The sequence below is a fragment of the Neoarius graeffei genome, chromosome 20, assembly GCF_027579695.1.
Source record: "Neoarius graeffei isolate fNeoGra1 chromosome 20, fNeoGra1.pri, whole genome shotgun sequence".
Classification (NCBI taxonomy): Eukaryota; Metazoa; Chordata; class Actinopteri; order Siluriformes; family Ariidae; genus Neoarius; species Neoarius graeffei.
The window spans coordinates 34,223,818-34,367,996 of NC_083588.1; the positions used below are offsets into that span (position 1 = coordinate 34,223,818).

General features: G+C 41.9%; 1 protein-coding gene across 4 annotated transcripts; it reads right to left on the reverse strand.

Moving 5' to 3' along the window:
• Positions 1-5,236: 5,236 nt before the first annotated feature.
• LOC132868573 (choline transporter-like protein 2) lies at positions 5,237-117,452 on the reverse strand. 4 transcript variants are annotated; one of them, XM_060901556.1, is made up of 23 exons: positions 117,310-117,452; positions 116,613-116,777; positions 46,017-46,065; positions 44,494-44,567; positions 42,177-42,261; positions 41,917-42,001; positions 32,051-32,161; positions 31,874-31,934; positions 31,555-31,678; positions 28,394-28,477; positions 28,077-28,189; positions 21,515-21,646; positions 21,154-21,253; positions 14,227-14,319; positions 13,437-13,521; positions 12,652-12,914; positions 11,238-11,332; positions 10,914-11,017; positions 9,743-9,816; positions 9,552-9,622; positions 9,308-9,393; positions 8,390-8,474; positions 5,237-5,836 (listed from the first exon to the last, which is right to left on the reverse strand). In XM_060901556.1, the coding sequence occupies exons 1-23, from the start codon at positions 117,338-117,340 to the stop codon at positions 5,736-5,738; spliced, it is 2,271 nt and encodes a 756-aa protein (XP_060757539.1). In that variant the 5' UTR covers positions 117,341-117,452; the 3' UTR covers positions 5,237-5,735. The 4 variants fall into 4 exon arrangements, with proteins under 4 accessions (XP_060757539.1, XP_060757542.1, XP_060757541.1 ...); XM_060901560.1 differs by lacking the exon at positions 5,237-5,836 and adding an exon at positions 6,061-7,812; XM_060901559.1 differs by lacking the exon at positions 116,613-116,777.
• Between the last annotated feature and the right edge of the window lie 26,727 nt (positions 117,453-144,179).

Sequence of the window (144,179 nt, forward strand, 5' to 3'; positions counted from 1 at the left end):
CTCGATCCTGAAGCCACCCTTTTCTAGTCCAGTCTCTAGTGGGGAAGAAAAGAAGCTAGAAAGATGCTTTTGTTTTATTACAGAGCAAGAGGAAATAACCCTCCTTGTAAAAGATGCATAAACTGAATGGTTAGGAAGAGTTCAACCCACTATGGTCAACTTTGTGCTCTTATACATGAAAATGAAGGGGTGCTAATAATTTTAAAACCACAATTTTGCAGAAAACAAAAGTAGATTGTTCTTTGGAGAAAGGTGCTGAAGGAGATGATTTTTTATTTAAAAATGTTTTAAAATAAAACTCCACTTCATTATGCACACCTGTTTAAGCTCATGATTCACTGAATGTATCTCAAACTGAAACAAACAAATTACCACTGCAAACAAGTGAAGTGTCTAAACTATTCAATTCAGGTACTTTCTCTGGAAGCCAGTTGATTATCAGATCAATAATAAGCTGACTGGTTACAACACATTTGCTTTAAACGAGAGGATAAACATTGTTAATTCCATGACGGTGAGTGTTATTTCTTTTATAATCTTTTTTTTTTTAAAGATTAGATTAGATAAAACTTTATTGATCCCTTTGGGAGGGTTCCTTCAGGGAAATTAAGATTCCAGCAGCATCATTATAGATAAACAGAGAAAAGAAATAGAGAAAACTTCTAGATAAATTTAAGTATTTACATATACAAATATATAAAAAGAATAAGATACGGGGAAGAGAGGAAGGGGGAGGGGGGGAAAGGTGGGGAGAAGGGGGGGGGGCGGTAGGAGAGATATTGCACATTGTCCGGTATTGCTTATTGTTAGGCTAGGCTACTGCTCCTTCCCATCCTGTCACCCCTCCCTCCCCCCCAAAGAGGAGTTGTACAGTCTGATGGCGTGAGGGACAAAGGAGTTTTTGAGTCTGTTCGTCCTGCACTTGGGAAGGAGCATTCTGTCACTGAACAGGCTCCTCTGGTTGCTGATGACAGTGTGCAGAGGGTGACTGGCATCATCCATGACGTTCAATAGTTCGTCCATAGACCTCTTCTCTGCCACCATCACCAGAGAGTCCAGCTTCGTGCTGACCACAGAGCCGGACTGCCTGATCAGTTTGTCCAGCCTGGATGTGTCCTTCTTGGATGTGCTGCCCCCCCAGCACACCACGGTGTAAAACAGGACACTGCCAACCACAGACTGATAGAACATCCACAGGAGTTTCCTGCAGATGTTAAGGGACTGCAGCCTCCTAAGGAAGTATAACCTGCTCTGTCCCTTCCTGTATAAGTGTTTGGTGTTGCAAGTCCAGTCCAGCTTGCTGTCCAGCCACAGCCCGAGGTACTTGTAGGAATCCACAGCCTCCACCTTGACTCCCTCGATCAGAACTGGTCGTGACCTTGACTTTGGGAGGTCCAGACCAATGACCAGCTCCTTGGTCTTCGAGGTATTGAGCTGCAGATGGTTCCTGTTGCACCACACAGCAAAGTCCCTCACCAGGCTCCTATACTCCTCCTCTCTGTCATCACTGATGCACCCAATGATTGCTGTGTCATCGGCAAACTTCTGAATGTGACACAGCTCCGAGTTGTACCAGAAGTCCACGGTGTACAGGGTGAAGAGAAGAGGGGCCAGCACCGTGCCCTGGGGCGCGCCGGTGCTGCTAATCAGTGTCAGACGTGATGTCCTTCAGCCTGATGTACTGCGGCCTGTCAGTGAGGTAGCTGGAGATCCAGGTGAGCAGGCAGGGGTCCACTCGCATCCTGTTCAGTTTGTCCTGAAGCAATAGGGGCTGGATGGTGGTGAAGGTACTCGAGAAGTCCAAGAAGAGGATCCTCACTGTGCCATTTCCCTTATCCAGATGCGAATGCGCTCGGTGTAGCAGGTAGAGGATGGCGTCTTCCACACCGACACCTGCCCGGTACGCAAACTGCAGACAGTCCTGGGCATGTTGTACCTGGGGTCTGAGGAGGCTGAGGAAGAGCCGCTCCAACGTCTTCATCAGATGTGAAGTGAGTGCCACTGGTCAGAAGTCGTTCAGCTCACTGGGCCGATTCTTTTTGGGAACTAGAACGATACATGTCATCTTCCAGAGGGTGGGCACTCTCCCCAGCTGCAGGCTAAGGTTGAAGATGCGTTGGAGTGGTTCACCCAGTTCAGCAGCACAGGTCTTCAGTAGTCGGGGACACACCTTGTCCGGGCCTGCTGCTTTCCTGGGGTGAAGCTTCCTCAGTTGACCTCTGGCCTGGTCTGCAGTAATGCATGGAGGAGTCTTTGTTGAGGTGGGGGCTGCTGTGATGACTGGGGGGAGGTGTGTTGAGGGAAGAAGGAGAGATGGCTGCAGTGAGGGAGAGGGTGGGGGGACGTGGGCTGGTTGAACCGATTGAAAAAAAAATCAGTCATTCAACTCATTCACCCTCTCCACTGTCCCCTCAATGACTCTGGTCTTTGTATTGTGGCCTGTGATTGTTTTCACACCTTCCCAGACCTCCCTCATGCTGTTCTCCTTCAGTTTCTGCTCCACCTTCCTTCTGTAGCTGTCCTTAGCTTCCCTCACGCAGCATTTTACCTCCTGCTGTGCTGCTTTCATCGCCTCCCTATCCCTGCTCCTGAAGGTGGCCTTCTTCCTGTTGAGGACAGCTTTGACCTCCTGTGTTACCCATGGCTTGTTATTAGGGTAACACCGTACAGTCTTAGCGGGGGAGACCACGTCTGCACAGAAGTTAAGGTAATCCGTCAGACAGTGTGTCAGCCCCTTTATGTCCTCACAGTGTGGGCTAAGCAGCACATCCCAGTCCGTGATGTCATAACAGTCCCTGAGGGCATCTTCCATTTCAGGGGACCACCTCCTGATGGAGCTAGTTGTTGCAGGCTGCCTTTGAACCAGGGGGGTGTACTTCAGAAGGGTGTACTGTAGAAGAACCAGGTTGTGGTCAGACTTCCCTTGTGTGGGGAGGGGTGTGGCTCTGTATGCATCCCTCACATTAGCATACAGCAAGTCAATTGTCCTGTTGTTCCTTGTTGGACAGTCCACAGCCTGGTAAAAAGCAGCCAAAGTAGAGTCCAAAGTAGCGTGATTAAAGTCCCCAGAAATGATAAATGCCTCAGGGTGCTGTGTCTGCAGCCTTGCTGTGACAGAGTGAATCCTCTCACATGCAGCAGCTGCATCTGCCCTCAGAGGGATGTAAACACGGATGGTGATCACGTGACTGAACTCCCTCGGCAGATAATATGGCCGCAGGCTAACGGCTAGCAGCTCCAAGTCCGGGCAACATAAAACTGTCTTTACGGAGAAATGACCCGGGTTACACCAGCGGTTGTTAACATAAATGATGAGTCCCCCACCTTTGCTTTTCCCGCATGTGTTAGTGTCTCTGTCGGCTCTCACAGCAGTGAATCCCTGCAGGTCCACGTTCGCATCCGGTACAAGGTGTGTTAGCCATGTCTCCATAAAGATAAATAAACTGCTCTCCCAGTAAATCCGCTGATTGTTCAGAGCAGAAAGCTCATCAACTTTATTCAGCAGCGAGTTCACATTCCCCATGATAACAGAGGGAATGGATGGTTTGTAACACTGCCAGTTGTCCGCTAGCCTAGCCTTTAGCTTAGCTCCAGCTTTGCAGCCCCTGGGTTTCCTCCTCAACTCGGCCAGGATGGGGTGTCATATCCCGGCTCGTCCCATTGTTTTCAGGGCCAGCAGCTCCTCTCTCTCAAATAAGTGAGAAAACTGGCTCCTGGTTGCATGTTAAAGTTAAAAATATCCATGCTATATAAGTAAAACACTGTCTTCGTAAAAAGAGCAGAAGAGTTAAAAAAAAAAGTGGAAAAAAAAGAGGTTTAAAAGAGCTAAAAACTACAGAGCTACTGGAGAGGCAGCCGTCTCACACAGCACCCATACTAGAAATGTGTCTAAAGAGACTTCATGGCTTTATAACAAATTTTCAAAAAGCATTTGATGCCCCAACACAAACTGTGGCACAACATACTGGAACAATGTGTTATCCAGGCAAATAAAAATGATTTTAGCTTTTAAATGAGTCAGAAATTATTCACTAAGCATGTCATTAAAGCAAAATCATATTTAAAACATTTTTACTGGAACGGATTAGATGACCTCCACAGGATATGATGAAAGTACATTGACATGCACTGTCCATTTTAGTAGGAACAGCTGTACTCCACTCATTTATGCAATAATCCAAATCAGTCAATCAGGTGGCAGCAGCACAATGCAGAAAATCATGCAGATACAAGTCAAAAACTTCAGTTATGGAGGAAGTGCGAGATATCTGTGACTGACCATCACATGGTTGTTGGTAACAGAAGGGCAGGTCTGGCCTGAGTTTCCCCAAAAGCATTGCAGCACAAAGATCATTAATTGGTAGCGCGAGCAGCACAACAAACGCTTTCTCCTTCCTGGTTAAGATGCTCTTAGCATTCATTAAGAGGCTTTTGGAAAACCCACCCCTGGAAATTTCACATACAACAATCTAGTTTATACAGAAAGGTGCAGGGACACAAACATCTTGTGAGCAGAAGGTCTGCAGGCTTAAACACCTTGTTAATGATAAGAGCTCCAAGAAGAATGACCAGGCTGGTCTGAGCTGACAAGAAGTGTATAGTAACTCAAATAATTGCTCTTTACAACCATGGTGAGCAGAAGAGCATATCAAATACACATCAAACCTTGAGGTGGATGAGCTACAACAGCAGAAGACTACATCAGGTACTACTCCGGTCAGTCAATAGAGGATATCATGGGCACCGACTCCCCAAAACTGGACAGATAAAGACTGGGAAAAGACCAGGTGACTCCCCCCGCCCTGAATCGGAGGCAAGTGTAGGATCTTACATCACAACTTATTTTACAGTTTAAACCATGGAAATATGGATTTCCTTTAGGCTTGCTGTACAACTGAAAGTCAGTAAACAGGAAAGAGCCATTTATTTTATAAAAAAAAAAAAAAAAAAACCACAGGATTGACATGCTAGAAGTAACTACACATTTGAAATTGTGAAACTGGTAAGACTTAATGCTAATCTTTATCACTCACAAATACAAAGCACATCTGTGCATGTATGATCCTCTCTGTGTGTATGCAGATAGACAGACAGACACTACAGCGGTGTATCTGCAGCACAGGAAAAACCTTGAGATCTGACCAAGCCTTGACAACAGTATGGATGGAATCACTCAACCTCAGACAGTGAGAGACTAGAAGTGCTCATCCTGTACAAAAGAAGCAAGACCAAGAAATGATTGACTTCATCTTTATTATACATATGAAACGTTTTTAAAAAGGCAGTTTATAATATGACCAGCAAGTGCAAACATTAGTCCAAGCAAATTAACCCAAAAATCAAAAGCATGCTATACCAAAAATGTGAGCACAGACTCTCATTAAATAAACAATGTAAATTACTGTTAAAAACAATGTTTAAAAAAAAAAAGCACCATAAAGGTGTCTTATTGAATGTTTTGCTATTAATCAGGGTGTTGTAACACAACTCCAAAAACATTACAGTGACATACAAAAAGTGTGTTTTTCCCACACCAGCATAAAAAAAATACATACTGTGGTAATGGCCTTGGCCGGGTATTTATTTATTTATATTAAAACATGCATGCAGGGCAGGTGAACATGTCCATGATCCTGCAATCCTGCATACACTTAAGGCACTTAACTATAGTATGTACAAACACTTTGGCCTTGGAGCACACTGTTGCATCTGGTGAGAATATGTCTGCACCCTCACTATTCCTGGCCGCGATTCTTCTTTTTCAGGACTTCAAGAAGAGACTCCGGCATTAGATAAGGCCTCTCTGCACTGCCGTCATTCCTCTCTAGGTCTTCCACTAGTCAAGATACAGAACACAAGCAAGGATATGAGATGGCAATGGAAAACAGCACCGTCTTTCTCTAGCCTTTCATTAAAAAGGAGAAATTAATAGCATTTTAAACTCTTGACTCTAATTTACAGATTCAATTCATAAGCAAATATAAAAACTCATCCTAATGTTTAATTAACCACTTTAGTTTGAAAGCAAAAAAGTTAACATTAAAAGGACAACAAGAAAAATCAATTAACATGTATACATTTTAATAGACAGATTAAAAAGGCACTACTCAGACAGTTAAAAGAGGAAAGTTGAGACGTCCTAGAGAAAAACAGGGCACATTCATTGGGGTTACAGTTCAAGGCAAAGTGGTGCTTTCTAAGGCTTGGTGTCTGGAAAAAGTGCAGCCATTACAATTCTACCCAGGGTCTCTCAAACTAAAGTCAGCCCAGCAGTACTTGTATTTAGTCAGAAATCAATCAATCAATAAAAAACAAAACACGCGTATCTAAATGCCAAGGACATTCAAAATCAAAACGTATGAATGAGCAATTATGGGTGCGAGCATTTGCATTAAAATTGAATTACAAATCCTGCAAAATTTAGCCTATCAGCTTATCAGCAGATTTCATTAATAGAAAACACACACAGTTACAAAGTAAATGCACAGTAGCAGCATATAATTCCTACTACAGAACAAGTGGCACCACAAGAAGGTTGAAGGCACACTTTCCTTAAATATTAAAACAACCTGCCATGGTATTGTCAAGTATAATTTCCATGCACCTTTTGTGCGATCACACCACCACTTGGGCACAAACAGAACAAACTGGAGTAATAAGCTCCTATCATTAAAAAGGGAGAGTGTTTGTTCAGTGTTTTTTTTTTTTTGTTTTGTTTTCCTTCCCCCACCAAGGAGTCATGTCTACAGTCTGTTTTGCAGTAATCGGCCACTTTTCAGCTTACCCCCCACCCACAACCAGCCCACTGAAGGGGCCCAATATTAGTTGCAGAAAGTGAAGCAAGTGAGACACGAGACAGTAAAAGTCCAGAGTTCTCAGAGATACTGGAAATAACCTACAAATCACTTACCTTATAAAACTGCATGGCAGCATCCATAAGAGAACAGATTTACTTGACATATGTCTGAGACTTTTGCACAGTTCTGTATACACTCGCTCACTTTATTAAGAACACTTACTTGTACACCTGGCGATTCATGGAATTATCCAATCGGCCAAGCATGTGGTAGCAGTGGAGTGCATAAAATGATGCAGATATAGACCTTCAGGTAGTGTTCACGTCAAACATCGGAATAGAAAATAATTGACCTCAGGGACTTTGACCATGGCATTGCACTGTACTGCTGTCACATGATTGGCTGACTGAATAATTGCATGAATGATCAGGGGTATAATTAGTCCCTATTAAAGTGGGTGGGGAGTGCATAGGAAGCATGGCAAGGAAGTAAAAATGGCTGCATAGAACACAGTTTTCAAAGAAACAGTATGGCTCGGACAAAAGTTCTTCAGCCGTGTAAAACGCTTCTGAGAAGTTGATGACATGCCAACTGAGAAACAACCTCCAAAGTGTTTCTATGGAAATGTTGTATAATTTGCTGCAACTTTTACCACTTCTATATTTTAAAGCTAGAAATTGAGGTAAAATCACTAAGTGCCATTTAATTAGGTCACACAGTTATTATAACAGTAACAGATTGAACAGACTGACAGATAGAGGTACCGATAATCTAGGTCATGATAGTCAAAAATGAAACTTGGACAGAATGACTAATCTTTGGAAGCTCAATGACACTGCATGCTAGTCTCATTCCATGGAGGCCTTTTGTGTTCTCAGTGGGACTTCTTCCTCCAGAGGCGAAGATGGAGAATTAACAGCAGGCTCCTCGGCGTTCTTCGACAGGATCTCGTGCAGCGTCGACGACATGTAATATGGTCGAGCCGCAGAGCCGTCGTTGCGCTCCAGGTCCTCGCCTTTTACGTGTGTGAATGTGAAGGTAGGACAGTGCATGTGTGCAATTTATGTTTGTATGCAAGTTGGAGTGTGTACAATGAGGAGTTAATAAAGGACAGCGAAGTTATGTTAGACGGAGTGTGGCCAGAGAAAACAGAAAAGGGAGTGAAGGGAAGAGAGGGACAGACAAACAAGGAAGAGAAAAAAAAAAGGAGCAACAGGAAAGTTAGAATCATGCTAAAAGGCAGCAGAGTAGCATGTTAGTTAAATGGCACAGCTCAATTGTGAAAAGATAGATAGTGAAAAGGACCTAAGAAACCACTTTGTAAAATTTTTCATTTAGAGCCTGAATAAATTCTCCACATTTAGTGCCATCATCAGTTGGTTCACCATTAATACACACATGGGTACGACAGAATAATAGTAACCCACCAAAATGTTTAACAATTACAGTACAAGATAAATGCATACTGAAGCATTTGGTTCAGGAGATAAAGACCTTATATAACACCATAACATGTATAGAACCAGATGATCAGTGCATGCTTAGTAACATGGTACAGTAATGAAATGTATTAAATTTTATCCAGTACTCACAGAAGCAAAGGAAGAGTGTGTCGACACACATGGCATACACACTGAAGAAGCCATGGGCAATAAAGTAGGAGCCCACAACGATGGTCTGTGTAAGCAAAAAAACACACACACTTACACACTTGAACATTCCCTTTTTTTTTTCCCCTTTAGTTTTTGCTTCCAAAAATAACTTTTCAACCTGGGGCTCATGAGAAGTGCTCAAGGAAGTCTTAAGAAAACAGTTTCCATGTTGTTTCACCATTGGACCAATACAAGAATAAAATCAACCAGGTTACTTGCTTTTACTTTCCTCGGGGTTTTGTAGCATCCATACAGAACCCGATGGAAACCGAGGCACTGCATTTATACGTTTCACTATATTTTCACTACAGTGGAAACCTACAACCATGAACATTTCTCTCTGAAAAAGTCTGCCTATTTCTTAAAGGACGAATACAGATTTAGAACTTGATCTGCAAATTCCTTTTGACTAAGGAATTCAAACATTTGTGGCAGAGTGGGCATGATTGAGCATTAGCTGTGGGCAGAGAGGAGCCAGGTAGAACTAGCAGGTAACACGTGAGGAGTTTCATCTGTGTTTGATTACTGGTATGTTACTTGTGTGTGCGCCTTGTGTTCTTTCAGAGAGAAGCACGGTGTGTGTGTGTAAAATAAAGTTGCTGATAAGTTCTCCAAATTGAAAATAAAGCACAAGCGAGTTGTCAAGCCTGTCACCCAGTTCCTCATTCCCCAAGCTGTAAGAGTGCTACAACAATCTAAACATTTACCTAAACGTTTACTGTGAGCCCCGACCACCACCCTTACACTTCCAAAACACACTTTCCACTGATTACAGATGCAGCTGGAGATTGTTTCTTTATTGTATTGCAAAGGCTAAACAAAAAGTGACTCAGTATGTTAGAAGTACTATTCGCTCACCAGAATGGGCACCCAATAATAGTGCAAATTGGGTACAAAATCCACTCCTTTTGCTCTTCCAGAGAAGAAGAAGAAGGAAATGACACCTGAATAAAATGGAGAAAAAGCAATACTGAATACTGGATAACTGAATAAAATCAAAAGATCTTATTGCATATCACTGGTAGCATGGGTTAAAATGAGAGAATATCATAAGGAAGACATTAATATCACGATTATTAAAAAGGAACCACCATCCACTTGCCTACAATGCCCACAATAAGGAGCTTCCCCAGAAACAACAAGAAGTCTGTGACCTTGTCCAAAACAGCCACCCTAAAAAAAATTTAAAAAAAAAACAAAAAAACATTGAGAACAGAGGTTAGAAGAAAGAAAACAGCCACTAACTTGTCTATTTTTTCCCTTGTCGTTGTTTATTATGCTTGCTTTGCCCACCTGATCACATTTCTCATCAATAGAAAGAAGGCGTCTCGGGCTGAAGTGCAGAAATTTTTACCGTAAATGGCCACCTGAGGGAGCACACAAATCTGTTTATAGGTTGTTCTCGCAAAATACAGATCACACTACTCTAAATCCAGTAGTCTTAATTTGTCTTGGATAAACACATTAATCAGGTCTTTAAACCAAATAATACATGGAGAATAATAAACTGTCCAATAAGATCTCTAATGTGCAATAAAATATTAAAATGATCCAAGAATCTTTAAACTTTACACCTGATCCCAAAACTAGGATTACACAATTCGTAAATTCCCAGATGTCTAATGTTTCATACATCACTAGATGAGCAAACTAATCTAGCAGGCTAGTTACTGTAACTTACAGGCAGACACAACTGGGATTTCAGTATCTGAATTTCACTTTGTATCATCAAAGTGAAATTGGGTGGCACGGTGGTGTAGTGGTTCGCACGGTCGCCTCACAGCAAGAAGGTCCGGGTTCGAACCCAGTGGCCGGCAAAGGCCTTTCTGTGTGGAGTTTGCATGTTCTCCCCGTGTCTGCGTGGGTTTCCTCCAGGTGCTCCGGTTTCCCCCACAGTCCAAAGACATGCAGTTAGGTTAACGTGGGGCGGCCTTGGGCTGAGGTGCCCTTGAGCAAGGTACCTGACCCCTGACTGCTCCCCGGGTGCTCTGGTGTGGCTGCCCACTGCTCTGAGTGTGTGCGCGTGTGTATGTTCACTGCTTCAGATGGGTTAAATTCAGAGGATGAATTTCACTGTGCTTGAAGTGTGCATGTGACGAATAAAGGTTTCTTCTTCTTCATATTCTCAATGATCTATTCATCTGTAGCCAAAGGTGTCAAAATATACTATAACCACCATTAATTTGCTCATCACCAACATAACCCAAGATAGCTAGCTAGCAGACTTAGCATCAAGATTGTGCCTAAAGCTAATAATCTCTCACGTGTTTGAAAAGTTGTGGAAAGATTTGTGCTGCGAGCTCTTTGAAACAGGTTCCATGTTATCACTACTTTAGATAAAAGCTCACAGCTTGTGCATTTCTATTAGTTTGCATCTGTAAGTTTACAAAATCAGAAAAAAGGCAAAATGTAGAAAATGAAAGTAGTGGCAGCTTGGAAAATGCAAAGGGTCAGGAACACATACCATGATGTAAGCATTCCGGTTGATGAACTTGATGAATTTCTCCAGGCACCAGAAGCAGCACTTGAGGCAGCAGAGAAAGAACTTGGCAACTTTATTCTTTGCCACTGTCGAGACAAACCCAAAAAAAAAAAACACACACACACAGCTCATGGGTGTAAAAACCTCTACTTTGTTTGGCTGTTAAATGACAATGAATTAAACTATTCATTGCATCAAATGGGCTGGGGGGAGGAAGAAAAAGAAAAAAAAAAAAGCCAAAACACGTGAAAATTTGCTGATGAGATCATGAAGGTTTTGCAGGCAATGTAGGTGCTTGCAGTTTACCTTTTAGTTTGTGGTCCAGGTACTCCAGCAGAACCCTGATGACCTGGACGATTGCCAAGAGGAGAGAACCAAATGCAAGAGAGCCTGTATGATACCTATTGACACATGCACACAAAAAATATAAAATAAAGACAGGAACATAACTGGTCTGATGTCCTGACCCATTAAACACAGCTTCCTGTTTCCCCGTGATCCACCACACCTGCTCATTCCCAACAACTATTATGGGTTCTGACATCACTCCGTGCAGGAGGCCAATACCCTATTGGATTTATATGGGGAAGTGGGTAATTTAATTATTCCACTTGCATCTCAGGGATTTAAGTCAATAAGCCAAAGGTTTGGGTGGGTGGGTGGGTTTTTATAATAAATAAATAAAACAAAAACACACACACACACACACACACACACACACACACACACACACACACCTGAGAGAATTCACACATTGATAAAAATTCCATTCCATCCTATGGGAAGCACCATCACACACACCGATTTGTAAGAAGACTTGGGTTTAAAAAAATAAATAAATAAAAAATAAAATTTACACACCCCCACACACTTTTATAGACGTATAGCCCATGTCCTTTTTAAGTACACCTACTAATGATCTGGTGCAGCACATGTGGCCTGTGGCCTACAAGTGGTCATCATAAAAAGGTCACAATTATCAGTTTGCAAGTTTAACAAACAAACAAATAGCATTCGCTTCAGGCAATCAGGCTCATGTCCCACCTCTCTTTTAAATAAATTCATGTCAAAGGGGAGGGGAACTACCAGTGACTTAACACTATCTGCTAAATATGCCCATTTTGAAAAAAGCCCATGGCCATCATTTTACTGACCGTACAGATGAAGCAAAACCTTGGCACAGTTTGTCCAAGCCTTAGGACCTGGGTAAAATGCATTTTCTCAAAAGCTGTTTTACTTGTGATGGAGTGTGATGTTTTACATTCAGTCCAAAATTTCCAGAGCTGGGTTGAGGTCTGATGACTACAAAGGCAATAAGATACAATTTAAAATCCCTCTCATACCATCAAACCACTTTGTGAGCCCTCTTTCCCTGTTGAAGAAGACGTATTTATCCCATTAAGATATAAATATTTCCTCATAGGATGAAACTGGTCAGTCAAAATGATTTTGTATGGATTTCTAGTGATGTTTTGCTCGAAAGGGACAAGTGGACCTATATTTTTCCAGGAAAATGCCTCCCGCGACACAGAGCCATTGCTTTTTTCTTTAATTAACCTACTGTCTGTATAAACCAGGATATGCATGTCTAAGTGGAACAAAAACTGCACTATAAAGACCAAACAAGGCTACAAGGTAAACCAAACAAAATCCTGTAACAGTTTCATTTTATTTATATTTCTAGACCTGGGGAAAGACATTCTCTCATTCTGTCACATACCTGAGAGCTCTGCCAAATGAGGCAAACACTGGGCAGGCAGGCATATCATGAGACTTGTTGAACGCCCAGTAATAGGAAGCAAAGGCACCCGCCAGAGTCATCTGACCCAAGGCTGTCACAAAGTTGGCACACCAGAAGAAGAGGAAAACGTTGTAGAACTGGAAGAAGATGAGGTACTTGTGGTAGGCAGATTCGCCACCGTAGAAAGCGAAAAGGCACTGAGAATTTGGGCACTCTTTCTGCATCTTAGAGGTGGTGTAGTTCTGAAACCATATCAAAAACTCAATTATATTTCCCATTTGATTTCCTTACACTTGTATGGATATTACACTGGTTCCTACTGCTCCATTTTTTTTGTTGGAGCAAGAAAAAAACGCAACAAACCCAACCAGTACTTACGTCAGAAGTATAAAAGCAGGAAAAACAAAAATAATTTGTGCTGATTTGTGCAGGCTTGATTTTTGATATGATAGCAATACATCAATGTGTGTCTACGGCAGAGCGTGATATTGGAGACGTATCCATATATTACACACACAACCAGTTTTATTCAATTTCTTTTTATAGGAGAACCACCTTAGAGGTCAATCAGTCTACCTTTACGTTTCACCAGATTTTCCAAAAATGTTACAAAAAAAAAAAAAAAAAAGATATTCTGAGGACAGAACTATTGATTTCTGTTTCCTTTTAGTTTATCCATTACACACGACAAATTTAATATCAGTTGCAGTTACTCCAATGTAACAATCAGCCATCCAACATTATCTGTGCACTAAGACACTCACCTCAGGGTTGCAGGTATTCCTTGAATAATTACACGCAGTCTGATTAAACACCTTGTACACTGCCTCATTGGATGTAGAGAGGAAGCTGAACAAAGTGGTCAAGGTCTTTTTTGTCAAAGTCTTGGAGAGTTATAATGACCGTTAAAGCACGTTGCTAAAAACAAAAATTTGAGCTTTTCTTAAATCCAGTTGACACCTACTTTAACATTCCAGAGGTTTTTTTTTAGGTAAGGAATAAAACCAAACTGGGCATGCGCAACATTATCACTACATTACAGCAGGTCATATGATCTAGAAACTATACATTATCGTTCCCTCACCAGCGTCTCCACTTCCTTCCTCTTGAAGTAAATAAGGGCCCCCCCAAAAAAGCCCAAACACTCCACCCCACACACACCCTGGTACCAAAAAGCCACAAAGCTTTCATGTTGGAGCAAATCCGTAGGAAAATCCACTACACAGTAAACATAAAATCACCTAAAACATGTTTTATGAGCAATCACATGTGCATCATGCGTCACAATCCTCACTATTCTGAACTGAAAGTCTTTTCTTCGGCTGAACTGTTAGTATTTTATTCTGACTATGACGAAACGGCTTTAGACTTTGACCCAACAACTTACCATCTACTGTTAATTACAAGATGGCACTGACCTAATTCTGACATAAATTGTTCTCACTTACTGTTAGCCAGTTCAGTGCTCATGATGCAAAACCCAAACGGGGGCCAGGATAACAAGGCATGGAAGTCATGGAATCATGTATGAAAAAAGGCAGAGCTGAAGGATACACAGCTGTGATAGCCCAGTACGCAATGACTACGGCTAGGAGAAGGAAGGTTATCAGAGGGTAAAACAGCGATGACATCACATGACCGATGGCCCTGTAAAAGAGAAGTGCTTAAGTTTTAGTTGTACAGCCTCAATTTTATTACACACACACACACTAATTGTCAAGAAATTGTCTTTAATGTAGTTATATAGTTCTATGCGTTTAATATCCAAGTACACTCCATCATTGCTTTGCGTAGCTGAAAGACAACTCCACCCAAAACACTAACGTATAGTTCTAGAAAAGGAAGGGGTGTTGGAAAGTGAACTGTCATCTTTGCTAGAGTGATACTGCATTTATAATCAGAACACAAGCTCAATATTCCATAGTTGTTTTTTGCCCTTACAAAATACACACAAAGGAAAGGAAAAAAAAAAATTGTACCAAGGGGGTTGAAAAATAGTTATTGAAACAGTAGCTATGAAACACAGTCAGTCAGTCATAGTATTTATAGTAGAAAGCAGTAGAAATAGTGATTGAGTCTTCTTCGCCTTATTATGCTAACCATTTTCATTGTAACCCCCAGTTCAAATAGGACTATAAATAATCCTAGTGAAATAAATAAGAAATATTTATGAATAAATAGCAATAAACACATAAATAAGGCACAGTCATTAATAAATACACTTATTAGAATCCACTTAGTACAAGTTTCTATGCTTTTAATGGTGTTTGAACCATCCCTTTAATTTAATGATATTGTCCCAGTTATGCACGAGCTAGTTCTGGGCACTAGCGGCGGACGCTGGCAGGAATCACTGCGGGTCAGCGCGGGATGTAGACCTCTTGAATGGTATACAAGTGGGTTGCATTTGACATCTCTAGTGTAGTTCGTCGGCGGTCAACCCGGCAGCATCTTGGTGGTGATCTTGATGGGAGTGCTTTGAAGAGTGTTTTGGTGAGTTTTACTTTTTTTGTATGTTCAACGAGTTGAACGAATGTATTACAATGTAATAAGCTAGCGAGGTGAAGCCTATGTTTATATTTGTTAAAACACAGTTATTTAAGGTGTTTTCACTAGCTTCTGAATGTTTTGTGTTAAAGGGATAGTTCGGGATTTTTGACATGAATCTGTATGGCATCCCCATCAATAGTGTCGTGCAAACACACTGACTTACCCCTGACAGCATCCTGTGAGTCCAGTTCTTGTCCAGTTTTGGTCCAGACGAAAGTAGTCCGGCAAGTTTGTTGGGGTCACGAAAGTAAAACGTTTTTCGTCTCAAAACAGCATGTGTTCAAAAGAGTGATATATTTGCATCACAAAACCATTGCCAAATAAAAAGTCAGACCTCGAAATCACTTGGCACTATTTTCTCTCCCTCGGTATCACTGCGCGCTGTCATGTTGACATCTGTGCAGGAATCAACACCTTTCCCATTGTTTGGCAGTGATTAGGAGTTCAGATCAGCGGCACTAACGAGCTAATTTGAGAGCAAGAACAGCGACAAATTTATCACCTTCTATAACCTATACAATAATATATTTGTGAAAATGGTGCGCACTTGCGACTATCCAGGCTGTAGCAACAAAGATGTGGCTGAATCTCCGCACACATTTCACAGTCGTAGTCAGACATGTTGTCGCTAACTTTGCTAGCAGTAAACAATGTAGTGATGTGTCGGTCGCGAATGATCCGGTTCAAAGAGCTGGCTCTTTGAAGTGAACGACGGGAGCCGGCTCTTCGGTGGGAGCCGAGTTGGGGAGCCGAATTAGTTTTTGTCCTTAGGTGCCTCAGAGAGAGAGAGAGAGAGTTCAGCTCAGCTGAAGGATGATTGTCTATTTGACAACCATGATCATTGTTTTGTTGCCGTGAATTCCTAAAGCTCATGATATAAATTGTCGCTCATAAATTGACAGGTTCGGTCGGCAACCGCCTTGGCATGGCCAGATTAATCTGCGGTATACAACGAGACAGCAGTCATTATAACAGGAGCATATTTGCTGTTCCAGCGGCTTCTCATTACTGGTGGAGCAAAGTGCGGCACTTTTTTCTCTTTTTACATGCGCTCAAGGTGCCACATATTTTGTTGCACATTGTTCTGTGTTTGTTAAAATAATTTCCAACTTTGCTTCATAGTTTCTTAGGCCTGATTTATACTTCATAATTTATTTTGTGGCATTTTGTTCAAGGTCGAGTGTGAAATAAAGCCATAAAGGATAAACAGTTGATGTCTTCTGTGTATTTTATATTGATAATATAACACAGTTTTGCATTGTTTGTGAGAAAATAATTTATTAATTGGTAAGTAAGTTTTATTTCTATAGCTAGAACATTGTTACACTGCTATACTTTACAAAGCTTTACAATGGCTACAAAAACTAAAAACTAAAATGAAAAACATCCTATTGATAAAATATAAATAATAATAATGTAATTAATTAACTAGTTAATTGCAGCAATTAAATCAAAAATAAAATCTCAGGAGCCGTTTGGGAGCCAAAAGAGCTGGCTCCTTATAGTAAGAAGAGCCAAAAGAGCCGGCTCCCAAAAAAGAGCCGAAATTCCCATCACTAAAACAATGAATGAAACGGCCGTAGCTGTCACCTGGCGGCAGCGCGCAGTGATAAGAAGGGAGAGAAAACAGTGCCAAGTGATTTCGAGGTCTGACTTTTTATTTGGCAATGGTTTCGTGATGCAAATATATCACTCTTTTGAGCACATACTGTTTTGAGACGAAAAACGTTTTACTTTCGTGACCCCAACAAACTTGCTGGACTACTTTCGTCTGGACCAAAACTGGATAAGAACTGGACTCACAGGATGCTGTCAGGGGTAAGTCAGTGTGTTTGCACAACACTATTGATGGGGATGCCATACAGATTCATGTCAAAAATCCCAAACTATCCTTTTAAAGAAAGGAAATGTTATACAGGGATGAGAATGAAAAATATTTTAAAAGTCTGAAAAAACCGGGGCGGGGCCTGGGGGGGCCCATGGGGCTAATGATTTTTGGCTTTTTTTTTTTTACCCCAAAGCCATTAATTTTATCAGCAAAAATTTGCAATTTATTTGGAAATAAATTCCCCTTCTTGGTGGACTCCCAGGTGAAAATGATTAATATGGTACAAGAGACTTGTTTTTAATCAATTCATATTTGATGATTTCAAAAAAATCAATGCACCTTTTAATATAAACGAGCTCTACAGTATTATATTTCTGCATTTTAGCTATTCATGTCTTTGAATACTCTAATCCTTTAAAATGAAGTGCAAACCAGAAAAAAGTTCTATCATATAATTCTCTTAAGCTTTCTTCTGATGTTATCATGGTAGCAGGAGGTCTTACATATTAAGCAGGCAACATTCAACATCACTTACCACTTCCCTTTCAACTGTTGTGTGTACTAACTAGGTTTTATCTGGACAGGATGTTGTGTAATGTAATACAGATACCATATGGTCAATCTGAAGATCGAGATGGTGATTTTGAATTAAAGAACAGGCATGTACAATTGGCATTACATACTGGAATTTTTTTTTTTTAAATCAAAAACTATAAGTTCATCTCAGCCTAAAAAATTTGGGCAGACGCTCCTGCGCAGCACATACCAGCAATTCCATCCCCCTATGAAATGAGCAATAAGTAGGAGAGTTATACACGGTATCATACTTAAAATTTCATCAGAAATATAGATATGATACTATGATTCTCCCCAACATGCTACATTAGATAAGCTAACCCCATTTATAAAAGATACACACTTATATATGACATGTAATTGATATATATTTTTTGGGGCGCGTGCTCTCTCTCTGCCATGCCGATCCTGTAGGCTGCACTGACTCAATACAACTGAAAACTCCGGTCCTCGAGAAAAGAGATAAAAGCCCACCCACACTGAAAGCTGATTGGCTTATTTTGCTGAGTAACCCAATCAAGATGCTCTTTGTCGGGCATGCGCTATATGAACAGGCACACAGGCAGTGTTGCCAGATTGGGTGGTTTTAAGTGCATTTTGGCGGGTTTTGAACATATTTTGGGCTGGAAAACGTCAGCAGTATCTGGCAACACTGCACACAGTCTCCCTCGCGCGCGCACATTCTAAGATGCGTGATGCAGACTAGGGTTGGGCGGTATTACGGTAAGAAGGTATCCCGAGGTATCCAAAAGTACCAACGGTATCGGTCTCATTACCGTCATTTTAAAAAAATATATAATATCTAAATAAATATGGAGTACATGAGGTCATAATATAAAATAATAAATTGAAGATCATCCCGAATAACTGTGTGATCGTATTTTCACTAATTCTATCAATTTCCTAAAGAAGTTCTCATCGCGTGCAGGGTTGTTTATGTCGTTACCATGGCAACCCTGCGTGACATTTGGAGTCTGACAGAAAGCTTCGCAAGAGACTGAGACCACGGTTGAAAGATGGCAAGTCAAGATAACGAGTTAGTGGCAAAAAAAAAACAAAAAACCCATCGGCAGTGTGGCAGTATTTTGGTTTCAAACCAAACGAAAAGGAAGAGCCAGCAATAATGTAAATGACCGCGCAAAATCGAAAAAAATCTAATATGTCCCCTAAGGCACACCATAGCCTGGGGTACTCCACTTCCACGAGATCTCTCCAATGAGTTGTGTTTTGAGTAGGTTACATGAGTAACAACAAGGTAAAATAATATAACGTATGACATTTGGGATGTGGGTAATAAACGTTTGAAATGTCATCTACTGAAGAAACGGAAGAAAACATCGTAGCATAAACTGTTAGGTTTCTGGTGGGAATTAGCAATGCGCTTGCTATCTTTGTTGGGTGTGTTAAACCGTATGGATTTAAGTGGAATAATTGTAAGGAGTTATGTGATCAAGACAACGTTTTAAGCAAGGTAAGGCCATTTGATTATTAATTTCCCCGCCATGGCATGACGTGGGCCCATATGATTTTGCCTTGTGCAGCTATCACGCATTTGAATTAGGTTCGCCTCATTTGCGCTGAAGAATATGGTTTATCGCGCAGTCTAAACGGACTTGGGTGTTGGTTTCTTTTTCTTTTCTTTTTTTATTTCCCATGCTTGAAAGGGTATGATCCTGCTCATCGTGTACTTTTTTTTGATGGAGTAGGTGAAATAGTGCTGCAAATGGCGTTTCAACGCAGACATGTGTAAACGACAGTTGAATGCTATTTTCAAGATGAAGGAAGAGTTGCGTGATGCTTTGAAATATCTCTTAATCCATTCATCAATGCACAAAATTCGCTTTGCTGCTTAATCCATACCACAATGCACATAATTCGCTATGCTGCTTTTAAATAGTACATTTGAGGCATAGGCGCAGGTCTGGACAAGGTCCGCCGGTATCGGCGCACGTTACACAGTAGGCCGAAACAAAATATTTTTTTCTCGGTAATACCGTATACCCCGGGAAAACACACAGTTTAAAGGTATCAAAATTTGGATACCGCCCAACCCTAATGCAGACCTTAATGTTGCGCGTGCACGCTCTTGCTCACTTCTATCAATATGCAGGAGACTCCCGGAACTTCCAGGAGACTTGGGATGTCTGCGTTATAAGGTGACCACAGATCGTTAATCATACCCCACCCCACCCCCCAAAAAAAAAAAAAAAAAAAAAAATTTCTCAACGGATTTACATCGATCTCAAAAACAATCATTTTGGTCTGAAAAAGTCGGAAATCCGCCAATCGGCGGAAAATTCTCATCTCTGACGATAGATTATTCCCTATTCCTCGACATTTTGTCGGTTAATTCGTGCTTTTGAGTAATGGCTAAGCCCGAGCTCATTTTACGTTGCTATGGTGACAGTCAGTAGCGAGAGGAATAGTTTAGCATTCCTCCACTATCGCTATGTAAAATTAGAGTATACAGTTTTACTGGTGAGAGGAATATTTATTTATTTTATGTATTTTTATGGCCTGTGTGCAGGCCAGGTTTTTTTTCCTACCCCCGGGAGAGTTTGAGGACAGCTCGACGGATCGGACCCTTTACTATTCAGCGTTTGCGAGGCAGCATACGAACTGAATGATAATTGAAGTGGACACTAGATGGCGAGCCTACCCAAGAGATTCTAACCCCTGCAAGGATTGAAACCAGCATTCGATACACGGTTTGACTCGAACTGAGCTATTCTTTGAATATTGACTGAGCTATTGAACAAATCGAATTGGACGGATCCATTGGACTGAAAGTTAAAGTGTTGCAACACAGTAATCTATTGAAGGCCTTCAAATAGAATAGAAACTTGTGAAGTATGAATGGGTGAATGTGTGAGTGTGAATTGGTTAATGTGTTTATTTTTTCTTTTATGGTTTTCCTGTCAAAGTAAAACTGAAAAGTTAAACAATTAATCAAACAGAAGAAACATTTAAAATACTTACCTAAAATACTTACCTGTTAAAGAGAAAGAGCTAACTCAAAGAAAACTAGAAACGAATAGAATCAAATAGCTTAAACATAGCTAAAGCAATTGTTACTGAAATAAGCTATTCAGATTATAACAGATTGGTCAAGAAAAGCTAGAATAACCCCATATTCAAACTTATTTAAATTTATTCAACAAGAAAAGATTAAACTCATAGGACTTATTTAAATACACATTTTGCACTGCAAATATTTATTGATCTATTTATTCATTTACCTCTTGTACTGTGAATGTTTATTGAACTATTTACATTAATATATTTATTGAACTATTTACACTCAACCAATCCAACTTACTGATCCTTTTCATATTCATTATTATTCAGTAAACTGCCAGCTTATTTGTATCCATGTCTCTTCCTCTATACAACACACACCACTAACGAATCTAGAACTGGTCCAGTAGCATTATTTATTAATTATTGCATTTACAGTGTTACAAGTGCTACAATTTGATAGACATTAAGATTGAAATGTTATGACAGAACCCATGCACTTTACGTACCTGCTGGCTTCTTTGATGAGCGCAATGGCGATTAAGATTCTCTTTCTGAGGAAGATAAGGAGCAGGATGATGATGAGCTCCACTATTACCAGAATGATTACTGCAGAGATGAACAGAACAGAATACTCAGTGTATGCCATATGCATGCCGCAGTAGTTTTAATTCGGTTCCAGCAAGGCACATCTGAGACAGCTAATCCTAGCTCTAAATTCCCCTGGCCTCCCAATGCTTAACTGAGCACATCTTCAGTCCATTATGTTTAACCAGTGTTCATGGTGAACAAAAAAAAAAAAAAAAAAGTTAGAAACTAAACCAAAGTGTGGTCTGGACAGAGTAGCTTTGGTGACTTTAGGCGACTCACTGAAGGCTAACCAGGTCTCTCGGATATGCAGGTACACATTCAAGTCCATCTGAAAGCCCAGTTCCTTGAGGGTGATGTTGGCCCCAGGGGTGTTCTTTAGATGAACATACTCCAAACTGCAGTGGAGGATACCTGCTCAGAACAGAAAGAAAGAAAAGACTGAGCAGACAGTAAAGCCTGAACACCCTTAAACAGCACAGCTCTTGAACAAACCAGGAACAAAATACAACTATACAGTATTTTCATATGTACTCAAATTAGAAAGATGGCACCTACATACTCTGATGTACAGGAGCTGTCGAGCCACATTTTATAAGAACTATACACGCCACAGCCACTTTTTCACACAAACATTCAAATCAGCGGTATGGCTCCGCAGTGGTTAGTACTGCAGTTAGTACTAGGGCTATATGGAGTGTCAGGGAGAGGTAGTATCTTTGATGGGAGGACATGTGCTCAGAGTAGTTCGTCTGAAATTGGTCCTCACCTGGCACCCAGCTTTCACCAGTGGCTTCTCGTAGCTGTTTGCATGCAGCAGCTGCGACATCCTGGGCAACGGCTTCAACTGGCTGGCAGAACCTGGTGAGGGTAGCCGATGGTTCTCAGAACCTCAGGGAGTTCTTTAGGCTTGCCTACTTATGCATGTAAAGACTGGATCCGGCAGACTGTGGATGGAACCTTACGGTTCAACAGAGAGAAAGGCGGTCACAGCAGAGCACTGGAGTGCTTTGGGCAAGATGAGGCACAAAAGGATGTCTTTGTCATCCACTGTATCCATCTCCAGTCATCTCGACTTTGTCTCGCCACTGAATGTAGGTGCCACGGACGAGAGAGCGAGGTTGACGGTGCGCAACTCCTCCCTACTTTAATCAAATTCATTGCGCAAAGTCATCAGTTGTCCATCCCATTTCATCATTCCTCAAGTCCTGTGGTGACAGGTGAGTGACAAAGCGACAGGTGTGGGTACACTGGCAGTCATAGCCGCAGACCTGCACACAGATGGCTCAGACCACAGGGTCACTCTCTACAGAACAGGAGCAGCAGTGGAGTTCAGCAGCCATCGGAGCAACTGAGCAGCCCTTTTTAGGATTGCACTGCTCACCTCCCTGGCTTGAGGAAGGGGCTAGAAAAAGTGCCCTAAGCATTGCCTGCTCCTTACCACCCTGACCGGCTTACCGCAGCCGGTGGGGACCCTGCATCTGTGATTGAAACAGGAAACCAAAAGACGACGAGGGCAACACCTCTAAACCTTGCCACATGGAACATTCGTACACGTCGAAAGGGGTGATTCAGACAGACCCCAGAGACTAGAGGTCTGCGCGGGTCAGATTTTTCAGTCCCGCTCCCGTCCGCGCCCGCGTTGTGCAGTCCCACTCCCGCCCGCAAAGAATTATGATTTTCAGTCCCGCTCCCGCCCGCAAATCCCGCATGATGCAGACGTTCGCGTTATTTCTCAGGAAAGTTCTTGTCTTGACACAGCATGATGGTGCCCCGCCCCCTACTTTGAGTGGATTTGAGCATAAATATCTACAGCTCACGTTCGTTATTGTTTACCTTGTTTCTGAATTCAGCATGTAGTGTCTCTAATAATAATAATTAGTGCTGTCAAGCGATTAAAATATTTAATCGCGAATCGTACATTTTTATCACATGAGAAACCATTGTAATTCTCTGATCAGCATAAAAAAAATGAATGCTTTGTACCAATGGTGTTTTTTTTTTTTTTTATTGCAAAGCAGAGCTAGTAAGAGAAGTGAATTGACTTACTGCTTGAGTTAGTCTACAACTTTAATCAGAGAGACAGGTTACACAGTGACGGTAGGCTTGACTCAATGCTATCCCAGAAATCCTTCCTGTAATATGCAAATTTGGCCGCCTCTGATTGGACAGCCAAATTTGCATATTACAGGAAGGATTTCTGGGATAGCATTGAGTCAAGCCTACCGTCACTGTGTAACCTGTCTCTCTGATTAAACTTGTAGACTAACGCAAGCAGTAAATCACTTCACTCATGGTTCTCTTGCTAGCTGGGTGTGAACTGCGAGTCATTAGAGTGATCAAAGGATTTCCCGTTAGGATGATCAATGGCAAGTTTAAGATGCCATTCCTCACTCAATCTGGCAATCTCTCTGCAAATTTAGGCATCTTAAAATGTTTTTATTAATGCCAAATAAAATATCCAGCACAAATTATATATGATAGACATAAATTAATAATTTATACATTTTATTTCAAACACATTTTTAGTTAGCGGGACTGCAGCTTATCACCGCTCCTGCCCGCGCCGCATATGTGCACTTCCGGTCCCGCCCGCACGCGCATATGTGCACTTCCGGTCCCGCCCACGCCGACCTTTCAAAATTTGTCCCGCGCCGCACTGCTTTGCGGCGGGTCCCGCGAGTCCCGTGGGACTCCCGCGGGAGTGCAGGACTCTACCAGAGACACAAAGCACTTATTGCATGCGAACTCGCCAAATACAACACTGGCATTGCTGCCTTAAGTGAGACCAGACTGGCTGAAGTGTACGAGCTTCGTGAAAGAGGCACAGGCTACACCTTCTGGAGTGGACGCGGACATTTATAAAAAATAATTTAAAAAAAACCATGAAGCCAGAGTAGGTTTTGCTTTGAAAAACAACCTTGGTTGCCAAGCTGGTCAGTCCCCTCCCAAAGGAGTGAATGATTGCCTTATGACTATGAGACTACCACTTTCGCACGGACGGAAGTTTGTCACCACCATGACCAACCCTGACTAAATCAAGGACAAGTTTTATGAAGACTTTAATGCTGTCATCACCTGTGTTCCCACTGCTGACAAACTCCTCATTCTTGGGAATTTCAATGCGAGAGTTGGCAGTGATAGCACCTCATGGGAAGGAATAACTGGGAAGCATGGAGTTGGAAATTGCAATAACAGGCTGCTGCTACTCCTCCAGACTTGTGAAAAACATGGTCTTTTGATCACAAACGGTCTTTCGTCTTCCCACCCGCAACAGGACATCATGGATGCATCCTCGTTCCAAGCATTGGCATCTCAATTACGTCATCAGAAAGAGGGACAGACAGGATGTACAAGTCACAAAGGCCATGTGTGGTGCACAGTGCTGGACTGATCACAGACTCATTGTCGCCAAACTCAAGCTCTGTGTCCAGACCAGGAGACGTTCACAGGGTATGAAGGTACCAAAACAATTTTCAACTTGCTGACATTCAACAGCATCAGGCAGTCTTTTGCTGCTATTCTGGATGAACACTTGGTGCCCACGGACTTGGATATGGAATCAGCTTGGGCAGCACTTCAATAAGCTGTGCATAACACAGCCATAGAATGCTTGGGGTCCTCAACCAGGAAGTACAAGGATTGGTTTGATGATAACTGTACAGAGATAAACCAACTGCTTGAGAACAAACTTCAAATGCCTTCAAAGCGCATTTCAATGACCCAAAGTCAAAGTTGAGAGATGCACTGAAAAACATGCACAGCATTGTCCAACAGAAGCTGCGACATTTACAGGACACCTGGCTGAGCAACAAAGCCAATGAGATCCAGGGCTTTGTAGACAGGAATGACATGAAAAAAAACTTTTACAATGGCCTGAAAGGAGGTCTATGGCCCTACCACCTTGGGCTCATCTCTCCAGAGTTGTTCCATCAGCACTGAGATCACAGACAAGAAGATACTAGAAAGATGGGCTGAGCACAATATACTGAACCGCCCATCCACAAATCAACAATGCAGCCATTGAGCAACTGCCTCAGGTTCCACTCAATGAATCATTGGATGATCCACCATCTTTGGAGGAGATTCAGAAAGCATTGCTGCTGGATAGCAGACGCAAAAGCACCTGGTTCAGACTCCATCCCAGCTGAAGTCTACAAGGAAGGTGGTATGACCATCAAGGAGCTCCTTCAACTGTTTGAACTCATATGGTAGCACAAGACAGTTCCTCAGGACTTCAAAAGATGCATCAATCATCCATTTATACAGGCATAAAGGTAATCAGACCTGTGACAACCACCAGGGAACCTCCCTTTGGTCCATCGCAGGGAAGATGCTACCTAGAGTCCTCCTCAATCATCTCACTGCGCACCTTGAACAAAGGCTCCTACCAGAGAGCTAGTGCAGCTTTTGGAGAGAACGTGGGACTATTGACATGGTGTTTGCTGCTAGACAGCTTCAAGAGAGTGTCAGGAACAGAATGTTGAACCTGTACTCCACCTACATTGACATGACCAAAGCTTTTGACTCCATTAGTAGAGAGGGTCTTTGGAGAATCATGGCAAAGTTTGGCTACCCCAGGAAACTCCACCGTTGTGAGACAACTACATGATGGCATGCAGGCTAGGGTTCTAGATGACAAAGAAAAACATCAGATCCATTCCTTGTCTCAAATGAAGTTAAACACAGCCATGTCCTTGCCCCTACCCTGTTCAGGATCATGTTCTCCGCCATGCTAACAGATGCATTTGCTGACTAACACAAGCATCAGCATCAGATACCGCTTTGATGGTTCACTCTTCAACCTCAGGAGGCTCTTTGCAAAAATCAAGGTGATGACGGCCACCATTAATGACTTCATGTTTGCTGATGACCATGCCCTCAATACTGCCTCAGAAGAAGACATGCAGTGCAATGTTGACAAATTTGCTGAGGCCTATAACAACTTTGGCCTCACCATCAGCACTAAGAAAACTGTAGTTTTGCACCAGCCAGCTCCAGGAAAGCCTTAACGTTGAGCCGAACATCAATGGGCAGCATCTGAATACAGTGGACAAGTTCACCTACCTTGGCAGCACACTTTCCAGAAAGGTCATCACTGATGGCAAAGTGAATGCCAGACTCGCCAAAGCAAGTGTTGCCTTTAGTAGACTGTACAAGTGTGTGGGACAGGAGAGGAATCACCAAAGTGACCAAGATCAAGGTGTACTGGGCCATAGTTCTCACCACACTGCTCTATGGCTGTGAAACTTGGACGGTCCATCAGGGTCACGGAAAAAAAAAAAAAATGTTGAAATCACTTCCACACTACCTGCCTCAGAAAACTTCATGGCATAAAGTGGTAAGAGAAAAGACCAGACATGGAGGTCTTAACCCGTGCCAGACTGTCTAACATCCACACCATCTTGATGCAGTTACAGCTTCATTGGGCAGGACATAGTTCGCATGCCAGAATACTGGCTCCCAAAGATACAGTACTACTGTATGGCGAACTACAAGGAGGGCAAGCGCTCTCGCAGAAGTCAGAGAAAACGCTTCAAAAACACTCAAAGCATTACTGAAGGCCTTCAGCATCAACCCCCTTTTATGGGAGCAGGGTGCTCAAGACAGAGGAAAGTGGTGTTCTGCCATTCGCAAAGGGGCAAATTCCTGTGAAGCCAGCAGGATCGCTGCAGCTGAGCACTGTTGGCAGGTCTGCAAAATCGGCACCGACAGATCTCTGAAGGCCACCACCATTTCCTGTCCTCACGGCCAGAAAACATTCCGCGTGCGGATTGGCTTGACAAGTCACCTTTGCACTCCGACCCCACCCCCACGTCCAGGATGACTAGATGGTCTTCATTGCCTTGATGGACGAAACAGTCGCATCACAGCAAGCAGGTCCCAAATTCAAACCTGCTGGTCAACTGGGGCCTCTCTGTGGATTTCGCATGTGGGTTTCCTCTGGGTGCTCTGGTTTCTTCACACAGTCCAAAGACACGTGGATTAGGTCAACTAACTACTCTAAATTGCCCATTAGGTGTGAACGTGAGGTGTTTGTCTATCTAGAAAATGAATGAATTGTAGTCAGCCAATTTTGTGGCAGTAGTACAATGCAGAAAATGTACAGGCTCATTGGTATTGGACAATTGAAGATGCCTCCCCCCCCCCCAACACCCCACCCCAGGTGACATATTTCCAACTAACAGTTCAGTCATGTGCTCGCTACAGCCTCAGATTCATATTCTTGGCTGACCAGAGTAGAACCCCAAGGAGGTCTTCTGCTGTTATGAACCTGTGCCTTAAGGTTCAAGTGTGTTTTACTTTTAAATTCAAAACCAGTTGCAACACATGGTTATTTCTGTTACCATAAACTTGCTGTTCGCTTGGACCTGTCTGGCCATTCTCCTTGAACCTCTCCCTCACCTGCACAACCACTGCTCATGGGTTAATCTTTTTATTTTGCACCATTCTGCGTAAAATCTAGAGACTGGTGTGTGAGAAAATCCAACAAGATTAGTTTCTGAAATAAACCCATATGGCAACACCATCCATGATAACATGAAAGAGATCATATTTTTATTCATTCTGATGTTTGATATGAACATTAAATGAAACTTGTGAAGGTGCATGATTTTATGCATTGTATTGCACTGCTGCCACATGACTGGCTGATTGGCTAACTGCATGAAATGTGCAGGGGTACAGGTGTTCCTGTTTAAAGTAACCGGCGAGTGTATATTCTGTATACAACATGGCTAGAATGTTCAACTGTTCACTCTGATCAGTAAATTGGTGAATGATGACAGGTTTTACACAAAGTTCTTAGCCCTCAAAATGTATCCTATTTGTTCCGACACGTTACCATATGCAATGACGAGGAGGACCATGATAATCATAACCCAGACCATGATTCCAGCCAAGAACCTCAGCAGTATGATGAAGATCAGACTCAGTATTGTTGCTATCACCAGACCACTAATGAATACAACAGACACAGAGAATACAAAGCTTCATATAAAACATCAGGGATCAATGTATAAAAACAACTATAATATTAAACATCAAATTTAATGACTTGCATAATCTGATTCCACAGATACTGCAATACTGGGTTTCAGATAATTAACAGAATTGGGTTAAAAATAAGGCAGATATTCTTCTTGGAAAACATTTACTTACAGGATTATCCAATACCATGACTGTGTGAAATCCTCAAAGATCTTTATCACCACCATTCGAGATTCAGCAACTATTGTGGCATTCCTGCAAGCAGCAAAAACAAAATTAAAAGCATTGTCTAACTGGAATGGCAATTGATGGACATCACACCATCTTCAGATCTTTGTTCATAAGCAATAAGCGCTTGTAAGACAGTGGTTCTCAAAATGGGGCCAGTGAAACATAGCCAGAAGGTCTGGTTTTTTTTTTTTGTTTTTGTATAAACTTTACCCACCATTATCAAAAGTTATTCTATGTTTTATTGACTTCTTATAGCTGTTAACCTACTTGAACTGCATGGGTTTACTCCAAGCCCTTAGTAATTCAACCAAAAATAAATAAAACCCACAAGCAGGTCTGAAAAGAATTCCAGAAATTTCAGGGATAAAAGTCTGCAATAAAAATGCCCAAAATGACTGCATTTAAATATATACACTACATCTCCAAAAATTAGAATATCATGAAAAAGTTAAATATTTTCCATTAGTCATTTAAGAAAGTGAAAATTTAATATATTCTAGACTCTTTACACAAACTAAAATGTTTCAAGCATTTTTCTATTTTAATTTTGATAATTATGGCCTACAGCACCTCCCAAAAAAAACAAACAAAAAAAACTCAAAATATGAGAACATTTCATTTCATTTCGAGTTTGAGTAAAAACAATACAAATACCGTGTTCAGTACACACAAATCAATCATGGGGGAGACTGCTGACTTGACCGTTGTCCAGAAGATGATCACAGACACCCTCCATAAGGAGGGTAAGCCACAGGTGGTCATTTCTGAAAAGGCTGGCTGGAAAAGGCGCACAAGCAACAAGGATGACTGCAGCTCTGAGAGGATCATCAAGTCGATTCAAGAACTTGGAAGAGCTTCACAAGGAGTGGACTGAGACTGGTATCAGTGCATCAAGAGCCACCAAACAGACGTCTTCAGGAGAGGGGCTCCAACTGGTCACATTCCTAATATCAAGCCACTCCTGAACCAGAGACGTCATCAGAAGCATCTTACCTGGGCTAAGGAGAGCAAGAACTGGATTGTTGCTCAGTGGTCCGAAGTCTTCTTTTCAGATGAAAGTAAATTTTGCATTTCATTTGGAAATCAAGGTCCGAGAGTCTGGAGGAAGAGTGGAGAGGCACAGAATCCAAGGTGTTGGAAGTCCAGTATGACATTTCCGCAGTCTGTGCTGATTTGGGGCGCCATGTCATCCGCTGGTGTTGGTCCACTGTGTATTACCAAGTTGAAAGTCAACGCAGCTGCCTACCAGGAGATTTTAGAGCACTTCATGCTTCCATCTGCTGACAAGATTTATGGAGATGCAGATTTCCTTTTCCAGCAGGACTTGGCACCTGCCCACAATGCCAAAACTACGATCAAACGGTTTGTTGACCATGATATTACTGTGCTTGATTGGCCAGCCAATTTGCCTGACCTGAACCCCACAGAGAATCTATGGGTATGATCAAGAGGAAGATGAGAAAACACCTGACCCAAAAATATAAACGAACTGAAGGCCGCCATCAAAGCAACCTGTGCTTCAGTAAAATCTCAGCAGTGGCACAGGCTGATCACCTCCATGCCATGCTGCATTGATGCAGTAATTGATGGTAAAGGAACCTCACCCAAGTACTGAGTGTAGAAATACTTTTCAGAAGTTGGACATTTCTGTATTTCAAATCCTTTTTTGATTGATCTTAGGAAATATTCTAATAAGATACTGGAATTCTGATTTTCATGAGCTATAATCCATGATCAAAATTAAAATAAAAGGCTTGAAATATTTCACTTTACATGTAATGAATATAGAATATATGAAAGTTCACCTTTTTGAACTAAAAAGGTAAATTAAATTCAACAAAGTATTAGTTTAAGGGTGTGCACACTTATGTAACCACCTTATTGTGCATTTTTCATTTGTTTTTTTACCCCCCAACAGATTTTTCAATTGAACCGTACAGGTTATAGGTCACATTAAAGGTGGGAAAAAGTTTTGAAATTTATTGTGGTCCAATTTTGGGGCAGCACGGTGGTGTAGTGGTTAGCACTGTAGCCTCACAGCAAGAAGGTCCGGGTTCGAGCCCCGTGGCCGGCGAGGGCCTTTCTGTGCGGAGTTTGCATGTTCTCCCCGTGTCCGCGTGGGTTTCCTCCGGGTGTTCCAGTTTCCCCCACAGTCCAAAGACATGCAGGTTAGGCTAATTGGTGACTCCAAAATTGACCATAGGTGTGAATGCAAGTGTGAATGGTTGTCTATGTGTTAGCCCTGTGATGACCTGGCGACTTGTCCAGGGTGTACCCCGTCTTTCGCCCGTAGTCAGCTGGGATAGGCTCCAGCTTGCCTGCGACCCTGTTGAAGGATAAAGCAGCTAGAGATGATATGATCTAATTTTTTTTTGGATCAGAAAAACCTATCATTTTAACGGGGTGTGTACTGTGTGTGTGTGTGTGTGTGTGTGTGTGTGTGTGTGTGTGTGTGTGTGTTTATTTTACACCTTATTACATACGTACACCCCACACGGTTTTATTATACAATCACAGGAAAAAGGAAGTACACTCTCCTTCAAGTCTACGTATTTAAATAATTGTGTCATCCTTACCGAATTCTATAAACCAATAACCACAGTTGACTACAGAAAACACAGACTGATTCCAATATGTAATCATATGGCAAGACAAAAAGAGCGGTGCATAAATTAAGCTTCAACTGAAGCAATGTTATAAATAAGCGGAGGACAAAATTTCTGCAAAATGATGACTACAGAAAACATTTACTTCACATTATTGTTGCTAAAGGGGTTCTGTGTGTTACAGCATGATTGGGTGTACTTATTTTCCTCCACCTGGTTTCTGAATGTTGGTTTACTTTTTGGGACAAAATGACTACATATTGAAATCTGTTTGTCAACTTTGAAATTATAACTCACTCATTTTACAGTTAAAGGGGTTACAAAAGTTAAGAACCCTTGCTGTAGATGTGAACTCTTGTTTAATAGCAAAACAAATGTTTGCAATATGTTACTTTAACACACCAAAAAAGGGTGTGCAGGCATGTTAGACGCGAGTGAGTATTTACACCGGTAAATGAAAAAATAAATAAATAAGGACCCCCCACACACACTCACTTTACAGCGGGCAGTAGGTCACTGGCTTGTAGAGTTCTGCCCTCTCCATCTTCAAAAGTGGTACGATTTTCAACAGTGACCTCTTTCCCACGTATACCAAGTGCAGGGAAACACCGCCGTGTGACTAAGCAAGGAAAAAAAAAAAAAATGAAACAATGAAAAGAAAAACCAGAAGCAGCAAAACCCTTGTCCATTTATAACCATGTTCTCATGGCAATGTGTAATCACTGCTCATAAATACATTTTCAAATTCGCAAAAACCAATAACACTTGTTAAAAAAAAAATTATATATTACATTACATTATATTAAGGCCTTACATGGTTTGCTAGAGAGGACCACTGCAGGACAAAGTCCTTGTTGCAGGATGAGAGGAGGTGGCTGTGAAGCAAGAGACATTAAAATCCTTAAATCTTCTGTGGCAAAATGGCAACAGATGGAGACAGGCAACAGACAAGTAGGCAGATTTTAGTTTTGATACTTTCATGTTCACCTACCAGTTTTCCTGGGTCTTGTGTACAGAAGGATTTGTAGTAATTCCAGTCTTTGTCATTAAGATTGGCACTTAACAGGGTCATGGATCTGTTAGGGCACTTCTCTACGCAAATCTATAAAAGGAAGAGAGATGAATGCACTGTTAAGCCTGGTTTTCTCGTTACTGAGCATACTTGTTCCTAGCTGGGCTTGTCATACTACCTACAGTTTCACAGTACCAAAAATTATACTGTGAACAGTGTTCGAAATACCCGTCTGCAGTCTGCATTTTGCAGAATGATTTTCAAGATTGCAGAAGAAAAATTAAACAACCTGCAATTTTGCAGAATGAAAAAGTCAGGCTCAGGATTCAATGGTTCTCAATTTAGCAAACTAGTGGCGCTGTAAATAAACTGAAACCTGCACCGCGCGGACCTGACAGCGTTTTCCAGGTCAAAGTTCAGTAATATTTACGTAATACCGACGAAAGGCGACGACAACCAAATAAGGGCAGTTGCCATTTTCCGATGTAAGATTTCGTCACTTTTAATACCCGCCGGGAGGACCCGACAACTACCTTGGCAGTGTTCGGCAGTTTCCGCCATGCATCTCCCAGAATTCAATGCGGCACAACAAACATGGCTCCCAAGAAGAGGATCGTTTCTTCAAGGCAAGAGTCCGACAAAAACGCCAAGAAAACAAGGACAATTTTGTCGTATCTCGGCAAAACCGGCAGCCAGCGTGACTCCAACAACAGATCGCGCGTCCGCGAGGGTGACAAAAATGAAGACAGTCGCTGTTATAGTTGCATACATATATATTGGTAAATTGTATAGGTTTGTATATACTGTATTGTTGAATCATGCAAAATTATACTGATATTATATCCCTTTTGAAGACAGCAACAGTATTTTACCTTTATTCATAGATACTTTTGAATATTTTGTTTTCTCATACCAAGCTACACTAATGCTGTCTTGCCTGTGGTGCAGACTAGCACAAAGTAAAACAGCTGCCCTGTAAGACAAAGCTCATAGGTTCAGTTCTGCCATGATTAGTTTGTACCCAGTTCTCTGTTTGTTAGTTTAGAGCAGTGAAGCCCCTGCAGTAGTTCTCAGTTCAGTTCATGACCTTGCACTCTAGAAGCCAGGCAAACACAATGAACCCAAACGTCTTTCCATTTGCCAGTTGGGTTTTATTCTTTAAAGGGCTGATGACACGTTTTTGACATCTTTGGCGATGTTTTATAACATAAAAAGTAATTCCCGATGATCCATATATTAATTCACGAAGGCGCCTATTTTACAAGTTATGATAAAAAACGCGGCTATTTGGGCAAATTTGACAGGGCTGCAGCACCCAGGAGACAAATGAGGAGGAGGGGCTATATGACGTCAGCGAAAGAATCTTCCTCCTAACTTTCCAGTTTGTTATTGATGCGACAGGTGTTCAGTTTATTTATTTATTTTATATATATATATATATATATATATATATATATATATATGGGCGGCACGGTGGTGTAGTGGTTAGCGCTGTCGCCTCACAGCAAGAAGGTCCTGGGTTCGAGCCCCGGGGCCGGCGAGGGCCTTTCTGTGTGGAGTTTGCATGTTCTCCCCGTGTCCGCGTGGGTTTCCTCCAGGTGCTCCGGTTTCCCCCACAGTCCAAAGACATGCAGATTAGGTTAACTGGTGACTCTAAATTGACCGTAGGTGTGAATGGTTGTCTGTGTCTATGTGTCTGTGTCTACCTGGCGACTTGTCCAGGGTGTACCCCGCCTTTCGCCCGTAGTCAGCTGGGATAGGCTCCAGCTTGCCTGCAACCCTGTAGAAGGATAAAGCGGCTAGAGATAATGAGATGAGATATATATAAGTTATTATGCCTTCGCGTTGTGTTGCCGGCTTTTGCTCCAAAACCCACAAGGATGGGGTAAGTTTATTCAAGTTTCCCAGAGATCCCGAGCTGCATGCGAAGTGGGTGAAGCAAGTCAGGCGCACTAGTGACAAGTGGGAGCCCTCACCAACATCCGTCCTGTGCTCTGAACACTTCGATTTGGATTGTTTTGACACCCTTCCCAGCTTAAAAGAATCTCTTGGGTGTTCAGTTCAGCACAAACGTGTGTTGCTACCATCAGCAGTGCCTACAGTATTCCGGAGGGGGTCTACTAGTAGCTATGCCAGATCCAGCAGTCGCCTGGGACAAGGCGACTCCTCCAAAGACAGTCCTCCTGTCAGAACATGTGTTGAGAAACGACATAAGATAAAAGGTACGTAGAGCTATAGAGTGCTCCGACATGATGCTAAAAATAGTAACCATGCGGTCTGTGCGGCCATCTTGGAAGTGACTCGCTCCAGAGCGCTCACAGAGTACACATTCATGATAATCATAAATGTAATCATAAAGTCGGCGTGATATCAGTCATGTATTTGCTTGTGAAAGCTTGCGGCTTTCATGTAACTGCTGCCTAGCAACGAGAGGCAAAGGGTAAAGAGGGTAGGCTATCATAGATTCTATTCGGAAGAGATCAATACATGATTGCTTAAAAATTAGGTATTTTAACAATTTGCATCTGTTTTGTGATTATCGTGACACTTGTGTGTTATATAGAACTGTATGTCTTATCAGCACATCGAGGATCTTCCACCAGAGGCTTTAGCAAGTACTCGTAGCAACACTACACTTTACCCTTTGCCATGCCTTGTTAGGGAACGGTAGCAAGTACCCTGATGACCGACTTCAAGAATATGTAGAAAAAAATTTAGAAATTATACTTTCCAAAAGTCATTTGAGCTTAGTGTATTGCATTTCCATTTATATTGTAGGTTCTTGCTGATGTTTTTGCGCAGTATGACGCAGCTGCTGAATCAGAAGCTGCAGAGTTTGTATGTACTAGTTGTGAACATTCACATTATTATCAATCTCATTTATTTAAAATCAGATAAAATCATGCCATCATGATCACTGCTTAAAGTACCAGTATTTGGTTGTTCTTTTGTTCAGAGGAAGAGCTAGCACTAGAGTTCACCGGCGTTTTCATGCGCCATTTCCATTGAGTAGAACAGCCAGTGAACCGCAGCGTGTTCTTCCGCTGACGTCACAGCATGGCCGCGAGCCACGGACCCAGTTTTCTTGCGCTGTGCAATTAAAAGTTGGATATTCGCGTAACAGCTTCTTTTCACGTAATTAACAGAAATATAACATGTTTGCCATGTTGTATAGTTCATTTAAGAAATTGCATAGAGTCATGTTCGTGTCATCAGCCCTTTAATGGCATCAATTCTTTGCATCCTCGTAAGATGTAACAGTGTAGAATTGAAACCTTGCTTTCAATTTAAAACTACAGGTTGCAGATGCAAACACTGAATGAAGTACATTTTGGGTAACAATCTACTGATCTATTGTTCAAGCTAGAAACTTAATCTTGACAAAACGTAACATGATGTGTAACATGAAAATGAATGTTTTGTTTCTTGAAGAACAGTTGTGTTCCATTTTTTATTGTGGCGATACCTTTATTAGTATGTTGTGTGGAAGGATAATGCGTGGGTGTGATAACTAGTACATTTATGAATTAGTTGGTATGCTTCAAGTTGTAGTAGCCCATAGTGTCAGGGCAAGGGGGATGAAAGACCTGTGGAGGTATCATGGAATGAGAACTTTGCTGCAGAGAAGGATCTGTGAAGACTGAAATTAAAAATAGAGTGAGAGAATAAAGAATTACAGTAATGCTATGAGTTGTACAGCTAGATATGATGTAAATATAGGCATCATTAGGTTGAGAAGGGTGTAGTATGGAGGCTTGTGTATTTGCAGAAAATATTTCCAAATTGCAGAACAAAATTTTGACATTCTGCAAGATTGCAGAACACTGGAAAAAAGTATTTCAACCACTGGTGAAGAAAGTGAAATAAAAAACAAACAGTTACAACACTCCGATTATACCATTTTGCATGTTTCTATAAGATACAAAGTAGACCGCCTTTTGATTTCATAAAAATTAGTGAAATTTAGTTTCCTCTGAAATTTGGTCATTGTGATATATTATAGAAATAAACATCTTTTAAAAAAAAAAAAAAAAAAAACACCAGGCCATTCTGTGACTGGGAAGTTCTTTAATTTGAAGGGATTCCTTAGCAAATGTGCATGAAAATCACTCGCTTCACACAGTCAAGCAGGCAGAGAAAGTTCAGTGTGTGTATACGCAGGTTTACCTTCTTTTGGGTTTTACGTCAGCTGGCATCCAGAGTTGCATTACTGCCATCTACAGGTTTACCTTGACCGTGCACTGACCGTTACATCATTCTGCTGCTAAATGAACAGCTGATCACACCGAGGTGCTCGCTGACCTTTATTAGTTTGGTACTGTGATTCATTTCCTTCACAACATAACCTCTTTTCTTCTCACTTTCCATTACTGTAGTCAGTCTTTCACGTTTCATTCGTACACTCACCCTCCATTTTCCTCTCCCATTTCAGATTTGTATCCCACAATGTCTTGCACGAACGGGGAAAGCCCACCATGTGACGCACGACATAGTCTCTTATTTTGAGTCATGGTAAAGCACGAAAAAATAGCTGAGAATTTAGGGCCATGTGGCCCTAAATTCTTAATCGTTCCATTTTAAACTAAAAATTGGAAATCTGTGATTCGAATTCAGTAGCTTTTGGTCCACTAAACAAAAATAATTGGGTGTCAGGGAAAATTGTTTTTATGACTTAAACTTGAAAAACCTGAAAGGCAGTACAGCTTTAAACTGAGACGACAGATTTCACTAGCTAGCTTGTTAATAATCTTTACAAAGGGGCACATATAAAATTCTTGCACTGCCTTGTCCATTCAAGTCATAATCTGTACAATGACACTTTTATACAGTGGTGCTTGAAAGTTTGTGAACCCTTTAGAATTTTCTACATTTCTGCATAAATATGACCTAAAACAACATCAGATTTTCACAAGTCCTAAAAGTAGATAAAGAGAACCCAGTTAAACAAGTGAGACAAAATAATAATACTTGGTCATTTATTTATTGAGGAAAATGATCCAATATTACATATCTGAGAGTGGCAAAAGAATGTGAACCTTTGCTTTCAGTATCTGGTGTGAGCCCCTTGTGCAGCAATAACTGCAACCAAATGTTTCCGGTAACTGTTGATCAGTCCTGCACACCGGCTTGGAGGAATTTTAGCCCATTCCTCTGTACAGAACAGCTTCAACTCTGGGATGTTGGTGGGTTTCCTCACATGAACTGCTCGCTTCAGGTCCTTCCACAACATTTCAATTGGATTAAGGTCAGGACTTTGACTTGGCCATTCCAAAATATTAACTTTATTCTTCTTTAGCCATTCTTTGGTAGAATGACTTGTGTGCTTAGGGTCATTGTCTTGCTGCATGACCCACCTTCTCTTGAGATTCAGTTCATGGACAGATGTCCTGATATTTTCCTTTAGAATTCGCTGGTATAATTCAGAATTCATTGTTCCATCAATGATGGCAAGCCGTCCTGGCCCAGATGCAGCAAAACAGGCCCAAACCATGATACTACCACCACCATGTTTCATAGATGGGATAAGGTTCTTATGCTGGAATGCAGTGTTTTCCTTTCTCCAAACATACTGCTTCTCATTTAAACCAAAAAGTACTATTTTGGTCTCATCCATCCACAAAACATTTTTCCAATAGCCTTCTGGCTTGTCCATGTGATCGTTAGCAAACTGCAGGCAAGCAGCAATGTTCTTTTTGGAGAGCAGTGGCTTTCTCCTTGCAACCCTGCCATGCACACCATTGTTGTTCAGTGTTCTCCTGATGGTGGACTCATGAACATTAGCCAATGTGAGAGAGGCCTTCAGTTGCTTAGAAGTTACCCTGGGGTCCTTTGTGACCTCGTCGGCTATTACATGCCTTGCTCTTGGAGTGATCTTTGTTGGTCGACCACTCCTGGGGAGGGTAACAATGGTCTTGAATTTCCTCCATTTGTACATAATCTGTCTGACTGGATTGGTAGAGTCTAAACTCTTTAGAGATGGTTTTGTAACCTTTTTCAGCCTGATGAGCATCAATAACACTTTCTGAGGTCCTCAGAAATCTCCTTTGTTCGTCCCATGATACACTTCCACAAACGTGTTGTGAAGATCAGACTTTGATAGATCTCTGTTCTTTAAATAAAACAGGGTGCCCACTCACACCTGATTGTCATCCCATTGATTGAAAACACCTGACTAACTTCACCTTCAAATTAACTGCTAATCCTAGAGGTTCACATACTTTTGCCACTCAGACAGACATGTACAACCCCGATTCCAAAAAAGTTGGGACAAAGTACAAACTGTAAATAAAAACGGAATGCAATGATGTGGAAGTTTCAAAATTCCATATTTTATTCAGAATAGAACATACAGTGGGGCAAAAAAAGTATTTAGTCAGTCACCAATTGTGCAAGTTGTCCCACTTAAAAAGATGAGAGAGGCCTGTAATTTTCATCATAGGTATACCTCAACTATGAGAGACAAAATGAGAAAAAAAAATCCAGAAAATCACATTGTCTGATTTTTAAAGAATTTATTTGCAAATTATGGTGGAAAATAAGTATTTGGTCAATAACAAAAGTTCATTTCAAAACTTTGTTATATACCCTTTGTTGGCAATGACAGAGGTCAAACATTTTCTGTAAATCTTCACAAAGTTTTCACACACTGTTGCTGGTATTTTGGCCCATTCCTCCATGCAGATCTCCTCTAGAGCAGTGAAGTTTTGGGGCTGTCGCTGGGCAACACGGACTTTCAACTCCCTCCAAAGATTTTCTATGGGGTTGAGATCTGGAGACTGGCTACGCCACTCCAGGACCTTGAAATGCTTCTTACGAAGCCACTCCTTCGTTGCCCAGGCGGTGTGTTTGGGATCACTGTCATGCTGAAAGACCCAGCCACGTTTCATCTTCAATGCCCTTGCTGATGGAAGGAGGTTTTCACTCAAAATCTCACGATACATGGCCCCATTCATTCTTTCCTTTACACGGATCAGTCGTCCTGGTCCCTTTGCAAAAAAACAGCCCCAAAGCATGATGTTTCCACCCCCATGCTTCACAGTAGGTATGGTGTTCTTTGGATGCAACTCAGCATTCTTTCTCCTCCAAACACGACAAGTCGAGTTTTTACCAAAAAGTTCTACTTTGGTGTCATCTGACCATATGACATTCTCCCAATTCTCTTCTGGATCATCCAAATGCTCTCTAGCAAACTTCAGATGGGCCTAGACATGTACTGGCTTAAGCAGGGGGCACTGCAGGATTTGAGTCCCTGGTGGCATAGTGTGTTACTGATGGTAGCCTTTGTTACTTTGGCCCCAGCTCTCTGCAGGTCATTCACTAGGCCCCCCCATGTGGTTCTGATATTTTTGCTCACCGTTCTTGTGATCATTTTGACCCCACGGAGTGAGATCTTGCGTGGAGCCCCAGATCAAGGGAGATTATCGGTGGTCTTGTATGTCTTCCATTTTCTAATAATTGCTCCCACAGTTGATTTCTTCACACCAAGCTGCTATTGCAGATTCAGTCTTCCCAGCCTGGTGCAGGTCTACAATTTTGTTTCTGGTGTCCTTTGACAGCTCTTTGGTCTTGGCCATAGTGGAGTTTGGAGTGTGACTGTTTGAGGTTGTGGACAGGTGTCTTTTATACTGATAACGAGTTCAAACAGGTGCCATTAATACAGGTAACGAGTGGGGGACAGAAGAGCCTCTTAAAGAAGTTGTTACAGGTCTGTGAGAGCCAGAAATCTTGCGTGTTTGTAGGTGACCAAATACTTATTTTACCGAAGAATTTACCAATTAATTCATTAAAAATCCTACAATGTGATTTCCTGGATTCTTTCCCCCCATTCTGTCTCTCATAGTTGAAGTGTACCTATGATGAAAATTACAGGCCCCTCTCATCTTTTTAAGTGGGAGAACTTGCACAATTGGTGGCTGACTAAATACTTTTTTACCCCACTGTAGATGACATATCAAATGTTTAAACTGAGAAAATGTATCATGTAAAGAGAAAAAATTAGGTGATTTTAAATTTCATGACAACACCACATCTCAAAAAAGTTGAGACAAGGCCATGTTTACCACTGTGAGACATCCCCTTTTCTCTTTACAACAGTCTGTAAACGTCTGGGGACTGAGGAGACAAGTTGCTCAAGTTTAGGGATAGGAATGTTAACCCATTCTTGACTAATGTAGGATTCTAGTTGCTCAACTGTCTTAGGTCTTTTTTGTCAAATCTTCCGTTTTATGATGCGCCAAATGTTTTCTATGGGTGAAAGATCTGGACTGGAGGCTGGCCAGTTCAGTACCCGGACCCTTCTTCTACACAGCCATGATGCTGTAATTGATGCAGTATGTGGTTTGGCATTGTCATGTTGGAAAATGCAAGGTCTTCCCTGAAAGAGACATCGTCTGGATGGGAGCATATGTTGCTCTAGAACCTGGATATACCTTTCAGCATTGATTGTCTTTTTCCAGATGTGTAAGCTGCCCATGCCACACACACTAATGCAACCCCATACCATCAGAGATGCAGGCTTCTGAACTGAGCGCTGATAACTTGGGTCGTCCTTCTCCTCTTTAGTCCGAATGACACGGCGTCCCTGATTTCCATAAAGAACTTCAAATTTTGATTCGTCTGACCACAGAACAGTTTTCCACTTTGCCACAGTCCATTTTAAATGAGCCTTGGCCCAGAGAAGACGTCTGCGCTTCTGGATCATGTTTAGATACGGCTTCTTTGAACTATAGAGTTTTAGCTGGCAACGGCAGATGGCACGGTGAATTGTGTTCACAGATAATGTTCTCTGGAAATATTCCTGAGCCCATTTTGTGATTTCCAATACAGAAGCATGTCTGTATGTGATGCAGTGCCGTCTAAGGGCCTGAAGATCACGGGCACCCAGTATGGTTTTCTGGCCTTGACCCTTACGCACAGAGATTCTTCCAGATTCTCTGAATCTTTTGATGATATTATGCATTGTAGATGATATGTTCAAACTCTTTGCAATTTTACACTATTGAACTCCTTTCTGATATTGCTCCACTATTTGTCGGCACAGAATTGGGGGGATTGGTGATCCTCTTCCCATCTTTACTTCTGAGAGCCGCTGCCACTCCAAGATGCTCTTTTTATACCCAGTCATGTTAATGACCTATTGCCAATTTACCTAATGAGTTGCAATTTGGTCCTCCAGCGGTTCCTTTTTTGTACCTTTAACTTTTCCAGCCTCTTCTTGCCCCTGTCACAACTTTGAGATGTGTTGCGGTCATGAAATTTCAAATGAGCCAATATTTGGCATGAAATTTCAAAATGTCTCACTTTCGACATTTGATATGTTGTCTATGTTCTATTGTGAATACAATATCAGTTTTTGAGATTAGTAAATTATTGCATTCCGTTTTTATTTACAATTTGTACTTTGTCCTAACTTTTTTGGAATCGGGGTTGTAATATTGGATCATTTTCCTCAATAAATAAATGGCCAAGTATAATATTTTTGTCTCATTTGTTTAACTGGGTTCTCTTTATCTACTTTTAGGATTTGTGTGAAAATCTGATTATGTTTTAGGTCATATTTATGCAGAAATGTACAAAATTCTAAAGGGTTCACAAACTTTCAAGCACCACTGTAAGCATAATAAAACATAACTTCAGAAAGTTTAAATATTTAAATGTATTAGTACCAAATTTTTTGCTTTACCAGATATCTTCACAAATCCACTCCTGAAAATGAAGCTTCAGCAGCAACAACTTACTTATACTTAACATTTTCCATTTTTATGCACCGACTCCGTTACCAGTAAATTATTTAAATCAAGTAGTCAATAAGTGCAAAGGTGGACAATATGGACAAGGACATGTACCTGAGTGGTGGGACACTGGAACTCTAGGAGGACAACAGGACTAGCACACTTCAGTATGTTAAAGTAGAACAGGTAGGGCTTCTTTCTGTTTATAAAAACAGGACACACAACCCATCAATTATTTCATACACATACAACATAAGCACCACACAAATGAATAAAGCCGTGCATTTCTCTGTGTGCCTTTGTTGTATTTAATCGTTTACATCCTATTCATAGCAATAAATCAAAAGATTCTCATGTCTGGCATTTCGACTTACTCCAAAGGAGTTCCAACTTGACCACAGAATTCCCCTCTGCTGTTTGTCGGGTAGATCACCTTCTTCGGGTCACCCTGAGACCAAGCTGGAGAGAAGATAAAACTGAGTATTGATTGCACAAATAAATAAATAGGGGTGGCATGGTGGTGTAGTGGTTAGCACTGTCGCCTCACAGCAAGGTCCTGGGATCGAGCCCAGCGGCTGGCAAGAGCCTTTCTGTGTGGAGTTTGCATGTTCTCCTCGTGTCTGCGTGGTGCTCCGGTTTCCCCCAAACAGCCGTGCAGGTTAGGCTAATTGGTGACTCTAAATTGACCGTAGGTGTGAATGAGTGTGAGAATGGTTGTTTGTCTCCATGTGTCAGCCCTGCGATAGGCTCCAGCTTGCCTGCGACCCTGTAGAACAGGATAAGCGACTACAGATAATGGCTGGATGGAGATGTATAGTCTCATCTCATCTCATTATCTCTAGCCGCTTTATCCTGTTTTACAGGGTCGCAGGCAAGCTGGAGCCTATCCCAGCTGACTACGGGCGAAAGGCGGGGTACACCCTGGACAAGTCGCCAGGTCATCACAGGGCTGACACAGACAACCATTCACACTCATACCTACGGTCAATTTAGAGTCACCAGTTGACCTAACCTGCATGTCTTTGGACTGTGGGGGAAACCGGAGCACCCGGAGGAAACCCAGGCGGACACGGGGAGAACATGCAAACTCTGCACAGAAAGGCCCTCGCCGGCCACGGGGCGCGAACCCGGACCTTCTTGCTGTGAGGCGACAGTGCTAACCACTACACCACTGAGCCGCCGGAGATCTATAGTGTCCACACTTATACAATCCAGGTCAAAAGAATGTTGCAAGGACATGAAACACTATGGAGATAAATATGAGGCACATAGTCAAGCTTGGAGTAAGGCATGACATGGCATGAAAGGTATGCACAGCACATGTGACTATAGACCCTTTTCAGTCACGTGACCTTCGTAAACGCGACCGCCATTTTGGACATGTAGTGGACTTCGGCTCGAATCGGTTTGAATGCGAGGAAGGCGACAAACAAAAGAAAAAGGAGCGAGATGCAGAAAACTGTATTTACTAGTTTACTGTAATTATGATCTGGCAGCTATTTACACCGGATCCAGTGTAAATAGCTGCCGGAGCCAACGTCCGAGCTTGCGCGCAAACGGCCGCGAGCTAGCGCGCTCCGGAACCTCGGACGTTGGCTCCGGCAGCTATTTACGCTGGATCCGGTGTAAATAGCTGCCAGATCATAATTACAGTAAACTAGAATGGAATGTTAACAGCAATGTAATGCCTTTTCTGGCTAATTTTATTCGTCTTACCTCCAACAAAGTGGTCACTACACAAGCGTTGGTATGCCGCTATCCATCTTCTCCGTCGGTCAGCATCTACCGGGATCCGATAAAATAACCCTTGCCTTGTTTGTTGATGGTTACTACATCCAGGTGCACAACAATATAGTGGCATGATGGAAGTCTTGCTGAAAATAAACACTTTCTTTGCTGCCGTTCCTCAATGTTGGCTGTGGTAAACTACTGGTAGTACATGTCCAAAATGGCGGCCGCGTTTGTCGTGACGTCACGTGAAAAGGGTCCATAGTCAGTGTCTTGTTGCTATTGCCATAGCAGTCTGTAGGTTGGACAACTGAAGCGATACAAACTTATCTTGTGCTACAATGACTCATGTAGTTTGCACCAAGACCATCAAGTCTCTGTTCACCCAAACCAATAAACCTGATCGTCTCCACAACAAGCAGACTGAGCCTGGCCATAACATGAAAATTATGAAGGGCAGGAACTGTTTTGACTTCATTAACATTTTTTCACTGAACCTTTAAAAAAATAAATAAATAAATAAATAAATAAACCACCCTCCACGGCAGCAATAGCAGTCAAGATTTATAACTTCTAAACATAAGCATAAATCTTATTAGTGACTAACTTGTATATCGTAAACTAATTACTCTAGAATATATACATGTACTTCTATTAACCCTTTCACTTCTGCTAACCCAACACGATAGTGATCGGTTCATTATTCCCCCCCGATACAACTAACTTCAGAAAATGAACCATGATCACTTCAGAATGGGCCACAAGGAGGTCAGCAGCTATCTAAATGGCTGGTTTTCCTTGTGCAAGCCCTCATGCAATTTCATTTTACACAATCTTTTATTCCCAATAGTTCTATTATCTAGGTCAATAATTCACTGTGCTAACATGGGTTCATACAGGTGAAGACAATACAGGCTTTCTGCCTTTTAAAACAAGAGGTTTTAAAGAAGGGCAATGACTCACCTAGTATTCCAACAGCAACATATCCAACTATAGCCAAGATGAAAAGAATACAGCAAATAATGTCTGTGCAGCCTCTGTAGAGAACACACAATACTATACAATCCAATTCCAAGTGGACAAGGAACAAAACATGATGCAGCCTCAACCACATAGGACACAGAACTATGCTTGTGTGAATGTACTAGAGATACACATTTGAATACATTAGTTACATTCTCTTTGTTGTAAAATTTGCTAGAAATGATCACAGGGTCTCTAGTTGAGACTGGAGGTGTCCATCAGGACAGTATCAAAATTCTGCATGAGGAGGAGAAGCATTACTTTATTGGGGACATTAACAATCATTTAGATATAAAGCTTAAGTAAGGACTGTGTTCATTAACATGAATGGATGGCACCAATTTCCTGGTTCAAAATTTCGCAGTGGTTTTAATTAGCTGCAGTTTCATTGACGTTTTGGGAAATGGACCAAATGAAATTTGTTAGCATGATTAAAAACCATGCTGGCGTTTCTACTTTCTACCAGGTTTGCTCACACCCACTTTGGCTTTAAATACATAATGCTCCAGATTGTAAAAATACAGATGCAGGCACTGTTTCACTCCTAGTACACATTCAGACGCAACAAGCAGCACTGTTCACATAATTAAAAAGTTATATCTGCTCACATGCAGTTCACACAGGGCTGGCTACCATGCCTGTAAAAATTTTCGCAATTTCACACCCCTATTCTGGGATATACAATACCAGGTCAAAAAGTTTGGACACACTGACTCAGGTTTTTCTCCATTTTGACATTTTACAGCGCAGAAAATAGACATCAAAACTGAAATAACACATGGAACATACAGTTGTGGTCACAAGTTACATGTAGTGAGATGAATATCAGGGCAATATTTGGGCTTTCAGTAATTTCTTTCACAACTGTTCTTTTTCTGTGGCAGAAATGTACAGCATACATTTTATTTTAAAAAAAAACCTGCTAGAATTTGGTGCACAAGTTTTAATTTTCTTTGGGTTTTCTGAAATCAATCAACACAGGGTCAAAATTATACATACAGCACACCTAATATTTCGGTAAAATGTCTTTTGGCAAGATTCACCTTGACCAACCATTGTTTACCATGAACAAGCTTCTGGCAGGATTCTTGTTGGATATTTCACGACTCTTCATGGTAGAATTGGTAGAGTTCAATTTTTTTTTTGGCATGGATTTGACTTAAGTGCGGTCCATATATTTTCAATAGGGTTGAAGTCAGGACTTGTTTTAAGCTTAATGCTAGCCTGCTTTATCCTCCACAACCAGCTCTGATGCGTGTTTCGGTTCATTGTACTGTTGTAACTCCCAAGTCCCAAATCATGTTCAAGTTCCTGATGGTTTATGCTGAAGAATTCTGAGGTAGTCCTCCTCCATTATTCCAGATAATTGGGGGGGGGGGGGGGGGGGGGGGGGGTTTGACGGAAGCTGGACACTATTAGCACTGCTTGTTAATAACAGCTTTTGAACAAAACTTGTTTCTTACCTATTTTGGGTTGGCCCTTTGAAGCTGGGGTCATATTTTCTAGGTTCACCTGTGAAGACAATATAAAAGTAGCTTAGATCTGTGCTAAAACAAAACAGATTATCCAATCGGTTACATTATTGAGCAGTTCTATAAGCAGGCATTTTGCTTGTAATGGAGAATATGTAAACATGCGTGATATTACAGAAATAAAGAAAACAAAAATTGAGGTTTTATAGATGGAACCTTGGAAAAGCCTGTCAAACACAATATGCTCCTGTGATCATCAGTAACAACCTAGCTTAGTTGGCTTAATGGTTCATTTTCATGCATTTGCCCGACACAGCTTGTGAACACATCAGTTATAGCCCCGGGCCTTCTGACTGTATAAACTGTCAACCGGATTTTCCAACCATGTTGTCATTTTACAGATGAATACCAAGTACAGTGTACTATAGTCTGGTTTCTGGATTCATCACAGCACAAAATCAGCTCTGGCTAAAGTGGTCGGTTGGTCAAATTAGATAAAAATAAGATGCAACATATTTCCTCACCGATTAGTTGGCCTATGATAAAGCATGTGGTGACACTACTTCACTGACACTCCTGCCATCGACTGGCACCACTGGTCGACGGGTCACACGAACCAATAAATAGAGTGCACAGAACCAATAAAGGTGTATGGAATACCATGTGCTTAGGTTAGTTTGGGTGTCTGAATAAAAAAAATAAATTTAAAAAAATTAAAAGTGGTTAAAATAAGCACTTGGAAATATTCTTAGGCAATGACAGAGCTGATGTCTGTCATTGTTGTTAATTACGTAAATAACAGGCCACTAACTAAACCCAGTTAAGTGACTGGTAGCAGAACTCTGACAAATATTGGAACCAGAACATCAAGGACATAGTTCATCTGGCCTGCCATCAAAACAAACAACCACCAAAACAAACAGAACTGAAGCATGAATTTGAGAGAGAACCAACCTCCCTGACAAATTGTGTACAACGGGGGAAAAAAAAAAAAAAAAGACTAAAATTTTTGTTCCCCAAGGGAAGCGTGACCCAAAACATCGATCAGAACTGGAATCAGATGACAAATGAGAGCGGGGATACAATTCTAGTCAGAAGAAAATTTGTCAAGTTGACCTAATTACAAATTTGTTAGCAAAAAATTGACAATACAATGACCAAGTCTTGTACAGAAGGTCTAGTTCTTTCAGACAAAACAGTCAGAATTGAAGTTCATTGAGAACAGAGAGGAGACACAATTTAACCCTTGGCAAAAAGTTTATTCAAGTGTACTACGAGTATATTTATCTTTTACTAAAACTGAGGAAGTATACTTGAAGTTGACTTTTTATAAACTATATTTTATATATAAAATATAGTTTATAAAAAGTCAACTTCAAGTATACTTCCTCAGTTTTAGTAAAAGATAAATATACTCGTAGTACACTTGAATAAACTTTTTGCCAAGGGTTAAATACATAGTTTTGAATACATAGAAAAGAATACATAGTTTTCCCCAAAGCGTTTTAGCGTATCGGGCCCGATACGCTTGCTTTGCCTGCCGATACGCTTAGTCGCTTTAGTTAAAATCCGATACGCTTAGATTTATACCGATACGTTAAAGTTTCCTACCCACAATTAACTAGATACATAGGACAGCAAATAACAGATCCATTTACATACTGATTGATATTTGTGTTAAACATGCACTCTTTTTTCCCCCCAGTGTTTGTGTTGATTCTGTCAAAGTAATATGTCCGCGTGGTATGATGTAAACAAACTAATCTGTTGGCTACGTCAAGATCACGTGTTCAAACCATCCAATAAAAATATCGAAAGAAAACGTCAAAACATCCCGGAAGTTTCCGATTCATTATAAGCGATCTCATTGGCTGCCGATGTTGTCCCCGACCAGACGGACAAAACCGACTGACTTTAATAAGCTCGGAGAAGACTCACTGGACAAATTAATCCACATCAGCATGGATGACAGTGAGATGGACTATGAGAGGGTTGCCCAACATTGGGCCAAGCAAAAGCCAAGGAGAATTAGTCTGCTTTACAGGAGTAGAAAACTTAATCCATTAGTTTGGGTTTGCAGAAAGATTATGTACTTAAACACTCTCTCACGAAGTGAAGTTATCCAAATGTGTCAAATATAGCATCATTTCAAATAATAAATCAAGCATTTTTGGCAGTGTGATGTCCCTGGGATCCATTTAACAAAAGGCGGCTCCGGATTATTCTTTTGTTAAAGGCTCACAATCAGTGCGTTTACATGCACATCCAAATCGAGCTACTATCAGTAATCGAGCTAAGGGTCCCAGCAGGGGTGCCAGAGAAATCCAATCCTACATGCACACAAGGAAAATCGAGCTATTGTGTGAGGTACATTGTGCACCCGAGCCACAGGTGGCGCTACACGCCCCATCGTGTTGGTACACTTCCGGTTGTCGTCATGAAGAGCTATTAAAGAGTATAAACAAAGCTATCAGTTCCGTGTTCGTTCGTTCTCCTTGTTCCTCCTGACCTCTTCTGCTACTACTACTGTTGTCATGCCGACCGAGGCTGTTGTGTTTCCCGCTTGTGGTCTCGTCACTTCCGGAAGGGGCAGTGCTGAAGTAAGTAGCTCAATTACGTAGCTCGATAGGGTTTACATGCACTAAGTAGCTCGGCTACAATTGCATAATCTAGGTCGCGTAGCTCGATTACGAGAAATCCAGTTCGGTTCGATTTCAGCCGAGCTAAGGTGTTTCCATGGCATTTAGAACTTCGATTTCAGTCGAGCTACGGCAGAAATTCGATTTTCTCTATGTGCATGTAAACGCACTGAGTGACATCACACTGCCAAATACGCTCATCATTATTATTCGCAATTATGCTACATTTGACAATTAACACAATCTCTTCATGACTGTTTTTATAAATACATCATCTTTCTGCAAACTTAAATGAATTAAGTTTTCTTTTCCTTTAAATATGTTTTAATCTTAATCTAGTCCATTTAATAAAGTACCAAAATTTAAACTTTATAATATGCAGTTGCCTTACTTTTCAGTGCATCTTCGGTTTACATACATTATGGTAATTGCATCAGAAACATTCTAAATCATTACAGTTATAGTAATACAGCAACTTATTTTAAGGTGGCAGTTCTTGGGTTCAGATCCCTTTGTGATCAACAGGAGGTCATGATGATCGATTCTCTTCATTGGATTGCATAAGATGGAGCAAACCACTGTTCATATTTTCATGCACATTTTTGTCACAACACTACTTGATCATAGATAATTAAGTGCAAGGTATCCCCGTAGATTTTCAACTCTATCGTATACCTCAGTAATCTATAACAAAACAGTTTAATTTGCATGTTGAACTTTAAGGTGAAATTTCAAATGTGTATACATTAATACTATTAAGGTCAGAAATCATTGACGCACTTAAAATCCATCCTATAATCATGGATCTAAAACCTCTCAGAGACCCTGAAAATGCACCCGAGAGCATCTATTTTCAAAAAATTTTCCGGGGGGCATGCCCCCGGACCCCCCTAGTTTCACTTTGCGCCATTGGCATTCAATTGTCTGTTTTATCATGCCAGAATTTAGGGCTTTAATTTTTTTCTGGGGAAAACACTGGAATAGTATAGTGAAGTATACTTGGCTTACTGACCCATCCCACATGACGTCACGACAAATGCGGCTGCCATTTTGGACATGAACTACCAGTAGTCTACCACAGCCAACAACGAGGAACGATGGCGAAGCATCGAAAGGAATATAGCCATCAAAGAAAGTTTTTACTTTCAGCAAGACTTCCATCATGCCATTATATTGTTGTGCACCTGGATGTAGTAACCATCAACACACAAGGCAAGATTTATCATTTTATCAGATCCCAACAGATGCTGACCGACAGAGAAGATGGATGGTCTCTAAAATATTGGCAAAATGATGTTTATTGACATAGCAATCGTGTGTAACGGGAAGCATTTGCATATCCGAAGTGTTGTGTTTACATCAAAGATAAAATAAACCGATATGACGACTGCTGCTGCCAGGTTGGGGACACAAACTAGTAGAAAGGAAGTGTGCCAACACACTTTGTGGTCGATTCTGCTTTAAGGTAAGATGCATTTAATTATTCGTCTGCTGTGGGTTTGGAATCGGTAGCCTGACCGATTCGTTCATGTTTGTGGTGCCATTTGTTTGTTGACGCGTGCTGAAATGGAAGATTGGTTGTTGACATGATTTCCAGTGATGCTTTGGTGCTGCTGTGGATCAGATGTGTTGAGTAGCCTTTTTTTCTTCTTGCGTGTGGTATCATTGTTGACACGAGGTTGTTTTTTGAACATGCCAATGCGGACACGATTTCCCCTGATGAGTTATGACTTCAGACGCGATGCGTGTGTGGAGGTGTGGAGTCCGCGTGATATGTGCGTAACACGGGCGATTGCTCCAAGATAACGAGGGAGGCTCAGCCTCCTCTAAAAATGACGAACATCGTGTAGGATAAATTGTGCTAGGGTTATGTTATAGCCGACCTTATAACATTGCTATTTCAGATCCAAAATCATAGAAATATATGTGCTCAACCCAACTACAGCGCGAAATCATTCCGTTATAACTTTCCCCAGTTCGCCTAATGTGTGCGTGAGTTTTTCCCCCTCGACAGCGCGATGCAGCCCAGCCTCAGTGCACTTCAATGGCATTTGGGAGCGATGCGCTTTCAATATCAAAATGCAAGACGGTTATTGGACAAATACTGCGAAAATGCCCGCCTACGGACTCCCAGCCTCACAGTGGGAGGGACATGGCAGTTTCCGTGAGGAGACTGGTGTTTGGTAAAAGCGGCTGGATATTTTCTTTGATTGACGGCTCGTTTCAAATACAGACAGGCAGCGGTGAATTTCAGTTCAGTCCCATGCGGATTCGCTAGTGCTGTGGTGTATTGTAAGAGATCAGCTTACATTTCGATTTCATTCATTACATACGGTTTCTACCAGCTTTTTTAGTTTATATATATTTTCATTGTAAATAAAGTGTAAATATAGCGTTATCAAGTTTGCTATCTTAGTTCCAGAAATTTCGTTTATTTGAGTGACTGAACTTGAGGGGGCTAGTCAGCTAGCAAGAAAGCTGCGCACGCCTGCCAAGCATTGCTGATTTAATTTTGGCAAAGCCATTTGCCAGTCTTCCTTTCGAGGAAAAAATTAAAATTAAACAGCAGGGTAGACTAATGCCTCAAATTGACTTGGTGAAAAACGTAGGGAATAATACTCGTTCCTTTCAGCTCTCCTGGTACGAGAAAGTGAATTGGCTAACAGCAAGTGACCCACATCAACAACAGTAAATAGGTTACTTTAGTAATATGTCATGGATGGACCAAAAATATAGAATCTATTTAAAATGTTTATGCTGAGTATATTATATTGGAATATATATATTTTTCTGGATATGAATTAAACACAGCTACAATTTGGAAAACATTTTAAACAAAAACACAGCCGAGAACATTTCACACTACAGACCTGGATTAAAAGTGAAGGGTTATCAAAATTGTCAATAAAACATTTCTCAGTCAAAATAAGTAAAATATAGGGAAAGTGTCATTGAATGAAATGTGTGGCACCCAGCTCTATGTTTGGCTCCCCAAGGTCAGTGCTTGTGCCTATTCCAGAACACTCTGCTGTTACTGCTGAGGTTCCTGACAAAGAGCTGCTTTCAATAATGATCAATTTTTAAACAACATGCCACAATTTTAAAATATAAAATGTTAAAATATACCCCCCCAGCACCACCATCGTGTATATTGGACAGTAGGCTAATGGGCCAAAAGAACCTGTTATTTCACAGTTTGTGACCCTGCCAACAAATCAGCCAGATCAGAGGCAAGAGTATGGGCAAAATTGATGTGTTTATTTTTTATTTTAAAATCTGGAAATATCGTAACCGACCAGCCTCCCCTGTTTGAAAGACTACCAGCCGCCACTGGTGCGTAAGATAGGCTTCTCATGTGTTTGGAGATCCGCGCTCTGAGACAAGCGCAAGCACCCCCAAGGGAAAAAAAGGGACCCCCCCGAAAATATCAGCATAGTTTGAACACTGGGTTGGAGAAAGTAATGGCAAATAGTGAGTGCACAAACCATAGAAGGTAAACTGTACACAGCGCCAGGGTAGTGTGATGGTATGTCTACTTTTAGATTGTGTTAGCTTATCAATGAACACACTCGTCACTCGACGAGTTTCACGTCTTTACGACAGATACTTAAATGTGTGTTAGGTATTATTGTTGCAGTCTAAGCAGTCATTGTAGCAGCTAGATGAGCGAGAACCGAAAGGGTCTGTGCCATAAACCGTTATTTCTTCATGTCCAAAATGGTGGTCGCGTTTACGAAGGTCACGTGAGTGGGAAGGGTCAATACTGAAAAGTATAAACAAAAGTCTAATGGTGATGATACACGGGGCAACTTTTTGGGCAATGTTGCCGAGCAATGTTGCTGGGCAATTGCGCTTTGACTCTTTTCTATTGAGATTGGGCAACATTGTTTCTTTCTGAATGGTTTTGATAATCTCTGGCAACTTTTTGAGATAAGCCAATCAGAATGCGAGTATCGAGTCATGTGACCTCCGGTGAGGTTCGGATCAGAAATTTCAAACAAATATGGCGGCCACTCAGTGTCAGTGGAGTGAAGAGATGGACAGACTCCTCATCTGTTTTTACACCGGTAAGTCATTTTAATATTCTATATGGAAGAATTTACCTCACCAAAGCTCTAAAAAACAACAGACAGCTTGATTAAATGGTCACAGCAAAAATTAAGACATCGATTTTTTTTTTAGCTAACTGTAAACTGCCGTTGCTAACTGTTGTTGCCCATTGTTAGTTGCCCTGAAAAGTTGCCCTGTGTCTCACCTAGTTGCCCGTTGCCAGCAACATTGCTTGGCAACATTGCCCGGCAACATTGCCCAAAAAGTTGCCCCATGTATCATCACCATAAGACTAAGTACATTAATACTAAGACTTACACTTATACTTTAATACTAAAACTTATACTTTAGTATACTTTTTACGTTTTTCTGCCACAAAGTACTAATACTTAGTATATCTTGCTCCAAGTGCATAATAAGGTCAAGTCATTGACTCATGCTTAACATTTAATTTATATATTAATATAATATAATGCTGGACTTTAAAACTTTACAGTATATAGTATGTGTGCTCAATTGCATCATCTTTATATACCTTAAAATCAAACACAAAAACAGAAAAACTTTTGACTTGACTTTACTGATCAAGCTAGTTCCTTTCATAAAGGTTTGGCAATGCCGTTATGTACATAGCGTCTGCTGTTTCAACAAGAACACATTTTGTTTTGATCATGTCAGGCCAGACAGCATTAACAGTTTCAGTTTTTTTAACAACATATAGGAAAGTACTTTGTACATTGATTTGTGAATCTTTACATACAGGCCTGTCTGATCATAAAAGTACAGATTTTGTTTCTATCTAGTTATTTATTTTTGGTTCCAAAAGGTGTGCACTTTTCTTTTACCTTTTTTGACAAGGAAGGACTTTAGTTCTCAGGTGAAGACACCAAGTTTACATTTTTACAAGCATATGCACAAGTTTTGCTTTACCACTTTTTACAAATAAGGACTTGATCTTGGAGAGACCATTATGTTTACATTTTTGCATGCAAATGTGCACTTTTTCCTTTCATTTTCTCCAGTAAGGAAGGACTTGATTTCATAGGTCTTTGTTTTTGAAATGTCTGAAGTGTTTGAAAATATAATCAAACTTGTTTTCAACATTGTCTTGTGATTTTGAATGCATCACACTCGTGTACATTAGGGTTGGGCGGTATTACGGTAAGAAGGTATCCCGAGGTATCCAAAAGTACCAACGGTATCGGTCTCATTACCGTCATTTAAAAAATATATATAATAAATATGGAGTACATGAGGTCATAATATAAAATAATAAATTGAAGATCATCCCGAATAACTGTGTGATCGTATTTTCACTAATTCTATCAATTTCCTAAAGAAGTTTTCATCGCGTGCAGGGTTGTTTATGTCGTTACCATGGCAACCCTGAGACTGAGAGACTGAGACCGGGGGTGTCATGGCTCAGATGGCTAAGGCACCGTACCATAAATCCGGGGACCCGGGTTCGATTCCGACCCGAGGTTATTTCCCGATCTCGTCTCTCTCTCCCCCGCTCATTTCCTGTCTCTCTATACTGTCCTATCTTAAAAAAAAAAGAGAGACTGAGACCGCGGTTGAAAGATGGCAAGTCAAGATAACGAGTTAGTGGCAAAAAAAATAAAAATACAACATCGGCAGTGTGGCAGTATTTTGGTTTCAAACCAAACGAAAAATCTAATATGTCCCCTAAGGCACACCATAGCCTGGGGTACTCCACTTCCACAAGATCTCTCCAATGAGTTGTGTTTTGAGTAGGTTACATGAGTAACAACAAGGTAAAATAATATAACGTATGACATTTGGGATGTGGGTAATAAACGTTTGAAATGTCATCATCTGAAGAAACGGAAGAAAACATCGTAGCGTAAACGGTTAGGTTTCTGGTGGGAATTAGCAATGCGCTTGCTATCTTTGTTGGGTGTGTTAAACCGTATGGATTTAAGTGGAATAATTGTAAGGAGTTATGTGATCAAGACAACGTTTTAAGCAAGGTAAGGCCATTTGATTATTAATTTCCCTGCCATGGCATGACGTGGGCCCATATGATTTTGCCTTGTGCAGCTATCACGCATTTGAATTAGGTTCGCCTCATTTGCGCTGAAGAATATGGTTTATCGCGCAGTCTAAACGGACTTGGGTGTTGGTTGATTCTTTTTCTTTTGTTTATTTCCCATGCTTGAAAGGGTATGATCCTGCTCATCGTGTACTTTTTTTTTTGATGGAGCAGGTGAAATAGTGCTGCAAATGGCGTTTCAACGCAGACATGTGTAAACGACAGTTGAATGCTATTTTCAAGATGAAGGAAGAGTTGCGTGATGCTTTGAAATCTCTCTTAATGCACAAAATTCGCTTTGCTGCTTAATCCATACCACAATGCACACAATTCGCTATGCTGCTTTTAAATAGTACATTTGAGGCATAGGCGCACGTTACACATTAGGCCGAAACAAAATATTATTTTTCTCGGTAATACCGTATACCCCGGGAAAACACAGACAGTTTAAAGGTATCAAAATTTGGATACCGCCCAACCCTAGTGTACATACAGTATGAGTAAACTTTAAGAATACTTTGAGTATATTTCCAGTATATAAATAGTAAGCTACAAGTAATATGCCAAGCAAACTTAAAGTATAACAAGTAAACTAGTGAAATAACCAACGTTTATAACAGTATACTTAAAGTATACAATAATAAACTAAAAATAGGGACTTGAAATATATAACTAGTACAATGGCAGTATATCGATAAGTGTACTTGTGGTATACTTTAAGCATAGGAGAGGGATATACCAAGTACATTGATAGTATATAGATGAGTGTACTTGTTGTATACTTTAAAGTGTACTTTTGCAAACTTAAAATGAACTTTAAAGTATACTTTTATAAACTTGAAATGTTCCAATTTAGTCCGAAAAAGTATTAAATTTGTATACTTTCTAGTACACTAAAAGTACATGGTCTGTAGTATACTTGCTATACTTATACTGAAGCATACTTAATAAAATGAACTTTAAGTATACTACTTTTTGCTAAGGGAACTGAAAATAAAGCTGTAAACAAATTGTTTACAAAAGGAAAATCAACAAATAAACGACCAAGGTTTTGTTCCTCATGGGAAGCTCTAACAAAAACATCGATCAGAACTGGAATTGGATGAGAAACGAGAGAAGAAATAAAATTCTAGTGAGAGGCCTGAAAAATGAATTAATTTGGCCCAAGTACTAACTTGTTAGCAAAAAAAAAAAATTGCCAAAACTACTAAGTTTTGTGCAGAGTGAAGAGTTCTCTCAAACAAAACAATCGGAACGGAAATCCGTGCCAAACTGATTGAGGAGATACACTAATTGTGGATGATTGACCGACGCCACGGCAACAGCTCATCGGCCTTAAGGCCAGGTGAGCTAAAGATATATTTAAAGTAACATTTTTGTATTTAGTACATTCTCAAATTGTTACAATCCAACTAAATCAGTTAAATCGGGGGGGGGACGGACGAAAAACATTATCAAAATTTAGTTTAGTTGCCTTAGAGGTTTATGACTAAAAAAATGGTACATTTTAAAAATGGACAAACAGGCAGTTTAGAAAGAAATTATTGTTTATGTTAGATATTACTTTGCCAATGATTACTAGTAGGCTAACGTTAAAGGTGTCATTGCATCATTTTTTCATTAATTGTACAGTGGTCTCTAGTATGAATGAATGCCCATGAGCAGGTTTTGGTGAGAAAGAAAAGGAAAAAAAATTAAAGCCGCAAGCGGCCTTGTCGGGCCCTCGCACCTGCGGCGTATGCCCCCCCAAGCCCCCACCCTCCCGCTCCCAACCCCACCCGACCCCATTCTCCATGCCTGCACACAAAGTATTTTCAGATGCGGAGGCCCTCAGCTAGCCCGACCCCGAGTGCTCCAGGACATCGCCTTGACACTGAACAGCACACACACACACTCCAATCCCCCCAAACCCTAAATAAATATTGGTGCACGTTACGCATTTGGTGTCTGTCTGTTTCTGTCCCATGACCGTACATACTGTTTGCAAATAAATACCTCTTTCTAGTGACAAGAACGTTACTCAGATATTAGCTAAAGTCTAAGTCCATATGTAATTGGAAATGGACAAGTTTTTCACATGAGTAGTTTGGTGTTTTCCATTGATGGGGAGGTCAACTATCTCAGGAAAAGGGTATGCTTTACGTGAGTGTTTAGGAGTCAGGTCGATACGTCTTTTGTAACACTAACATACTGACACAATACTGTTATGTGGTGCAAAAGTATTGCATGAAATATTTATCAATAACCAGTTTTGGACAATTAGTGTCTGCAAAAAAACTGCACCCCCCCGACGGAATTTCACCACATTTGGTACAGATGATAAGGGACCTATAAAGAGTTTGCTTGCCGAGTTTGATCAAGTTCGACCAATCAGAAGCCGAGATATAAATTTTTGCCATAAACCGCGCCCCCAGTGGCAAAAGTTCACCAAATTTGGTATACATGTCAAGGGACCTATGAAGAGTTGTTGTGTCAAGTTTGATCAAGGTTGACCAATCAGAAGCCGAGATATAAATTGTTGCCAGAAAACAGCGCCCCCAGTGGCGAAAGTTCACAAAATTTGGCACATATGTCAGGTGACCTATTAAGAGTGTGCATATCAAGTTTGATCAAGATTGAGTAAATAGAAGATGAGATATTGATTTTTGAAGAATAAATTTTTGGTTTTACCCATGTCAGTAGGTGGCGCTATGCTGTGCATGAGTGTTTATGGGCTGAAAAAATATATGTCTCTCCAACACCAACGTACTATCACAAAATAGTTGTGTGGTGAAAAAGCACTGAGGAATTATTTACAAAAAACCCGTTTTGGAAAAATTGCGTCGGCAAAAAACAGCGCCCCCATTGACGAAAAATCTCAAAATGTGGTACACATGACAGGGGAGGTATGAAGAGGGTGCCCGTCAAGTTTGAGCAAATTTGACCAATTGGAAGCCAAGATATGAATTTTGGCCCAAAAATAGCGCCCCCAGTGGCGAAATATCACAAAAATTGGGAGACATGTCAGAACCCCTATGAGTAGTTTGCCTATCAAGTTTGATCAAATTTGAGCAAGTAGAAGATTTTTTATGAATTTTTTAAGCATGTATAGATACATATTGAAAATTGATTGACATAACTTCGGAACGGTTTATCATACGAGAAATGTATTTACAATCTTTTGTCCCATGTGTCTAGATGATGTGTACCAAATTTGGTGACGTTCCCATGAACGGCCTAGGAGGAGTTGCACCCTCTTCGTGGTCATGCATTTCGCACAAAAGTGAAATTACCTCACTTCCTGTTGGGCGTGGCTAATGCATTGGCATTGCTTTTTTGTTCGGCTTAGTGAGATACATATGCGTACCAAATTTCATTCCGCTACAAGAAACTATATGGCAACCAGGAACCTCAATGCGAGAGGCGCTGTTAGGGGGCACGTTAGGGGGCGCTGTAGAGGTCCCGAGCCCCGCCCGGATGTGGGTTTTAGGTTCTGAGTAGCGGTCGCGATATGTGACGCGTGTGCCAAATTTCGCGTGTTTTCACGCACGGGAAGTGCCTCAAAAATGGCCAAACAGCGAAGAAAAATAATAATGAAACAGAACAAGATCAATAGGGCCTTCGCCCTTTCGGGCTCGGGCCCTAAAAAATGCTGTGGTGCTCCTGTTTCAGGCTGTTCTAGTTTGGTGGAGGAGTGGGTGGGGAGAGAACGACAGGATTTCAGCTCTTACTCATGAATATTCATGACATGTAAACATATCGCTTCTGATTGGCTAACAGCACTATGACGCTCCCTCCAGTGGGTTATGGGCGAGGCCATGGCTACTAATTTTCGAAGTGACGCAAGTTCATAGGGCTTTTTCTGATTCACTTGTTTTTCCGTCCATTTTCTTTCATAGGCTAATACAGGGAATGGGGGTAGAACATCTTCACGTGCAGCTTGCATATGCAACTCGGAGTGACCTATGGTATTTCAAAAGGAGCAAGTATTAAGCGGTTTGTCGTGGAATGACACCTTTAATGATATGAAATATTTGTACAACCCCGATTCCAAAAAAGTTGGGACAAAGTACAAATTGTAAATAAAAACAGAATGCAATAATTTACAAATCTCAAAAACTCATTGTATTCACAATAGAACAGAATAGAGTTGTATTCACAATATAACATTGAAATAACTAAAGTGAATTAAAATTCCAAAAAACGATAGTTACACTAATGCAGATCATCGCCACCTCATGCATCATCAAAATTTGTCTCGCGGCCCCCTTTCCCATGTCACAACGTCATTGCTGGGGTCAGCGTATGGTCAGCGTGACTGCGTATATTTTATATGGGGGTGCCTTGAGAATTTGCATACTTCTGAAGGGTGGCGTGACTGAAAAAAAGGTTGAGAAACGCTGATCTAATCTGTAATCTGTGTATGCTTTACTTGATCTAGAATAATTCTATTTATTCCATCCACATTCACTGGATATGAACAATCGCACACACTGGCTACTCTACTGGGATATCAGCTCATATACAGTGAGCCGAGAACAACAAAATGGCAGAGCGTGTTGCTGAACCAACCGTGGACGGGGAAAAAAAAGGCAAAGCTCCATTTCTCAAAATCCAGTGAATGCAGATATAAAATTGTTCTTCCACTCAATCTCGAACCTGGCTTATAGCCAACTTGGCACCATGTGCCTCTTCAGCTATCAGCTCATGTACGACTCGATTTCATGGAATAACTTAAGTGTACATCAAGGTTGAAAACTTGGTGGTTGCACAGTCGCCAATGGCAACGAAAGTTGAGGTTTGGTCACCCAAAGGGCTGAAGATTGATCTTCAGTCAATCGTGAAAGAGATCAGGTCCAGAGAAGGCAGCAGTGTTTCTGGATATTGTGTATATACGGGTTTAACTTGGATTTGCGGATGCAGCAACAAACTACGATCACAGACAATGGTTTTTGGAAGTAATAATCATCATAAATAATAAGCAAATAGAAGAAGGAGCTGGGGCGGCACGGTGGTGTAGTGGTTAGCACTGTCTCCTCACAGCAAGAAGGTCCTGGGTTTGAGCTCAGCGGCCGGCGAGGGCCTTTCTGTATGGAGCTTGCATGCTCTCCCCATGGGTTTCGGGTGCTCCGGTTTCCCCCACAGTCCAAAGGCATGCAGGTTAGGCTAATTGGTGGATCTAAATTGACCGTAGGTGTGAATGTGAATGGTTGCCTGTGTCTATGTGTCAACCCTGTGATGACCTGGCGACTTGTCCAGGGTGTACCCTGCCTTTCGCCTGTAGTCAGCTGGGATAGGCTCCAGCTTGCCTGCGACCCTGTAGAACAGGATAAGCAGCTACAGATAGTTGATGAATTTTTTTTTTTTTGGGGGGGGGGAGGAGTGGTCTTTAGTGGTAAAGCAGAAATCCCCACACACACACACACTTTCAGAATCATTAACCAGAGCTGCCTGAAGTGGTAGGAAGGATCTGCCCTGTAAAAATTATTTGTTGCGTCCAGTGCTGAGAGAATATTTGTGTAGGGTGTGTGCATATAAAAACAAGGAGGTTCCACAATATTTCTGTATCTCAAAAGGCCATAACAAAAATGTCATGAGATTTTTAATTTAGAACAATCCTGCACAGACCCAAAGACTGAGGCAAGTGCAGCCAGATTTAAAGACACTAGCGCAAACACTAGTTCCATTCCTGTCCAGTGTTGTAGTCGAGTCACTAAACTTCGAGTCCCCAGTGTCAAGTCCAATTCATTTAAAAAAAAAAAAATTTCAGTCCAATCCACTACTGATCCAAGTAGAGTCCGAGAACAAGACTCCAACCACAACATTTGACAGTGGCTGTTTCAGCGCCATTAACATTAGCTTGTTCCTGAACATGACGTATGAACAGGTGAAATGTGCATTCTCTTTGTCAGGGAGCGTGAAGTATTTGGTCAGAGATCGTTGGGAGACAGATGCAAGTGCAGGAGGTGCGTTTATTAATACAAGTGAAGACCGGTAAACAATCCAGAACAGCAGAGAAAATCATAACAGGCAAATAGGTCGAGCGAGACAAACAGGCCATCGTAGACTCAGTAGAATCAAAAGACGAGAAACAGGAAATCAAGGAATCAGGAAACCAAACAAGTACAACCCCGTTTCCAAAAAAGTTGGGACAAAGTACAAATTGTAAGTAAAAACGGAATGCAATAATTTACAAATCTCAAAAACTCATTGTATTCACAACAGAACATAGACAACATATCAAATGTCAAAAGTGAGACATTTTGAAGTTTCATGCCAAATATTGGCTCATTTGAAATTTCATGACAGCAACACATCTTAAAAAAGTTGGGACAGGGGCAAGAAGAGGCTGGAAAAGTTAAAGGTACAAAAAAGGAACAGCTGGAGGACCAAACTGCAACTCATTAGGTCAATTGGCAATAGGTCATTAACATGACTGGGTATAAAAAGAGCATCTTGGAGTGGCAGCGGCTCTCAGAAGTAAAGATGGGAAGAGGATCACCAATCCCCCTAATTCTGTGCCGACAAATAGTGGAGCAATATCAGAAAGGAGCTCGACAGTGTAAAACTGCAAAGAGTTTGAACATATCTACAGTGCATAATATCATCAAAAGATTCAGAGAATCTGGAAGAATCTCTGTGTGTAAGGGTCAAGGCCGGAAAACCATACTGGGTGCCTGTGTTCTTCGGGCCCTCAGACGGCACTGCATCACATACAGGCATGCTTCTGTATTGGAAATCACAAAATGGGCTCAGGAATATTTCCAGAGAACATTATCTGTGAACACAATTCACCGTGCCATCCGCCGTTGCCAGCTAAAACTCTATAGTTCAAAGAAGCCGTATCTAAACATGATCCAGAAGCGCAGACGTCTTCTCTGGGCCAAGGCTCATTTAAAATGGACTGTGGCAAAGTGGAAAACTGTTCTGTGGTCAGACGAATCAAAATTTGAAGCCCTTTATGGAAATCAGGGACACCGTGTCATTCGGACTAAAGAGGGGAAGGACGACCCAAGTTGTTATCAGCGCTCAGTTCAGAAGCCTGCATCTCTGATGGTATGGGGTTGCATTAGTGCGTGTGGCATGGGCAGCTTACACATCTGGAAAGACACCATCAATGCTGAAAGGTATATCCAGGTTCTAGAGCAACATATGCTCCTGTCCAGACGACGTCTCTTTCAGGGAAGACCTTGCATTTTCCAACACGACAATGCCAAACCACATACTGCATCAATTACAGCATCATGGCTGTGTAGAAGAAGGGTCCGGGTACTGAACTGGCCAGCCTGCAGTCCAGATCTTTCACCCATAGAAAACATTTGGCGCATCATAAAACGGAAGATACGACAAAAAAAGACCTAAGACAGTTGAGCAACTAGAATCCTACATTAGACAAGAATGGGTTAACATTCCTATCCCTAAACTTGAGCAGCTTGTCTCCTCAGTCCCCAGACGTTTACAGACTGTTGTAAAGAGAAAAGGGGATGTCTCACAGTGGTAAACATGGCCTTGTCTCAACTTTGAGATGTGTTGTCATGAAATTTAAAAATCACCTAATTTTTCTCTTTAAATGATACATTTTCTCAGTTTAAACATTTGTCGTCATTTATGTTCTATTCTGAATAAAATATGGAATTTTGAAACTTCCACATCATTGCATTCCGTTTTTATTTACAATTTGTACTTTGTCCCAACTTTTTTGGAATCGGGGTTGTAAATAAGGCTCAGTAGCGTGTCAGCAAAGCAACTCAATACTTCGCAAAGTGTGTTTTCACAGTTTTTATATTGGCACGCCAATTGTGCCTTAATCCTGTGCAGATACAAGTCGTTTCTGGCGCGTGCAAGAGTCCGCTTGGTGCGCGCGCTGTCCAGAGCTCGCCTGATGCACATGCCAAGGCATGCAGGTGTGACACTCTTGCACGAAATTAGTACAAAAATCCAATGTAGATATAATCTCATGCCAAATTATGTTACAAAAAATAAAGGAAAAAAAAAAAATCAAGTCCTTGCCTCCAATTTACGAGTCCTAATGCAGTTAATGTATGAGTCCAAGTCATCAGTGCTCAAGTCCAAGTCGAGTCACGAATCGGACTAGAGTACTACAAGCCTGTTAATGCCTGCCAAAAACAAGAATCTGAAGCTACACTGAGCACAGCACAGGCTCGCTCAAACAGAACTGTTGAATAAAAAAAATAAATGAAACACTTTAATATAAATACATTCTTCACCTGTCCAGTTCGAGTCTGTACCCATGATGGCTTTAGATGCTTGCTCTTGGCTGACAGGAGTGGAACCTGATGTGCTGTGCATTCTGAGAGTCTCTTCTGCTCACCACAGTTATAAAGAGGGTGTTATTTGACTTGCTATAGACTTCCTGTCCGCCCCGATCAGTCTGCTCATTTCTGCTCATCAAGGCATTTCTACCCACAGAACAGTCGCTCACTCATTTTTTTTTTTTTTTTTGCACCATCCTGTGTAAACTCTAGAGATACAAGCTGACAAGCCAAGCTGCATCACCTCAGTGTTTACACCTCTTCCACAAGACTGAACATGGGGTGTTCAATCAAAAGCTATTTACAACTTTTAGCAGGGCTCGACATTAACACTTGCCCGATGGCCCGGGGGTGTTTATTACGCCTTTCGGGCCAGTTCGGGCCACTAAATTTGGCCAAACAGTGGCCCGGGCGGACCAATACGTTCGATACAAATTAACAAGTTTTATTACTCATATTTTACCCAGAATTGTGAAGAAATTGTTCGTAAAATGCACCTTTTCAATACATGGTCCGTCATCTTTGTCGTCACGCTCCGCTCCACGGCAGGAGTGTGTCGTCTTCGTGCATCTTCGGAGATGTTCGGCGCTATTCGGAAGCGTCATTTTGGCGGGAAAATAGCATCTTGTAGACAAAGACGGTTGCGGCAAGGAGACCATCAGAACGGTGAAATTCAAATAGAAATATGTTCAAACTCCATGCTCCCCAACCTGGCCAAAGGCCAGGTAAACAGTTTAAATACGATCGTGCATAGATTAACTATCGGGTGTTAACGAACAGCTTCATTTTGAACTCGGCAGCCAATCAGAGCGTGCGATGTCACGCTCTGTTTACAACTCGCCAAATATGGCGCCGAATCGTAAAACAGCATTTCAACACATGCGCTTTAGCTTCAGATGGTGTAAAATCGTTCAGACTTTGTATATTAATATCAAAACTTCACGATACACTGCCAAGAAATATGGCTACACCTGTATCAACTTTTAGTGATTAAAGAATGAAGTATAAATGTTGGTTGCTATGACTGAAATAGAACAGATAAAATGTGGTAAATTAGATCTGATCCCATATATTATTCAAATATCCAAAGATAATGAAATCTATCAAAATAGCCAAGGCCATCCTTAAAAAAAAAAATCCGTTTCCTGTCCACCGGGTGAGCAAAAAAAAATTCAGTCGGGAGGCAGGGATTTTTTTAATTATATATGGATGGATAAGAAATCGCAATGCTGCATTTGCTTTTTCTTTCAGTACTTTTTTATTACAAAAGCAGACACATTTAATAAAATATGACCGTTTAATCAACTGAAACTTGTACAAAAACTTTAAGCTAGCATTTTAAATGCTGACTGCAACATTTGCAAAACTTTTACAAAAGGTACTTAAAATGTCCGACACACTGACTTTTTGTAGTTCTAAATCGACCGTTAGGCCTAGTTCGGATGAAATTACACTATTAAAATGATCACTGAATGATTTTTCTGAATCTTTACTATTTTGTTGTTCGCTAGAATACAATTTTGCGATTTCACACTTAAGCAAATGTTTGAAAACTCCAGATCTCCTTCCTTTATGGTGGCTGCCATTTTTTTGTGTCACACGGCGCATGCGCAGAGCTGATTCGACAGGGCTTTCCACAAGCGCCGGCTGCGGCCACACAAGTCCAGCCGGCTACTTTAATGACTATTTTTGTAGCTCACAGCCTCCAAATATTAATTTTCAATTTTAATAAAATTAAATGTTTATCTAACAGACTGACAATGTCAAACTGAACCGCACTCATTTAAGTTGTGATTCGCGCTGTTTGTACCGATAATAACCACAAATTCCCTGCAGACTTCGTTGATCGGGGAGAGTAACTCATCCGCGGCCCCGACATGCGGTGTGCGCGCACACTCGGCGGAGGCAGTAGTGTGTCGGGGCCATCGGAGGGAACAGAAGCAGAGAGAACGCTTATTTTGTCAACGGTAAACCAGTCTTCTCTCGTTCAATTACGTGCTGGCATCAAAAGACACCGTTGGTTGTAAATGAAACCAAACTGAGTCGTTGGAGTGTATTTTCATACACAAATGGAGAAATGTTCGCTGAGTGTTTGTGTAGCCACCACTGCAGACCATTGTCGTTGTTAATTCATAGCATGCTCAGCTGCATGAATGTGTCATGCACCGAAAATAAGAGATTTACAAGCCAGGAACGCCTCATGATGCAATACGCAAGAAAAGAAAGAAGATTTACTGCCATTTTACTTTGTATTTAAGTGAATAAATAAATGGTCTGTGGAAAATCCATTTAACCCTGGGAACTGCGTGCACAGGAGTTTATTGTGTGTTTACTCCCCCCCCGGCTGGCTACTTATTTGTCATGGCTGGCTAGTATGAGCCTTAGTGGAAAGCCCTGGGAATGCGTAAATGTCAAGTTCGAGTTTAGATTTACGAACCCGAAAAAAATGTCGAAAAACCGGCGTTAAAAAAAAATATATATATTTCACCCGCACAAACGGCACTCACCCGGCCGGTGGACCGGAAACAGAACATTTTTTAATAATGGCCCAAACTAGGTATACATTAGTTCATTACAACAAAAATAACTATTCTGACCCTCTCTGGTACAACCAGACCATGCTAAACCCAGTATACCCCCAGTTGCTAGGGTATCTGCTGTTGCCATGGCAACGGTTTATGCAAATGAGCTGAATTTGCAGAAATGTACTACTAGTTCCCCCAAGGACATATCCTGAAAATTTGGTGTTTATATCTTGTCTTATTAAAAAAAAATAATAATAAATTATATATATCACCCCTTTTTGGCTCACCTGAGCATACCTGTTAATTAGCTAATTAACAGGTAATTAGGGCTATAAAATCACCCCTGAGCAGGTAAGACTTTGCAAAAATCTCACTAGATTATTCCCCAAAGTCCACCCTTTCAGGAAATGTATGGTTTGTCAATGATTCTCATGATATTTTATTAAGAAATAAAACTTCATGGGCAATAAAAATGCCCATTTAAATCCAGCATGATAAGGGTTAGTATGCCACCCTCACCTTTCATCCAGACTTGGGACTGGCCTGTGTGTGTTTTGTGGCCATTATATAAAGGTGTATTTAAAAAGTTAATTGTACTTCTATTTCTATAAGAATATCTACAGTGGTGAGAATTCAATATCTGAGCAATTCCAGCGTTATGGACGTGACACTTGAACTCAAAATGGCAACAAATAACCCAGTGCATGTTTTATTGTCTCCCAGTATTTAAACAGGTGTTGCATATTTTAAGGCTGTACCATACTGGAGAAGTGATAGAACAAGAACAATTCCCATAGTACATCTAGGGCATGCCAGAAAACGCCAATAAAAGATGCGTTATGGATGTGACAGAAAAAGTATCACTTTTCTTGGGTTACTGTACATTTTTATCAAATTCTGTGAAATTGTAAACCTAATGTCGAAATGGAGATATCCGTTTGATAGAGGGGTCCAAGGTGAATATTAAAAAATCTTTGTTTAAAATATTTTGTATTTCATGCAGAGTTTCGGAAGGAAAAGTCAGCGTTATGGATGTGACGAAATTCCGTTATGGATGTGACGCGTCTGAAATAGACATGGCATATGTTTAGAAAATCAGCAATTTAACCACCATAACCCTTTGAAAAACTCTAAATATCAGCTAAAACTATCAAAGTTCTTAAATAATATTTAGGATGGCTATTGTTTTGCTGTTTTGTGGATTTTAGCATACATTTCTGTGGCTTGTGGCAATAATATAGAATTGTACATGATCAAAGTTGATTTTAGCTTGGGTTTTACATTATAAGAAAGAAAGACTGACAGTGACATTAGGTTGGTTACAAATTGGTTCAACTTATTCACATCTGTAAAATACAGGCCTAGGTGATATCTCTGGGAGTGGTTTTGATGTATTACATGTTGCTTTATTTTTGCATGGTGAGGTTGACATTTACATGGAATTGCCCATCTACAATGTTGAGAATATATGAGCCAAAGTTGAAACTATGACAAAAAAGGAAAATATGTCTACATCACACAGGGTGGGTTACAGGCAAAGCTTATTCTATAAACAAGTTAGTTGCATGGTGAGGCAAAACTTAGCTTATTCTAAAACTTGTACAAAATTGTTATGTAAGACAGTAATCAACAGCATGTGTTAAACAGAGAACAAGAACAAAGGAAATTTTTAAATGTAACTAAGAAATTGATAGAACATGAAATGCAAACAATAAAATATCAATGTGAACAAACAATAAAGATATAATGTTAGCAAAATATGAATAATCTTATTTTTTCATTAATTTTACCTTAAAATGCACCAGAATGCACGAATACGAATTGAAAAATCAAAATTTTCCGGAGGAGGGCCCCCGGACCCCCCTCTTTGTGCAAGCACCTGTGGTGCTTCCAGTGGCTGCCTGTGGCAGCCGTGGTTTGGGTACCGCGAGCATTCGGGCCACCACATTTTCCATTTGGGCCAGTAACTTTTCAATTCCACTGGCCCAATGGGCCACCAGTGGTAAATGCTTAATGTCTAGGCCTGTTTAGGCTTCTACTGCATCTACTGTATCTGCCAACTTGCTCAAGCATAAAAGGACTGCTCAAACTACACACCCAGAATACAGCGTACCATGATGCTCACCTACCTTCATTGCTCCCACCCCACTTATCACCTTATTTAAATCCCAGCTTCAGTTAGTTCATCTTGCGTTCATTTTCCATGCAAATGCCAATTGTTTTTCTCCTTCTTCCAGCTGCTCCCATACGTTCGGGGTTGCCATAGCAGAGCTGTTCCACATATTTGATTTGGCATAGGTTTTACACCAGATGCCCTTCCTGATGCAACCCTCCCCAGGGTAGCTCTTCAGTAACGGAATTACCTTCACAGCAAAAATGTGGTAACTTTAGTTGCAGTACTCAAGATAATGGTATTAAAATTATTTCACACTGTATGGGGTTTCTTTTGACCTGAAAAAAGCGGCCATGTTTAACTTTGAACACAAAATCTTTGAGGAACAAGACAGTAACGGAATTACATGGGGGGGGGGGGGGGGGGGTCAACACCCCTCTGAACTTTCATTTCTTAAAATTCAAACCAAGATTTCTCTGAAGCGACACTGCTATAATTGGGTGTGATTATTTTTAAATATGGTTCAGTGCATTTTGCCTTGGATTCCATACTTTAGCAAGATCACTGAACTGACAAGTTAAGGGAATCTGAGTCATTTCATAATTTTGGCCTCTGTCTTGTGCATGCTTCTGGGTGTGTAGGTCTTTGAACTCAGGGGGGGAGCCAGAGCAGCCCACACAGACCGGAAGAACAGGTAAACCACACAGGGGGGCCCCTGCAGGATGTGAGGTTTGAACCCAGAACCTTCTTGCTGTGAGGCAACAGTGCAAACTGCTGCACCACCATGCTACCCCTGTGTGTTCCTCACTTCTACCGTCATGTTTTTATGGCTGGTGATTTTTGTTGCTTTGACCATCCTGTGTAAATTACAAAAAAAAAAAAAAAGGGGGGGGTTACCACACTTGCATTTGTCTCTGGATCTCAACCATGATAAATATTAAAGGGAGACTGCCTTTCAGATTTTTCAAGTTTAGGTTGTAAAAAGAATCATCCCTGACACCCAATTATTTTTCGGTCTACGAAACAAAAAAGGGACAGAATTCAAAATCACAGACTTCCGATTTTATTTGGTTCCCCCCCCCCAATAGAGCAATTAATAAAAATTTGGGGCCATGTGGCCCTAAATTCTTTGCCATTTTTACTGTTTCACCATGACCCAATCCAAGATACCATGTCATGCATCACGTGGTGGGTTTTCCCCATTCGCACAAGGCATTGTGGGATGTAAATTTAAAATGGGGGGGGGGGGGGGGGCAGACAACACACAAGTGTGTGAATGAAACAGAAGACCAACTACAGTAACAGAGAGAAGAAGAAAAAAAAAAGCTATGTTGCGAAGGAAAGGACAGGAAACGCAGGCCCAAACTAAAACATCAGCGGTTAGCGAGCACCTCTGTGTGATCAGCTGTTCATTTAGCGATAGAATGATGTAACTGTTAGTGCACAGTCAAGGTAAACCTGTAGATGGCAGTAATGCAACACTGGATGCTGCATGATGGAAAACCCAACAGAAGAAGCAGGTAAACCTGCGCATGCACACATGGACTTCCTCAAGGCCTCTGCATGCTCTTGCGACAAGGCTTTCGCAGATAGCTTTTCGCAGACAGTTGTAATTTATCGTTGAGCGGGAAGTAATAGGCGTGCGCGATGTTATTCACCGCCACAACGCAAGGGGGCGCGAAGTCGTGAAATCGCTAGGAGTAGTTGGTGGGTGTGGTTAGTGGAGCGTTTATCCTCCGGTTACTTATAATGACTAGAACTGGAGTCGTATAGATGTACGTACTTCCTCACTTCCTCGATCAACTGCTCTTCGTGCTGCTCCATCTTCGCTCGTGTTTTTAAAAATGGCGGTCGTGAAAACAAAACAAACCGGGAAAGTAGGGAAGCGGAAGTGCGTGTACAGCGGATGTAGAGTGGACCAATCAGAGCCCTCTTGTCTGCGACGCTGTCTGCGAGGCTTCTGCGGTGGTCACAATTTTTGGGAGGTGCGCGCAGAGCGTCTGCGAAGGTGGGGGGGCTACGCAGACACTGTCTGCGACGCTATCTGCGAGGACTGGGTTGTCAGCATAAATTGGCCTTCAGTCTGCTTAACTGTGCAAAGCAGGCGACTTCGTGCACATTTGCTAGGGAATCCCTTCAAATTAAATACCTTCCCAGGCACAGAATGGCCTGATATTTTGAGAGATATTACAGAAAAAAAACATGCATCACGACTAAATTTCAGAGGGAACTAAATTCCACCAATTTTATGAAATCAAAAGGCCGTCTAGCTTTAAGTGGAAATGTCAGGGTGTATTCAGACCAGGATAGTTCGATAGTTCACTTGCTTTGGTCCGAACCAAATGTTTTTTTTATTTTTTCATTTTGGTGCGGTTCGCTTTCACACTGTACATTTTAGTAAGCGGACCAAAATCTGTCAACAAAGCCACGCGCCCTGAGGTCGTTCAGCTATTGGTCAGAGAAGACACGTGCACAAAGCGTTAAGTTCAAAAGTAGTCATGGAGGCTTTCCGTGCCGTTATTCTTTTTAATGTCATCAAAGCTATATGTTTTATCCAGTTTTTACTGTTTTCACAATTGTGCGATTACTATGCTGTTGTACAAGTAATTTATCAACGACGACGACAAAGGGCAAGGCGGCTACGGAGGATAGCGCTGATGAGCGCACATCATGTGACAGTTCTGGCTCTTCACGCAATAGATGAATTTCTTTTTTGCGTCGCTAGTACCGCCACTTTTTGAAAGAATGTCCCTGATTTTAATGTACGTCTGATGGAGTTTCTTCACTTTTAGCCGACATTGTTCTGGGGAGAGCGTGAACCCCTTCTCCTTCATTTTCTCACTGAATACAGCAAACACGTCGGCATTTTTGTGTGTTCTCTCCAAAAGCTCAGATATGTGGACATCTGCCCATATATCCACAAGGGTACGCGTTTCTTCCTCGGCCCACGTTTGCCCCCTACTCATTTTTTGTACTCTGTAGTCTAGCCTACCACTGGTCTGAATGACTGAACGACTGTTGTAAGGTTCCCTTGACAACCGAAACAGTGTTTGTACTTTGCAGTGGAGTGTCAAGACTCTGTTTCCCATAATATTCGACAAACGACGGAAGCTCCCGAGGTACAAAAAAGCAAAACTGTCGGATTAGGTCCGGTCTGCTTTCACACCTCCAAAAGATCCGCACCAGGGTTCCTTTGGTCCGGACCGAGTCCGACCTTGCAGCTCGGTCCGCTTGTTTGGTCCGGACCAGAGTTCGGTGGTTTGTATTCAGACCAACCCAAAAGGTCTGGATCAAGGGAAATTTGGTTCGTTTGGTCCGGACCAAACAACGTAGGTGTGAATACGCCATCAGACTCAAAAGAGAACATTCATGTAACTTATTGTAGTATCATTTTATTATTACTACTGTTTGTTTTTCATGTATATAAATGCCTATGATAGTTTATAAACTATACACTGACAAACATATGGGTCGCTCCTATCCACAGTTTCAGCTATCTGCATTAAATCTTAGAACATTTCCCCCGGTGAATACGGTGCGCCCATCTGCCAAAGTTTGCTTGTTTTGAGTACGAGTAGTGCAGTCACAAGATCACGACGTCATTTACACCAGCATTTCTCAGCCATTGGACAGCGGCCCACTATTTTCTTCAAGTTGAAGCTAATTTTTTACTTGTAGAGAGTATCTTTTTACTTGTACAGTTGCTGGGTTGCATCCGATGTCACATCTGTCTCATTAAGCTACGGTCACACTACAGCTCGGGATACTTTAAATCGATGAAAGGGAGGCATTTTGATGGCGATATACACGTGAGCTAAAAGTTGTGGTCACACAGTAGGTGAACACTTGACTGCCACGCCTTTGCACACTTGAGTCTGGCACAGCTCAAGCAGCCACATGCGCTCATGGAGCACATTGTGCGTGCGCTTGGGACCCAGTCATTATAGGAAACGCCAGACACTGAAGCGAGTGCAAATCAGCACTGACCAATACAGAAGCCGTTTTTCACAGAGGCTTTGCAAAGCATCATCACAGTCACGTTTGTTTCTAGCCATGTTTATAACGCTGTTTAAATACTCTGCTTTGCTTTTGTTTAATAATAAAACCCCAACCAACCCCTTGGAAGATGCTCTGGACACTTAGAATAATGCATTTATGTGAGGACTTGCTGTCAACTTGCTAACTTTAGGACTGCAGTTGTCATGAACAGTTTTGCACAAGTTTCCATCAATGAGGAGTCTATAGAGGTTTTTGACCCACGTGACCGTTGCCATGTCAACAAGTAGACGGTGCCATTTTGACGGTCACAAATATGGCGACTACCGGTAGCGATACACTGTTGATCATGACGAAATCTCATTGTCGAGTATTTTATCCGGCCTAGATGATGCGAGTAAGAAGCGATATCACCAGAAAATCAATGATGCTGGTGTACGTGATCCGTACACGTTACCAGGCGCTCTTTTTCTGGCTTTGCAGCACTGCAGCGCGGGTGATCTTCCTGACCTGCAGTCAGGCGTGTGGGAAATACCAGGGAAAAAACATAAAAGAAAAAGGAGCGAGATGCAGAAAACACCTTCACTATCCAGCGACATAGGGCATTTACAGGGTGAGCAGAGGGAGAGGTATTTGCAAAAATTGAGGTTAGCAGGCTTAGAGAACGACGTTTACCTGCTTCCACCAGGATTGTTCACTGACGTACGGAAGTACACCAAGACCTCATCTTTACCTGACTCCGGCCCACGTGATCTGTATACCTATGTCGTTAAAAACCAGGCTGGGTAACATGCCTACATCAGCGGGTCGTCCCTGGAGCCGGTGGTCGCCATCTTATTACAGCTAAGGTTTGTTCACATTTTCATTTACTTTCGGTCCTCAGGATAAACAAAATGTTATTAAATGTCATTGAAATACCTTCTTAGTCTGTTGAGACATGGCCCATTATGAATTTGCTGTTACCAGGCAATGACCAAGAACTGTATTATTAGGGTCGATGTAGTTGTAGCAGTGCACTAGCAGCTAGCTGTTAGCACTAGCTAATGTCAACAACAGTAGCTAGTATGTTACTGTAGCAATGTTTACGTTCAGTCATTTGGATGACTGTTAAAACCTTTCAGTCTCAAGTTTTTCCTTTACTGTATTTACTAGTTTACTGAGCTAGCGCGCTTGGGCAGGCTGGGAGCGAGCGCGCTAGCTCGGGCAGGCTGGGAGCGAGCACGCTAGCTCGGGCAGGCTGGGAGCGAGCGTGCTAGCTCCCAGCCTGCCCGAGCTAGCGCGCTCGCTCCCAGCCTGCCCGAGCGCGCTAGCTCAGTAAACTAGTAAATACAGTAAAGGAAAAACTTGAGACTGAAAGGTTTTAACAGTCATCCAAATGACTGAACGTAAACATTGCTACAGTAACATACTAGCTACTGTTGTTGACATTAGCTAGCTTGACCTTCAAAATGGCGGACACCGGGGCGTCACGTGACCTGTGACGTCACGTCGAAATCCTCTATAACTTCAACGAAACAGACTTCATGTTAAAACTATAATGAATTTCCTGTCTTCACAGTTATACTTTGCGACTCTATCGGACAGTTATAGAAGCAAGTTATTTATAAAATCACATTAATCACCCAGATGAGGATGGGTTCCCTTTTGAGTCTGGTTCCTCTTGATGTTTCCTCCTTACATCATCAGTTTTTCCTTGCCACCGTCACCACAGGCTTGCTCATTGGGGATAGATTCAGCATAAAATTAGCTTGTGTTTAAAGGAACAGTCCACCGTATTTCCATAATGAAATATGCTCTTACCTGAATTGAGACGAGCTGCTCCGTACCTATCCGAGCTTTGCGCGACCTCCCAGTTAGTCAGACGCAGTCCGACGCGCTGTCACTCCTGTTAGCAGTGTAGCTAGGCTCAGTATGGCCAACGGTATTTTTTGGGGCTGTAGTTGGATGTGACCAAACTCTTCCGCGTTTTTCTTGTTTACATAGGTTTATATGACCAGTGATATGAAACAAGTTCAGTTAAAAAAATTGAAACGTGGCGATTTTCTATGCTATGGAAAGTCCGCACTATAATGACAGGCGTACTAACACCTTCTGCGCACTTCGGCAGCGCATTGATACGGAGCTCAGATATCAATGCGCTGCCGAAGCGCGCAGAAGGTGTTAGTACGCCTGTCATTATAGTGCGGACTTTCCATAGCATGGAAAATCGCTACGTTTCAATTTGTGTAACTGAACTTGTTTCATATCACTGGTCATATAAACCTATGTAAACAAGAAAAACGCGGAAGAGTTTGGTCACATCTAACTACAGCCCCAAAAAATACCGTTGGCCATACTGAGCCTAGCTACATTGCGAACAGGAGTGACAGCGCGTCGGACTGCGTCTGACTAACTGGGAGGTCGCGCAAAGCTCGGATAGGTACGGAGCAGCTCGTCTCAATTCAGGTAAGAGCATATTTCATTATGGAAATACAGTGGACTGTTCCTTTGAAGTTGTTAATTTTCTGTAAAGCTGCTTTGCAACAATGTCTATTGTTAAAAGCGCTACAAAATAAACTTAACTTAAAAATATGACACCTGCTAATAAACACTTCCTACACTTGGATCCGTCTACCACTGTCCATGTTGTGTCCTGATCCCCAGAGCTTTAACTCAGCCATATAAAAAGAAGTTGTATGCCTCCATGCTCTTCCAGGTGTTCAGCTGCATGTCCATGTAGAATGAGGTCTGCAGCACCAGGCAGTTTGAGGTGTTGGGAACTCAAACAGATGGATAATTTGCCAACTTGGGGGGGGGCTTTTGTTAGCGTGGAAGGATCTATCCCATTGAGTGGTTTCTACATCCACTTCTTTTGACCGTACTTCTTGGTTTTAATAATTTGCTTGTTTGCTGAACACAAACATGGCAATAAGTTCTTGTATTAACGGACCAGACTCCACTTTTGGCTCATTAATCCCTTTTGATGGAGAATGCCCTGCATACATGGTTTTATGTCAGCTTCTAGCACATCCATAGAGTTTTAAATACAATACCTACAATTGTGTTTTTATTGCACTTATTTAATTCCTAGGCTCCCATCAGTAACGAAGTAATGCTGCATTCTGTTAATACACTTTAGATTTAGATTAGATATAACTTTATTGACCCCTTTGGGAGGGTTCCATCAGGGAAATTAAAATTCTAGCAGCATAATTACAGGATAAACCGAGAATAGAAAATAGAGAAAACTTCTAGATAAATTAAAGTATTTTACATATACTAAAGAAAGAAAGAAAAGATTTAAAAAAAAAAAAAAAAAAAAAAAAAAAAAGGGTCCAGCAGGAGCGGTATTGCACATTGTCCAGTACTGCTTTTTGTCAGGCTAGGCTACTGCTCCTTCCCATCCTTGGTCCTCCTGTTACCCCTCCTCCCCCCCAGAGAGGAGTTGTACAGTCTTATGGCGTAAGGGACAAAGGAGTTTTTAAATCTGTGACTGCTCCTTCCCAAGTGCAGGACTAAGGTCACTGAACAGGCTCCTCTAGTTGCTGATGACAGTGTGCAGAGGGTGACCGGCATTGTCCATGATGTTCAGTAGTTTGTCCATAGTCCTCTTCTCTGCCACCGTCACTAGAGAGTCCAGCTTCATGCCGACCACAGAGCTAGCCCGCCTGATCAGTTTGTCCAGCCTGGATGTGTCCTTCTTGGATGTGCTGCCCCCCCAGTACACCACGGTGTAACGAGACACTAGCAACCACAGACTGATAGAACATCCACAGGAGTTTCCTGCAGATGTTAAAGGACTGCAGCCTCCTCAGAAAGTACAGCCTGCTCTGTCCCTTCCTGTACAGGTGGTTGGTGTTGCAAGTCCAGTCCAGCTTGCTGTCCAGCCACAGCCCGAGGTACTTGTAGGAATCCACAGCCTCCACCTCGACTCCCTCGATCAGAACTGGTCGTGACCTTGGTCTGGACCTCCCCAAGTCAATGACCAGCTCCTTGGTCTTCGAGGTGCTGAGCTGCAGATGGTTCCTGTTGCACCACACAGCAAAGTCCCTCACCAGGCTCCTATACTCCTCCTCTCTGTCGTCCCTGATGCACCCCACGATGGCTGTATCAGCAGCAAACTTCTGAATGTGACAGCTTCGAGTTGTAGCAGAAGCCCGCAGTGTACAGGGTGAAGAGAAGAGGGGCCAGCACTGTGCCCTGGGGTACTCTGGTGCTACTAATCACAGTGTCAGACGTGATGTCCTTCCACCTGATGTACTGCTGCCTGTCGGTGAGGTAGCTGGAGATCCAGGTGACCAGGCAGGGGTCCACTCGCATCCTGTTCAGTTTGTCCTGAAGCATAAGGGGCTGGATGGTATTGAAGGCACTCGAAAAGTCCAAGGAGGGGATCCTCACGGTGCCATTTCCCTTATCCAGATGCAAGTGGGCTCGGTGTAGCAGGCAGAGGATGGTGTCTTCCACACCAACACCTGCCCGATATGCAAACTGCAGACAGTCCTGGACGTGTTGCACCTGGGGTCTGAGGAAGAGCCACTCCAATGTCTTCATCAGATGTGAAGTGAGTGCCACCGGTCGGAAGTCGTTCAGCTCGCTGGGCCGGTTCTTTTAATGAACTGGAACGATGCATGATGTCTTCCAGAGGGTGGGCGCTCTCCCCAGCTGCAGGCTAAGGTTGAAGATGCGTTGGAGTGGTTCACCCAGTTCAGCAGTGCAGGTCTTCAGTAGTTGGGAACACACCTTGTCCGGGCCTGCTGCTTTCCTGGGGTGAAGCTTCCTCAGTTGACCTCTGACCTCATCTGCAGTGATGCATAGAAGAGTCTGTGTTGAGGTGGGGGAGGAGGAGGAGAAGGGGGCTGCTGCGATGATTGGGGGGGAGGTGTGTTGAGGGAAGAAGGAGAGATGGCTGCAGGGGGGGGGGGGGGGGGGAGACGTGGGCTGGTTGAACCGGTTGAAGAAGTCATTTCAGCTCGATCACCCTCTCCACGGTCCCCCCCCCCATGACTCTGGTCTTTGTGTTGTGGCCTGTGATGGTTCACACCTTCCCAGACCTCCCTCCTCATGCTGTTCTCCAGTTTCTGCTCCACCTTTCTCCTGTAGCTGTCCTTAGCTTCCCTCACGCAGCATTTCACCTTTACAATACATTAGATTCTAATAGAATAGAGGAGCCAAAATAATTGGGGGATTTTTTTTTTTAAATGTAACAAGTCGGGGCCCAAGTGTGAATAGTTGGGCCTCAAAGCAAGGGGGGTGGGGGGAACCAAAAAACCCTGATTTATACCATTGCCAGGAACGTTACAACCAGGCACAAACACACAAGTCAGATTATTCAGATTCCCAGTGGAGGCATAAAAAGATTTCCATAAACATTACTAGGTCACCAGATGGAAGATTAACCTTTCAACTTTGCTGTTTTACTCCCATTTCCACACAATGGAAAATTTAGTTTTCACCATGAATGGGAATGGTGTATTTGAAATACTCATCCGGTACCAATATTCATGCCATGATCAGTTACCAAATCACATCCCCCCCCCCCCCCATTCAGATATTTGATGTGAACATCTGAAGCTCTTGATCTGCATGACTTCTGCATTGCACTGTTGCCACATGATCGACTGATTGAATAACAGCATAAATGTGCACTTGCAGTGTTCCTAATAAAGTAGACAGTGAGTATTTAAGTCCATCTATTAATGTAGGATTAAATGAGTGAATAAAAAAAAAAAAGTTACAGCATTCGACATTCATATGAATGCATGTTTAGCTTTTGTTGAAATCGTACAGATTAGGTGCCGAATGCACACTGCAAAGGCACGATTATTTAATTAAGAGTCAGAAATATACAAGTAAGAACACGAGAGTGACGACATGACCAGAGCTGAGGATGCTAGACAAGAATTTATCCCCCCAATATTTCTAACAGTTATTAGTATTTCAGTGCACTCTGGGTAAGAAGCACTTGATCTATAATAATAATAATAATAAATTATTATTATTATTATTATTATTATTATTAAAAAATTACACCCCTCCTGATTAGCCATATTAAATGTTTGATGCTGATTCAGTTATTGTATCTTAAAATCTGATTTTCTGTGCAATTGTAATCCCATTATCCATTTTACAAGGAATTGCTGACATTTTATTTACATTATGTATTTAGTTACTGGATTTTAGTTAGTTACTGTAGTGCATTAGGTGATATTTAAAAAAAAAAAAAAAAAGGCCACCCCACACATTCACACTTCTGTCATCTAAATCTTATCTTCTACCCAAGGCTGGATTTGGCAGGTCCTTTCTTGCTTTGCAGTTTAACACTGCCCACATTTACATTTTATTGTACACTGTCTGCAGAATATACTCGATCTACACAGAGAAGTTGAGTTCTATAACCCTTATATACATTTATGTGCACTGCCAGTACATATCAAGTCAATTATATAGGACATTCAGTATCTGTACTTTTTAAACCAAGTAAGAATTAGTAGTTCCTTGAACTTGTAAAGGCGTCTTATGACTAACTCATTACTCAGAGCTATTCATGTTAGTTTTGGTTTACGAGTGGGTAAAAATGCAAGGAAATTAAAGGGTGTAGCCCTCTATCTACACAGAGAACTAGATTCCATGAGCAAGTAAACAAGCAGCACATAGAGTTTTCATAAAAGGGACCAAAAAGAAAAACACACAACCCACCCACACACACACGACCAGCACAAATGGTTCAAATAGTACAACTACAGCACTTCGTGACATTTGTGAGCTGGTATTTCAACTTAATATTTGCAGGTTATCTACAGCACTGTAAAGTTTTGTTAAAACAGGATGCAGTGCAGGGTCACACAAACAAACCCTATAAACCATCCTTACACCAACTTCTGCAGGAACATGGAGACAGACGTGTTAGAGATTAAACTTGAACAAAAAGAGTTTCGTTTTCACAGAGGAGCCAGATGCTGTGTACAGAGCTCAGAAGAGAAAGGCAGTGAAAAAGCACCACAACAAAAACAAAAGCTACTCGGACATTCATTTTAAAACTTCCACTATAGGGAAACTACAGCAGCTAAAAGCCAGCTCAGGGTTTTCTGACTGAACATTACCGTGCTTTCCGTAATGATCTTCCTCCTCCGGCATTTTGTGGTATTCAGTTTTCTCAGAGTTGACTCAAACTCTCCGCCCTGTTCTGGAGTTTGAACCCTCAGCGTTTCAGCCTGTTGGAGCTCTGAGCGCCTCTCACGCCTCAACTAGCTTGTGCTCTGTACACTACTAAACAGCATGGTTAAAAGGTCAGTGAAGTGCTGTGTTAAATCTACACCAGGCTTATTCACTCTTCAGTGATGCAGGTGTTGAAGGCAGGAGCCTCTCCCCTTTGTGTGAGAAACTGGTTAAACCAGTACTGAGCACGTTCCCTAGAGATACCCATCAGATAGCTGCCATTGGTTTGCATATTTTTATCCCATATCCAGGATTAAATGTACGTTTTCTGCCTTCCGAACAAGAGTGAAACTGTATAAGGACGCAATTATTAGAAACTGGCCGCCCAACAGTACACATGGAGAAAAATGCACACAAGCGATTAAATAAACAGATTTTGCAGCATCCTATGCTTTGAGTAAAATTTTACAGCAGTTAGTTCAGGTCGACTAACCTGATTGGTCAAGCGGCATTCCAAGAATGCTTATGTGTGACCCTCCATTACAAAAAGCACTTGCATGGGTCAAATGTTCAAAATGGAGGTGTTAGTGTCTTTTCATGAAAAGGACATTTAATAAATAAATATTTCCAAAATGATGCATTGATCAAGAAACCTGACCAATATACCACGGAGAGACACACGGTTTTTAAAAAAAATAATAATAATAAATAAAATACAAAAAGTCGGGGGGGTTGAGACAGTCTAATTTTAAAGTTTATACAGTAAGCTCCTTAGCAATACATATTAAAATGAACTCCCTGGAAAGTTTTGAAAAAAGGGAGCCCATTTGGTGCCATCTGGTGATTTTTAGGAGCATTTTATGATGGTACGGTCGCTTTTTACTGCTAACATGGTTGAAAATGTTGCTACAAGTGGAGGTCTGTGATGCTGGGGTTTACAGCATGGGGTTCATTTCATGAGCAATAAATCAATCACCTGACAACAATATCTTTTTCTTCAGGAAAAAAAGTGGCATATTCCAACATGTAACTAATGCCAGGCCACAAATCTGCAGCGTCATTCCAGTTGTTTCGAGGAACTTTGTACAGATCATAACTGCTAATAAACTCATTTCCACATATCTATCCTTTGCTTCTTTCTGACTAAGATTATCCAAGTAATCCGGTAGTAAAGCTTTTTAAGCTGTAGTTTTCTTTGGACAGCAGGCACTGGACATTGGGCGGCACGGTGGTGTAGTGGTTAGCACTGTCACCTCACAGCAAGAAGGTCTGGGTTCGAGCCCCGTGGCCGGCAAGGGCCTTTCTGTGCAGAGTTTGCATGTTCTCCCCGTGTCCACGTGGGTTTCCTCCGGGTGCTCCGGTTTCCCCCACAGTCCAAAGACATGCAGGTTAGGTTAACTGGTGACTCTAAATTGACCGTAAATGTGAATGGTTGTCTGTGTCTATGTGTCAGCCCTGTGATGACCTGGCGACTTGTCCAGGGTGTACCCCGCCTTTTGCCCATAGTCAGCGACCCTGTAGAACAGGATAAAGCAGCTAGAGATTATGAGACAGGGTCTCTGCACATTTCTGACCAGCAAAAATAATACTTTTTAAGACCATTTTAAGACCACTGAGTATAAAAAATAAGACCACTACCGCGGAACAAATACGTACAGTAAAAAAAAAAAAAAGCACACTAGGTTAAGTTCAAAGCATTTTTTTAAATAAATAAGTGCATCTTCAGTTTAAAAAACAGAACATTAACTGCCTTCTCGATATTTTAATAGTAGGGTATTGCCATGAACATAAACAGTGAGGAAACAAGGAAGTTTGACTACTGATCGAACTGCCTCAGTGTATCGGATTTCTCCTTAATGTCAGCCTTCAGGCCAACCAACTCCTCCCTTTTTTCTTTGGCTCGACGTCTGAGTGTGTTGGATTTTGTTATAAATCACACTCACTCACACACACACACACACACACACACTCACTAGAGGTCCTCATAACCAAGTCAAACAGTTGCAAAAGTTGCTTACCAATTACAGTATTAATTTCCCATTTACATGAAACACTGAAAACAAGACGTTTATGAGCAATTCCAGCGTTACGGACGTGACACTTGAACTCAAAATGGCAACAAATGACCCAGTGCATGTTTTATTGTCTCCCAGTATTTAAACAGGTGTTGCATATTTTAAGGCTGTACCATACTGGAGAAGTGATAGAACAAGAACAATTCCCATAGTACATCTAGGGCATGCCAGAAAATGCCAATAAAAGATGCGTTATGGATGTGACAGAAAAAGTATCACTTTTCTTGGGTGACTGTACATTTTTATCAAACTCTGTGAAATTGTAAACCTAATGTCGAAATGGAGATATCCATTTGATAGAGGGGTCCAAGGTGAATATTAAAAAATCTTTGTTTAAAATATTTTGTATTTCATGCAGAGTTTCGGAAGGAAAAGTCAGCGTTATGGATGTGACGAAATTCCGTTATGGATGTGACGCGTCTGAAATAGACATGGCATATGTTTAGAAAATCAGCAATTTAACCACCATAACCCTTTGAAAAACTCTCTAAATATCAGCTAAAACTATCAAAGTTCTTAAATAATATTTAGGATGGCTATTGTTTTGCTGTTTTGTGGATTTTAGCATACATTTCTGTGGCTTGTGGCAATAATATAGAATTGTACATGATCAAAGTTGATTTTAGCTTGGGTTTTACATTATAAGAAAGAAAGACTGACAGTGACATATTAGGTTGGTTACAAATTGGTTCACCTTATTCACATCTGTAAAATACAGGCCTAGGTGATATCTCTGGGAGTGGTTTTGATGTATTACATGTTGCTTTATTTTTGCATGGTGAGGTTGACATTTACATGGAATTGCCCTTATCCTTATCTTAATTTGTTAGGTTGGTGGAAGCCTACCTTGAAGTTTTCCAGCAAGTCCTCAGCAGTTGAGTGGCCCATATACTGTAATCAGAGATACCGGGACTGCACTCGAGAACCAGTCTCATCCGCCACCCAATACCTCACGTGAATGTCGAGCTGCTTGCGCTTGGTGGTTCGATTCATAGACTCATCAAACATGACAACGAAGCTGCCTTGATTGACGGTAGCCAGAAGTTCACGTTTGATAAATGGAGCCAGACCAAATCGCGCTAGATACAATGTCTTGTCTTTCCCACAAGTAAACGATTTGGCATACTCGGAATCGGGGAACATTGCCTGGAAGACTGCGCCCACACCTTCATTTGAAGTGTATGAGTGGTGTCGGGTAATCGTCTGCAGAACCCACAGTATTTCTGCCTTCAGCGTAGCGGTTGGGGCGAATGCGGCGAAAGCACTTGTGCTGGCGTTGCACTTTTTGTGACCGTAGAGGCGAACATTGGCATGGGGACTGTTGTTGCCCGACTAGCAGCATAGCGCATATGCTTTTCCCCTTTCGAGTGAGCGTCAAGGGCTTTACAGCCCATTGTTGTTAACTTGATGTCTTTCCGACATACCTTACATCTCGCTTCATATTCTGAAGTTGCTGTTGTTAGCCAACTTTTGTATTTTGGCTCCTCAAGCCACTTGTTACTAAACTTACACTTCCCCATCTCCGTTCAAGTTCAACCACTTCTTCCTCGTCTGCCCTACTCTCAATGGTTCTACTACATGGATAAAAGAACACACTGCCCCCTGTGGCGTGGTTCCTGCGCTATTAGAACTAGCGCTAGACACACAACGGCTCTTGTGCTACTTGTTCAGCATCTTGATAACAAACGACGCTGGTTGAATAAATAACGTTAGCGCGGAAAAAAAAATCCAGACATATGTTGTTTTTTTTTCATTTACCGTAGGCTACCCGGATGAAATTTAATACCTCCCATGTGAAATTTAATACCATAGCTCAAAAAATAGCGAAATATGATGCTTTTTAAGACCTTAAAAAACACATATTAAAAATAAGACTTTTTAAGACTTTTTAAGGATCCGCGGAGACCCTGATGAGAGGAGACACTGGACATCTTCGCCTGGCTTCAGTATGTGAACACTGTGTAAACAAAGTTCACTTGTCCCCCAGGTCTAGGGTAGCGACAGTTGCTAATGTAACATCAGTGCAAGGGTGCTCACCCGCACACTGAAGAGTCATGGTATGCAAAGTGATTGAGGGCATTTGTTGTGATTGTGGATTTCCCAGGGTATTTTCGGTCTACCTGAGTGCATCCTGGCAGCAAACCAGCCCAAAAACACTGATTTTCCTTCAAAACATTGCAAGGTAGAAATCCAACGTGATTTTTCAGCAAGTGTCAGAGCAAAGAAAATAAATTAAAAAAAAAAAAAAAAAAAAGCCTCACACCACAGTCGGCAAATTTAAAGCACGTCAGCCCTGACAATCAAAAGTGCTCTGGGGAGAACAGTGCATTGCATCCTTGTAGGGATCAGGAACAAAGGCTTGGATGTGTTCCGAGAGATAATGTTGCCCAACTAGTGGACATCCAAGTGAGGAAAGTGTGACTGGAAGACTACCTGGATAATTTCTTTGGGTACAGAAAAGGTGATTGCACAGTGTTCCATCAGGCCTGATTTGGCATGTGCAACTGGGAGGGGGCGCAAATAAATAAGTTCATTGAGCTGTAGGATATCAAAAGATCTCATCTCATTATCTCTAGCCACTTCATCCTGTTCTACAGGGTCGCAGGCAAGCTGGAGCCTATCCCAGCTGACTACGGGCGAAAGGCGGGGTACACCCTGGACAAGTCGCCAGGTCATCACAGGGCTGACACATAGACACAGACAACCATTCACACTCACATTCACACCTACGGTCAATTTAGAGTCACCAGTTAACCTAACCTGCATGTCTTTGGACTGTGGGAGAAACTGGAGCACCTGGAGGAAACCCACGCGGACACGGGGAGAACATGCAAACTCCGCACAGAACGGCCCTCACCGGCCACGGGGCTCGAACCCAGACCTTCTTGCTGTGAGGCGACAGCGCCAACCACTACACCACAGTGCCACCCACATATCAAAAGATATTAGGCTCATTTCATTAAATTGAATCTGTCATGTGCAGCCACTGTAGGCACTCAGCATGACAATCCATGCCTGTCAATTTAAAAATAAAAGGGCATGAAAAAATAAGGCCTCTATACATGTACACATTAATTATGGTCACTTTGTCAAAGTCCTGGAATTGAAGGTGACCAAAATGTCTCATCCTGGTTTATGGTTGCTTAGTTTTGTGTACCTTCAACGCTTGTCCACACCGTGCATATAAACGTAATGATAAATGTTAGGCTTCTGTACGACTTTGGAAATGTACTCGTACTCAAGAAATTAATGCTGATTCCCATTGCGTTTACGATGCTCCTCACAATAACAACTTCCACAACACACTGCAGAAAGATCATAGTACGTACCCAGAAGATACAAAAGCGTGACTTACCTTTGAAGCTCTCTTAAGCCTCGGTCACAACCGGCCATACGTGCTCCTACGGCCGGCCTACGTGCAAAAAAACACAAGAAACGCACGGAGGGCACGTGTGTGACATGCTGATTTTCGAGCCGTTGACTGGCCGCAGAGGTTCTTTGTCATGTCAAACAAACTCTACGGGCGCTTACGTTTTTTTCAGGTTGCAAGACAAACTTACGGCCAACGGGCATCTTTCTCCACAAAAAAAAAAAAAAAAAAAAAGCAGCAATTTGGGAAACGCCAAAAATTGCATGGCCAAAAAAAAAAAAAAAAAAAGTACGTCCGGTTGTGACCTAGGCTTTACTCGACTTGGTCAACATCTCTAGCATCAGCAGCTTAGCACTTTCCATGATAAACTCCGTCTTTTTTGGGTCAAAGTCATCTTTGTTGTTCCTGATCTCAGGTTATACTACCCTCTTCCCAGGGTTGTGCAAAGAAATCCACGACTGAAATTGCTCAACATTTAACTATTAGTTGTGATTTAAGTGTAAGAGCTTTGCAATTTTCTCCCACTATGGTTCATACAGAAACTATGCCATGCATGATCTACAAGACTGCTTCTGTTTGGCTGCATTACTTCTTAACACACACACACACACACACACACACACACACTTCTTTTAGATCATGCAGAGCAACTAGGAGATTTTGTTGACGGAAAGAGTCGTCAGTTTTATACCATTTTATTGGCTTCTCGTTGAAATTACATCAAAATGAATAACAAATCCAGTGAGTGGGAAATCTCCACTGTATTTTGATACCAGATATGAAGGGTTCTCCGAAATATTGATCACTGGTACAAAGTCTGAAAGGCATTTTTCACTCCTTTTTATGAATTTCCACAGGATTTGAATACCTTATCTAAACTAAATCATGTTTTAAAGGTCATAAAGTACAAATTCCTGCAAAATTCTTTAATGTTTTGAAATTGTAGATGTTATATTCGGAGGATATGCCAAAAGCTAAAAACATGACCATTTTAGCTCACACACTACATTTCCCCATTTATTTCAAAAGCGTGATCTGCAACTTCTGACTGGTTTTGTTCTAGAGGGTCACAGGTTTTCTAGAACCGTACTGAGCCATTTCACTGTGTGAAACACTCAACTTGTCCGTGGTCACCGTGTGTAACAGCATTTCCTATTTCGAAGCCATTACTACAGCAATGTTATCTACATCAGTGGACATAGCAAGATGCTTTTCAGAAATCGAACATTTGACTTAAAAATATTTTTTAAAAAAAAGGGATGCCAATTTTAGCAGAAACACCTTTAACAGAAGCGCAAAAGTCAATAAGCAGGGCTCTCAAGTCTCACGCATTGAGCGGGACAGTCACGCTTTTCGGTCTTTTGTCATGCACTCCCGCCACACATTGTATTTCTCACGCTGAAAAAAAAATATAAATTTCTCTTGCGCGCTGCTATCGCTATGGAAACGGCAGGAAACAAGCGCATCTCCCATGAGTTGAGCCTGCCACTTACCAGCCAATCAAAAAAAGGAAAGGGGCGGGGCTACACAATAGCCAATCAGAAGCACTATTGTATCTGGGTCGATAACGCAACAACCAATGAAGGGGGAAAAAAAAGGCAGCCATTTGGGAAACGCCAAAAATTGCACAGCCCAAAAAAAAAAAAAAAAAAGCATTGTTATCCCGGGACTTGTTCACGCGATTCTGCTAAAACCATCTTCTGAAAGTGTTGTTCAGTGGACACCATGAGGATGAGCTCCGAGCAGCACAGAGACCAGAGGAAGTCATATCCTGTTTTAATGTTACAACAAATTCACAACTTGTTTGACACAAGAAATAACTTGCCTGCTGTGAGAGAATGTTGCCCAGATAATTAGCATGGACATGGTAAGGTTTTACAGGAGCTGAGCTGTATTGCACCTGTCTAAATGATCCCCTGGCGAGCAGCTCCACTTGTTCACAGGCAATAACAGACACTGGTCAGTAATAATAACAGCGACACTAACGTGTTTAAAGCAGTATGTGAATACCAGCAAGAGTGAAGTTTTTTTTGGGGGGGGGGGCGCGTCATAGCTCAGGTGGATAAGGCGCCACACCATAAGTCCGGGGACCCGGGTTCAATCCCTCCCCGTCTCTCTCCCTCTCCTGCTCATTTCCTGTCTCTACACTGTCCTATCCAATAAAGGTGAAAAAAGCCTAAAAAAAATCTCTAAGATTTTTTTTTTAATTTGGCAGCAGTTATGAAAGACCCATTTGTGAAAGATTAAGTTATTGTTCATAATATAGAAACTGCGTGACTCCAGGGGAAGATATAGGGAAGAGGAAAGTCCAACTATTACAGATTACAGGACCCAACATCCTTTGACGTTGAGGAGTTTTGGGGAAGAATGTCCTCAAAAAAGAACAAAGTAAGACATTTTTTGCACACAACATGACTTGCTCATTATTAAGATAAAAGGAAAACATTTAAGTAATAGAGGCCCTTGGTTCCTTTTTCAAAGGTGACTGGCTTGAACCAATTTGGGAGGTTATCAAAGAACAACCTTGGTTTTGGTGCTTCCTCATTCAAATGCTGATGCCAAGAGGGTATTTTCAATGGTCAGTCTGAACAAAACCTCAACCCGAATCAGCTTGTCTCTGGACAGGACATTGGCCTCTATCATGACCCTGAAAATGGCTGGACTTGAGCCGAACTGTTTTAAGTGGGAGCCAACACCACAAATGATGAAGGTCTCCAAAAAGGCAACAAACACTTACAATAAACAACACCAGTCATAATCTCTCTCTCTCTCTCTGCCACACACACACACACACACACACTTATTCAATACACGGAAATTGAATAAAGACTAGAGATGCACCGATTGCAATTTTTTGGGCCGATTCCGATTTCCGATTTTCCATGGAGTGTGACCTGCCGATACCGATTTTGGCCGATTCCGATTTCATTTTTTCAAACCACTTCACAGCACACACAAAGACTATTTTCTTTTTATCTTTTCTTTAATAGAACATTCTGCCAGATTTTCAGTAATAAATTTTCAACACCTCAAAGGTTGAAAACAAACAAAAAGACATTGTTCTTTGTAAAATCTTTCTTCATGTTTGGTATTAACATATTAATTCCTGTAATAGGAAATTCACACAAACATTTTTTCTTTTCCCATCCAATATCTGGCACAAAAACAACTTCCCCCTCATATATTATTTGCCAACTGCTACGGAACACACTTTCATAAGCCTATTTACATCTGAAAACTTATGCCTTATAGAACAACCCATTTCTTCATTCAGTATCAAAATACAAAAATAATTTCCAGTCATACTTATACCACAGCCATTCTATCATCTTTGTCAAATGTGTATTTGTAGAGTAATTTCCAATGGAATCAAGTGCAACCAAGGTCGTAAAACAAACAAAAAGACATTTTTTTCTTTCTCTCTTTGTACAAATCTAACTAGATGTTTGGTAATAGGCTAACGTATTAATTCCTGTAATGGGAAATTCACACAACCACAAATGTTTTCTTCTTTTCACATCCAATATCTGGCACAAAAAAAAAAAATTAACTATCGTGAATTTTTTTTTTTGTTAACGGCGCGCGCCGGTGCTCGTTAGGCGCTCAGGACTGACACTGTTCTGCGCAAGCGCAACACAATCGCACTAGAAAGCATGTTCAAGCTGCCAGTGTAGCTGCAGCCTTTTTAGTTGCGAATTACAAGTATCTCCACTTTCATCTCTATGTGATACACAAGTTTTGATCGGCAGAAAATCGGCATATTTTAATTTTGACCGGCCGGTCGCCGGTCATGGCCGATCACGTGAAAATCGGCCGATTCCGATCGGCAGCCGGTCAATCGGTGCATCTCTGATAAAGACTTTGTATTTGGTTGAATTGTCAGTGCCATGTGTTATCCTTTCTTCTGCAAGTCTGAGCAGTTATTAATAAACACTACTACTACTACTACTACTACTACTAATAATAATAATAATAATAATAATAAAAAAGACCCCCCATTCCTGCGACCTGTCCAACCAGCCCCCCCAACGGGGGGGGGGGGGGGTCGGGGGGGGGGGGGGGGTCGGGGGGGGGGGGGGGTCGTCACTCTTGCCTGCATTCAAAACTTGAGAGCCCTGCAATAAGAGCTAGCTAGCCGATGGACTATAAAGGGAGTGTGGCTTCTTTGGGATTTATTTCCGCTAGCAGAGCAAAAATAAGAAACAGAACATTTAGCCATATCCATTTCATCCACTGCCGATACTACATATTGTACTGAGTTACATGTGAGCTAGAGCCAAAAATCACAGCTGATTTCAGGTGAGAGGTGGGATACACCCTAGACAGGTTGCCAGTCTATCACAGGGCTAACAACCATTCACACCTATGGGCAATTGAGAGTAGCCAGTTGGCCTAATCTGTAGGTCTTTGGTCTATGGGAAGAAACCTACGCAGGCATGAGGAGAACATGCAAACTCCACACACAAAAAGTAGGTTTGAACCTGCAATCTTCTTGCTGTGAGGAGACCGTACTAATGACTGCACCACTACGCCAACCCATTTAGCCATATTGTGTCTGAAAATGTCAGTTACTTATTAATTTCTTGTTTATAGAACAGTCATATTATAACCAATCACACTCGCAATCATACCAAACATGGTGCCACCATGAATTTGATTATTTTCCAGTAACTGCACATCCTGAAGAGTTTATTCCCCTTAGAACACAAATCTGTCAATGGTTACTTTTTAAATTAATAATTAGCCCCAATTCCTGCATTGGAAAACTTAAGCTACTACATTATCTCTTCCTGTTACAAAGTGCTGACGGTGTAGATAGCCAGTGAACATGTTCTTTTCTTTAACATCACTACATCTGCATAAGGGTGTGCTTCATGTGAATCAGAAGGTGTGCCATAGGCATCACAAGTGGATAGTGCTACATACAGGGTTAAATGCATCCTGAGATCAAATTACTCAGAGACGCCATGCACGTGACCACATTCCAGTTGCAGTGTGAGCTGCTGCATTTCCTGATGCATCCCAGACAGCCTCAAAAGAATCCTAGTCACCATGTGTTGCCAGGAGGTTTGCAGTTTTCCCAAGGAATCAAGCTACTTTTGAACGGTCCAGCTACACTGGTTGGCGATTTAAGTTAATACATTTTAATTAAATGATGTATTCAAACATGCACACTTGCCACATACAAGCTCTTCTCATATAGACACTTCTCAGTGTTCTAAACAAAAGTTCCACTCTCTTCCGTCAGTGAATTGGTCTACACAGCCTCACAGCTTTAATTTCTCTGTTAATGTATGTAATATGGGAAATTTAACACCTTTAGTGAAAATTATTTCATGAAATAACAAGGAGTGGCACATTAGGTCATGTTGCTGCCTCAGAGCTCCAAGGCCCCTGGTTTGATTCTGAGTTCGGGTTACTGTCCGTATGCACGTCCCTATATTTGCACACAATTCATCCGGGTTACCTGGTTTCCTCCAACCTCCAAAAAGCCTGTAGGCTGGTTCCGCTAAAAACGTGACACTGTTTCCAGGTAGGCTCCAGATCCCTGACCAGGATAAAGCAATTACTGAAGATGAAAATCAATGAAATGGTATGCTTTTAACGAAGCAGTAAAAAAACTATGCATGGTGTTACTAATTACAGTTTTTCTCAAATGCTAAAACACATTTCACAAACGTTTCCTCTATGTTCCCCAATGTCTAAACACAACACCCTTTTCTAAAGCTACATAAACACAACCACACCTTCTTACTTCAAAACTAAAACTTTCACACCAAAAGAGCAGCTCGAAGCTTTCAAAAATGTAAACACTATACACAATCATTACACACTACAGCAAAACAATTGAAAACACAATGCTCAATTTGTGAGAAGGTTCTTTGTTTCATAACTGCCAATGCATATTTTTTGAAACTTTACAGTAACGGATCTTAGATCTCTGTAGAGGATTAGGCATTTAGATTTGTGAGTTTCATATGAAGAGTATAAATCTATAGAAAATACTGCATGTACACTACTGTAACAACTCAATGCAAAAACAGAATCTATTGCACACAACAGTACTCTTGAAAACATGTTCAGGGTGTGAAGTTTTTTTATTTACTTTATTCACACCACAATCACTGTGCGGCATCATGTCGCTGAGCTGCATCGGGCCACATCACCTCATCCACATCGCAGGCTATATTCTCTCTTGCCAGGCACCGCGGGAAAAACGCCCTGGAATGGCGCATCCATCCTTGGAAGGCCTCCACTGGGATGTCACCACAGGCCAGCTCCATTGCCCTTAGGAGGTTCTCTCTAGTGTATGGTTGTCGGTCATAAACCTTCCATCTCCACGATGAGAAGAACTCCTCTATAGGGTTCAGGAAAGGGGAGTAGGGTGGCAGACAGACGTTTAAAAACTGGTTACTGTTGGTGGTGAACCACTCTCTGATTCGGTTTGTTCTGTGGAAGCGGACATTGTCCCAAATGATCACAAATGGGATGTGCGGGCCCAGGATGGTGTTGTTGGCGGTCCAGGAGGATGTCTCTTAGCTCCTCTAGGAAGGTGAGGAGACATTGGGTGTTGTAAGACCCAAGGACAGCATGCCGGTGGACAAGCCCCTCCGGCCGCACAAAGAGTAGTATTACCCCCCCCGTTGGCCAGGAACCTCAGTGATGGCTCTTTGGCCAATGATGTTACGGCCTCTTTGCCTTCGTTTCTGCAGGTTGAAGCCAGCCTCATCCAGGAAGAGGTACTCATGAGGTCTGGCCATCGCGTCCAACTGTAATATCCTCGGTGAAAATGTGAAAGTGCACAGGTGTTCAGAACAACAGTCAATCAGGTAGCACAGTATTGTCCAGAAGTAATGTAGGCCACTGAGCAACACAGTACGTCCACTAACTGTACTGTGAAGATGGATGTATACTTACTTGCACATACTCGTAACGTAGGTCTTTGTGTCGCGCAGAGTTGCGCTCAAAGGGAACCCTACAGACCTGTTTCATCCATATCTTTTGGCGCCGGAGAACTCGGTCTATTGTGGCCAAGCTGACATCATCAATGCTCTCAAAGTTGACATTATCGGCAATGACTTTGTCTCTGATCTCCCAGAGTCTGATGAGGTTGTTCTCACGAACCATATCCACAATGAGGGTTTCTTGTGCCGCTGTAAATATGGCAACCCTCCCACCTCTATGTGGCATTCTTTCAACTCTAAAGAAAGAAACATGTGTTGTCAATTGACATGTTTTACAATAACAATTGATTTGAAGCCAATAGACTACTTTCACAGGCTTGTAAAACTGTATTGTGACAAAGAAAGCAATAGAGTACAATACCTGTTGTGTTGTCTGAATGCCCTGATAATGGTGGCCACGGTGAATCTACTCAGGTTTGGACGGACTCTTAGTCCTGCTTCAGCCATTGTCATGCCATGGACAATGACATGGTCAATGACTGTTGCTCGCCTCTCGTCCGTAATGATGGTGTGAGGTTGTCTTGCTCTCCCTCCTGGACCTTGTCCTCTCCCTCCTGGACCTCCTTCTCTCCCTTGTTGGCCTCCTCCTCTTCCTCGTTGGCCTGCACCTCTTCCTCCTCTGATTTGAACTCCACTTCCTCGTTGGCCTGCTCCTCTTCTTCCATGGCCAGCTCTTCTCCCTCCATGGTCAGCTCCTCTCTCTCCTCTGACTCGAATTCCTCTTCCCCTGACTCTGCCTTCATCCACTGTGTTTGTTTGGAATCTTCAGCAAACTGTGCACTCTGAACTTGCTTTTATACATGTGGTCACAGCATTAGCAACAAGTGCCTTCAATTTTGAGTCATTGTGTGTAATTAAAATGACGCCAGGTGTGTTCATTGTGTTCAAATATTGCTGACTGTGGCAAGCATTTCGCATCACGAGCTTTCATTTGAGAATATGAGCAGAGTTCTTTTGCAACTTGTGTTTTAGCAAGGAAAAATGTGTTTAGATTTATGAGAACGGAGGATTGTGTTTTGTGAATTGTGTCTTCATGTGAAATGTGTTTATGATATTGGCAAATGATGGCTAGATTTAGTAAATGTGTTTAGACAACTGGTCATTTGGTTTAGAGAATTGGCTTTTGTGTTTTAGCATTTGAGAAAAACTAACATTTTTAATATAATGGTTTGGATGCTGGGCTTTAAAATAAACTGATAGGCATTAAACATTATCTCGCTGGACAGAATAGCTGCTGCTGAAACCACATGGAACACAAGACGAGCACAACATGCACAAATTAATAAGAAACATTCCAAGCACCTGACTGCTCAGGACATGCCATCTAACATCTAAATACAGAGACATTCCATTTGAGTTTTTGTTTTGGATTAACTAACATTTGGTGGTTTGGTTTTGAAGTGACTGAGATGCTTTGGAGGGTGGCGTAGTGGTGAGCACTGTCACCTCACAGCAAGAACGTTCTGGGTTTGAGCCCAGCAGCTGACGGGGGCCTTTCTGTCGGGAGTTTGCATGTTCTCCCCATGGGTTTCCTCCGGGTGCTCCGGATCCCCCCCCCCAGTCCAAAGACATGCAGGTTAGGTTAATTAGTGGCTCTAAAATTGACCGTGTGAATGGTTGTTTGTCTCTGTGTCAGCCCTGCGATGATCTAGTGACTTGTCCAGGGTGTACCCCACCTCTTGCCCATAGTCAGCTGGGATAGGCTCCAGCTTGCTCGTGACCCTGCACAGGATAAGTGGTTACAGATAATGGATGGAGGGAGATGCTTTGGTCAGTGGAAATGCAGTAGAGACATGAGGGGGAGGGGTGTTTTAAACCCCACACCCAAAGTAATCAAGAGTTAAATGGGATTTAGGAGATTAGAGAGGCCCAATTAATTCATCTGTGCCACAAATGTGTGTACTGTATGGTTTTATTTTCATTACATGGCATTACTACACGGATATCATGGAAACCTGATAAAAGCAAGCTCAGCAATCACATGCACACACAAGACCTGCTTCCTCCCACTTTAACCCCTGCTCTTAGCTCGAAGATGGTTTTTGAACTTTTGGTATATAGAGTACATTTGTTTAATTCTCTTTTACTTTAATGACAGGTTTAGGTCAAATGTTACATCATGTGCACAGCAAGTTACAAAACCATTTATAAAGTTTTACAAACAAAACCAAGCGATTTTTTACTCCCCCCTTGTAATTTGATATACCACCTCGACCCTGTTTCACTTTCTGTTCCAATGTTTTTTTTAGTACCTCCTTTTGTTAACTATGGCACAAATAGAAAAGAGTTTTGCCCTCTATTATGGACAGCAGGGCGTAAACAGGAAAAGGCAGGTTATAGCTCAAGCTGAGAGAGAGAGAGAGAGAGAGAGAGAGAGAGCGACACACACACACACACGGCAGTCATTTGTTCTTAAGTGGACAGTGGGGGGGAGGAAACAGATTTCCAATTGCCACTTCAAACCCAGTGTTTATATTTAGCCAGCAGTTGCATTTCCTCAAACCCAGTGTTTATATTTAGCCAGCAGTTGCATTTCCTCAAACCCAGTGTTTATATTTAGCCAGCAGTTGCATTTCCTCATTCTTAAAAAATAAATAAATAACCCTCTTGTTCTTTTACATACTTCCAAATAAATTACACCATCTGGGGGTTGATACAGCTGAACATTAAAAAGTACAACCATTTCAAATTTCTATTAATAGTACACACACCAAAAAGCAGAAGGTATTAAAAAAAATTTTTTTAAATAAAACCCATAAACTACATTAGATTAGATTCAACTTTGTCATTGCACATGTCACAGGTACAAGACAATGAAATGCAGATTGTATCCAACCAGGAGTGCACAGCAGTAAACAAATGTAATATACAAATAAAACATACAGGAATTACAGGGTATGATATTTACAGTATGTACAATATGAATGTACTATAGTGCAAAGGTATGGTATAAATATTTGCAGTATATACACAAAATGCTGTATGAATAAACAGGAGTGCAAATGGTGATAGTGCAGTGAAGGTCAGTTCAGTTTGTTCGGGGGGGGGGGGGGAATGGAGTTCAGCAGTGAGACAGCTGGAGGGAAAATAAATAAAACTAGACAGGGACACTAACGAGTGCAAACCCCGCCTTTTCCCTATTAAAATACATTGGGCGAAAATTTCGAAGTTCTGCCATGACCTTGACCTTTGACCTCCAAAATTTAATGGTTTCCTTCCTGGGTGATTGGCAACACATGTACAAAATTTGGTCCAAATCGATCCATTGGTTCCTGAGATATCTTGCAGACACACAGAGACAGATACACACACACACACTGACGCAGGTGAAAATAATAACCCCTCCGACTACTGTCGGCGGGGTTAATAAATCTTCCTGAACCTGGTGGTTTTGGTTCAAAGGCTCCTGTAGCACCTTCCAGAGGGCAGGAGAGTTAACAGTTTGTGTGCTAGGTGGCAGGAGTCTTTGTTGATGTTTATGGCTCTCCTGAGACATCGCTTCCTGTAGATGCCCTCAATAGCAGGAAGTGAGGCTCTCAACACCCTCTGCAGTGCCTTCTGGACCGAGACAGAGCAGTTCCCATACCAGACTCTAATACAGTTGGTTAGGATGCTCTTGATACAGCAGTAGAAGCTCACCAGGATGTCTGAAGAGAGGTGGTTTTTCTTCAGAGTCCTCAAAATAAAGACACTGGTGAGCCTTCTTGACCAGGTTGGAGCAGTTGGTTGTCCAGGTGAGGTCCTGGAAGATGTGGATCCCCAGGAGTTTGAAGCTGGTCACACGTTCCACTGCTGCACTGTTAAATGTGGATGGGTGTGTGTGTCAGCATTCCTCCTGAAGTCCAAGGAGCTCCTTGGTCTTATTAGTATTGAGCAGCAGGTTGTTATCTCTGCACCACACAGCCAGGCGGTCCACCTCCTCCCTGTAGGCTGACTCATCGGTGTCCTTGATGAGGCCCATCACTGTGGTGTCATCCACAAATGATGGGGTTAGTATAAATGTTCAGGTCTGCAGTCATGAGTAAAAAGGGAGTAGAGGAACAGGCTCATCACACAGCCTTTCTGGCATATGTGTTGTCATTGTCCAGGTGCGAGAGGACAGAGTGCAGTGCTATGGAGACTGCATCTTCTGTTCTTGTGGTAGGCAAATTGGTGGGGGTCCAGGGTGAGGAAGACAGGATTTGAGATGTGCTAGGACCAGCTGCTCTAAACACTTTGTAATAATGGGGGTGAGTGCTACTGGACAGTAGTCACAGACATGCTGGAGTGGAATATTTTGGTACTGGCACGATTGAGGTGGCCTTGAAGCAGGTTGAAACAGCAGCATGGGCTAAAGACATGTTGAATAAGTCTAATCAGGACCTCTGTCAGCTCCCCAGCACATGCTCGGAGCACACATCCTGGGATGCCATCAGGGCCTGCAGCTTTGTGTGGATTGATCCTGCTCAGCACTGCTTTGGACATCAGTGGGGGAGTGTTGGGGTGAGTGGTCTACAGTCAGCCTTGCCCTGGATGCAGACTCCTGGTTGTCCTTCTCAAACAGAGCACAGAAATTGTTGAGCTCATTGAGAAAGGAGATATCAGAGGATGGGAGGGAAGGTTTGTTGGACTTAGTCACTGATGACCTGAATGCCTTGCCACATGCGTCAGGGTTGAAGTTTGAGAAATGTTCCTCAACCCTCTGTTTGTAGCAGTGCTTGGCCTTCTTGATGCCACGCTTCAGGTCAGCTCTGGCTGTACTGTAGGCTTGTACATCTCCTGATCTGAAGGCAGTGTTGCAGGCTTTCAGCAGTAGACAGACATCTCTGTTCATCCAGGATTTCTGATTTGGGTACAAGGTGATCAGTTTCTGGGTGGGGATGCTGTCTATGGTGGTGATGTAGTTCAGTACAGAGGAAGCGTAGCTCTCAATGTCTCTGTGGGAGAGACAGGTTGCTTGAGTGGCAAACATTACAGCCTGTGTCTCTGAACTGGTCCTGCAGCACAGAGTCGTCCCCTCTGGCCATACTTTTGTCTTCATTATGGGTTTCACACATTGGATGAGTGGTGAGTACTTGGGGGTGAGAAACATGATCTGACTGTCCTATATGGGGGAGGGGTGTAACTTCATAAGCTCCAGCTATGTTGGAGTAAACATGGTCCAGTGTCTCATTTCCTATTGTGTGGTAGGTAACATGTTGATGCAGTCTGGGAAGTATGGTCTTCAAATTGGAGTGATTAAAGTCACCCGCAAAAATAAAGGCAGCTTCTGGGTGCATTTTCTGCTGTTTGCTAATGGCTGCATGCAAGTCTCCCATTGCAAGCTTAGCATTAGCGTCTGGTGGTGTTCCCAAGAGAACTCACAGCAGTAACCATAATTGATGCAAGTTCTCTTGGGAGATAAAAAGGTCTACATTTAACCATGAGAAACTCCACGTTAGGTGAGCAGTGTCTCTCAGCTATGTGCCCCTACTATGTGCCTCTGGTGAAGAGACTGCCCACCACATCAGAGATAGTGAGGAGATGGACAGACGAGGCCAACGAGACACTGCAGGGATGCTTCGAGGAGCCCCACGGGGATGACATTGATGGGTTCAGAGTGCATCACGGGATACATCAACTTCTGTGTGGACACCATTGTCCCAGCTAGGACTGTCAGCTGTTACCCCAACAAGCTGTGGGTAATGAAGGACATCAAAGCCCTCTTAAATGAGAAGGGGGCTTTCAGAGCCGGCAATAAGGAGGAGGTGCGAGAAGTACAGCGTGAACTGAGAGCAACGATCAGGGAGGCCAAGGATAAGTACAGGAGGAAATTGGAGTGGAAACTCCAACAGAACATCATGAGAGGTGTTGAGTGGAACGAAGACCAATCACTGGTTACAAGCCAACCAACAGTGAAGGAGTGGATGGCAATGTGGAAAGGGCAAATAAGCTGAAGATCTACTTTAACAGATTTGATGGCGTGACCCCAACCCACCACCACCATTCTTCTGCAGGATGGTTACAACCACACGCTTTACATTCTCTCCCCTCCCCTGCCTCTTCTTGCCCTACCTCATCCCCATTTCATGACTGACTTCGCTCACACCTCAACAGACCCCCTGGCTGAGCACCCCCCCCCAAAGAAACACCTTCATCCCTCCCCCACCCATCACCCCCACACTGATCAGCGAGGAGCAAGTGAGAAGACAGCTGAAGAGACTCCATGCAGGAAAATCAGCAGGCCCAGATGGTGTTAGCCCCAGGGCCCTGAAGACCTGTGCCCTCCAGCCAAGTGGAGTACTTCAGCATGTCTTCAACATGAGCCTGGGTCTTCAGAGGGTCCCCGTGCTGTGGAAAATGTCATGCCTTGTCCCTGTACTGAAGAAGCAGTGTCCTAGTGACCTCAAAGACTACAGGCCCGTGGCATTGATGTCACACATTACGAAGACCCTGGAGAGACTCATCCTGGAGCAGATCCGACCTATGATCCAACCACTTCTTGACCCCCTTCAGTTCGCCTACCAGCCATCTTGAAGTAGAGGACGCAATCATCTATCTGCTCAACAAAGTCTACAGACACCTGGACAAGCCAGCCAGCACTGTGAGGATCATGTTTTTTGATTTCTCCAGTGCTTTTGACACCATCCAGCCAGCTCTGCTGGGTGAGAAGTTGACAGCAATGCAGGTGGATGCCCCACTGGTGTCCTGGATTGTAGATTTGACTGGCAGACCACAGTACGTGTGCTTGCAGGGCTGTGTGTCGGACAGAGTGATCAGCAATACAGGGGCTCCGCAAGGGACGGTCCTTTCTCCTTTCCTTTTCACTCTACACCACTGATTTCAACTACTGCACGGAGACCTGCCACCTCCAGAAATTTTCTGATGACTCTGCAGTGGTTGGACATATTACCAGTGGTGATGAGAGCGAGTACAGGATGGTGGTGGACAACTTTGTCACGTGGAGCAGGAAGAACCACCTACAGCTCAACATGACGAATACAAAAGAACTGGTGGTCGATCTGAAGAGAATCAGGGCTCTGGTGAATCCTGTTAACATCCAAGGGGTCAGTGTGGACATGGTGGAGGAATACAAGTACCTGGGGGTGTACTTGGACAATAAACTGGACTGGTCCAAAAACGTGGACACTGTATACAAAAAGGGCCAGAGCCATCTCCATTTTCTGAGATGGCTAAGGTCCTTCAACAGCTGCCAAACGATGCTGCGGATGTTCTAGCGCTACGTTCACACTGCAAGGCTTAATGCTCAATTCTGATTTTTTTGTGAAATCCGATTTTTTTGTGAGGTCGTTCACATTAACAAATATATGCGACTTGTATGTGATCCTCAGTATGAACGAAAAGCGACCTAAAAGTGTTCCGCATGCGCACTGCAGGATACGACGACGTCACACGCAGTGAGCATGGCCAGTGTTTACGGAAGTAAAACCGCCCGGTTGCGGTATGACTCATCCAATCTAGCTTGAATAGCTGCATCCCCCCAAATGGAAATCAGCTCCCTAACCTCTGCGTCCTTCCAATGAGAAGATTCAGAACCTTCACAGCCCGAAGTGTCCCTCGCATTGATGTCATGCGCAGGGGCGCAGATACGTTTTTTTGAACTGGGGGGGGGGGGGGGGGGGGGAGACAAAAAACTGGGGGGGGGGGGGGGGGGGACAAAGCTGCCAGCAAACCAACCCCAACATGCCTGTCAAACTTGTTGTTAGTAACCATAGCAACCAAGCTCGAGCTCGCAACCTGTGCAGTCTGCGCAGCTCAACCAACCGAATATCAGTCTTTTTGTTTTGTGTGAGCTGTTGCAACTATATGTATACACTGCTGTGCACCTCAATAAACCGAATGGTAATTAGTCTTTTGATTTTTCCGTGAGGTTTGCCTTATGCAAAGAAAGACAGCATAAACGTTTTTTCCTCCCTATAAGTAGGGGGGACCGAACGAGGTGAATTTAAATATGACTCGTCCCACCCTCTATCTGCGCCCGTGATTATGCGCCATGTTGTTGTAACTTTTTTGAGAGACCCGCCGCCTACTTCAGCGCAGAATAGTGACGTTTGTGGCTTGTTGATGACGTGTAAGTCGGATGAATGCGACCTGGCGGTTCAGACTGAAGTCGCATATGAAAAGAGCGGATAGGAATCGGAATTAGCACCACATATCCAAACGGCCTGGGTCGGATTTGAAAAAAAATCGGATCTGTGTCGTTCATATTGTCAATAGAAGATCGGATACAGGTCACATATGGGCGAAAAGATCGGATTTGAGTCACTTCAGCCTGCAGTGTGAACGTAGCCTAAGAGTCTGTGGTGGCCAGTGCCATCCTGTACGCTGTTGTCTGCTGGGGCAGCGGCTTGAAGGTGAAGGACACTAACAGACTCAATAAGATCATCAGGAAGACCGGCCATGTTATAGGCATGGAACTGGACTCTCTGACACTGGTGTTGGAGGAGAGGAGTCTGTTTGTCTCACTCACAAACTTAGGGTGTATTCACACCTACGTTGTTTGGTCCGGACCAAACAAACCAAATTTCCCTTGGTTCGGACCTTTTGGGTTGGTCTGAATACAAGCCACCGAACTCTGGTCCGGACCAAACAAGCGGACAGAGACCAAGCTGCAAGGTCGGATTCGGTCCGGACCAAAGGAACTCTGGTGCGGATCTTTTGGAGGTGTGAAAGCAGACCGGACCTAATCCGACAGTTTTGCTTTTTTGTACCTCGGGAGCTTCCATCGTTTGTCCAGCATTATGGGAAACAGAGTCTTGACACTCCACCGCAAAGTGCAAACACTGTTTCGGTTGTCAAGGGAACCTTACAACAGTCATTCAGCCCAGTGGTAGGCTAGACTACAGAGTACAAAAAATGAGTAGGGGGCAAACGTGGGCCGAGGAAGAAACGCGTACCCTTGTGGATATATGGGCAGATGTCCACATATCTGAGCTTTTGGAGAGAACACACACAAATGCCGACGTGTTTGCTGTATTCAGTGAGAAAATGAAGAAGGGGTTCACGCTCTCCCCAGAACAATGTCGGCTAAAAGTGAAGAAACGCCGTCAGACCTACATTAAAATCAGGGACATTCTTTCAAAAAGTGGCGGTACTAGCAACGCAAAAAAGAAATTCATCTATTACGATGGATAAGGTGAATATCCCGACACATACCTCCTCCGTCTTGCGTGAAGAGCCAGAACTGTCACAACATGATGTGCGCTCATCAGCGCCATCCTCCGTAGCTGCCTTGCCCTTTGAAGTCGTTGATAAATTACTTGTACAACAGCATAGTAAATCACACAATTGTGAAAACAGTAAAAACTGGAAAAAACATATAGCTTTGATGACATTAAAAAGAATAACAGCACGGAAAGCCTCCATGACTACTTTTGAACTTAACGCTTTGCGCGCGTGTCGTCTCTGACCAATAGCTGAACGACCTCAGGGCGAGTGGCTTTGTTGACAGATTTTGGTCCGCTTACTAAAATGTACAGTGTGAAAGCAAACCGCACCAAAATGAAAAAAGAAAAAACCACACACATTTGGTTCGGACCAAAGCAAGTGAACTATCGAACTATCCTGGTCTGAATACACCTTTAGACTGTCCTTCCCACCCTCTACATAAGGAGCTGATCAGCCACAGGAGCACGTTCAGTAAATGGCCGATTCTTCCACACTGCACAACTGAGAGACACAGGAAATCATTCCTACCTGTTGCTGTCAAGCTGTACAATGCCACTGTATAACTGTGGTACACTGCCTTACCATGTATCCTTAACTCTGGTGCAATATATGTATATAGGAATCATTGTATATTTAAAAAAAAAAAACCCACACACTTCATTTTGCTTTTACTTAAGTTATTGAATTTCATCTCATCATCTCTAGCCGCTTTATCCTTCTTTAGGGTCGCAGGCAAGCTGGAGCCTATCCCAGCTGACTACAGGCGAAAGGTGGGGTACACCCTGGACAAGTCGCCAGGTCATCACAGGGCTGACACAGACAACCATTCACACTCACATTCACACCTATGGTCAATTTAGAGTCACCAGTTAACCTAACCTGCATGTCTTTGGACTGTGGGGAAAACCGGAGCACCCGGAAGAAACCCATGCGGACACGGGGAGAACTTATTGAATTTTATTTTATTTATTCTTTAAGGACTATTTTATCTTCTATTTTTAGACACATTTACTTCTTCCTTGATTCAGGAGCTTGGTTGCAATTTTGAATTTCCCTCCAGGGATTAAAGTAATTCTGAATAACAGTTTGTATACCAAGCTCTATTTATATAAATACACAAACCTCTGCCTCTGATGAACTTTGAACTTCATCAGAGCCAAAATAGAGACCAAAGACACAGTTGTACCAGATGTCAAGGTTTCATATAGTTTTACGTTCATTCCAAATGTATGAAAAATCATATGTTTTGCTTCTTTCATTGCTGCACAGAGATCTGATTCAGATACATTGTGGCTATGAACATTTTGTACAATTACTCTCAAAAGTTTTTTTTTTTTAAATGTTCTAAAACACATCCACCATACTTAATCTAAAACATTTGCACAAGCAGCTCCATGACAGAAAATGGTGCCAAACTACAGTTTGGGGAACTTGCTTTTAAAACAGATCCTGAATCAGATTTCCAAAAGACTTGGTGCTACCCTTTAATTACAGGCAGCAGTTCCAATCCCAATGGCTGTATATAGGCTAGATCCTCTACTGACATCCACTACACCATGCTAATTAAAATACTGTGAAAGTGGGTGAGGGCAGCATGGTGGTGTAGTGGTTAGTGCTGTTGCCTCACAGCAAGAAGGTCTGGGTTCGAGCCCCGTGGCCGGCGAGGGCCTTTCTGTGTGGAGTTTGCATGTTCTCCCCGTGGGTTTCCTCCGGGTGCTCCAGTTTCCCCCCACAGTCCAAAGACATGCAGGTTAGGTTAACTGGTGACTCTAAATTGACCGCGAGTGTGAATGTGAATGGTTGTCTGGGTCTATGTGTCAGCCCTGTGATGACCTGGCGACTTGTCCAGGGTGTACCCCGCCTTTCGCCCGTAGTCAGCTGGGATAGGCTCCAGCTTGCCTGCGACCCTGTAGAACAGGATAAAGCAGCTAGAGATGATGAGATGAGATGAGAGTGGGTGTAATGGAGCATCTTGCACACAAAGGGTATATTACTTCCACTGGTTACTTAAATTCATTTTTAACAAGTCAGTCAAATATTCAAAGGTTTACTATACCAAGCTAATCTCGCCTTTCAGTAGCTCCCAACAGCTGACTAGCAACTAAACCTAGTTTAATTTAGCTAAAACTAATGGCTTCTAGCTTTAAGTCATTGAGAGCTAGTAAATATTATTGGCTGGCTTTTTTTTTTATGGTTTATCAGATATATTCAATTCAGCTAGCATGATACTGAATGAGTTGAAGACAAAAGTTCAATATCATGCTAGCAGAATTGAATATATCTGATATACCACAAAAAAAAGCCAGCCAATATTACTATTACACACACACACTGTTCAGGTGTTCAACGCATCTTTCTCTTTCAGAATTCTCTCAAAATCTTAATTTAATGAAGCAAACCTGGCAGCCATGTTTGTGACAATTTGCAAAACAGCTGCCCACTAGCACATACCGTATTTTCTGGACTATAGAGCGCACCTGTATATAAGCCGCATCCGCTCTATTTAAAAAAAAAAAAAAATTTTTTAAAAGATATACAAGCCGCACCGGGCTATAAGCCGCAGATATCTATGTTGAAAAATTAGATATTTACTGCATGTACAGAACGATTTTGTACTGTAAATGTACATGTATGTACCTGAACAGATTCTTTCCGAACAGTGCCTTTTAACACGGCAGCAACTTTGCTGATTAAAACGGAACAGAACCAAGAGAAAATAACCAGTATTTATTTACCTTCATTTCTCCTGTCTTTGAAACCACAAGTCACTTTAATCATCTTCGCTGGATTTGAAAATAATTACCAGTTAGTAATTTGTCGTGCGTGTTCTATCTGCTAAAGATCTGCTAATTCTTCTTTGCATTGATTTTTCGTCTATCTTATTTTTGATTCTACTTCCGGTTAGAGCGCCCCTAGCGGTGGAAGAAAAATCCACAGAATAGCCGCACCTTTGTATAAGCCGCATGGTTCAAAACCTAGGAAAAAAGTAGCGGCTTATAGTCCAGAAAATACGGTAAATTGTCTCCGAAGTGTGACATGTCTTGACAACTATGCAATATCATAAAACCATATTTCAATGCTCATTCTCCATTGGGTAGAGTGACGTAATGCACGTAGGATAACCAATATGCTAACAATATTACATGCTACTAAACCAAATGAATGAAGCCCACTAGAAGGGAATAGAATACATGTTATTTATGAGCTGGGAGGTCTGTATCGTGAAATACCATGACTGAGGTCTTGAAAGTACTGACCGAGGCCCTCTGGGCCGAGGTCAGTATTCAAGGCAGAGGTCATGGTATTTCACGATGCAGACCAACCTCAAGCTGGTAAATAATTTTTTTTTCTTTACCAAATTCTAAGAAAACGAGAGCACCCGAAAGGGAAAACTGAGCCGAGCCATCAATTTGAATCCTCATTCACGGCTGTAATGCAAATGGCTTCCTCCTCAGTATACAAGTGCACTTCCATGGCAGGGGTGGGGGGGTGGGGTGGGGGGTGGAACACTACATTTTGCCGCCTATGTAGTCCCCCATTTATACAAAATTGAGTCATTCAGGATTCAGCCATGTTTTTGCTCAGCGTTGGCAACAGTTACAGGTTTAGTTTTCTCCTGAAATATTCTCCATTTCTTCTTCCTCAGGGTAGTAAAACTCATGTTCGCTGTGAGCATGGTCGTTATCACTATCCATTATGTAAAATTAATACTATTCTCCTGAGAAATGCGAAAAATGTTTGTTGTTGTGAACGAGCGAGTCGCCAGAGGTCTGTATCGTAGGGTACGGACCCGCTCGCCAGCCAATCAGAGCACAGGATTTGATGGAACCCGGACCGCAAAGTGTCCTGTATGTATAATGATATACATTATCACAGACTGTGCCAGTGATTAAGGACCTTCAGTCACAGCTGAAGATTTGTAAATTCTGGCACCAGACAAGACAATTCATGAAGTTATGAACCGTTATGGTTAGACGCAAAGTTACTAGTCATCCTTTTTCTCATGACTCTACGTGATACAAATTAAGTAGCTTGGTTGTTACATAATATAAATTATGCAGAATTTGTATTGTACTCCATACAACTACAGCAGCACCACATGCTCCTCTAAACGTAGCACTAAATGTTTCTCTACTGTTGCACAACATCTTGCAGGCCAATTCAATGCCTTCCATCGTACAGGAAACAGAAAATTGTTTGTACATTAACAAAAGTAAAGTTCAGAACCACAGTCACCTTCTCACAACTGGCCTACTGCAACTCAGGCAAGTACAAATCAGAGTAAAGTTGAGGATTTAAGGAAAAGGGGGAAAGAAAATACCACACACACACACACACACACACCTCCATGTCAAATTCAACTTCAGTGACCTTTTCTTGTTCATTCCAAAAACAGAATTAGAGTTAACAGATTTTTTTTTCCTCCAGTGTTTCAAGTTGGCATGCCACCATACAACCTTTATACATCGAAACGTTACAATTACAGGCATTTACATTTAGCGTACAATCTTATCCAGAGCAACATACAAGATACCCAAAGCAGCCTGGGGAGCAGTTGGGGGTTAGGTGCCTTGCTCAAGGACACTTCAGCCATTCCTGCTGGTCCAGGGACTCAAACCAGCAACCTTTTTGTCCCAAAGCTGCTTCTCTAGCCATTAGGCGAACGCTTCATTTGGGAAGCCATGGAACACAATAGAGTGGCAGGTTTATGTAGTACACAGGCCTATATAAAGTGCAAATACATGACCATGAAATGATTGCAAACAATACACAGGAAAATAAACACACAGAACAATGAACAACTAGACCATCTTGTCCTGTGTTGAGTAAAAGATACAGTACCAGTCAAAAGTTTGGACACCTAATTCAATGTTTTTGGTTTTTTAAATATATTTTTAATAACTAAAGCCTCGGTCACAACCGGCCGTACGTGCTTCTACGGCCGGTCTACGTGCAAAAAAAAAAAAACCCCACCGCACAGAGGGCGCGCGCGTGACGTGCTGATTTTCGAGCCGTTGACTGGCCGCAGACCAGCCACAGAGGTTCTTTGTCATGTCAAACAAACTCTACGGGTGCTTACATTTTTTTCAGGTTGCAAGACAAACTTATGGCCAACATGTGTCTTTCTCCATGAACAAAAAGGCAGCGATTTGGGAAACGCCAAAAACTGCACGGCCAAAAAATAAAAAAATTAAAAAATTAAAAAATAAATAAATAAATAAAATCGTACGTCCGGTTGTGACCTAGGCTTTAGACACTTCATGCCTTCAATTAATGATGGACGGTCATTTCTCTTTACTTAGTTGAGAGGTTCTTGATGTAATATGGATTACTACAGTTGTCAAATAGGACTATTTACTGTATTTATTATTTACCATTTGATGGTAAAGATTCATCAGATTAAGCTACATTTTTCTTCCTCCAGTCTTCAATGGTACAGTTTTGTTGAGCCTGTGCCTACTGCAGCCTCAACTTTCTGTTCTTGGCTGACAGACATGCAACCCGGCACGGTCTTCGGTTGCTGTAACTCCACTTCGATCCTTGAGGCAGAGGTGTGCATTCCGAGAGGAGTTTCTCCTCACCACAATTGTACAGAGTGATTGAGTTACTGTAGTGTTTGTCAGCTCACACCAGTCTGGCCATTCTCTGTTGACCTCCCTCAACACCGTTTTGATGTGAACATTACCCAAATCTACTGGCCTGTAGCTGCAGGATTTTATGTATTGCACTGCTGCCACATGATTGGCTGATTAGACAAAACACACAAGAGTAAGTGGATGTGTGTTCCTAACAAAGTGTTGTGTGTGTAATTAATAGATCTCACACACACACACACTACAGATAGTGCCCTCCACAATTACCACCCCCCATAAAGATTAGTAAACTAAATTTAAAAAAAAAAAAAAAAAAAGTTTAAAGGCTCAAATCCACCTTTTGGTGAAGTAGCTTCATCTCACACTGAAAAAAGAGAAAAATCCAGCCTTTAACTGAATTTTATTCAGAGAAAAACAAGTCCCTCATCTAGATTTTTTTTTTAAATTGCTATTATTGGCACCCCTGTATTTAATACTTTGTACAACCTCCCTTTGTCAGTAAAGCATCGAGTCTTCGCCTATAACATTTTATAAGGTTGGAGAAAACAGCAGGGCATTGGAGGCCATTCCTCTTTACACGATCTCTCCACAATCACCCAGGGTCCTTATACTCTCTCCTCTTCAGCTCACCCCACAGGTTTTCACTGGGGTTCAGGTCAGGGGACTGAAGGCCATGGCATAAGCCCGATTCTGCGGTCAGCTAACTATTTGGAGTGTTGAGTTGGATATGGGCGGCACGGTGGTGTAGTGGTTAGCGCTGTCGCCTCACAGCAAGAAGGTCTGGGTTCGAGCCCCGTGGCCGGCGAGGGCCTTTCTGTGCGGAGTTTGCATGTTCTCCCCGTGTCCGCGTGGGTTTCCTCCGGGTGCTCCGGTTTCCCCCACAGTCCAAAGACATGCAGGTTAGGTTAACTGGTGACTCTAAACTGACCATAGGTGTGAATGTGAATGGTTCTATGTGTCAGCCCTGTGATGACCTGGCGACTTGTCCAGGGTGTACCCCGCCTTTCGCCCGTAGTCAGCTGGGATGGGCTCCAGCTTGCCTGCGACCCTGTAGAAGGATAAAGCGGCTAGAGATGAGATGAGTTGGATATGTGCTTCAGATCATTGTCCTGCTAGAAGATCCAATGCTGACCTAGTTTTAGTTTCCTGACAGATTTTTTTTTTAAATCAAAAAGTCCTGGTATTTCATGTAGTCAATGATGCCATGTACCCCAACAAGGTTTCCAGGGCCTTTGGAGGGAAAAAAAAAAAAAAAAAAAACCTGAAACATCACAGAATTTCCACCATATTTTACAGTTGGGAATCAAGTTTTCATTATAGCCATCCTTCTTTTTATGCCAAACCCACCTTGAGTGTTTATTGCCAAAAAGCTCCATTTTTGTTTCAACAGCCCAGAGAACACAGTTCCAGTCAAAGTTGTAGTAGCGTTTTGCAAACTTCAGGTGCTTAACTGACAAAAGACTTCCCCCAGCAGACCTTCCAAATAATCTGTTGGCATGAAGGTGGCATCTGATGGTGGTTTGGAAGACTCTGAAACCAAGATTTTACTTTTCCTTATAAAATTCACCAAACAGTGATCCTTGGGGATTTTTTTTTGCCTCCCTTACCCTCCTCCTCACTGTACATTTGGGCAAAAACTTGGGTCCTCTTCTAGGAAAGTTTGTAACTATCTAGACATTGCCCCAACAGTAGAAATGGACATTCAGACAAGCAGCTTTTTTTTTTTTAAATTAAAAAAAAAAAAAAAAAACACACCACACACAACTAGAAAAGCACTCAGAGCGCAGACCTCTGCCAAGAATCCTTTAAAAAAAATTTGGGATCCAGAAGGTGATCTGGATCACCACCAAAATTTAATGGATTGTTACTTGTGCCCAGTCACACCTCTGGAAAAGATTTCAGAGCAATCCGTTCATTACTTTTTCCTGTAACATTGCTAACAGACAAACCAACAAACAAACCAACGCTACCGAAAACATAACCTCCTTGGCGGAGGTAAAAACCCACCACCATTCCCTGACTCATGAAGGTCAACACCCTTCTGCCTCATCTGGGTTGGGTGTTCTCTTATCTTTCACATGTTGATGAATGACTAAAGGAATTTGGTCACTGCGTCACCTCATTTGTACCCCAGTTAATCAGGAAGTCATGGATTACAGCTTTAAAAGTTCCTACACACTCCAGCCAACTCAAAAATGTACAATTTAAATGGGAAACTTGCTTCAGTTACATTTACTACAGTCACCATTTCCAGGCGTGCCAATAATTGTTGTCCAGGGGCATATGTTTTTGTTGAAAAATAACTTCTTGATAAGGGATCTGTTTTTCTCTGAATAAATTTTAATTAAATGTTGGATTTTTCTAATTTTTTCAGTGTGAGATGGAGCTCCTTCACCAAAAGGTGGATTCTCCCCAACCCTTTTTACTATAGGGGCCAATAACGCTACGTTCACACTGCAAGGCTTAATGCTCAATTCCGATTTTTTTGTGAAATCCGATTTTTTTGTGAGGTCGTTCACATTAACAAATATATGCGACTTGTATGTGATCCTCAGTATGAACGAAAAACGACCTAAAAGTGTTCCGCATGCGCACTGCAGGATACGACGACGTCACACGCAGTGAGCATGGCCAGTGTTTACGGAAGTAAAACCGCCCGGTTGCGGTATGACTCATCCAATCTAGCTTGAATAGCTGCATCCCCCCAAATGGAAATCAGCTCCCTAACCTCTGCGTCCTTCCATTGAGAAGATTCAGAACCTTCACAGCCCGAAGCGTCCCTCGCATTGATGTCATGCGCAGGGGCGCAGATACGTTTTTTGAACTGGGGGGGGACAAAAAACTGGGGGGGGACAAAGCTGCCAGCAAACCAACCCCAACATGCCTGTCAAACTTGTTGTTAGTAACCATAGCAACCAAGCTCGAGCTCGCAACCTGTGCAGTCTACGCAGCTCAACCAACCGAATATCAGTCTTTGTTTTGTTTTATGTGAGTTGTTGCAACTATATGTATACACTGCTGTGCACCTCAATAAATTGAATGGTAATTAGTCTTTTGATTTTTCCGTGAGGTTTGCCTTATGCAAAGAAAGACAGCATAGACGTTTTTTCCTCCCTATAAGTGGGGGGGACCGAACGAGGTGAATTTAAATATGACTCGTCCCACCCTCTATCTGCGCCCGTGATTATGTGCCATGTTGTAACTTTTTTGAGAGACCCGCCGCCTACTTCAGCGCAGAATAGTGACGTTTGTGGCTTGTTGATGACGTGTAAGTCGGATGAATGCGACCTGGCGGTTCAGACTGAAGTCGCATATGAAAAGAGCGGATAGGAATCGGAATTAGCACCACATATCCAAACGGCCTGGGTCGGATTTGAAAAAAAATCGGATCTGTGTCATTCATATTGTCAATAAAAGATTGGATACAGGTCACATATGGGCGAAAAGATCGGATTTGAGTCACTTCAGCCTGCAGTGTGAACGTAGCCTAATTGTAAAAGGGCACTGTACAACATAGTCCCATTTTAGTCCAAACTGTAAGGGGTATTGAAGAGTTTTATACCAGACCCAGTACTTAATAGGGAGGTACTACACGTTTTAAGGTGGGCTGGTGCTACTAAATCCATCCCCTCTTATTCACCTGCTGGTCCATCAACAAAACCCACACTTGACATTTTTACACCGAGCAACAGTAAAAATCAAAGGAGCAGATTGTAATTCACAAAGAAATACAGAGATGAGCCAGAAAAGTTCTGGAACCAAGATTACCCTCTACCAAAGTGATGGAAAAGCCAAAGAAAGGATGTGCTCATGATCCAAAACATACAAGTTCAGTCAAGCACGGTGGAGGTAGGGTCATGACTTGAGCTTGCATGGTAGCTTCTGGAACGGGCTCACTACTCCATACTGATGGAGCTCATGATGGCAGAAGCAGAATGAATTCAGAAGTCTACACAAATATTGTCTAATTTACAACTGCATCCAATCGAACACTGAGGATCATGGAGCAAGACAACACACTGCCAACACAACAAAAGGACTCCATCAGGGAGGAGAATGGACAGTTTTAGACTGGTCAAGTCAAACATCAGGCCTGAACCCAACTTTAGGAAGTGAAACGCTGCTCAGAAGAGACTGAATGGGTAAAAACCCTCAAAACAAACCCCTTGAAAAAGCATCACAAAAGAAAAGTACAAGTTTAGTGATGTTAGTGGGCCACTGACTTGATAAAGTCAAGCAAGCAAGCAATATGCAACCAAATACAGTATTGTGTGGTTTCCTTTAAGACAATCTGTTCCTGTACTTTTGCTCACCTAAATATTCTGTGGTCTGAGACCAGAGATACCATGTCCTATGTTTGTTTATATATAGATCAGAAAATTGAAACTGAATGACTCATTGTCATGTATTCATGTCTTGAGCTCAAACCCAAATGTCTTCCGGATGAAGTGAAACTAAGGTGGGGTTTACATTAGACCGTATCAGCGGACCATCAGATTAACGTTTTTAAAACGATTCTCGTGCACACAGCAACGCCAATACATGGATACGCTCGGCTCCGCAGGCATCCTGCGCTCCAAATCACTCCGCCCTGAACAGCGAGTGCCCTCTGGAGGGTGCGCACTCCGGCCCTGCGCAGCTCACAGAGCGCACGAGTATAGCGCACGAGCAGTGATTCGGGACTGAGCCGCTGTGTGTGTGATCCCAGTGCATATCGGGCATGCGCGTCACTTACCACTTGCAAGTGGAAGGATAGCAAGCCTAAAGACAATCATAACTACACAATGGGCAGTATTTGCGTCAGTATTTGCAGTATTTTCATACTTTTATACTCTTTAATGAAAGGTGATACAAGGCGGAAGTCCGCGCCGTTTTTCAGCAGTCGCGTCACATGACCAATGCCAGCGAATCAGGAAGGTGGATGTCACAGTGACGTTGTCCAATGACTACGCTAGCTAGAGCTCAGCACAGCGTATCCGCGTATCACAATGTTTACACAGCACCGGACCAGACACGATCTGGATTGAATACGTGGACGCTGGCGGATTCCCGTTTCCCAGCGTTTTAATGTAAACGGACAGTGCATCCGCGAAGAAAACGAGACAGATACGGTCTAATGTAAACTTGGCCTAAAACTCAGAGCAGACTGTGTGATCAGTCTACTTTACACCACTTGAACCAGTGAAGGGATTCACTTGAACCCACTGAGTACGAGATCAAGCTGAGGATACTGAATCATGTACAATATTCTGCCTATTCTTTAACAACCAAGAAACAAACCGTGTTTACAACATGATCGCTAGAACACAAGCTCATTAGACTCCTGGTTATAAAACATGATTTTTTGAATTGGAGAGAAAAACAATTACTTTCACATACAGTGGTATGCAAAAGTGTGGGCACCCCTAGTCAAAATTGCTGTTACTGTGAACAGTAAAGCAAGTTGAAGATGAAATTATCTCCAAAAGTCATAAAGATGACTCATTCCCTTTACATTTTAAGCAAAAACTTTTTCATCTTTTACATTTTCAAAATGACAAAAAAGGAAAAGGGCCTGAAGCAAAAGTTTGGGCACCCTGCATGGTTAGTACCTAGTAACACCCCTTTTGGCAAGTATCACAGCTTGTAAACACTTTGCAGCCAGCTAATAATCCTTCAGTTCTTACCTGGGGGATTTTCACACACTTGTCCTTGCAAAAGGCTTCCGGTTCTACAAGTTTCTTGGGCTGTCTTGCATGCACTGCTAGTTTGAGATCTAGCCACAGATTTACAATGATGTTTATGTCAGGGGACTGTGAGGGCCATGGCAAAACCTCCAGTTTGTGCCTCTTGAGGTATTAAATTGTAGATTTTGAGGTGCATTTTGGATCATCTTATTGTAGGACCAATCCTCTTTTTAACTTCAACTTTTTTTTACAGATGGTGTGATGTTTGCTTCCAGAATTTGCTGGTATTTATTCAAATCCATGCTTCCCTTGACCAATGAAATGTGCCCTGTGCTACTGGCTGCAGCACAACCCCAAAGCATGATGGATCCACACCCATGCTTCAGAGTTGGAGAGGTGTTCTTTTCCTGGAATTTGGCACCCTTTTTTCTCCAAACATACCTTTGCACGTTGTGGCCAAAAAGTTCTATTTTGATTTCATCAGTCCACAGGACTTGTTTCCAAAATGCATCAGGCTTATTTAGATGTTCACTTGCAAACTTCAGACACTGAATTTTGTGGCCAAGATGCAGGAAAGGTTTTCTTCTGATGACTTCCATGAAGGTCATATTTGTTCAAGTGTTGCTGCATAGTAGAACAGTGCACCACCACTCCAAGGACTGCTAAATCTTTCTGAAGGTCTTTTGCAGTCAAACAAGGGTTTTTATTTGCCTTTCTAGAAATCCAATGAGCAGTTCTTTCAGAAAGTTTTCTTCATCTTCCAGACCTCACCTTGATCTCCACCGTTTCTGTTAACTGCCATTTCTTAATAACATTACGATCTGAGGAAACAGCTACCTGAAAACACTTTGCTACATTCTTGTAGCCTTCTCCTGGTTTGTGAGCATCAATTATTTTATTATTCAGAATGTGAGGGAGTTGTTTAGAGGAGCCCATGGCTGTTGATTTTAGGGGCAAGTTTGAGGAGTCAGAGTTTATACAGCTTTGAAATCTGAAAACAAAAGAACTGGTGGTCGATCTGAAGAGAATCAGGGCTCCAGTGAACCCTGTTAACATCCAAGGGGTCAGTGTGGACGTGGTGGAGGAATACAAGTACCTGGGGGTGTACTTGGATAATAAACTGGACTGGTCCAAAAACATGGACACTATACAAAAAGAGCCAGAGCCATCTCTATTTTCTGAGACGGCTGAGGTCTTTCAACACCTGCCGAACAATGCTGCGGATGTTCTAGGAGTCTGTAGTGGCCAGCGCCATCCTGTATGCTGTCATCTGCTGGGGCAGTGGCTTGAAGATGGACACCAACAGACTCAATAAGATCATCAGGAAGGCCGGCCATGTTGTAGGCATGGAACTGGACTCTCTGACAGTGGTGTTGGAGAAGAGGACACAGTCCAAAATAAAAATAAATCTTAGACTGTCCTTCCCTAGCCTGGCTAATGCGACTTCAAAGCTCTCCAAGCATTTGGTCTGGCCAAGCTATTAAGCCAAACCGTTTCCCAGAGCCCGTGGTTGACCCGCCTCCCTGAAATGCCTCAGTTTGCTACTGGTCGAAGCCAGAAAAGGCTGTGACAAAGCTTAAACCAATCACATCACTCTTTCCTCTGACGTATGCAACGCGATGGGGCTAACTGGTAGATTAAACTCTTACCGAAGCCGGTCGGGAGCAAGGCGAAAACATCCTTCCTTTCAATAAATACCTCCAGGGCTGCTCTTTGCTCCGTTTTCAATGAGAACTTCCCGTTGAATGCTTTCAATACAGCATCTACCGCTGTGTCAAAGGCTTGCCGCTGCTCCATGTTCATGATGTGAATGAAGCGCTTCCGGCATAGATTCTGTAAACAATCTATGGCTTCCGGTCGCAGTTCTACTACGTCACTGCCTTGAACACGCCTCTACCCAGGGCCGTTGGAGATGCTCAAAGTTGATTGGTTCCCGATTTTTCGGGAGCTTGGAAATGCTGTAGATAGCCTGCCTGGCCAGACTAAGCTCGGAACAGGCTCTCGTGTTGCGTCACGCTTAGGATGGGCGGGCCATGTAATGTACTCCACTAGCATTTATAATTCTTGCGCAAGTGATTCTCCTCGCTAGCGCTTCTGATTCGGAAAGCGATATACTCTTAAAGGAGCAGCCGCTCCTTTTAACCAGAGCTTTTAACACTCCGTTCTCACTTTCTCTATCCAGAATCCAGAGTGCATTTTCATTTATTTTCCACTGAAAATGGTGAGCTGTAATATAGTAGGGAGAGATTTTTTTTTAATTGGTGAATATTTTATTTCTCATTTTATTCTAACTAATGTTTGACTTTATTGTACAAATGCTGCTGGCATCTCCCTGCACAAAATTTCATGTTCAATTTTACAATTAAACATACATTTCATGGATATGAAGGTCTGTGTCAGTGTGTGCTATGTTTAATTTCATGTGAATTATAACGTTTACATTTATCGGTTGCACATATCGGTTATCGGCATCCCAATTCCATAATAATCGGTATCGGCCCTGAAAAAAAAAACATATCGGTCGATCCCTAGTCACAATACTGTTATTTGCGATATGTGAATGACCTTGAAATTGTGATGTAACTTTTTTTGGAGAAGGTATGATGACCAGTAGCTATGTGTTGATAATGATATGATGCAAGATAAACTTAAGTATTCATGGTATTTAAGTGAATGAAACTACAGCAAACAAACTACAGCATTCTGTTTGATGGTAAAGGTTATTTATATGCTGAGGTTGCTAATGATATTTAATTTTACCGTTAGGTTAACAGGGTGACGCATTTATATTGTTCATTTACAAATGTAAAAGTCAATGTTTATGTTATTGCTTAAACATGTTAAATGTGTTTGAATTTTCATACATCTTATTTAATAAAAAGATGCATATTTATCCATCGTTTGTGTGTAATTGTCTACATACATTTTATAATCAAAAGGAAAATGGATTTTGATTGACAATGTGGAACAGTCAGCTTAAACTTTGACTCTCCAAAAAAATGTGATCATCAGTAATAACAACTGCTAAATTCCTTCAAAACTACATGTACATGCCATAGAGTGAAAATTATTTGGTAAAGTTGTTTGAACAAAATACTATAAACCCATCTATATTCATGGCCATTTACTTTTTTTCCCAAATCATTCAGGCCGAGGCTCAAATAACTAGAACACCCACAAAAACCATATTATTGTTATATTAATGAGTTCAACAGCCAATTTAGCCATGTGTTAATTTCTGTTACGGGCAATTCCATGTAAATGTCAACCTCACCATGCAAAAATAAAGCAACATGTAATACATCAAAACCACTCCCAGAGATATCACCTAGGCCTGTATTTTACACATGTGAATAAGTTGAACCAATTTGTAACCAACCTAATGTCACGGTCAGTCTTTCTTTCTTATAATGTAAAACCCAAGCTAAAATCAACTTTGATCATGTACAATTCTATATTATTGCCACAAGCCACAGAAATGTATGCTAAAATCCAAAAAACAGCAAAACAATAGCCATCCTAAATATTATTTAAGAACTTTGATAGTTTTAGCTGATAGAGTGTTTTTCAAAGGGTTATGGTGGTTAAATTGCTGATTTTCTAAACATATGCCATGTCTATTTCAGATGCGTCACATCCATAACGGAATTATGTCACATCCATAACGCTGATTTTTTCTTCCTAGATTCTGCTTGAAATAGAAAATATTTTAAACAAAGGCTTTTTTTATTTTCAGCTAAGACTCCTTTATTAAATGCATGCCTGCATTTGGATATTATGTTTGCAATTTCACAAAGTTTGATGAATATGTGTAGTCACCCTGGAAATGGGGTATTTTTTCCGTCACATCCATAACGCATGTCTTTTTTGGCATTTTCTAGAGTTCTAAATGTACTATGGGAATTATTTTTTTCCCATGACTTCTCCAATATGAGAGGTCTTAAAAATATACAACAAATTTTAAAATACTGGAAAGGAATAAAAATTAACTAGGTCAGTTGTTGCCATTTTGAGTCCAAATGTCACATCCATAACGCTGGAATTGCTCTTCAGAATTCTTATCCCCAAATATATGAACTATACACCAATATAGAATCAGCACTCGTCAAATTTTAAATGTATGCATTCTTTTGCTCTGTATGCATTCTTTTGAGGAAATATGTTTGATTATTCAAGTGTGATTAATATAAAAAAATCAAACACCATTATGATTTCACAATAACTGGCCCCTCAATAAGCATGATAAGCACAAATATCTCTGACAGGGCGGCACAGTGGTGTAGTGGTTAGCGCTGTCGCCTCACAGCAAGAAGGTCTGGGTTCGAGCCCCGTGGCCGGCGAGGGCCTTTCTGTGTGGAGTTTGCATGTTCTCCCCGTGTCCGCGTGGGTTTCCTCCGGGTGCTCCGGTTTCCCCCACAGTCCAAAGACATGCAGGTTAGGTTAACTGGTGACTCTAAATTGACCGTAGGTGTGAATGTGAGTGTGAATGGTTGTCTGTGTCTATGTGTCAGCCCTGTGATGACCTGGCGACTTGTCCAGGGTGTACCCCGCCTTTCGCCCGTAGTCAGCTGGGATAGGCTCCAGCTTGCCTGCGACCCTGTAGAACAGGATAAAGCGGCTAGAGATAATGAGATGAGAGCTCTTACAGGCTGCGTGAAGTAGACGCGGTTACCCAGACCACAAGCCCTAACTTAAGCACAATAATGGATGTGGCATGGGCGATAATTCGCGTATTTGTACGTTTGACAACATTTTATAAGCGTTTATTCCAGTTAAACATCAATAAAATTTATTAATTCTATCGTTTGCAAAAGTTACATAAAATGCCGCGAAAACTTGTCAAAATATTGTTTTAGCTGGGAACGACCCGGAAGTGGAGGACTGATCACAGCGCCACCTGCTGAATACAGCTAAAATATTGGGATAGGGGACTCGAGCCGTTACAGTTGCAAAAGCGGTGCCTCCCAGTATCGCCTTAAAACGAAACTTCAAAAAAACAAATGCTGACCTGTGCAGGTTTTGAATCGGGAAGCATTTTCCTTTTCTGCTAGCTGCGAAAAATGGTCTGCCGCAGTCGGGGGGATGTTGTGCTCCACGAGAAATGGGCAGAAAATAACTTCCGTAGTTGTCACAGAAGTCTGGGCAGTCGGAGCCGATGGAAAACCACGCGCAACTGAAAACCACATAAATCGAAAATGGTTCCGTTTCATTGTGCATGCGTGTTTGAAAAAAATAATAAATGGTGGATGCCAAGAAAATTCTCGGAGTAATGGGGGGGGGATATCTGATACAAAACAATTTTGCTGTATGAAAATCAGTGTACGCCGTATTAGCCAAAAAACTGCATTTTCCCGTACAAAATACGGGGAAACCATATGGGGTCTTGAGATACAGCATTACACGAGCAAGTATGACGTCATCGCCAGTGACCATCACACTGGGTGTGGGGTGTTAAAACAACTGCTCCGCTCAGCCAACTTCAAATAGCTAACGTTATGGGTTCCAGCTTTAAAAATTAGCACTTTCTTCGATCTTTAAGAGTCAAACTAAAAGCGGTTAAAAACTTGAAAACCCAGTTTCTTCAATGACGCTCCAGCACCACACGAGGTATAATTAACGTAAGATAATGAAACAGAAAGCAATGCTTTATCCTGATTAGTTTCAGAGCCAGTACACGCCGTTATTTTATTATTTTTTAAACTCACCATATTTCTTTTCCTCGCCCTCTATATCCATCTTTTAAAGTAGGGAAATTCCGAGATCGGAACCGTTCCGAAAGAACAACAGCAAAACCCGTTAGCTACGCCAATGCGTCCTCAACAGAATCCACAACAGAACCTAAATCTGCCTCGTGTCCAATAGGAGAGAAGAGTTTTTATTGACAGCCGCATCAGCCAATCACTGGCGAGGCAAGGCAAGGCAAATTTATTTATATAGCACATTTCATACACAATGGCAGTTCAATGTGCTTTACAGAAGCAAAAACAGTAAACAATAGAGAAATAAAATTACATAAAATAATTTTATTTTTATTCTAAAACAATTAATTAAAAGAATTAAAAGAAAATAATAAGAATTAAACAATAGTAGAAATAAAATAATAAAATGCCAAAAAGAAAAAAAAAGGAGAAAAAGAAAAAGAAACCAGCGGAATAAAATAGAATAAAATTAAAGTAAATTTAAAACATGCAGAGAAAGTAAAGATTATAAAAATGTAAAAATATTAATTATTTAACAGAAAGCATCTGAAAACAGCTTGGTCTTTAACCTAGATTTGAAGCTGCCAACAGCAGGAGCATTTTTAATGTCCTTTGGCAGTTGGTTCCATAGATGTACTGCATAGCAGCTAAAAGCTGCTTCACCACACTTTGTTTTAACAACTGGTTTTAATAGTAAATTTTTCTGTTGCGATCTGGTAGATCTGATTGGGTTAGGCCGCTGCAACATATCAGAGAGGTAATTGGGCCCTGTACCATTTAGAGATTTGTATACCAGCAGTATACAAAGCAGTATACCAGCAGTATACCAGCACTTTAAAGTCAATTCTGTAGCTTACTGGAAGCCAGTGAAGGGACCTTAGAATTGGAGTAATGTGCTCTGTTCTTTTTGTTCGTGTGAGAACCCTCGCCGCTGCATTTTGAACCAGCTGAAGTCGTTTGATGGTCTTTTTTGGCAGGCCTGTGAAAAGGCCATTGCAGTAATCAACCCTACTAGAGATGAAGGCATGTATTAGTTTTTCCAGATCAGGCGAGCACTCTTTTCGCTATTTACAGCCACTCCAATTAACTGAACGAGAACTAGTATTAGAATACTCATCTCATCTCATCATCTCTAGCCGCTTTATCCTGTTCTACAGGGTCGCAAGCAAGCTGGAGCCTATCCCAGCTGACTACGGGCAAGAGGCGGGGTACACCCTGGACAATTCGCCAGGTCATCATAGGGCTGACACACAGAGACAACCATTCACACTCACATTCACACCTACGGTCAATTTAGAGTCACCAGTTAGCCTAACCTGCATGTCTTTGGACTGTGGGGGAAACCGGAGCACCCGGAGAAAACCCACGCAGACACAGGGAGAACATGCAAACTCCACACAAAAAGGCCCTTGCCGGCCACTGGGCTCGAACCCAGAACCTTCTTGCTGTGAAGCGACAGTGCTAACCACTACACCACCATGCCACCCGCATTAACATCACAATTATGATGGAATCATGGAAAAAGGATAAGATTTCCATCCATAAATCCATTATCTGTAGCTGCTTCATCCTGTTCTACAGGGTCGCAGGCAAGCTGGAGCCTATCCCAGCTGACTACGGGCGAAAGGCGGGGTACACCCTGAACAAGTCGCCAGGTCATCACAGGGCTGACACATAGGCACAAACAACCATTCACACTCACATTCACACCTACGGTCAATTTAGAGTCACCAGTTAACCTAACCTGCATGTCTTTGGACTGTGGGGGAAACCGGAGCACCCGGAGGAAACCCACGCGGACACGGGGAGAACATGCAAACTCCGCACAGAAAGGCCCTCGCCAGCCACTGGCCTTCTTGCTGTGAAGCGACAGTGCTAACCACTACACCACCATGCCGCCCGCGTTAACATCACAATTATGCAAAACCATGGAACGAATAATCACGGTAAGATTAAATCCATCCAGCCATAAATTCATTATCTGTAGCTGCTTATCCTGTTCTACAGGGTTGGAGGCAAGCTGGAGCCTATCCCAGCTGACTGTGGGTGAGAGGAAGGGTACACCCTGGACAAGTCACCAGGTTGTTGCAGGACTGACACATAGATACAAACAACCATTCACACCTACGGTCAGTTTAGAGCCATGCATGTCTTTGGACTGGGGAGAACCGGCGCTCTCGCAGGAAATCCACGCAGACATGGGGAGAACATGCCAACTCCACACAGAAAGGCCTCTGGGCTCAAACCAAGGACCTTCTTGCTGTGAGGCAACAGTGCTAACCACTACACCACTGTAGGTGGCAGGTGGTGCGGAATATTCCAAGGTATATACAGTAGAAAATGGAACTCCACAAGGTAGTGTGTGTAGCCCATTATTATTTAACATTATGATCAATGATATCTTCTCAACAGTTGAACAAGGTATAGGTAAATCTCTCTGTGCAGATGATGGGGCTTTATGGATTAGAGGCCACAATATCAGAATCAGAATTACTTTATTAATCCCGGGAGGGAAATTCAAATTTGCAACCAAGCTCCTGAATCAAAGAAGAAGTAAACATGTCTAAAAATAGAAGATAAAATAGTCTTTAAAAAAAAGAATAAATAAAAATAAAATACATTTAAATAAGTTCAATACCTTAAGTAAAAGCAAAATGAAGTGATTTTATATACAATGATTCTTTTGTACGTATATTGCACCTGCGTTAAGGATACATGGTAAGACAGTGTACCACAGTTATACAGTGGCATTGTACAGCTTGACAGCAACAGGTAGGAATGATTTCCTGTGTCTCTCAGTTGTGCAGCGTGGAAGAATCAGCCGTTTACTGAATGTGTTCCTGTGGCTGATCAGCTCCTCATGTAGAGGGTGGGAAGGACAGTCTAAGATTGTATGTTTTTATTTTGGACCGTGTCCTCTTCTCCAACACCACTGTCAGAGAGTCCAGTTCCACGCCTACAACATGGCCGGCCTTCCTGATGGTCTTATTGAGTCTGTTAGTGTCCTTCACCTTCAAGCCGCTGCCCCAGCAGACGACAGCATACAGGATGGCGCTGGCCACCACAGACTCATAGAACATCCGCAGCATCGTTCGGCAGATGTTGAAGGACCTCAGCCGTCTCAGAAAATAGAGACGGCTCTGGCCCTTATATATATAATATGTCAAAACAAAAATGCAAGCCCTAATAAATGAAGTACAACCCCAATTCCAAAAAAGTTGGGACAAAGTACAAATTGTAAATAAAAACAGAATGCAATGATGTGGAAGTTTCAAAATTCCATATTTTATTCAGAATAGAACATAGATGACATATCAAATGTTTAAACTGAGAAAATGTATGATTTAAAGAGAAAAATTAGGTGATTTTAAATTTCATGACAACAACACATCTCAAAGTTGGGACAAGGCCATGTTTACCACTGTGAGACATCCCCTTTTCTCTTTACAACAGTCTGTAAACGTCTGGGGACTGAGGAGACAAGTTGCTCAAGTTTAGGGATAGGAATGTTAACCCATTCTTGTCTAATGTAGGATTCTAGTTGCTCAACTGTCTTAGGTCTTTTTTGTCGTATCTTCCGTTTTATGATGCGCCAAATGTTTTCTATGGGTGAAAGATCTGGACTGCAGGCTGGCCAGTTCAGTACCCGGACCCTTCTTCTACGCAGCCATGATGCTGTAATTGATGCAGTATGTGGTTTGGCATTGTCATGTTGGAAAACGCAAGGTCTTCCCCGAAAGAGACGTCGTCTGGACGGGAGCATATGTTGCTTTAGAACCTGGCTATACCCGTACCTTTCAGCATTGATGGTGTCTTTCCAGATGTGTAAGCTGCCCACGCCACACGCACTAATGCAACTCCATACCATCAGAGATGCAGGCTTCTGAACTGAGCGCTGATAACAACTTGGGTCGTCCTTCTCCTCTTTAGTCCGAATGACACGGCGTCCTTGATTTCCATAAAGAACTTCAAATTTTGATTCGTCTGACCACAGAACAGTTTTCCACTTTGCCACAGTCCATTTTAAATGAGCCTTGGCCCAGAGAAGACGTCTGTGCTTCTGGATCATGTTTAGATACGGCTTCTTCTTTGAACTATAGAGTTTTAGCTGGCAGCGGCATATGGCACGGTGAATTGTGTTCACAGATAATGTTGTCTGGAAATATTCCTGAGCCCATTTTGTGATTTCCAATACAGAAGCATGCCTGTATGTGGTGCAGTGCCGTCTAAGGGCCCGAAGATCATGGGCACCCAGTATGGTTTTCCGGCCTTGATCCTTACACACAGAGATTCTTCCAGATTCTCTGAACCTTTTGATGATATTATGCACTGTAGATGATGATATGTTCAAACTCTTTGCAATTTTACACTGTCGAACTCCTTTCTGATATTGCTCCACTATTTGTTGGCGCAGAATTAGGGGGATTGGTGATCCTCTTCCCATCTTTACTTCTGAGAGCCGCTGCCACTCCAAGATGCTCTTTTTATACCCAGTCATGTTAACAACCTATTGCCAATTGACCTAATGAGTTGCAATTTGGTCCTCCAGCTGTTCCTTTTTTGTACCTTTAACTTTTCCAGCCTCTTATTGCCCCTGTCCCAACTTTTTTGAGATGTGTTGCTGTCATGAAATTTCAAATGAGCCAATATTTGGCATCAAATTTCAAAATGTCTCACTTTCGACATTTGATATGTTGTCTATGTTCTATTTTGAATACAATATCAGTTTTTGAGATTAGTAAATTATTGCATTCCGTTTTTATTTACAATTTGTACTTTGTCCCAACTTTTTTGGAATCGGGGTTGTAGAAAAATGGGAAATAAATGGGGATTTAGATTATCAGTTTCCAAAACACAAGTAATATGTTTTACAAGAGACCATAAAATCACACCTATTTCTTTAAAATTATATTATCATCCTCTTGAGCAAGTCAAGGTAGTAAGATTTTTAGGAATTTGGTTTGATGAAAAGCTAACATGGAAGATTCACTTAGATAAGGTCAAAAATAAATGTAAAATGATAATCAGATATGTTCCGGTGTTTGACACGACAAACTTGGGGAGCAAGCAGAGAGTCCTTAAAAAACATATATTGGGCACTTATGAGATCTGTGTTTGATTATGGATGTCTAGCTTATATGTCTGCAGCAGACTTAAACATTAAAATATTAGATGTACTACAAGCTCAGGCTTTGAGAATTTGCAGTGGGTCTTTTAAAACATCCCTCGTGTCTTCAATGCAGGTGGAAATGGGGGAAATGCCATTAAGGATCAGGAGGCTATAATTGATGATGGCATATTGGGTCAAGGGGCGGCGCAGTGGTGTAGTGGTTAGCACTGTCGCCTCACAGCAAGAAGGTCCTGGGTACGAGCCTAGCGGCCGGCGAGGGCCTTTCTGTGTCTTTCTGTTTGTATGTTCTCCCCATGTCTGCATGGGTTTCCTCCGGGTGTTCCAGTTTCCCCCACAGTCCAAAGACATGCAGGTTAGGTTAATTGGTGGCTCTAAATTGACCGTAGGTGTGAATGTGAATGGTTGTTTGTCTCTGTGTCAGTCCTATGATAACCTGGCGACTTGTCCAGGGTGTACCCCGCCTCTTGCCCATAGTCAGCTGGGATAGGCTCCAGCTTGCTTGTGACCCTGTAGAACAGGAAAGCGGCTACAGATAATGGATGGATGGATATTGGGTCAATCTTCAGGGGCATTATGACAACCATCCTGCTAAAAGTATTACAAAAGATTGCTGGGAACGTCATGAATCTAATTTCCAAAGTTTTGGATGGATAAGTGATGCTAAAGCACAGAGTATTGGTCTACATCAGCTACAGTACTGCCTAACAGTCCCATTATCACCAGTCCCACCATGGTTATTCCCATTACTAGTTGTAAATTTAAATATTTATCAGGAAATAAGAAAAATCAAAGGATCTATCAGTGAGGGATATTGTACAAAATTATTTGGATTTTTATTTTTCTAATCATACATGTATATTTACAGATGGTTCTAAAGACACCCCCCCCCCCCCCCCCCAAAAAAAAAAAAAGAATGTGCTGGATCAGCAGTGTATATTCCAAAGAATGGAGTAAGTATTAAGAAAAGAGTGACTGACAGTGTGACAGTATATACAACCCCAATTCCAAAAAAGTTGGGACAAAGTACAAATTGTAAATAAAAACGGAATGCAATAATTTACAAATCTCAAAAACTGATATTGCATTCACAATAGAACATAGACAACATATCAAATGTCGAAAGTGAGACATTTTGAAATTTGATGCCAAATATTGGCTCATTTGAAATTTCATGACAGCAACACATCTCAAAAAAGTTGGGACAGGGGCAATAAGAGGCTGGAAAAGTTAAAGGTACAAAAAAGGAACAGCTGGAGGACCAAACTGCAACTCATTAGGTCAATTGGCAATAGGTCATTAACATGACTGGGTATAAAAAGAGCATCTTGGAGTGGCAGCGGCTCTCAGAAGTAAAGATGGGAAGAGGATCACCAATCCCCCTAATTCTGCACCGACAAATAGTGGAGCAATATTAGAAAGGAGTTCGACAGTGTAAAATTGCAAAGAGTTTGAACACATCATCATCTACAGTGCATAATATCATCAAAAGATTCAGAGAATCTGGAAGAATCTCTGTGCGTAAGGGTCAAGGCCGGAAAACCATACCGGGTGCCCGTGATCTTCGGGCCCTTAGACGGCACTGCATCACATACAGGCATGCTTCTGTATTGGAAATCACAAAATGGGCTCAGGAATATTTCCAGAGAACATTATCTGTGAAGGGGCGGCACAGTGGTGTAGTGGTTAGCACTGTCGCCTCACAGCAAGAAGGTCCTGGGTTCGAGCCCGGGGCCGGCGAGGGCCTTTCTGTGTGGAGTTTGCATGTTCTCCCCGTGTCCGCGTGGGTTTCCTCCGGGTGCTCCGGTTTCCCCCACAGTCCAAAGACATGCAGGTTAGGTTAACTGGTGACTCTAGGTTGGCCGTAGGTGTGAATGTGAGTATGAATGGTTGTCTGTGTCTATGTGTCAGCCCTGTGATGACCTGGCGACTTGTCCAGGGTGTACCCCGCCTTTCGCCCGTAGTCAGCTGGGATAGGCTCCAGCTTGCCTGCGACCCTGTAGAAGGATAAAGCGGCTAGAGATAATGAGATGAGATGAGATGAGATTATCTGTGAACACAATTCACCGTGCCATCCGCCGCTGCCAGCTAAAACTCTATAGTTCAAAGAAGAAGCCGTATCTAAACATGATCCAGAAGTGCAGACGTCTTCTCTGGGCCGAGGCTCATTTAAAATGGACTGTGGCAAAGTGGAAAACTGTTCTGTGGTCAGACGAATCAAAATTTGAAGTTCTTTATGGAAATCAGGGACGCCGTGTCATTTGGACTAAAGAGGAGAAGGACGACCCAAGTTGTTATCAGCGCTCAGTTCAGAAGCCTGCATCTCTGATGGTATGGGGTTGCATTAGTGCGTGTGGCATGGGCAGCTTACACATCTGGAAAGACACCATCAATGCTGAAAGGTATATCCAGGTTCTAGAGCAACATATGCTCCCATCCAGACGACGTCTCTTTCGGGGAAGACCTTGCATTTTCCAACATGACAATGCCAAACCACATACTGCATCAATTACAGCATCATGGCTGCGTAGAAGAAGGGTCCGGGTACTGAACTGGCCAGCCTCCAGTCCAGATCTTCCACCCATAGAAAACATTTGGCGCATCATAAAACAGAAGATACGACAAAAAAGACCTAAGACGGTTGAGCAACTAGAATCCTACATTAGACAAGAATGGGTTAACATTCCTATCCCTAAACTTGAGCGACTTGTCTCCTCAGTCTCCAGACATTTACAGACTGTTGTAAAGAGAAAAGGGGATGTCTCACAGTGGGAAACATGGCCTTGTCCCAACTTTTTTGAGATGTGTTGTTGTCATGAAATTTAAAATCACCTAATTTTTCTCTTTAAATGATACATTTTCTCAGTTTAAACATTTGATATGTCATCTATGTTCTATTCTGAATAAAATATGGAATTTTGAAACTTCTACATCATTGCATTCCGTTTTTATTTACAATTTGTACTTTGTCCCAACTTTTTTGGAATCGGGGTTGTACTACAGAATTGGTGGCAATATTATTGGCCCTGGAATGGGTTAAAGAAAATGCAATAAACAAAACAGTCATAATCTCAGATAGTTACTCTGCACTGGGAAGCATTCAATCAGGTAAATCATTCAGAACAGATATAATCGATGAAATCTTTATAACTTTGCTTAAAATAGATTCCAAGGGCTTTACAACTAGTTTTCTTTGGGTACCTGCGCATGTTGGCGTGGAGGGAAATGAACAGGTTGACACTAAGCAAACACTAAATAATATAGAAATAGAACTGCAAATCCCAATTAGTAAGGCAGAGGCTAAGATTTACATCAAGTCCTATGCAAAGTCAGTCTGGCAGGAGTATTGGGATGGCAAGGAAAAAAGAAGACATCTACAGTGGTGCTTGAAAGTTTGTGAACCCTTTAGAATTTTCTATATTTCTGCATAAATATGACCTAAAACATCATCAGATTTTCACACAAGTCCTAAAAGTAGATAAAGAGAACCCGGTTAAACAAAAGAGACAGAAATATTATACTTGGTCATTTATTTATTGAGGAAAATGATCCAATATTACATATCTGTGAGTGACAAAAGTATGTGAACCTTTGCTTTCAGTATCTGGTGTGACCCCCTTGTGCAGCAATAACTGCAAATAAACACTTCCGGTAACTGTTGATCAGTCCTGCACACCGGCTTGGAGGAATGTTAGCCTATTCCTCTGTACAGAATAGCTTCCACTCTGGGATGCTGGTGGGTTTCCTCACATGAACTGCTCGCTTTAGGTCCTTCCACAACATTTCGATTGGATTAAGGTCAGGATTTTGACTTGGCCATTCCAAAACATTAACTTTATTCTTCTTTAACCATTCGTTGGTAGAACAACTTGTGTGCTTAGGTTCGTTGTCTTGCTGCATGACCCACCTTCTCTTGAGATTCAGTTCATGGACAGATGTCCTGACATTTTCCTTTAGAATTTGTTGGTATAATTCAGAATTCATTGTTCCATCAATGATGGCAAGCCGTCCTGGCCCAGATGCAGCAAAACAGGCCCAAACCATAATACTACCACCACCATGTTTCACAGATGGGATAAGGTTCTTATGCTGGAATGCAGTGTTTTCCTTTCTCCAAACATAACGTTTCTCATTTAAACCAAAAAGTTCTATTTTGGTCTCATCCGTCCACAAAACATTTTTCCAACAGCCTTTTGGCTTGTCCACGTGATCTTTAGCAAACTGCAGATGAGCAGCAATGTTCTTTTTGGAGAGCACTGGCTTCTCTTTGCAGCCCTGCCATGCACACCATTGTTGTTCAGTGTTCTCCTGATGGTGGACTCATGAACATTAACATTAGCCAATGTGAGAGAGGCCTTCAGTTGCTTAGAAGTTACCCTGGGGTCCTTTGTGACCTCGCCGACTATTATACGCCTTGCTCTTGGAGTGATCTTTGTTGGTCGACCACTCCGGGGGAGGGTAACAATGGTTTTGAATTTCCTCCATTTGTACACAATCTGTCTGACTGTGGATTGGTGGAGTCCAAACTCTTTAGAGATGGTTTTGTAACCTTTTCCAGCCTGATGAGCATCAATAACACTTTTTCTGAGGTCCTCAGAGGTCTCTTTTGTTCATGCCATGATACACTTCCACAAACATGTGTTGTGAAGATCAGACTTTGATTGATCCCTGTTCTTTAAATAAAACAGGGTGCCCACTCATGCCTGATTGTCATCCCATTGATTGAAAACACCTGACTCTAATTTCACCTTCAAATTAACTGCTAATCCTCGAGGTTCACATATTTTTGCCACTCATAGATATGTAATATCGGATCATTTTCCTCAATAAATAAATGACCAAGTATAATATTTTTGTCTCATTTGTTTAACTGGGCTCTCTTTTTCTACTTTTAGGACTTGTGTGAAAATCTGATGATGTTTTCGGTCATATTTATGCAGAAATATAGAAAATTCTAAAGGGTTCACAAACTTTCAAGCACCACTTGTAGATTATATTGAAAAACAGGTGAATACTGGAAGGATAGGGGGCAGGAGTCGGAGAGAAGGCTTTTTTTTATCTTTATTGAAAACAGCAACAAAATACAAATAGTTATTAATACAAACACAAACAACAAACCAAGAGCCGGGGGAGTTTTCAAATAAAAACATTGAATAATGAGCACAAATGAAAAGTTTTAGCAGCTTTCTTGTTTTTAGAGTCAGAGATGAGTTTGATATACTGTCCAGTTTCCTTTTCAAATGCTATAAAATGAAGGTTTTGAATGACTAAACTTGGCTTTATGAATATGGTATTTTCCTAAAATGATCAACAAATTTATTATATATAACTCTCGGAGAGAAGACATCATGATCACCTGCTTAAGAATTGGACATACAGGGAGTAACTATTCTCTTAACAAAATAGGAACACACCCAACCGGAAACTGTGAATACTGCAGTTCCGCAATCAGCAGCGCATGTAATAACTGTAAGAAATATGAAAGTGAAAGAAATGAGCTTTATAAATCTCTCAGAACGGTTAATCATCATCATTTCACATTACCTGGTTTATTAGGGAGAGCATCAAGTCAGATGTATTATTATGTTGTCAAATTTCTTAAAGATTTAGTTAAAAGAATATAAGGCTTTTGGGCGGCGCAGCGGTTAGGGGCGTCACCTCACAGCAAGATGTGGTGAGGTTCGAGCCCCGTCCGGTGAGGGCTTTTCTGTGCGGAGTTTGCATGTGCTCCGGTTTCCCCCACAGTCCAAAGACATGCAGGTTAGGTTAACTGGTGACTCTAAATTGACCGTAGGTGTGAATGTGAGTGTGAATGGTTGTCTGTGTCTATGTGTCAGCCCTGTGATGACCTGGCGACTTGTCCAGGGTGTACCCCGCCTTTCGCCCGTAGTCAGCTGGGATAGGCTCCAGCTTGCCTGTGACTCTGTAGAAGGACAAAGCGGCTAGAGATGATATGAGATTATTTTTTTCCCCCTCCCTTATAGCGCCTGTTCTACACTCCAGCCCAGTCAGTGGCGGTAATGCACCTTTCAGTTGGTTTGCCAACCGCCATAAAACCTTAAAGAAGAATGCTTCTTCTTCTTCTTCTTCTTCTTGGATTTTTATGGCGGTTGGCAACTTAACGTATGAGATGCATTACCGCCACCTGCTGGACTGGGGTATGGTTCAAGAGCCTATTCTACAACTAACCTGGGTGATTAAAAAAAAAAAAAAAGATTGGTGACACTAGATCCTCTGAATAAGCCCTGTATCCCTCAGAAACTTAAAAACATAATTATAGCAGACATGGCCTGAGCTTACTTTCAAAAGTTCCTGTATACTCAAACTTAGTTTTTCTTTTCTCAGCTGTTCCATTAAAACATTCCTTTCTGCTTGATATTCAGGACATTCACACATGACATGTTGTACAGATTCTGGGCTACCACAAAACTCACATCTTCCATCTACATGCTTTCCCATAAGTGCTAGGGTGACGTTCAGCCTAGTGTGCCCAAATCTCATCCTTGAAAGAATGTCTTCTTCTCCCTTACTCCTGTTTGAGGATCTACATCGACCTATACTATTTTGTATGCTGTATAAATGCCTTCCAGTACGTCCACTGTCCCATAGAGACTGCCATGATTCTCTAGTTTTTTGTTTTATTATGCTTTTGACTTCAGCCTTGCTGTAGTCCACTTCTAACTCAACATTGCTGTTGCTGGCAGCTTTTTTGGCACAGCTATCAGCCATTTCATTGCCTGCTACTCCTATGTGAGCAGGTACCCATACAAAAGAAAGTTTTACTCCGTTTTTTAGCAAGGTGTTGCAGACTTGTGATATATTGGACACTACATCCTGCCTTGATTTTGACTGCCAGGTATCAATGCTGATCAGCGCAGAACTGGAGTCTGAGGCAATAACTACCTTGTCAGGCCTATTCCGCTCCACCCACTGCAGTGCAATCCACACAGCAACTAATTCAGCCGTGTAGACGGCCAAGTCATCCGTGACTCTCATGCCTACTTCAGTGCTGTGTTCAGGGATGACAAATGCAACCCCAACTGACCCATCTGTTTGTTTGGAGGCATCTGTAAATATTTTAACCTCATCCCAATATTTCTCATTTAAATACTCTTGCACTCTGTATTTATCCAGTTCTTCACCTTGTTTTTCTTCCAGCAGCAGGAAATCAGTGGGCACCCCTTCCATAACCCAAGGCGGAGTAGGTGGAATAAACACAGTAGGGCTGATTTTCAGGTCCCCAATAGCCATACCTTTCACCCTTTCACTAATCGTCCAACCATAACTCCTGGAGTGTGCCTGCAACCTTTCTTGACATGGCTGTAATACACACTGGCTTATGTGGTCAACTCTATGTCCTTTCAGATTTACCCAAAATACAGAGGCAAGCTGATCCCTTCTGAGATGAAGGGGCATGTCCTCCATCTCAACTTGTATGGCCGCCACAGGGGTGGTGTTCATGGCACCACAACACAGCCTTAATGCTTGGTTCTGGACCACATCCAGTTTCTTCAGTAACGTATTGGCTGCTGAGCCATAAATGAAACTACCATAATCCAGTACAGACCTTATTAGGCCAGTGTATATTGACCTCAAGGCATGTCTATTTGCTCCCCAATCTGTACCACGTAGGCATCGCATCATATTAAGGACTTTTTTGCATCTTTCCAACATACTATCAATATGCAGTGCCCATGACAGCTTTTGGTCTAGCCACATGCCCAAATACTTAAAAGAGTTAACCCTTTCCAGTTGTAGACCAGATATTGCGATTTTAATGTCTTCCACCACCTTCTTTCTAGTAAAGATCATTGTTTTTGTTTTTTGCACAGAGATTCTGAAGCCCCATCGAATGGCCCATGTCTCCACCGCAGTGACTACCTGCTGAATTTTCCTGCCCACAAAGTCAAGATTTCTCCCTCTTTTCCACAGGGCACCATCGTCAGCGCATAAGGCAACCTCCACATGGTTCTCTACTTCGCTAAAAATCCCATTTATCATTATGGCAAACAACAGGGGGCTGACTATGCTTCCTTGTGGAATGCCATTTTCAATTGCATAGCTCTGACTAAATAAACCATTTATCCTAACCTTAATGGTTCTGGCTGTTAGGAACTCCCTGATCCAAATAAACATTCTCCCCTTAAACCCCATTTTTTTCAGCTTAATCAGCATTCCCTCTTTCCACAACATGTCGTAGGCTCTCTCAATATCAAAGAACACAGCTACAACATTCTCCCTGTTTGCCTGCGCTCTCCGTATAGCGTCCTCTAGGACCACTAATGGGTCCATTGTGCCTCTGCCCCTTCTGAATCCACTCTGGTAGCCCTGTATCAAACCTTTCGACTCAATTATATAGTTCATTCTGTCATTTATCATTTTCTCCATAGTCTTTCCCATCTGTGAGGTTAGAGCTATCGGCCTATAATTACCTGGGACTTGCGGGTCTTTGCCAGGTTTCCTAATAGGAATAATGATGGACTCTTTCCATGCTTTTGGAATTACTCCCTCTGTCCAAATCTTATTATATACCGCCAATAGCACTTCTTTTCCCTTATCTGTTAGATTTCTCAACATGGAGTAGCATATCCTATCCCCCCCAGGAGAGGAGTTGCCTAACTTCCTGAGAACATTATTCAGTTCAGTAATAGTGAACAGTGCATTCATTTCCCATCCTATCACATCTGTACTGTCCTCTGTTCTCACACTTTCCTGCTGATGATTCTGTACCGTCTCATCTCTTGCCATCCTTTCCTGTTGGGAGAGGTTTTCAGAGCTATGAACTTTGCTCAGCGTTTGGGCTATAATCTCTGCTTTTCCGATGTCGGTTGTAATTACAGTATCCCCATCTAACAATCCAGGGTATCCATATTGCTTCCCACTCCCCTTCATCCTCTTTATCATACCCCATACTTTCCCCATTGGTGTATCCCGCCCTATCGAATCGCAGAACTTTCTCCAACAATCTTTCTTGGCCTGTTTGATGGTTCTCCTCACATTTGCCTGGGCCTTTTTAAACAAAACCAGATTCTGAAAATTATGAGTTCTCTTCAACACTCTAAACGCTTTATTTCGCGCTTTAATTGCCATTCTACATTCGTTAGTCCACCAAGGGACAATCCTACCTAGGCTCCCAGGTTTAGTTTTAGGGATTGCTGCTGTAGCTCCTCCAACTATGCCAGCACTAATCTGTAAACACAACTCTTCTACATCTCCATTTATATCTACTAGGGACAGTAGAGCATCACTGACCTCTTTAAATTTTTTCCAGTCAGCTTTTCCCAGAATCCACCTCTCATTGTGAACCACTTGCTCCGCTGTATAATTCATTCCCACTTCAATTTTAATTGGGAAGTGGTCACTGCCCACTGCATTAACTCTCAGCACTTCCCACCCACACTTGTCTGCCAATGTTGCTGTAACCAGCGTTAAGTCAATGGCAGACTCTGTCCCTCTTGCTATATCCATTCTAGTGCCTGACCCATCATTTAGACATACCAATTCTTCCCCATCCATAAATTCTAGAATTACATCCCCATTACCATCACTCTTATCTCCCCATAATGAGCTGTGCGCATTTAAGTCACCACACCATATCACTCTCCCTTTTGTACCCTCCCAAATTTTCTCCAACTGACTCAATCGTAATTTCTGACATGGGTTGTAGAAATTAATAATTTCTATAGATTCTTTCCCTATCCAGACCTCTATCATCACATATTCTAGTTCTTTCCCTCTTTTGACCTCCCTATACTGAGTGTCTGTTCATATAAATGTCATAACTCCCCCACCCCTACCATAATCTCTGTCTCTCCTAACTGACGAATATCCTTTAATACAGAAGTCAAGCTTAGGAATCAGCCATGTTTCTTGGACGCAAATAACACTGGGTTTCACACTAAGCTCATCAACATATTTCTTAAACTCTTGTCCATTTTGTATTAGACTCCGTGCATTCCATTCCAGAATGACAATACCCATTATCCAGTACCACCACATCCTTGAGATCGAGGTATGTCATCAGTCAGATTTAGAGTGTCTCTGACTGCTTCCCACTGCATATGAATACCTAGGAACTTACTAGCTCCTTTAACTATGTATTGGATTTTCTTAGTTCGGCTATCAGTTTGGGCTGCACAGTTGATAGCATAAGCCATAAATAGCACAAAGTCGTTTTTAGGTACAATAAGCGTCTCTTCCTTGATAACTTCGCATTTCCTACATTGCTCACTTACTCTGGTTCTCTCAACTGGTTCTGTTTCCACCTTCCTGACAGCCTTCGTCGCTTTTGCGTAAGTAATGCCATGAGTGACTTTAACTCTCTGTACCTCTCGCATCCTTTTATTCACTTCACACCCACCGTAGGCTGAACTGTGTTCACCCCCACAGTTACAACACTTCAGTTTTGCATCCTTCTTACATTGGCCATACTCGTGTTCTTCACTACATTTACTGCACCTCTGTTTCCCTTTGCAAACCGCCGCAACATGCCCAAATCGCTGACATTTAAAACATCTGAGGGGAGGTGGGACATACAACCTCACTTCGTAGCTCATGAATCCAATAAACACCCTCCTGGGGAGTAGGGGTTCATCAAAAGTTAACACTATAGATAGACTATCCGTAAGCGCTCCATCTCGCTTGGTTTTCAACCTCTTAGCCTCCTTAATCTTGACATTTCTGAAACTAGATTTGATAATATCCACAGATTCGGCTAATGGGATACCTGAGATTACCCCTCTCACCAGCATCTTATCATGTGCCACCGTACACTGAACTCTATGGCCATTTAACTTTTTTACCGTGACTGCGCGCTTTTGCTGTTCTTCATTTTTGCACATGATTAGTAGCCCGCTTCTTATTTTCTTTGCACTCACCTCCCCAAACTCCTTTTGTAACGCGCCGGTAAGCAGAGATGGACTCCATTCGTCGAAGTTGGCACCTTCCTTTAGCAACTTCACAAGTACTTTGTACTCCACAACTTTACTATCAACTTTCGCCTTTTTCTCACCATCAGCAGTACTGTGCCCCTTCCCGATTTTGCATTTAGTTCCTAGTGTACTCCATGGACCTTCCAGATTTACCAAACTGTCAGTTTCAAACCTCCCGCTAACATCCATACCCTCATCTTCCACCTCACTGCCTGACGCGTCACTTCCTACCTCCTGACCATTCCCAGCCCAGTTGCCACCAACCGCCTGCACGCCACCACGTCCTCCACTCCTCTCAGCCATCCTCCTGGCCCTGCCTCACCAGAAGAAGAATTCGCTATTACACTTTTTTTATATATATATATATATATATATATATATATATATATATATATATATATATATATAGGACAGTGTAGAGAGACAGGAAATGAGCGGGAGAGAGAGACGGGGAGGGATCGGGAAATTACCTCGGGTCGGAATCGAACCCGGGTCCCCGGATTTATGGTATGGTGCTGAGCCATGACACCCCCTCGCTATTACACTTGGAACATAGACCCCTTCGCAGTAAACGTCATTCATACGTAAGCGGAAATTGCGCGCGCAGCCTGGACCCAAAAAAGACTCAGAAATGCCTAGTTGTTGTGTTGTTGGGTGTCAGAATCGTAGCAGTGATGGGGTTAAAATGTTCAGAATTCCAGCAAGATCTCACCCATTCCAAAAAAATCGCCGACATCTATGGCTACAAGCCATCAAACGTGTAGACTGGGATGAAAGCACTATCAAAAATGTGCGGGTTTGCAGCGCCCACTTCATCACAGGTAAGATCAGGCTATTAATTAAATCTTTCTTTTTTTTATTCTTTCTAGTCTTCGTTTATTGATGTAGCAAAATACTTTGGTAACGTTTGTCTGATTAGCTGGGTCATAGTTACACAATGTAATGAATATTGTTAGCATGTTAACTTAGCTTTGCATGCAATTTTGTTTGTAGGAGAGGTCTTGCTTGACTCAAACCCTGATAAGTTGTATTTACTCAAACAGTGTTGGGAAACTGGTTGCCTTGAAATTTATAGTACATTAAACTGAAATATGTTTATTTGATTGAACTTAATATTTAAACTTTCCTAGAATTCATCTTTAGTGATTATACTTTACATTTTAACTTAACAAGAATTTGATTTACCTGTTAAAGCAATAAAACAAATGACAGTGTATAAAGTTTTTCCATTGCATTTGTATTTTATTAACAAGAAGTGCACAATAAACACTGAAACATGAAACATGTTTTTTCTTTAACCAGATATGTGCTAACATTAATACGTAGCCCCTTAACATTCCCCGTACTGCCAGCGGGACGCTTTAATAGTCGCTGAAAACACTTAACTACTATAGCACTACACCACTACGACATTACACAGAGCTTTTAGTAATACATTACAACTTCGTCATTGCCATTCTAGTAACAGCACATTTATTACAGGGGCAGAATCTTAAGGGGTTTAAGGAACAGTCCACCGTTTTTTAATTTTCACATATTTGCAGTATTTCCAAATATTACACATGAATGTGCATATCATTTTCTTCTCAGTGTGTTCAGTACTTACATTCGGCACTGAGAAGTTATTAGCATACTTTAGCATAATCACTAAAGTAAATGGTAACTTGATGCTAAAGCTACCATTTACTTCCAGTGATTATGCTAAGCTATGCTAATAACTTCTAAGTGCTGAATCTAAGTACTGAAGACACTGAGAAGAAAATGATATGCACATTCATGTGTAATATTTGGAAATACTGCAAATATGTGAAAATCAAAAAAGGGTGGACTGTTCCTTTAACATTGAACTCTAAATACAGTAAAACATACCCTAATGGGGAAGCTTGAATGCCCAAGTGATTCTACTCTAAATTTTCAAAGCAAAAGAAAGAAGTACACAGGGTATACTGAAATACAGGGCACCAGTTACACCCAAGTCCCACAAAATTAGAACATCAAGCACATTAAAACATTAAACTTTACATTGGCAATGATTATTCATGGGCACTCATTATATATGTCGGTACTAGATCAGATGTGCTCGATCGGATGTACGAGGTCATGTTTACAGATGATAATTTCTAAATGCACGAAAAGGAAAGGGGTGTTCGTCTAGGGCACCAAATTGACTATAGCCGGCCCTGTACAGGACAAAAGATTGGACTCACCTTCTAATTCAGTGCATTTCCTTTATTTTCCTAACCATTCACAGTACATTGTAGATTTTCATTGAAAGTATCAAAAACTATGATGAGTATGTGTGGACATACTGTATTTCACAAAAAGTGAAATAACTGTAAGTAATTCTTACTTAAGATTCCTCAAAGTATCCACCTTTTGTTTTGTTTATGGCACTGCAAACCCTTGGTATTTTGCAATGAGAAAAATAAGGTAGTCACCTGAAATGGTTTTCACTTCAAAGCTGGGTTACTTACTTAGGGTTACTTACTACTTCAAGGTTACTTTTCAGGATTACTTAGTGAAATTTCATTAATGGGGTTGGGACTACCAGTTGTGTTGTGTAGAGGTCAGGTTGATAGACAAATGCCCTATTAGACAACTGTTAGAATTATTTTTTCAGTACACAATTCTGTATGTGTTCATTCACAGTTTTAATGGCTTCACTGAGAATCTACAATGTAAATGGCCATGACAGAGAACACATTGAATGAGAGAACACATTGAATGAAAAGGTGTGTCCGAACTTTTGAGTTCATAAGAAATTCCACGAAGTAACCCTGAAAAGTAACCCTGAAGTAGTAAGTATCCCTAAAAGGCTCATCTTTGAAGTGAAAACCATTGCAGGTGACTACCTTACTTTTCTCATTGAAAAACACCAAGGGTTTGCAGTGGTATAAACAAAGCAAAGGGTGGCTACTTTGAGGATTCTAAAATAAGAATTATTTACAGTTATTTCACACCGTTTTGTGAAGTACAGTATGTCCACATATGCTCATCATAGTTTTTGATGCTTGCAACGAGAATCTACAATGTACTGTGAATGGTTAGGAAAATAAAGGAAACACACTGAATTAGAAGGTGTGTCCAAACACGTATCCTGTAGGAAACTAAAATCTTACCACCACCACCCCCTCCCCCCCCCCCAAAAAAAAAAAAAAAACAAGGAGGCAATTTCCCCTACATTGCAAGCTGATTTTTCAATGTTTGAACTTTTGCGGGCAGCTTTTCTTTACCAATGTTGAGGAGGACATGTTGGATGAAGGCAAACGTGTTTTTCATGTACCTGGGATAATCCAGATGCAGGGCATAGATGAGACCAAAGAGGAGATAAAATGCTTGAGGCAGATTTTCAAGGTCATTCATAACCACAGTCCCTTCCAAAATGATGCCCACTGCCGAGGATAGTGGAGGTTGTGGCTGAAGATGGTGAGGAACGTCAAATCTGCTATCCAGGGACACAATTCCCACTGACGTTTCAGCTACTTCGTCAGTGGCATCCTAGGAAATAGAAAATGTATTCATAGACTTGTTTTAGTCAATTATTTACTTCGTTATACTTCATCACTGCAAATTCAAAAGAGGAAAAGAGGATAGTGTTGCACCGAAACCACCACAGACCCAAGTCCCAATCCCTTTTGCACAACACCCTTACTTACAATGGATATGCCTATACTGAAGCATGGCAGTAGCAGCATCATGATTTTCTTCAGCTGGAACTGGGGACTTGTGGAGGAAATTATGAACAGTCAGCACTAGTCGGCACTAGACATTTGGCTTTCTGTTAGAAAGCTTAAAAGACAAGTGCACTATTTTGAACATTACGCCCCTTTTCTGAGTTGTCCGCAATGTTTGAGTCCCCCTCACGGTTACTTTGATGTTTGCTGCTGTTATTTGGCTAATTTGGATTTTGTCTCAAACGGCTTTAGAACAGTGGTCTACGGGCATGTTCATATCTGTTCTTAAAACCACACTAAACATTTGTTTTCAAGAATGTGCAACTCACCAAGTGTTATGGGGTGTTCACTGGTATTCCATAACAATTTTTGTAGGGAAACATAGCTTCTGTAGCATTTTGTGAATATTTTTTTTCTTTCATTCACAAAATGCCATATAAAACATGTCAGAAGACTTATTTCACTTTCACACAAATGTTCAGGGTGGTTTTAAGAACATATATGGACATGCCCACAACACTCGCCCAAATTGTCTAGGAATGCATCTGCTAAGCCTACAGCTTCAGTTCAAAATTCAATTTTGGTGCTGCAACCAAGTCTTAGTTTCAGGGTGTGCATTTGTATGCAACCATGGTTATTTAAGTTATTTATTATATATTTTTCTGTTTTAAAGGTTTAAAGTTTGTTTTTCAATTGCACTGTACAGGTTCTAGATTGTATTAAATGTGCAAGAGTTAATTTGCAATAAATTCATGAAGTAGAATTACTTACGGAGCTGGTCTTAAAAAACGCCCCAGGATCATCGCCCAGGATGACTGGCAGTCCACGTAGAACCAGGGACCTACTCTCAGCTGGTGCAGTTGTCTGGAAGATGGTAGACAAATAGTAAAAATAAATAAATAAATGATCACCAGTAACCCTGAATGACCATGGCAAGGTCGAAGAGAGAACACTGAAAATGCATAGCGATCAAGCAAAGTGTATAATAATACAAGCAGACACTCAACTAGCGCACAAAGCCATAGATTATGGCTATTTTGCAAAAGCACTCACACATACACACTGCCCACCCCCAAAATAAAGGAACATCAATGTAATTCAAGTCTAAGTCAATCATCCTTCAGTGAAATCAGCCTGTCCAATTAGAAAGCAACACTAATTGTGAGTTTCTTTTACCTGCACATTCAACATGCAATAAGTAGAGATTAGAGACAATATCCTGCACACCAACAAAAATAGTTATTTTGCAGGTTGTATCCACAGATCATTTCTCTTTTTTCATCCTTTCTGGCTAATGTTTTCATCATATCTGCATTGTCACTGTCCCACCCCTAGAGGTACCATGAGGTGGTGTCCATCATCCACTGAAGTCGCTCAGGCAGTCCTGCTTCTTCCAAGATGGCATATCTATGCCAGCTGTAGCAAGGTTTTCAGTGTCTCTTAGCATGGAGAAGATACCAGGGGACAGACAGTACACCAGGAGATGCGGAAGGGTGTCATAGGAGGGTTCTAACCCAGCAGTGGGATTGCCATCTACTTCTCTGAGCCAGGAGGCACAGGAGGAGCACTGTCAGAGCCCTACAAAATGAGCTTTCCAGGCCATTGACGTGCACGTTTCTGCTCAAATGTTCAGGAATAGACTCAGTTTTGGGCTGTAAGCACAGATCACACCAATGTACATCAGGCCATCATACCCTCTTCATGGAGTCTGCTCCTGACCATTTGAGCAGAAACAAGGACACCAGTTAGTTTTTTTTTTTTTCTTTTTTATCAGACATCTAATTTTTGGGTTTGTTTACCTGACATGTTTCGACGTACAACTTCCGTCTTCCTCAGAGTGTCACCGGATGTTAATTGGTGACGCATCTTTTATCAGCTGCTGTTTCTGAAGGCGTGGCCTTCCTGTCTGGTTTGACAGGTCGGTCACGCCTTATACTGTCTGTTCGTCCCCTGCAAGATGTCACTCCAGGTATGGGAGAGCATGTATGCTCCCTCATCCCGGTTGATGGTCCTCGGGCTTCGCTTACGGATCTCTATGGCCTCCCTGATCCAGCGCTGATGTTTGTTATTTTCTGTGCGGATGACTCTGGCATTCCCCCAGTCCATAATGTGATTTTCCCTTTTACAGTGATCTGTTATAGCTGACTTATAATTTTCCTGTTGTGCCTTTTCTTTTATTGTTCGGGTTTGTCTTGTAGCTGTCTCCTTTTCGCACTCTTTATGTTCATGTTTTCTTGTGTTGAAACTCCTTCCTGTCTCCCCAATATAAGTTTTATTGCATAATTTACATGGAATCTCATATATGGTGTTGCATCTGTTGTCCGGATGTATTCTGTCTTTGGGATGAACCAGGATCTGACGGAGTGTTGTGTATGGTTTGACAGGTGTGTTAATGTTGTGTTTCCTCATTACTCTTTGAATGCGTTCAGTTATTCCCCTGATGTATGGTAATGTCACTACTCCCCTGTGTTCTTGTTTGTTAGTTTGTTTTTTCTCTTTCTTCTGTGTTTTGTTGTTCTTAACCTGTTCCACCCCTTTGGATATTGCCCATTGTGGATATTGACATGCCTTCAGTGCGTGTTGTATATGTTGTTCCTCCTGTTCTTTGTCCTGTGGATCTGTAATTATTGCTGTGCGTTCATGTAATGTTCTAACTACGGATATTTTGTGCATTATGGGGTGTTCGGAAGTCCAGTTTAAATATTGGTTGGTATGTGTGGGTTTTCTGTGTACTTTTATTTTGATGTCCCCATCTTCTGTGTGTTGTATTTTTAAATCCAAAAATGCTATTGTGAGGGAACCGATCAGTGAGGCATAAGGACACAAGGAGGTTTAGTTCAAAGTAAAGGGTTTTTATTACCCAGAAAATGATCAAAGATAAATAAAAGCCACAAACTGAAAATTAGGCCTATAAAATAAATCAACAAAAGTACGAAGACATAAGACACAAAACTAACGTGACTTTAACTAAACAAAGACTGACCTAACACAATGAGACAAAAGGGAAGATATATCGGCTTGGCCAAACCAAAAGACACAAAAAGGGAATAAACTAAATACATAAGCTTAAATCATAACACAGAACAAAGCAACTAAGGCCAAATTCCCCCCTCAGGCACACGGGAGATATAGTACGGCCCAATTCGTCGGCGCCGAGACTTAGGTTTTCTCAGCCCTCAGCCACGCCTTTGCCCAAACAGGAAGGGACCGCCCCCAACACTCAACCAGGTAACTCAAGACAAAAAAACACATGATTAGTGCCAAACAAATAATATAACCTTACAGTGTTAAAATGTGTGCACCCATATAAAACAATGTAAGGCTAAAGAAAGTAAACTAATAAAATAAATAAATAAAACAAAATGTGAACTGAGTTATTTGAGCATGATAGCACATGTGACTGCAAACAATAAAATGTGCAGCAAATCTATAATGTATTAATAATGTAGAAATTAATAATGTGCATTGGAAGAGTGAGGGCTGATGTTACCATGTGTGGCTGGAGCCATCACAGCTATCGACTGCTCCGTTTCTTCTTCATGTGTGAATTTTATATTGCCGGTATTGTCTATGGTGTTGAGATGGTCGGTGAGTTGTTGAGTGTGTCCCCTCTTTACTTTTTCCAATATGTCGTCCACATACCGTTTCCAGAGTATTGGTCTGTATTCCGCTGGTATTGTAGTGAGTGCTTTCTGCTCCAGATCCTCCATGAAAAAGCCGCACATGATGGCTGATAGTGGGTCTCCCATGGCAAAACCTTCCTTCTGTCTGTAGATTGTATTCCTGAACTGAAAGTATGTGGACGTGGCGATGAATTGAAGGAGCTGAGTGATGTCTTGTACGGTGAGGTTTGTGCGTTTCTTGAGCGTCCTGTCTGTTTTTAATTTGTCTTGTACTATCTGTATGGTGGCTTCCGTGGGTGTTCTGGTGAAAAGAGATATGACATCATGTGAAATGAAAACTTCATCTTGCTGCATTTTGATGTTTTTTAGTTCTTCTGCCAGATGTTTTGAGTTTTTGCAGTGTTGGTCTGTGAGTCCTAGTAATGGTTTAATTATTTCGGTGAGTGCTTTTGATAAGTTGTATGTGACTGAACCAATGCTATCTACTATGGGGCATAATGGTGTTCCTGGTTTGTGTATTTTTGGTGTACCGTAAATCCTGGGGATGACATTGGCTGTGGGTACTAAATGATTGTAATCCTGCTTATCTATTTTATTTTCATCGAGTAGTGGTTTTAGTAGTGCTTTAAGTTTCTTTTTCTTGTCTTCTTTTGGGTCTTTTTTTAATATTTCAAATGCGTTGTCGCTGAGTAATTCATTCATTTTTCGTTCATATTCATCAGTGTCCATAATAACTGTTGTTCTGCCTTTATCTGCTGGGAGGATTGTGATATCTTTATTTTTAGCTAATGTTCTCATGGCTTTGGCTTCCTGTTTTGTGATGTTACTGGGTGGTGGTTTGGCCGTTTTCAATATACCAGCTATTGCGTTTCTTAGTGCTGCTTTTTGTCCGTGATCCTGTATTTTCTCACATGCTAATTCAGTTGCCAGAATGAATTCATCGTGTGGTATGTTGTTCGGTGTGACAGCGTAGTTGAGTCCTTTTGCTAGTATACTGCGTTCTGCTTGTGAGAGTTTGTACCTTGATATGTTATGAATCCATTTGTCGTTGATGACATATGTCGTTGATGATGTCGTTGATGATGTCGTATAAGACATAATGAACGTAATCGAAAGAAGGACACCAGTTGCCTGCAAAGCTCATTTTATAACTGCCTCCATGTCTCTTGGTGCACTGACGTGTCACCTGGTATCTCCTCAATGCTCTGGACCCTGCTCTGGGACACTGCAAACCTTCTTACCACAGCTCACATTGATGTACCATCTTGGATGAGCAGTACTACTTGAGCACTTCAGTGGGTGCTCAGACACCACCTCATGTTCTGGGTAGAACACTAATGTAATGCAAATGTGAGCAAAACATTAAGACAGAAAGAATGAAAAAGAGAAATGGCCCGTGGACACCATCAGCCCCCCTTTTCACTACTACCAGTTCCAGTCATTTTTGTCCCGAACACAAGCTTTTGCAAGTCAACGTCTGAATCAGCGTGAAGGTGAGACCCCTACTACAAACAGAGTGTAAGATGAAACGAAGTGAGGTGTGAGTAAAGTGTGAGTGAGGAGAAATATTTTACTTAATTACCTCTCAGTTCTACCTGTTAAATTTGCACAACAGTAGGTAAAAAAAAGCTGTAAAATAAACATAAAATGTAGCCATACCACGTGTTCTTACTGTCTCTAAACGTTATCTGCTTACTGCCATCTTAGCTAACACAAACTGGAAGCACTAATTAAACACCAGGGTTCGCACCACCGGCCCATCTAAGGGAATGTGTCTAAAGTCACATGGCAAGCAAACAGTTAAAGTATTTCAGGTGGGTAAGAACTAGAGGTCGACCGATATGGGTTTTTCTAAAGCCGATGCCGATACCGATATTTAGAGGTCAGAGTCAGCCGATGGCCGATATGAGCTGCCGATTTTTTAGGGCCGATTTTTAGGGCCGATATGCTATCGTATTGTCCTTAATTGGCATGCTAAAATATCATACTAGTAAGAGGACGCACAACACTGGGTGTGATGCGATCCAGGTCTGAATGAGATGAATTATGGGATGGATGCAAGAGGCCATGTTACTATGTAGGAGAAAAGCAATAGCTTTGTGATCCCTGTGGTGCAATTTTAAGAAATATAGTCTACATACAGGAGGAGGAGGAAGAAAAGTAGTGCAGGGTAATAGTAATGCCAGGGGAATCTCATCATTTTCTCATCATCAATCAAGGTTCATGGCGAGCACATACTTGAGCCAGACATCCTCGCGAGCTGTCTCAAAAACTACATTACCTCCGTTATTTCAGAAAGAAATCCCGAATTGTGTCTGAGACACGCCAGGATTCCTCCTGACCCCCGCACTGCAGTCTCTGCTTATGTAAAATAAAAACAAACCCACCCTGGATCACTATACATACATACATACATACAGTCTGCTGAGCGCATGCGCGTGTGCACTCTCGCTCACTCACTCATTCTCGCAGCGCGTGCATTCCCTCGCGACAACACCACACCGCGCTCGCGCTCTCTCCCCCTCAGGCAGCCCGCATATTAAAAATGGCGGTTTGTACAGTACAATATCCAGACCTTCGCACTGCCAGAAACACTCTTGTTAAGAACGCGGTTTGTGTGGAAATTACAGCTCCGAATCCGCTTCCGTGTCCTTAGGGTTCGTTCAAAATAAACAACAGGCACCTTAGGCTCTCAGACACAAACGAATTTCGTCAACTAGGACATTGAAATGTAAGAATTGAAGCCTTACCTGTAGGCTATCTCTGCTGACTCCTGAAACGTTTGTTGGCTTGGGTCTTTTGCACGCCGCGTTCTACGTAGCTGTCGTGCCTGACTTTAAATCGGCACAACCAAATAAGAAAATCGGCCGATGCCGATTCATTAAAAAATGGCAAAAATCGGCCGATTAAATCGGCCGGCCTCTAGTAAGAACGCATGTAATCAACATTGATGCTTACAGTATTTTACTGCTTTGGTTTTCCTTGGAAAACCAAAGTACACTAATGTAAAACTCACTAATGTAATGAAGTACACTAATGTAAAACTCACCTTGGTCTCCTGAACAAGCTGATTCAGCTTCTGGCCAATGGTACTGGTTTTCTTCTTGAAAATCTCAATCATGTGGGGGGAGATCTGGTCAAGGGCTTGCAAGAAAATGATGCTGAGGTTCTTGCCGACGACTCTGTTGAACTCATTGCAGATCTGAAACATAGAAAATAGAGCATTCACATTTAAAGAGACGCTTAACAATACGCTAAACATAAATAACCAAAACGTACCAAGAACTACATTGAAAAATGCATTCATCTTCACTATGAATGTCATACCTGACTCTCTGTGAATAGGGCAGGCCATCTCTGCAATATTTGGGCAATTGGCGGCTTGTCATGGACTGCTTCCTTCCATCGTAAGGCAAAGGTCAGGTCCATGTACTTCTTCACAATGGCCGTATTGGGATGGGCCTTCTTCATTTCATGTACGAGGTGCTGACGGAGCTCCTCCAGCTTGTCCTCGTCCATC

Bases quoted from the DNA above. Each gene is read 5' to 3' on its own strand.
- LOC132868573 (XM_060901560.1), bottom strand. From the start codon at position 117,340: ATGGATATAGAGGGCGAGGAAAAGAAATATG. The intron at 42,002-42,176 runs GTAAGTCGAAAT...TTTTATAAACAG, and splicing joins CAAGTTGGAACTCCTTTGGA to AAAGAAGCCCTACCTGTTCT. The intron at 8,475-9,307 runs GTGAGCGAATAG...TTGCTTACACAG, and splicing joins ATTATTGGGTGCCCATTCTG to ACCATCGTTGTGGGCTCCTA.